Here is a 121,896-nt window from a genome sequence, read left to right as displayed (position 1 = left end):
AACCCCATTCCCCCAGATGGGGCACTCCGTGACCCTCAGTGGCACAAGGAGCGAAGGCCCGGGCCTCGGCCTCCCTCCCAAGATGGCGGGCACCGCCCTCGCCTCAGCGCCTCCGCGCGCCCGCCGCCCCCCGCCCCAGCGCGAGACCCGCCCGCCGCGGGCACGGCCGAGCGCCCGCTCCGCTCCGGCGGGGGAAGGGAGGAGGGGAGGGAGGGAGGGAGCGCGCACGCACGTGAGCGCCCGAGGCTCTCCGGCAGTGGCTGTATCCCGCCCTCCCATTGGCCGTCTGGAGAACCTTTCACCTTTTACCCGGCTGCGGCCGCCAATCGCCTGCTTCCTCTCATAGCGTGGGGGGATGAGGAGCGTGCGGACTGCGCAGGGCGGAATTCTCGGAGCGGGGTTGCGCCGTGGGCGCTGGGCGGCCCCCGTTGGTACGGGCGGGAGGGGCGGGGGCGGCGCTCCGTTTGCGTAGCGCCGGCCGTAGCGCAGGGGCAAGGGAGGGAGGGGGAGGCCGTCCCAGGCCCAGGTGAATGGAGGGACCTGACAGCTGCGGGGACTAAGGCGGCGGCGGCGGGGAAATGGCGGCGGCGGGAGCACAATGAGACGCGGCCTGTAGTAGGGAGAAGCGCCGGGCTGGGTCCGGTCCGAGCAGGTAGGAGATGGCGCGGCGGGGAGCTGCATGGCGGCCGAGCGCGGGTGTGTCGCGCCCGCTGGCCGCAGCTCCCGCGGCCCCGGCGCCGCCGCCAGCGGTGTGGGATGGCGGCAGTCCGTCCCTCCCCCCCGGGGCCCGGGCAGTGCTGCCCCACCTCCGCCCCAGCGGCCCTCCGCGCCGGCGCCCGGGCCCCGCGATCGGCCTGGGCAGCTCCCCCGGCGTCGGCGGGGCCCGCACGGCCGGGCCGCGCTGCGGCCCCGCTCGGCTTTGTCTGTGAGCGGCGCCCCCCGGGCAGCCGCGCCGGAGCCTCCCGGGGGCTCCGGGGCCCTCCCGCCGTGTCCGGGGAAAGCAGTGGCGGGTAGTGAAGGAGTTTAAATTCAGCAATGCTGATGTTAAAGGCGGTATAAGAATGTCTTGGCTCGTCTTTGCTTCATTTCCATCCTTTTCTAGGTTAAATTTAGGCAGCATGGTTAAAGGCAGACCTGCTGTATGAATGTGCGTTGAAAAGTGAAATGTTAAAAGACATATATTTTGCACAGGACTTCGTTGCTGTGTTAGGTAATATAGATGTAGCCCGCATGAGTAGAAAATAGGGGGTGATACTCATACCTGACAAAAAAAAAAGTTATTTTTTGTGTGCATTATGCTTAATCAGAAATTGGTGTTCAATAAAAGTGACTCTCAAAGTGAATAGTGAATTTCGGTTAACTGCTAACAGTCCAGAGGATGTTTGGTATTTCAGATCAGCTTTGAGTATTTTTGATATTAAGATTTTGGTCTTCAAGTTAGGTGGTTGGCTCAAGTGATGAAAGTGTGTAGGTTGAAAGATTGTCTTCCATTTTCTTTCCCTAAACGTGGTAATCAAAACAGTTAACTTTGCAGACACTCAGTTTGCCCTGTTTTACTGTGTTTTATGTATTTTCTTTAAATAAGCCACTCTGGATGCTCTGCTGAAATGCTGACTGCACGTGCATGTTCTGTAGGTGTGGGTGGTGTTTGTTTTAGCAGGTTCATACAGACACTAACTGAAATTCATTTCATAACTATTTTCCTAAGTTCCTCTCTTAAGAGAGTCTTTTTTATTGTCCATCTCCACACTTTCGTCCATGAGCTTTGAAGATGCTACTAGCAGTTTTCAGCTGGAAGGTGCTTTTTTTACATGTTTAATAATTGGGTTGTTTATTAATTGGTAGGGTTAAAAGTCTGTATATATTTATTCAGGAGTGTTGACCCTGAATTAGCTACTGCAGTTCTTCAAAGCATCCTGATAATTCAGTTCTGTGAAAGTGGCAGGTCAGTACTTGGCATCCACAAAGCGATTAATATGAGAATTAGCAATTAATTGAGAAGGCAGTGACATTAGTATGTGGTTGTATAAACCTGTTCTCAGTCCCTGTGTTTAATATTAAATGCAGTTTGGGTATTTTCTCTTTATCTCCCTTCTACGTTAGAAAGGCTGTATTAGGCTAAGAGAAGTGTAGATGGAAAATTGACTAGGGCTTTTCACGTGAGGAAGGACATACCAGTGAAGGGATAACAAACATCACAAAGGGAGTCATGAAGAAAGTAGAAGAAGGAAGTGTTGATTGTTTGCTTGTTTCTGCTGTTTTTGAAGGATTTTTGTATCCAACACACTGAACACAAATGTGATACTCCTTTATGTTGTGTGTAACTGACCAACGTGGTGCATCAGTCTATTTGGAATGCCAGAAGTTTACCAGACAGTTGAAACAATTAATTTGTGGTGAAACTCATCCAAGGCTCTAAAAAGCAGAGTATCTTTTCAGTCTTGGCAAACACCAAGGTGGCTGGTCCATGGAAGGTACTTCTGCCTGCCCTGCAATTACAGAGCTCCATACATGTCCTCCACTAGTTACTGGTAGGGGGAAGCCAACCAGGCTGTTTTGTCTGTTATATTACACAAATGTTTTTCTAGAAGTTATACTTTTTTCTCTTTCTTTTAAAAAATACATTGTTCATCTGTAGCATTCAAATGGAAAAAACCTAAAACCTGCAGTTTAAAAACAGATGTATTTTCATGGGGTTTTTTTGTAGACAATAGATGTTTCTCCTTTCCCACCTCAAAAATGTGCAAAGTACTTTGCCACTTTTTCAGCAAAGTGTATGGATTTGCTTCAGCCCAGGTGCTCAGAGTCTGAGTGTATCTGCTTGACCTGTGCTGGCTTTCAGTATGAACTAACTAAATGTGCATTTATTTGTACTGAATGCAAATTACTGGCAAAACCAAATGAAAACACATTCATCAAGGAGTTATTTAGCAAAATGGATAAAAAGAGCTGAAATAATTTGATTTCTCTTTAGAGAAGCTCTAGAATAAATGTGAGAGCAAGAATTCAGGAAGATTTTGAAAAGGATTCTGGGGCTTTAGGGTCGATGAGCATTTCAGTAAGTGCGAAGACTACAGACAGGTTTTTTTATTTTGGGGCATAGGTTAATCTATTGATACCAAAGGGGATTTTGCCTTTTTTGCTTTTATATATTCTCTATATTCTTTACATATGTATTTTTAGCTTTGTAGCCTATTATGGTATTTGTAGCTAGCATTTTACTTACTCCATTGGACAGAAAGACAAAAGAAATTCCCCAGTGGCACCAAGCCCTGAGGGTCCAAGGTTATGTCCTCTGGGAACTGTGGTCAAAATGACTTCTCAAGACACATTTTCATGAACAAAGTTTAGTTATTATCCTAGGGGGAGTTTCAGAAAAGGGTAGAACCAGGGGGAATTGCCTCATCACTTATGTCTCTAACTGGGGATTCTTGTAGGTTATGCTTATTTCTAAACATATAAAAATTGTATCTGCTTGATGTTATGTGTGCATCTTCAGTGCTTTTCATCCAGCATTTATGCACCATAAGGACCCTTGTAAAGGTAACCACTTTTAGTCACCTGTGTCTGGGTCATGATTGTAGGGCCAGTGGAAAGGCATCACTATCAGGCAACAGGTAGAACTTCAGAACATTCTGAGATGGGTTGTTCTGTTGTTCCATAATTCTCTCTGACCTTTTTCTCTCTCATGTAGGTAATACAGACTAGGGAATATGCTGAGCCTGGTAGATTGTTGGCAGAACAGCAAGGTGGCTCCTATGTCCCGGTGCCTGACTGTAACCAACCACTGGCCATCTGCATCCCATCACCTTCATGTGTTCAAGTAAATTCTTCAGACTGATAGCCGAAGTTTGGTTTTATTTATAGAGATATTTTTAGGAAGTGCTACTTTTAAAAAAAGTAAAAAGTATCATTGTAGCATTGTGTAGAACAGGAGCTTCTATAAAATGTTTGGAATGTGCTTTTAGAATGCTATATCCTGAAGGCTAAGAATAGTTGAAGTAGATCAGAAAGGATGATTTTGCTTTACACCTTCCTGACATCTATTTTTTCATCCTTTAGTGTTTCATGAGTACTATATGTATTGTAATAAACCAGAAGAGAAGAAACTTGATATATAGTAAGAACTAAAAGTTAACTTTTTAGCTGAAGTTACAGAATTCGTCGACATTTCAAGTTTTGGTGTTTAAACTGTATTGACTGGGGTATGGTGGCTTTAGGACTGTTACTAAAATAAACATTCTAAAATACTTAATCTATAGAACAAAGTAGTGCCCATTTTAATGTATGCCGTGTTATTATATTAGGTAAACTCTTGGTTTTGATAGTTCTTGCATTCTTATCTAGGAACATAATTTTTTCAAGTTTGTGTATTTAGAATTCCCTTGTTATTTCTGCTCTGTATTGCGGACTGCATTAGTTAAATTGGTTTTCCATCCTATTTGTTATCTTCAAAATCATACAGTCAAGAAGCAGAGAACTGAGACTTGTGTCAAGGAATTTACTTGCATTGTTGCACAGCTGGAGGTGTTGAAAGGCTGTTCTCTGATGGGAAAGAGAAGAAAGGGCAATATTTTCCAGTTTCTCCTGTTGTAAATCCTCCTGGTGGATCCAAGAGACTTCAGTACTGCTTGTTGTGGTCCTTCCTTGAAATGCAATACACTTGCCGGTTCGTGATCTGTGTTTTGATTGGCATGGGTGTTACTAGTGAATTCCTTCTTACCAAGACAGAAAATCAAAAGAGTTCTTTCTTGATCTTTGCTAATGGTAGTAGAAAATCTTGGTTTGCTGTGTTTTCTTCCCTTTATGTCAGCGAGTCAGTACTTCTATGATGCAAGCTAGCAGGATCAGTTTCTGCCCATGTTTTAAATATTCTGTTATTCTTCATAAAGGATTAATTCCTTTGGGTTCATTGAATGAACGTGAGAGATCTGAGAGGCAGCAGGGTAGCTTCTGACTTGAAGGGTTGGTTTATGGAAACAGAGGTGGTCAGTTTGGGACTGTTTTAGCTGGCCTTGGGATTTTTTTGTTTGTTTTAAATATCAGTAGCCTTGTGTTTTCATTTGTGCAAATGCACACACAAACATAAAAAAACCCTGACCCCAAATGCTTATTTGAACCAACCCCTTATTGTTAGTTACTAAAACCTGTTTTCTGGTGCCTGTCTCCTCTTTTGGATTCTGATTCTTGATAATTTGTCAAGCCGTGTAGCAGCCTTTTCCTCAGCTGACATGCTAGTAAGTAGCTGGGTAGCAGTAAAGAATATAAGAGTATATGGTCTTAAGCATAAAGAATATATGGTCTTAAATATAAGAATTTAGGAATTTTATTTTTCAAAACTGGAGTTTTAGACGTTCCCACTTATTGATTGCATAAATCTCCTTTCCTTAGGAAGTGAGGTAAATACATTTTGCTTTTTAAAGCTAATTTGTATGATTCCACTGAGGTGATTTGGCTATGCAAGCATCTCTGGGCTGGCTACCTTTGCAATTCATGTTTCTCTTTCATTTGCAAAGTCTGCTTTGTTTCTGATCTAGACCAAGTTCCTTACTGCTTTCTTGGAGCTGTTACTAGCCTTTTATGATATTTCTGTTCTATATTTTTTTCTTCAAGCAGAAAGGAATGAAAAAGGCTTAGCTATCTAAAGGTGAAGTTGCCTTGTAGTTTGTAATAAAAACTTTTAGAGGTGATCTGATTTCTAGACAGCACTTGAACCATTCAAGACGTAATTTCTCTCACTAAATTTTGGCAAGTTAATTCAGGTGTTTTTATTTTCACCTCCTCTTTTGAGTTTAACTTTCAAGTGCATAAATAAAAGACATTTTTTGGATATTTATATTCTGCATACCTTAAAACATTTGAGTGTATTTAATCTGTCTTATTAACTGGGGTTTTATTAATTAATAATATTATTTGATAGTATATTTTCTTTATTCAGGATATTAGTGTCTGGGATCAATCTTAAGCAAGACTTTAATTCCTCACTGAAGCTGTGTATTCCTGAGCAGGCAAACTTGAGCTTTGCTATATCTTCATGGTCAATGGCTACTAGGCTTTTGGTTTTGGAAGAAGACATAAAATGAAAGTCCTTACAATATAAGCAAATGTCTGGTCAATTTTCTTTAGTGACTCACAACCTTTGCCATCTTTCAACTAAAGTTAAATGCCCATATTGTCAACTTGCTATGTAAAGTTGTTAAGAAGGAATATGACCTCTGTTAAAATTTGTTTTGGGGGAAAAAAAAAATCTATGCTTCTCCCTTTGCCCCCAGCTACTGAAGATAACTTTTCATGGTTCTTGCTGTCTTACATAGTGCTATCTCAATGACCTCCAAGACTGTAGAAACGAAATTATTATTGGAGATGGATAATGAGCATAAAAATAAACTACTTCTTAAAACAAAAATACCCCAAACAAGCACGCATTTAAACCTCTGTTTCTGCTTTGTGTTTTATGAGTCCCCAAGATGATGTATGTGTTTTTGTCATTTGTTCTTCTTGCTGCCTATACCTTCCTGTTTGTGTGATACAAAGTAAGAGGAATATTGGAATTATGAATGTTTTCTACCAGTTTAATGAACACACTCAGCATGAATGGCAGAGACTGTATGGGGAAAGTGACTGAAGCTTGTTACTCAGAGCCATGGGATTATCTTTGTATCTTTTTCATTATTTCTACAGTTACTACCAGCAAGGTCTCATGGACTGCCTCACAATTTTTTTACAACTTGTAAAAAAAGCATGTGAGGAAAGGTTTTCCTTTCTTCGTTGTTTCTAAAGAATATTGAACTCTGTCAGTATTAGCCACAGGACTAATGTGGCTAATACTGACACTAAAGAAAGATAGCAAGCTGTAAGTGATGGGGCAACAAGAAACTGTCTGTATACCTGCAAAGATTATTAATCAAAAAATAAAAACATATCCACGTTTTTCCAGAAATGTATACCCAGTGTATCCATAGGTTTATATAGTGAATAGATAAGTTGATTTGTTTACTGTGCAATCAGTCACAAAGGCTCTGAGTTAATTAAATCTTCCACTACAGAAGTGTGGCTGTACCACCTACTGAGTGATTTGGAAGCAGTGGGTTTGAGGCATGATGGGTGATGAAGCTCTGGAGGAGAAAGTGTGTAGGTTTTAGGAAAGTAATGCATTTTTATTGTAAAGTATTTAATTGAAAAAAGGATTGGAAGAATGCCAAAGACAATTATGAGCTCTGTGGGTTTTTGAAAGACGTATGATCAACTTCCAGGAGATGAGCAATTTTCCCTGTTGTAATCCTTGCATAGTTAATGCTTTGCTATGTTGACGTTAAGAAGTTAAACCTGCCTTAGTTAACAGTAAGTTGTATGGAAAATGGTTTTCTAATGACTGTGTGTTGTCTAAACTGAATACAGGATGAGTTTTTAGTGACAAAATTCATCATTTGTTAAAACTGTACTGACCATTTGTTATCTCAGCTGATGAGGATCTGCAGGGAATTATTGGACGATTTTAGGGCATGTAGTGACTGGCATAATGATGAAGCAGGTGCTGATTCCTGGCTGGCATTTGGACTACTATGCCACTAGTGCTACTAATGTATACATTGCCAGCGATTAGGAGTTGTTAAAACCTTTTATCGGTTCATCCCCTTTCTGCAGTCTGCTGCCTGTAGGTGTTTCCTCTGGCACCATTTAAATAATTTGGGACTACACAGGAAGAAGTTTTGGGTTTGGAATTTTTATTGGTCTTAATGTAACACAGTTTAGCAGCAGTTGGCAATAGAGAAGAGAAGCTGGTGTCTTATTTTAAATTGCACAGTCAAAAACCTGTTGAATCCAATTTCCTTGTTTTCTATAATGAAGGCATTCAAGTGGCTGTCAAAGTGGATGACAACCTCCTCGTCATGGCAGCTCTAATATTCCTCTGATCAATATCAGCTACTCAGTTCAGCTTGCTGAGCCAGTAGAAAACTTGCCTAGGTCTAGGAAAAAAAAATGCCATTTGGTTATATTGTCCTCAGCCGTTTTTCTCCCAGAAAGTCAGACAAGTGTCCAAGCTGTTAAAGAAGGGAAGGAGCAGAGACAGTGGGGTTCCTTCATTGAGCACTAGATTGTCATCAGATTGGATCTACGGTCTCATGAAAACTAATCTCAAGCTACTACTTCTCACCAATTAATTGAAATAATTGTACCATGTTTTTCTCGACTTTATACTTTCTCACTTACTGTAATAGCTGCTGTTATAAACAAGTGTGTTATGACAGTAGTTTTGTGGGTTTGTGTATGAAAATCAGCTGTGGTAAATCTAGGATAGGAACAAAGTGGGGGGAAAATTATGCTATGAAAATTAAAGAAAAAAATTGGATTTAACAACACTTCTTTAGCAAGTACTATCCTGAGATACGAACAACTTTTTAATAAAAGTAACTATAATCAGTGCAGTAATCAAGCTGAACCACTTAACAAGACTAATTCATCTAAGAAACAATTTATTCTCTGTGATTTCTTTCATTCTTTTATGGTCTGACTCAGCTGTTATCACAGATGACTTGGAAACAGTTGTGGAGGCAGCAGGTAAAAGGAAGAGAGGGTAAGAGTGATGCTTTGGGGTGTAACAGTGCTTGTACTAAATGCACGGTAAGCTGTGACCAGGAAGCCTTTATTATACAGTGTTTTGTCTTGCTGCTGAGTGAAAATGAAAAAAAAAGTGATAAAAAGAAACCTTCCTGTGCTTTATTTACATCAGGAATTTATTTCTTCTCTGATTGTTTTAGGAAAAATTTGACTGTACAACCAGCTACAGATTTTTATAAGCATATTTAAGAAAGCTAAAGTGAAATACTGATCTGGTAAAATGATGGGATGTAAAACCTCTGCACATGCCATGTGCTTAATCCTACTAGAAGAGGAATGAAAAGGTCACTCTTCTCAGTGACAGCTTGCTCATAAGGATTTAAGGCACTCTTCCTTTTCAATCTACTTCATTGCTTTAGTTGATTAGTCTCAGTTCTCTAAAGTCTTGTCTGTGCAACAAGGTCAGACTTAAAAATTTTTAACTTAAAAATCACATACCTTTTAAAATTTTATTTCAAAACTACTTTCCTATTACAAATCTTAGAGGCCTAGATGTTGGGTTTTGGTGTTTTGTTTTTGGGTTTTTTTTCCTTTAGTGGTTTGATGGGTTTTTTTCACCAGTCTTCGTATGCAATTGAAGTAGCTTGAATTGTAAATTAGGAAATTACAAAAAAGGTAATTTCTTAAAATCATTAGTTAAAAAGAAGTGAGAGACTTGCTGTTCAGGGTTGAGAAAGCAGTGCTGAGGAAGAGGAGAGAAATCTCCATTGAAAGTTAGGCATGTAATCTGCTTAAGTCATTATGGAAGTCATCAATTATCTGCCTCTTTAGGCATCTTAATGCATCTATGTATGCCTACTCAAATAAGCTGCTCAGTAGCTGATGAAAGCAAATGATTCATCAATGAAATTGAAAGTCACTTGTATTTAAATATTTATTCTGAATAATTTCAGCTTTTATTATTATAAATATATGTTTGCATTAATTGAGTTAAAAATTCTTTCCAAGTACACCATAGTATGCAGGAGGAAAGTTGTTCTACATAATTCAGTATAACAATTAATAAGGATAATGCTGTGGTTACTGCAATGTTGATGGCTGTGATGCTGTTCTTCTAATTAGTCAGATGCCTGTGTTGTGTATCAGCCTAAATGATAGCAATATGGATGCAGTTGTTTCTAAGGAAAACTATAAAAACAATGTAAGTTCCCAACTAATAGGGTAGTTTTGTAATAACCCTAGATTTAAGCTTTCCTAGTATAAATCTGGGATGTTTAAAAGTATACATCTAAATTGGGGATGTTAATGCCTCGGATTTAATTGCACTTGCTGTATTGGCATGTTAATGGTGGAGTAATTAACTTTAAAATGATTGATTATTCCTTGTTGATAAAATAAATTATTTGGTATGTAAAGACTTACAGTAAGGTGTTGGGGTTTTTGGTTTTTTTCCTTTTTTTAAAACCTGAAGTATCTCTGCTTTTCCAAATCTTTGATTGCATTCATGTCCTTTTTGATTACTTCTAGAAACTTGCACCTTTCCTTAAATTCCCTCATAACTAGGTCGAGTTCTTAGTCTCTTGCATGTTCCCAGTGCTTCTTCTGATCCAGCCAGTCTGACTGTATGTTCATTACAGCTGTCCTTCACTTCTGTGCTGCTTCATGCATGTCTTCAGAGAGTCTGGATTTGACCTCTGGAGAAACACAGTCTGACCTGCTGGAATTGGTCATCTGCAGGGTACTGTGAGAATAAATGAGGGTAAGAAAGTACTCTTAATGCAGTACTCATCATTAAGTGAAAGAATGGGTGCATGCGCAGAGCTTCCCAGACTGGAGGAGTGATACAGTGATAACTGTAAGAGATTCTGTGGGAATTTGAATTTTGTTTCCCCCATTCAGAATGGAGATGTGTTCTACTGTTTATCTCATTCTTCTCTCATTCCTTGTCAGTCACCAGGAATGTACCTGCCAGGCTGTTACTGTGTTCTTCTAGTAGGTCTTAATATATCCACAGTAGAAGCTGAGCACGGCAGCAGGAGAAAGGAGGGGTAGTCCAGGCTCTGCCAATGCAGCTGCTAGTCAGCCTCACAGAATTTGGCTACATGTTTTTCTGAAAATTGAGAATTATTGAATTAAGAAAACACCTCAGGTTTTGCTCATAGTTGCCTGATGTTGGCTACTTAACGTTGCTGCAATCAAGCTACTGTACTTCTGGTAATTAGATGATACCAGGCATAATAATTGGTGGTTTGGCAACATCAATGCAAACTACAGCTGATGTGGTAAGCACAGGAAGGAATTCTTTCTTTCACTTTATATTTTCTATTTTTTGATAACTAGGATTTGTGGAGCCAGTAATCCTGAATACAGCAAAATCTGTGCTGTTGTTTTTACACAGGAGTCTCTACTCAAACTTGTATGTTTGGGTTCTGCTCTGATAATGCAGTTCACAACTGACTGAATTACAGTTAATATTACAGAAGAAAGGAGCTCTCTTCAACTAATGGCTGTGGACTAGTGTCCTGTACATATGTGTGTCTTTTTAAATGTAATACTGTGTAAATAATACAAACAGGGACTGGAATTGAAACAAGTTTAGGAATATAGTCATTCTGAGTTTGCTTAGCAGAAGAGTTAATTGATAGGTTTAGTACTATATTAACTTAGTTATATTGTTTCCAGTAGCCAACATAGTGTCAGAAACCTTCAGTTGCACCATTTACAGGGATTTAACTCCTTTAAAACATTATCTATGACTACTCAGGCCTGAGAAATAATAATATAAAAAATGTAATTAACAATAATTTAATTTCTCTTTCCTTCTAAATTGCTTCTATAATCATTAAATGAGTATTCAGTAAATACTATATCCAGTATTTACAACTGCTTGAATGTCTGGAACAATCCTGTCATTTGCATATCTGGGAATGCTTTTGTATTTATGCAGGAGTAGCTCTCACTTCATTCTGGAAAATGAAAGGTAAAAAGTTACCTCCACCTTCATGCCTCCCGATCTTTTTTTTTTAAAGATTGTTGTAGCAAAGCAGCTTATTTCAGGTTTTAAAGCTTTTGTTAGCATTCAACGAGGAGGAGCAACTTAATATATGTATTTTTACCTCACGTAGTTAAGAGTATCCATCACTATATGTTATTAGGAGACCTAATGTTGAAAATTGGATTAATACTGCAACGGACTGTAATCTACATTTGGCATAAAGGAAAGATACCTATCAGTATACATTCAGAGAACTCTCTCAAGGACACCTATTTTCTCAGTTTATTCTTCTTCATCTTGAATTTGTTCTGCTACTGTGCAAGATTGATGGATGAATCAGGAATGGGTCTGTTTTCTGATTTGGATCTCTGCATTGCAAGGTTTAGTGGTGCTTAGTTGCAAAAGGATTGGAACTAAGGGACCTTTATGAACTGGTTAAACCACCTCCTCTCTCAGCAGTGAAGTATGTTTGACCTTGTTCCAGCTTTCAGGGTTGATCATAATATGAAAAGCTTTTAAAGAAGAAAAGAAAATAGAAAGTCAATATTTAGATGCCTATGACCCCACATATTGGGGAAAGCAAGCTGTCCACATTGCATTTTGTGGATCTTAAATTCACTTGGGATTACATGTTTATTCCTAAACCTAAGAATTTGATTTAAGGCATCAATTAAAAAAGAAGCTTTAATTGAAGGTAAAAACCTTTGGAGTTACTTAGCACAAGAGGAAATCCTCAAGTTTGCACAAATCATTCCAGTTTTTCCTACCAATAGCTCAGGACTGACAGTACACAGAACAAACATGTCTTATCTTGTAGGTATTTTTACCACTTTACCTTAAATAAGGATTTCAGCTCTTCTGTCACTACCTTTTTGCCAAGTAAATTGCTGAATATTTTTGATTCAGTTTCAGTATTGTGTCATTTGTTTTGGAAGGGCAACAGGGCTACAGATAACTTGTGATATGGAATTGCTACATGAGGCTTGAAGCATTATACTGGTAAAATGTAATATTTATGGCTTCTCACCACTTTTGAACCCCAAACAGTGTGCAGATGTTTGCTTTATTGGACAACATTCAGAAATAAAGATTGCATTAAAAGATATAAGTTGTTAATTGATAAGAGCTGTTGAAGTCTTATATTAGTTTCAGTGTAAAGAATGTGAAGGAATGCTCATGTTCTAGTCTAAGCACATGTATTTACATAGAGGGAAATAAGTATATCTTCTCCACTTTGGAATTAAGTCACATCATTTTACATGATGCACATTTATTCTACTCAATCTGCATGTGAGAGCCCTTGCAACGCTGTTGCTTTGCCACAGAGCTTTTCACAGAATTGTGGAATTGCATGTGATTTAGGGAAAAGACCCCTAAAATCCAGCTATCAATGTAAGACTGTCCCAAAAGCGTGTCCCTAAGTGCCACATCTACGCATTTTGTTAAATGCCTCCAGGGGTATTGACTCAGCCTGGGTAACATCTTCACCTTTACATATTCTTACATATTCCAAAAGGAGAACAAAGACAAACCCAACAACAAGGAAATAAAAAGAAATAAAACTGAGAAAAGAAAACCCAGTGGGCCTATGGAAGTGTCTTGGAAGTTATTCACATATTTTCCTTCAATAAAATAATCAAGTATGTTTTTTGGTTGTTGCGGGTTTTTTTTTTCTCTGAGTTCTGCAACAGCTGAGGAGGTTTGAATGTCTTCTAAATTTGGGAGGAAAAAGTTTCTTTGTACTACATATTTTTATTAATTTAATACTGACTTCATCCCAGCTTCACATTAAAGAAAATTTCAGTAGTGTGCCTACAATTCACTTCAGGGAAAGGCCATGTGAAGCCAAGTAGTGTAACTGGTGAGAAGTTGTTCTTTTTAAGGATGAAATTGAAAATAACAAAGCATAAAATGGGGAGTAAATAATGTGCTACCCAACACATACTACACATTTTAAGCTTGCACTAGGAAGAGTTGGTTTGATTCACCATTGATGATAAATAATCTTTGTTTTATTTTCTTGGTGTTTTTATTGAACCTAGGGCTAGAATTTGAACACTGGTTCTTTGGTGGTACATAAATTGATATGGCTGACTGCAGTAGATGTGAACTCTCATTTTAGAATTGGTAGGAGTTTAGAAGTTTTAGAGCTTGATTTACAATCCAAATGTATGATGCAAGGCCAGCAGACAATTAAGGACTTCAGAGAAAGCTTTTTGTAATGTAGGGAACTTGGTAATTTTGGGTGTTGTGGCACAGTGGTAACAGTGAACTGTTGAATACCCCTGTTTTGAGGAGCTTGACTTTCAGCCCCATGCAGAGAAAAGGCTTATGTTTATGCAAATAATGGGATTGAAGTCCCCACATGGGGTTATATTCAGGGGGCAGCTGCTGCTTTTACTTATCCAAAGCAAGAATAATTAATGCTTTGGAACTGTACTTGCTTCACAGCTTGCCCCCAAATTGGGGAAGAGAGAAATCCCTGCTCTAATGTCTGCTTAATTGCCTTCCTGTAGAAAGACATAAGTGCCTGAAAAGCTTGAACATAATCTTTAAATCAACTAAATCATCACAAGTAAATAATTTGGTACCCAAGTAAATGACCAAATGATAAATAAATTCCCAGATATGGTCAGTTATCCCTACTTGTGATACTGATATTATAGTTATCCATAAATTAGAATCTACACATTGAGCTGCAGTTTTCCTGTGTAGCAAAAAACCCTCAAATATGTGGCATAATTTAATTCTAATTGCTGTTAAAACTAATAAGTGTGTTTCAGAGTGTTTGTGTAGTTCAGATTTTTTTGTATTTAGAGAGATGTGTGTCTTGAGTATAATTTTTTTTCCTGACTTCCACGAAGGCTTAGGTCCTAGGATGTCAAAGAATATTTTGCTTTCAAATTAATCTGAGGCAGTAGGGAGGTTGTACTATGGTTTCTGATGTAACTTTATTGTTTGTACCATTATAAACCAAACAAAAATAGTTAAAATATATTTAAGTTGCTGGAATAACAAAAAGAAAAGGGTAAGTCCTGTTCTGTAGTCACCCTTCCCCCCTGCCCTCAGCAACCAGCTGTGATTGTAGAGGCAGGATGCTAGCCCTGATGTACTCTTTGTTCCCAATAATAAATGCCGTTTTTACCTTACCCCCTAAAGATCATGCAGGACTTTGTTCCTGCTGGAATTCAGTTGTATTTGCCTAAAGATTATTCACTAAATAAATCATGTGATTTTAAGAATCCAGTTGCATAGAACTTACTACAAAATAACTTCATTTTCAAATTGTTGACTGTTTGAATAATGATTTAATTGCCGTAGGGACTAGCTGTTTAATTTCAAATTGTCCAAGATGTTGAAGAGCAAGAACATTGATAGTCTTTCAGATTCAGCCTGTTGCTTAGACTGTGACAGCAAGTGTTACACTGTAAACTTCAGTTATCCTTTTTCTGGCCATCCTTTTTTAATAGCAAGTTAGGTATCATATGAATGTGATTTTCAAGGACTGAATAGCAAACCCATGAAATAAAAATAAAACCTGTTGATATATTCTGTATCTCTGATATATTTTGATACTTGATTTTTGCATTAGTGGTGTTTCAGTAGGAAATAGCCAAGATACTTGAAGATCTTGGCTGAGATTTGCAGAAGTAGCTTGTGGTTGCTTGCAGATTTCTAGAGCGCTGGAGATTTGAAGAAGCGCCTGCTGTGTCACTTCTTGGATGCTTCTCTTGATGTCTTTATAGGAACTGATTTTATTTTATGTTAATGCTTTGAGTATTTATTGTGTTTGGGGTGTGTTTCAGAGGAGTGTTTGCTATCTTAGAACTCTTTCCTTCTACCTGTTGATAAAATACGTGAATGTTGAGCTCTTAAAATAAAAGGTGACGTTTAAAAAAAGGGGAAGCCTTGCTGGTTCGTAGAAGACATTGACATTCCTAAAAATTAGGTTTCTAAAATGTCGCTTATTTTTCCTTTTTGTGTTTTTTTTAAACAAGATCCTCAGAAACTATAGAGCAAAATTGAACACACATACTATATATATATTTATATGTGTGTGTGTGTTTGTGTGTGTATATGTGTATATATATATTTTATATATCTATAAAATATAATTTTTTTAAATGCGGTATAAAGTATAAAGTGTTTTGGCGGCTGTGGCTGCAGCACGGGGGATGTTCAGCGCCGGGCAGCCCCGGCGGTGCCGCTGACGCCAGGGGCAGGTGCCCGTGGCCCGCCGGAGAAGGATCGCACCCGGCTTTGTCTGGGTGGGTGCAGCAGCGCCATTGAGATGGTAATGTGATAGACGCTGCTGTTTTGTGCCAGACCTTGACTGCGTCTCAGGAATGTGGCCTGTCTGGTTTTAGGTTGGCATTCAGACCTACTGTAACTCCTGCCCGCCGATCCACTGATTCAAGCCCACGTCTTCTGGCTTCCATGTTCCGAAGGAAGCGGTTGTGCTGGTGGAGAATTAGATTTATGTACTTTTTTTGGTTCTCAGATCTTACCTACTGGTCTCTGTGCTTTGTGTTTGCCATCTGCCATTTGGCAGTCAAGTAAATTTGCTCTGTTAAGCCACACATGCAGCAGTAGCTTTACTAACAAGGGTTGAACCTTTCTTTCTGTTCGTGTTTGTTTTGCTGGGGTGTTCAAATGCTCCATTGTTCCCTTCAGCTTTTCTTGCAAATATATAGAGAGTGGAGTATATTTCTATATTTTTACCGTGAATGTGGCAGTTTTCTGTTGTTAGGTTATTTTCTGGTTCAATGGAATATACTGGTTCATGTTTACAGGCAGTGAATAAATGAATAACCTAGACATAAGAGGAACATGCTGTAACAAATCTAAGTTCTACTTACTACATCTTAGAAGCAATTTGCTGTATTTTGTGCTGAAAATAAAGGATATATTTATGTATGCTTGAAACACAAAATTTAAATGTAGCCCAGGGAATTCATTTTTTGTCAGTTTATTTTGTCCATGAATACAGTATCCATCAGATTTTCTGTGCAGCATTCCTTTTGTATTCTTGTAAAATAAAATAACCGTTTACTTTGTTTTCTGGAAAAACATACATTCTTTCAGATGTCTGTCTTAAATGTGTTGAATAATAATTTTCTTCTGGATTTCACTACTGTGTTAGGTGAAAACATGCATGGAGCACAGGGGAGAAAAGTGTGAATCTAATTGGCTTTAGCTAGCAATTACTTCAGCAGATAAAACAAAACATGCAGCTATCTCCTGAGCACTTAAAGCTGATCTTTCAGACACTGACAGTATCCCTAGCCAAAAAGGGACATATGATAATTAGATTTTGAAGGACCATGTGCTTTTGCTACGGAGCTAAATACTAGAATGCAAGAAAGCAGACTACCACATGGCACAGTTGACTTTAATGGCAGTTCATGGTAAAATGCTCTCTTTATGTTACCTTTTAGGTTACCTAGGGTGAAACAAAATTACAGGATTGGGGACTCTGGAAAAGCTCAGCATCAGCGTTTGAGGTAAAAATGAACATACTGAACTAATCTTGCGAGTGTCCTCTTTGTTAACTTTATGGAATTGATTGGAGGAGAAATTTTCATCAAGATCCATTTTGTGTTTAAGTTTTCAGTATTGATTTTTAAAAATTGGACTTCACAGGCTCTTTTTAGGTCTGGCAAAACTCACACTTTTAGGTGTATGTATTGTGCATTTTTTTTTATTTTATAGTTCTAAGAACACTCTAGATTTGCTGAAATGTGGTATTTTTGCTTTAAGTTGTAGTTTTATGTATGTGTGTGTATATATAATATGTTCAGTATAAATATATAATACCTGTGTTTGGTTAATATATCTAGAAATTTACTGCCACGAACTTGTATCTTTCTGAATTTTACTTTAATGGTTAAATCACCATCTTAAATGAGCAGTATTTTTTCTTTTACTGAAATGACTGCTGTACGTCAAGAGAAACGGGTGTTGCTTTTTCATGAGTTGACTGCATTTCTTCCAGTTTTAAATTGAAATAGTTTAAAGAATCTTAAACTCTGATTTTTTTTTAAATGTCTTAACTCCAAGTGAAAATGCATATGAATGGAAAAAGCAGTGCAATTATACAAACATAGCAAAATTGTATCACTCTACTCATGTATTTCCCACATGAGCTAGTAATTAATGAAAGTAACCTGGAAGTAGGACTGGGCAAGTATGTGCACATTTAAACTAAATGATCTTTTAAATTTTAGGTTCTGATAGTAATCTAAAATAATTCATGTTCAGAGTGAACCTAAATGGTTTGTTTCTGTCAGCAAGTCGTGTTGTAGGCTCAACACATATAAAAAGCAACTGAATTAACCACAATTAATCTTGCTATTGTAGTTCCCTTTTCAAATAATTTTTATTGTTCATGGGTTTTTGTTCTTGTTTTTTTTAAGAGTCAAGGCTTACAAATTATGTGATTATTCTACAAGCTGATATCATGATGTCAAAATGCAGTTCAGGAAGCATAAACACAGAGACTGCGGAAATTAAAACGGTAAGACTGTGCTTTGTGGTATTGGAGAAGCAGGTTTTGATGTATCCTGCACTATGTTCTCCTGTTTTGTATTTAAAGATGCTTCAGAACCACAGAGTAAAGTAACTTCCATATGTGAGTTTATAGAAATTGACTAAATTTCTTTGGAAAGAAAAATGAAAGTAGCTACTTTATTTTATTCATAGAAGTTTAGATGTTTATCATGAAACTCTTGCCCTGATACTTCTTATGAAGCTGAATGTGATTTGAAATCTATTCAGTTTTTTATAAGGATGTGTGTGTGCTTTTCTTGTGGATCTTATATTCAGATGTGGTTGTATTGGTGAAATATGATCAGCTTTAAAAAAGGAGTTGGCACAAGGGGTTAGAATTAGAATTGAATTCATATGTTATTCCAGATAGGAGATACAAACTAAATGGTAAGGAAAAGAAATGAGAGGTAAATTAAGGTCTTAGTTTCAATAGTATGCTTCATTTTGAAATATGAGTTCAGCAAAAATAAGGAAAGAGGCTGTCTGATTAAAACTACGTAGCAGAAAAATGTGCTTTGATAACATAGGGAAGACAGAAATGTATTTATAACTGCTGTGCTCACCTTGCCTTGCATCTTTGATCCGTATACTTCATGTTTTATCTTTTGTCATCTGTGTTGTGGAGGTGAAAGGAGTCTGCATAGCACCAGGTCTACATTGCTGATTAAGCAACTGCATAGTTAGGGTTGTTACCCTGGCCTTGCACACATCATTTTAAGAAATGAAAGTCTGTTCCAGAATCTGGCTGCAGATCTGTATTCTTTAAAGCAGAAGCATCCCCTTTCTGAATGTTTATTGTGAGCGCTTCATGCACTGGTATCACAAGAGATGAACTACAAAACTGATTTTTGTTTTTACATTGTATTGCTTTACTTGTAAATGCCCTGCAGCCTGTGTGTGTGTTATGCTGATAAATATTGGCATAATCCTTTTGCATTTGACTGTTCAGTGTGCAGCAGCTCAACTTCTCTGTGAATGATGACTTGCTGGCTCCGTTGGTTGAGGTGGACTGAATGCAACACAAAGTGTTTATTAGGTTTTTGCCCCAAGTCCAGGTTTGGTCATACTGAACACTTCATGAAGGACTTAAGGGGTTTTCTGAGTCTGCTAAGTGTCATGTTGTACTCCATTTCTCTCCTACAAGCAGACATTTAGGAGGTGTCTGCCAGGAATTTCACCTGTTAACTGTTGTACTGCTTGTAGAAGTGCTTCAGAATCAGCTCATACAAATGTAGAGCCTCAATTTAACTTTTGTTTTAATAAGCTCTGTAATGATACTTCTCCTGGACAACAGAAAGCAGCTGTTGTTGTGCTGGTATGTCTTGGTAGGCTGTTAAAGACCAATGTGCGACTGGTTATGTATCAGAAGAATAGAAAAAATAGAATTCTTGTAGACAAAATGAATATACACAAAGTATATTTCTGATTGTGCTAGGGAAACCAGGGAAGATGGTCCTTAAAGGAATACTTATATTTGAGCATTGTAAGTGTCTATGCATTCCCTTCCTGGAAAGGAACACATCTGAAATACATTTTTTTTTTTTTCATTTAAGAATATTGTAAGATCAAATGCAAAAATTGCTATTAGGCAGTGCATGGGATAAAGATCTTTGAAGGATGACACAGAAGGAATGTCTCATAAGACATGTTCTGTGTTAAAGAGAGCACAATATAAAAGAGATTCCTGATTCATCTTACTGAGTAATATTGACAGTTATTTGATGTTTGAGTTGTGGATTTTTTTTTTTTTTTTTTTTTTTTGGTTTGGGATTTTTAAGTTCTCTCAAGAGAACTAAAGTTGCTGGAGTAATATTAACAAAATATGCTTCTTTTTCTGGAAAGAGTAGTGTGCTCTTCTGGGCTATTACTGAAAAAGTCAAATCCTTTTAAAAAGTAAACTTCTTTTAAAAGAAAGCTTAGAAACCAGACAACATAGAAATATTGCAAGTTCACCTAAATTGATGCAAGACCAGTTCTTGCCTGTGAATGGTTACAGTGTAAGTTGTTATGGAACATTCTCAGTGACATTTTACATTTTTTATATTCATATTTACATTCATTTTCTACTCTGTATTTCATATTTGTAATGTTTTACTTTTTTTTTTTGTTTTATTTGTTCCTCCTTTACCCAGGTAAGAATTCGCTGTGTTAGGTCATTCAGCAAGTTAATATTTCATGTAGCACTTGAACATAGAAAGTGCTATAAAGAAACTGCATTCAAACTCTTCAAGTGTTCATGTAAGAGACTATTCAAGCAGCAAGGTTCTATTAATATTTTTTTATAAATTGTGGTTTATTTCCTTTAGAGTAAGTGGATTATTTTTACCTCTTGAGGCTAACTTGTTTTGGCTGATGCTAAGAGTATTTTTAGAGGATAAATTAGACATTCCAGGACAAAGATGAAATCCTAAAGCATCAGAAATAATGTTTGTATCATGTCACAGTGAAGGAGGTTTGGTGACACTTCAATGTGAGAGTCAGTAAGCTTCGTTTATTGATTAGAGTATCAGACATTTAAGCACAACACATAATAAGCTTATGCATATTCTGTAAGTTAAGCAATCTATTGGTATTCTTACTTTTTCATTCTTTACAACTTACATCTCTCTTTTCTCATGCTCTGCTCTTGGCTACAGCATCTTTGTTATCATAATACAGCTATACTCAAGGCCACAGCATCTTCACAAGTGCGGGACCTCAGATTAGCTGAGTTTGGTATTTTTCCACTTCTCAGCTATCTAGAGCATGTCTACGTGACCTTTGCCATGTAACCAGTTCTCAACAATATCACAAGGATTATATTAGGTACAAATTTACAAATTGGTATAGAAAGCAAATTTAATACCCTGCAAATGGCAGTAAGAAATTTTTGTTGTTAATTGGAGATGATTATAGTTTTGCATTGTGAATACAGGACAAAGTGTGCTCACAAATGGTGATAAAAACTTGAAAGTTGCATCCCCCAGCTGTTGCTCTCTTCTCTGTGTACCTCAGTGCTGTTCCATTAATGTTTTAAACTGTCCTCCAAGCAGGAGTGGATCCAGGATGTCTCCAGGTGAAGCCTCTGGTTGGTATGGCTTGTATTCCATAGTGCAGTAAACCTTGAATTAAACCTTTTGTGTGCCAGGGGATGGTTTCAAAATGGATATAGTCATGTGACTGAAAAACCTACACCACAGTTCCAGATTTATTAAAGACTGGAAAAAATTGCGGTTGCATGTTGTTGACTTCATTTCTAACATTGTATATTTTTCTGAAAAACAGTTCTTTAAATGATGGAATAAAGAGTTAGTTTTAGCTCTGCAGTTCACAATCTGTTCACATAGATGTGCATTAAAATAAGGACACTGGGTTGTGAATTCTGCTCTTAAAACTCTCAAGATTCGTGGCCATGAAACTGGAACTTTCACTATTATTTAAGTAGAACAAATAAGCTAGAGCCTTATCCAGCTTCCATAACTAGTCTAGAGTCGCAGGAAGTATAATTTGTTTCAGGTGTTTCTCACTCCAAATTCAACTTCAGCAAGTTCTTACAGTTTCTTGTTCTGTCAGATTTCAAAATAATGCAGTGGACAAACATGGAACATCATAGCAAGTATCTTTATTACCCAACACTGGCTGAGCAGGACTAGTTTGGCTTTTTGTTATACGTCACTGTTAGCTAGTTTCAGTTAGCTCATGTTCAGTTTTCTGTCCACAGATTCTGAACATATGTGCTTACATCTCAAATGTTTTCAATTTAAAATCTGTTCTTCAAGTAGATGTGTTCTTTCCCTTTTTATTTCTAGATGATCCTGTTCTGCTTTTCTTTTATTGAAGAACTTGATATTTTTCCTTGCTATTGAAATAGAGACTAGAATGGTACAATTACTGCATTATTCTGGCTTAGTCCCGTAATAATGTTGACATTGATCTTGTCAGATGCTATATACTTCCAATACAAATCATAGAAATGAGGGCCAGGACTAGGAAACCTTAGTATAGCAGAAAGAAACATTGATTTGGGAGGATAACCTTTTCTTTTTACCTGACTTTGCTTAAATTCCCTCTCCCAATGTGTTCTTTCAAATATGTTGTGTCTCATGCAAGCTCAGCCCAGGTATGATTGCAGTGGTACACAGTGCTGTTTTGGTACACAGAAACCAAAGCTGTAGTTTAGCGTATATGTTGTTTCACAGCCTTTCCAGATAAAGCTGGAGCCATATGTAAGCATAAATCCTCTTGCTTCTTACAGCAGGGTAGCTAAACTGGTATCGCTGTTATTAGGTGCAGAGCAAAAGAAGTGAATTATTTGTAATATTGGATCCTGTACTTGTTTCTTATTAGCAGCCTTTTAAAATAAGGTTGGTTTTCTCTCCTTAATTCCCTTCTGGTGTTGTGATATAGCTATTTTATATGTTCCCAAAGTTGTATTTATCGTTTGAAAAAGAAACACATGAGAGATGGAACAGTAAACAAAGAGGAGGAGCTGCTCATCTAAAGTGATTTAAAAATAACTGAAGTGGCTGAGCTTATGTACAAGAACGATTGAGGAATCAGCTTCAGCTTTTACTATGGAAAATGTTTGGTATTTTTTCCCTGGTCCATTCTAGCAGTTATTATGACAGTGAGGTCTCATTTTAAACAAAGCAAACATTAGTTGTTTTTCACCAATTGTTCTGTGTAAGTAGAGAAGCATGATTTACTGTAGTCATGCGAAAGACCTTTGTGTTCCTCAAACATTGCAGGGGGTTTGAACTGTATGATCTTTGAGGTCCATTCCAACCCAAACCATTCTGTGATTCTAAGGATGTTTTTGTCTGTGTTACCAACTCATGCTTCCACTCACTGGAATACAAAATGAGAAGCTAGATATATTAAGGAGATCTTCACTGATAAGCTTGGAGAAGGGGGTGTGGGGGGCATTACATTTTTCCCTGCTTTTTCTCCCTTCTTCCCTGTTTTCCTGCAGCTAAACTGTCAGTTCATACAAAAGCTTCACTAAGGTTAGTGGTGCCCAGGGTTTTTGGTGTTTTCTGCTGGTGTCTGTGGAAGACTGTGTGTCATGCTACTGTCCTGGCCACGTGGCTGATTTAATCTATCAGTCACATACTGATAAGCATCAAGTACATTTGGTGTGTGAACACTCAGTAGATCAGAATGTCAAGGATGATCAGATTGCTACATGCAGCTGTATAACACCTAAACCATTCTGTGATGATTGTGTCTTTCCTGCCAGCTGTATCCTCTGACCCAAAGCTTTTGAGTCCCAGTGGAGGAACAGCCACTAGTTGCAAGGAGGGAAGGAACCAAAGCATCTTTAGTTGTGCTAGATTAGAACACTCGAGAAAACTGTTACTGTAGTTGCATTTTTAGAACCTGCATGTGCTTGTATGCATTCTTTGAAATGTAAAGAAATCTACAAGAGTATTTTTTTGTACTGAAACTGAAATGAATAATGACATAATACTGATTTTGTGTTTTGTGTAGACTGCTGTTCTTTATTTACAGCTAAATAAAGCAATATTGGTCCATTTTATCTGTTTAGGTAATATGAAATAGTTGGGCTGAAGTGGTAACTTAACATTACAGGAGTGAAAAGTAAGTGAGAAGGTTGCCATGAGTTTGGAGATCATCCTAAAGCAACTGAAAAAACATAAAATGTTAGGCATGTTCTTTATTGTGTCCTGTGGAAATGCATATTTGTTCCTTTTGAGTTTTTTAGAATTTTAAGACATCTTTTCTTTCTAGAATCTTCTCACTATGACAGTTTTGGTGACACCCAAACAAAAATATCAGATGATATTCCAGCAGTATCAACACACTTTGTATATTAAAGAGGAACATTTTTGATGGAGGGGGAGTATGTTTATTGCTGATCCTAAATTCAAGAAGTTAGATATATCCTTGATCCTATACTAAGTAGCATTTACTACGGAACGTTTGTCTACAGAAGATAAATATGTTTTTACAATGGAGCTATATGTGTAATGTTATTTCAACTTAACCACACTGTCCTTCAGGGCTTCCCTTGCCACTTAAAGGAATTGAGACAAGGCTATATCTGACCACTTACTGTAAAGTAAAATTACTTCTGACTGCAGGAGGAGTGATCATGTAGTTTAATGTATTGCCTTCTCTTTATTTTACAATATTTACCTGAGATGGAAAGTGAGATCATTGGTTTAATATCTTTTTTTAGGGCTTCCTGTAATTATTTAATACTAGTTTAATATCAGTGTCTAGACTTGGGCCAGATTATAATATTTAATTTAAAAATATTAATATATAACAGAACAACAGTGTTATGAATACTTCTCTTAATTACAGAATTACATAATTACTAGGGTTGGAAGGGACCTCTGGAAATCTAGTCAGTGCCCCGTTTTTTCTTTAATTGTACTGCTTCCTTTTTTACTCTCTCTCTCTCTCTTCAGTTCTTTATGATAACCATTACTGGTTAGATAGCATATTATGCTTCTCTTATTTATTTTTATTCCTTGCTCCATGTCTGCAAAACTTTAGTGACTTTCCTATTGTATAGAAAAGCAAGAACATTTCAATGCAATAAAATAATAATTAGCTTTTCCTCATGCCTTTTAAATGAATTATTGAATATTAATGCATCATCAAGTATATGCATTTCTCAACTCATGTTGATGCTAAAATTAATATAGAGCTTGCAGGAATTTTGAGGAAAACTAACTTTTGAAGATGTTGATTTTTTTAATAGGGTATGTATCCAGTTTGAGGAGGGAGTATTCAAAATTTCATAGATTTCATATAATATGTTTCTGTATACTTCAGCAATATTTTTCTATATCATCAGGCCATAATCACTTTCCCAGGCTAGAGGTCTTTATGTTGTGGGGTTTGTTTGTTTGTTTTAGTTGACAATTTTTTTGTTTCATCTTGTTTGTTGTAGCCTTGATCATTCCTGATCAATAGCAAATGTTTTTAACACACACACACACCCCGATGATGAGGCCTTCATAGCCTCAGTAGGAAAGTGTTCTGCAGTGCTCAGTTGTCATGAAGTTCTGAATGCTTTGTTTATTTATGAATTACAGTGTCTTTATGGAAGTTGGTGGTTAACATGGTAAAGATTCTATTCTCTATTAGTCCTTACCAGAGTCATCAGCAATTAACTATATTACTTCTGCCAGTTCTTAAAAAGATAATCTAATCATAATCTGATGATTTGAAAATACTGGCATTCTTGTGTAATTTCTGTTCTTTTCCTAGCAATTAGAATAAAATTCCTGTGTATTTAAAGCTTTAATTTGTCAAAAGCCTTTTTGGTTGGAAAGAAAAATGGAAAATCTGATACTTGTGCCTGTGCTGTAAATTTCATTGTTTTTCTTTCCTGAAATAAAACTAAGACAGCTTTACTTTTTAAAGCTTAAATTTCAAATGAAATTCTGTCAGACCATAAATGGAATTTCATATTAAAATGTGTGTAAATCCAAATGCCTGTAATGAGCATTGTCCTGTAAAGTACAGCTCCTTTCGAATTTCTGGGGTACTTTGATAAGCACACATCTTCAAGTGGAGAAGTGCCTGTAAATTTAAAATTAACATTTTCTGCTGAAAATAGTATAATAAACACTTCTCTAAGTAAAATCAAGTAATGTCCTTTTCTTGATAAAAATTTTCTCTTATTGTTTAAGATTGCAAATATATCTAATACGGTTTCATTTTCTTCTTATAGTAGGCTGTGCTGGAACAGAAATGCAATGAAAGAAACACTGGATGAATGAATGAAAAGCCCTGCTTTGCAATCCCTCAGCATGGCGGGACTGCAGCTCATGACCCCTGCTTCCTCCCCAATGGGTCCATTTTTTGGACTACCATGGCAACAAGAAGCAATTCATGATAACATTTACACGCCAAGAAAATATCAGGTACTAGTGATAGTACTAATACAGTATCAAAAAAAGTACAATTAAATCCATTAATTAATGGAAAAAGAACAAGAGCAGGTGGAGAATGTGCTGTAATACAGACTGTAAGGGCATGTCTCTCTGAGCTCCACCTGTTGGGAGCTAATTCTTTAGTTTGGCTTTGTTTGACATTTGTCATATCCCCCCTTCCCTCCTCTCAGTTTGCTCTAACGAGCAGAACTGCTTTTAAGCTGAGTGTTCTGCCACTCTCTGCAGAATGCTGCTGGGGACAAATAAATTGTGCCTGTCAATTGCATGCATACATCATGTCTCCTTCCACCTCTCACTTTGTCTTCCACATGGTATACTAATTCTGATTTTTGATTCACATCCTGGTCAAAGCAGCCCTCTAAAGTCAGAGACCCCATCAGGGTACTCTGATTTTTCACTTTAAGGAAAACTGAGTTCTAGAATACCAGTTCTCTTTGCACTGCAGGGGTGCCCAGAAGCATTTTGTTAGTGTTACTGGGAAACTTGGATCACCTTCAGCTGGTCTACTTGTTTATTGGGCTGAATTTATGCATGCAATTGGATTTAAAACCTGTAGTTTCTTTCTTCATACCATGTATGTAGCAGCAGAATCATCTATTTAAAAGATAGAGACATTCAGAAAGCTACCTGAGAGTAAGCTGTGGTACTGAAAGGTTTTAGATTTAAAAGCTGGGTTATATATAGTGTGTTAATATTTTTGAAGGATTGTGAGAGCACATTGTTATGAGAGACGTTAATTATATGGCATCTGAAAGATTTCAAGTGATACTATTGACTTGCACTTGTCTATAGTTTATTTATCACTTTGGTTATTTTTTTTGTCAGCTTTTTCACTGCATTACTACAAGTAAGAACATTCTTATTTTTTAACCTAGGTTGAACTGCTTGAAGCAGCTTTGGATCATAATACAATAGTCTGCTTAAACACTGGCTCAGGGAAGACTTTTATTGCAGTACTACTCACTAAAGAGCTGTCCTATCAGATCAGGGGAGATTTCAACAAAAATGGAAAGAGAACTGTGTTCTTGGTGAACTCGGGTAAGAAGAAATGTTCCTAAACACACTGCTAATACTTGCATGGAATATTCTGTAACAGAAGTTCTTTGAAAGCAAAGATGGGAGAAACTTTTGTGTAAAGCTTTCAACAGCAAATATGTGATGCCTTTTGTCTTTTGTTTCATTGTCTGTTTAATGTAATCTATTTATGTATATAACATGTTCTCTTTTCTAGTTTAAAGTTTAGACATTGAATCTGAAGTGCAATTTAGTTAGCAATCTGTTTCCTTGATGTGGTTCTTCATAGAGGCAGTTGCCATGTACACATGGTTTAACATTAGTCTAAGCTAAAGAACACATTATGAACTGTGGTGCTAGGTTATATTACACACGTCTTATAAACTGAATTATGAGAAGACCTTTATGTAAATGAGATTTATTTTTTTTCCTTAAGCGAATCAAGTTGCTCAACAAGTGTCAGCTGTCAGGACACATTCAGACCTTAAAGTGGGAGAGTATTCGAGTTTGGAGATTACTGAATCATGGACAAAAGAGAAATGGAGTCAGGAATTCTCTAAGCATCAGGTAATGTATTAAGTAAAAACTGTAAGAAAAGCATACAGAGAGTTAGGTTGGTTGAAAAGTGATTCCTTCCAATTATGCTTTAAGTCGTTTTTAAAAAGAAATCCAGCATATTGGTAATACTTGTATGTTAATTTTGAGGCAAATATATGTAGGTGTTTTCAGATTGAAAACAAAGGACTTAGAGGATGGCTTTTTAAAAACAATCTCCCTGACTTGTTCATTATGTTGATTGCAGAAGAAATTTTGAGTGTGCATACTGTACTTTAAATGCTATTAAAATTTTATTAAATGTTAGGGTTTGGGGGTTTACTTTCTGGTGATTAGCAATGCTTTATGGAATATGTCTGAGAAACTCAGACGAATGTGTTACTATACTTAGTGAAGTTCAAAGTGACTGTAAAAACCACATAATTTTATCAACAAACTCAATTTTTATGTGTTTGTGTACAAGAAATAAGTTTTTATTTAAAAATAATTCTGATAATGTCCTGCTTATATTACAGCTGCAAATAGGTAAGAGCTTATGAAGAACTATCTTTCTGCCTGGACACATGATGATGGGACACATATAAGGACACTAACTTAATTTATTAGGATTATTTAATGATACTTGTTCTGTGTGGTCTGGTTGCTGTTGAGATTGTCTGTTTTATTCATTTTTTAACTGGGCATGTGCCTGGAGAGATACAGTCAAATATATAAATACACCCCCATTCAGAGAGATGGCTTTTTCCAGTAGAGAATGTTTTAGTCTCTTTTGTCCTTACCTGGTGTAGGTATATCAATAGGGATTGGTATTTGCCAATGCTGTCTCACAAAACCTGCAGAAAACTTTTCCTTCTTCCCTTTGACCTCTGATAGCTTGTACTTTTCTTGTACTGACACTTTTTTCCTTTCAATCTAGGTTCTGGTTATGACATGTCATGTTGCTTTGACTGTTTTGAGAAATGAGTATTTATCCCTGTCAAATATTAATCTTCTGGTGTTTGATGAGTGCCATCTTGCAATCCAGGATCATCCATACCGTGAGATTATGAAGGTGCATTTATTGCATGAATGTTTAATATACTTGGTTGAGGAAGAAAAGTGAGTGGGAGAGCTGGAGAATTGGAAACCATTTAAGGCAACTTTTGCTGCCAAAAAAGATATTAGTGGAACCAATGTTAGCATGTTCCTGGGGCTGTGAAATTACTGTATTGAGTTAAGACTTCAGTGATACTGTGTGGTAGAAGAATAATGTATTTACTGTATTTTACTGTGGGGATTAAAGACAAATCTGTCTTTAACAGAGAAGCTGAATTTACTGAATTAGAGGAATTTTAAAAGTTCATCAATAAAATATTTGAGTTAGGGAATGGGATATGCTAATCAGTTTTTATTGTTTTTAAAAATGCTGATCTCTAAAGGTGTTACTGGGGCTCTTTCCAGAATATTATTGGCTCCATGTATTTTTTGGCTTATAAGTGAGAGATAGATGCATAATAAGTATCTTTCCAAATCTCTTTTCAAATGTATGTCCCTTTTTATATGGCGTGGAAGTATTATGTTATGTATTGTAGCTGTGACGAGAGTATTCTGTTTAATGCTAACTGTTTCCATTTTTCATGTTGTAAATACTTACCTTTAAATGCGATGGCTGTTTAACTTCCAGTCAGTAGAGTAGAAAATATTAATTCAATGTTTGATTCCTTTTGTAACACCTGCTATTGAAATAAAAGTTTCCAGCCTAAGCATTGTAAATTTGCAGGTAATTTAGCAGGATACCTTTTGTGAATAATTTAATTTGATTTGATTTCACAGATCTGTGAGGATTATCCATCATGTCCTCGAATTTTGGGATTAACAGCTTCCATTTTAAATGGGAAATGTGATCCTGCTGAGTTAGAGGAGAAGATCCAGAAACTGGAGAAAATTTTGAAGAGCAATGCTGAAACTGCAACTGATTTGGTGGTCTTGGACAGGTGTGTTTTATAATGGTTGTTGGTAAATGGATGCCTGCATTTTCATTTTGGATAAAGGAGTAAAACAGTAGCCATATTTAGTCTTTTAAATTTTAGAAAAGTTTGTGTGTATACGATGCTGATATTCCATTTAGGATGGAGATAGAATGGTGAATGGCTTTTGATTATAAAGGCTGATTAGCCTTGGTAGGGAGAGATTTTCTGTTGTTAAAAAACAAATCAAAAATACAACAAAACAGATCCTCTAATAAAAAAACCCAACCCAAAACAACAGCAACAAAAAAAAAAACCCTCAACACACCACCAAGCTAAAAACCTGACATTTCACCAAATACTTCTGAACTTTTAAAATGCACTTTTTTTTGTGGAGTGTAACTGTTTCACATCCAGTGTATGCCATAATGTCACTATTTAGGAAAATGTGGCAACATCCCCAGTGCAATGTGCTCTTAAATGCAAGAGCCTTTGTTTTTTTTCTTTTCCCCCAGCTGCATAGCCTGGGTTTTAAAGGCTAATGAAAGATAGAGGGAGAGGGGAGGAGGTAATAAATACTTAAATAACAGAGCGAGTGAGTTACAGAATCTAGAGTCTTGTGAGTGTTGTTTAAACTAAAAGTGGTGATAATGCATTGACTTGTAGGGGAAAATAGGGTGAAATGATTGCTATGTAGCATGTTTTCTTCTACCACCTGTACTGTATTGTTGAGTTTCAAATAAAGTTAAAGGTTAAAAGTTATGGAACAGGTGTTTTGTCCATGCATAAATGTTTTAAATGCATTTTTTTGAACTTGTCTGGACCATTTCCTTTTAAGAATTTCTTGCTGCCATTCAAGAATAATAATTACTTGTGTAAATGTATTTAGAGACATAAATTTACATTATGTAGCTTGGTTTTCTTTTGTATAGCCAGAGAGTGCACTATCAAAAAACAAGTGAAGATGCTGATGAAGTAATTAGAATTTGCTTAAATCTTCCAGTATTTGAAATGAGGATAGCAATATTAGCCTTCTTTTTAGGAGTGTATTAAAACAGTATCTAGAATTAAGTAGTTCAGTATTTTGGGAGATGGAGGTTCTTCTGAAGTGTTTAACGGTGTAATTTTTAATAATTATTGATTCATGGTGGGGAAAGAAATGTTCTTGAATACATATCATGTTGCTGTTGTGTTTGCTGTATAACCTTAAGAGCTGAAATAGCTCTGGCTTTCAGAAGCTGTGTTTAACTTCATCTTTGCCCTCACTAAGATATACTTCTCAGCCATGTGAGATTGTTGTAGACTGTGGACCATATACTGACAAAAGTGGGCTGTATGGAAGATTATTAAAGGAATTGGATGAAGCACTTGCTTTTCTGAATGACTGCAACATATCTGTACATTCAAAAGAACGAGATTCTACCTTAATTTCTAAGCAGGTAAGGATATCAAGAAATGTGAGAAACTTGGGAATAGAAATCTTACTACTGTTTATCTTTGCCTTGTATGTTACATAACTGAAACCTCCTTAGCTAGCTATCCTTGATTATCTGAAGCAGAAAGACTTCTGATTTTTTGTGTTCATTAACATGCAGTTGTTTACATAAATGAGTGGGGCTTCAATGTCAGGCATTGATTAGAATTCCATTTAGATTGAGATTCAGATTTGCTTAAAGCACTAAAACAGTTCTGCACCCTGATGTTCTAGGTCCTTATTTCTGAAGTCAAGAATTTGACATTTTCACAACGTTCTATGACCTTTGAATAATTCAGTACAGAAGAGGAAATAATGCTTCAGGAAGAATTTGGACTGTTCCCTTTTGTATTAAAAGTTGGTAAAGGAAGAATTTAGGCAAAAATTCCAGCCAGAGATGTACAGTGTCTGTAATTTATCTTAGACCAATGTTGTACTAGTGTCACACCTTACTGGAACGGAATCTGAATCTCAAGTCTTGCTTGACTTTCTCTGTGTTTGCCCCTGTGTTGTCCTGACCTTTGGCAGAGGATGGTCCAGAAGGTGTGGATTGTTTAGCAGGGACCTCTCACACAGGGGTCCAGGTACCTTTTTTAACCCTGCTTTGCCTTCCTGGTTTGGAATTGCCTGCTAAATTACAGCTGTGTAGAGATGTAAGTCTTTGAACAAGAAGTCAGTAGCGAGCCACTACTGTGGCTTTTCCTCTAATAGTCCATGAGAAATTTGGAGAATATATTTCTTTTCTTCAGTCCAAAATATTCCAGTCTCCTTTAGCATTCTCAGAAACTGAAGACTCTGACACAGTCTATAAAATATTATTTGTGCCAGAGGGAAAGATGGTACATAAGGCAGCCTATCGCTAATAGTGCATGGGAATTGGAAGTCCTAGTTACTTTTGTGCTAAACTATAATAGGCTAAAATACATAAGGAATGCTGGCTGGAAGCAATCTTCATGACTTGCAGAGTCCAGAAGAGTGGATTAACTGCTCTCTGCTTGTTTTAAACCAGTAGCTCTCCGAGAAGATGGACGCACCCATATTAAGAAAAGAAACAAGTTTCAGATTGAGGTGCTTTATGTCTTGGCAGTGTAGAGTATCAAGCCTCAGTATTGCAGTTACAGCTAGTCTAGATAGTTTTGCACTTAAGTCTTAGAACTAATAAACTCCACAGAGTAAGGATAGCATCAAGAGGATGATAGTCTGTTCTTTATTTCTTTATTTCCTCACAAAAGGGAAGAAGTCAGAGAAATTACCTGTTATGGTACCATTGTAGTTCTTCTGGTACAATATAGGGCATCCAAATGATAAGTCCTTTTAATAGTGTTATCAGTGTACCCCATTTCTGAATTCCTAGCTTATTGTCTGACAACTTCACTCTTCTGGAGGAAACAACTTCTCATAAGATTATGATGATGCTCTAATGCCTATTCTGTTTTCTATGAATAGGATATAGTTTTCTCTTTTTTAGTATTCCACCCACACGAACTATGTTCTGTTTTTCCTAGGATAGACTTCCTAAGGCTACCTTAAGGCCACTGTGTAGCTTTCTGGGTATATACTTCTGAAACCCTGCCAGCTGTCAGTAGCAAATAAAGTAAAAATATCCAGTAAACTGTTTATTCTATTAGTTCTGTGTTATGTAGTAAAGATAAGAATTTTTGCTTTGTTTATCTAGCTGCTTCAAAAAGTATTCTTCTTTTTTGTATAAATTTCAAATTGCAGTTCTACAAAATGACAAGCTTTTGATTAAGTTTGGGGTTTTTTTGAGATTCAGAAATGTACAGTTTGAAGTTGATTGGTAATAATTTAAGGGGGTGGGGGGCGGGGAACTTGCTGCATTAGAAACAACAAGTTTCGCAAGGTCATCTAAATAAGAAAAGCAGACTTATGCATTTTTTTTTTAAGTAGAAACATTGCCATAATCCTTACAAAAACTGTGCTGTAAGAGAAAAAAATCCCCTAGTCTTAAATGAATAGTTAATGAATGTACTCTTTGAACTGATGCTTGAATTCATTTGTTGTAGATATTGTCAGACTGTCGAGCTGTGTTGGTTGTTCTGGGACCGTGGTGTGCAGATAAGGTAGCTGGGATGATGGTGAGAGAGCTGCAGAAGTATATCAAACATGAACAAGAGGAGCTGCACAGGAAATTTTTATTGTTTACAGACACTTTCCTAAGGAAAATACATGCACTCTGTGAAGAGCACTTCTCGCCTGCCTCACTTGACCTGAAATTTGTGACCCCAAAAGTAATAAAGCTGCTTGAAATCTTGCGCAAATACAAACCATATGAACGGCAGCAGTTTGAAAGTGTTGAATGGTATAACAATAGGAATCAGGATAATTACGTATCTTGGAGTGATTCTGAAGATGATGATGAGGATGAAGAAATTGAGGAGAAAGAGAAGCCAGAGACTAATTTCCCATCTCCCTTTACTAATATTTTATGTGGAATTATTTTTGTGGAAAGAAGATACACAGCAGTTGTTCTAAATAGGTAAAGCTTTTTATTTAACAAAAAAAAAATATTCTGAAGTAAAAAGGCAGACTTAGCTGCCAGGATGTTAATATCATGAATATGTAGGGGATTGCCTTGTATTTTCAGAACTCTGTTCATAAGGTTGGTTTAGGAGATCATGCAGAATATTTCTAAAGCATACGAGAAGAGCATATGTCTTTGAAAGTTGCACTCAAGGACTTGTTTCAGACATGAGTTTTTAATTTGATTCTTTTTGAAGGCAAAATGTTAAATACTGTACTAAACCTGTAAAATAAGCATATATTGATTTGTTGTAATTAGTCTTTAGATTTATATTTTCAATGCATGTTGGAAACTTCTCTAGCCTACTGAGTTCAATACTTCTGGAAATCTCACCATTACCCTACTAAATCACAATATTATATGATCCAAGTCTAGAGAAAAATCAAATTTACTATTGCACAAATATCTCTCAAGATTTACCAGTACTACTTTCATAGTTGATGTTTATAAAACACTTATTTAGTCTAACACTGAGTGCTTTCTTAAAGTCTCCACCAATAAAAATATGAATGTGAGAGTATTTGCCAACTAGCAGTATTGTAGTTCCTTATCAGTTCCTATTCTTGAGTATGATACATGTTAGTTATGTATAACACTTAATTGTTAAAAGCCATATGCCACAAACTGAATGACATGATTGATTCACCTATCCTGATTTTGGTTTTGGATAGGTTTCTCTGACAGTGTAGCAAATGTCCTGTGCCAGGTGTTCATTACATTCTGGATACCTTTAAATCTAACCCCTCTGTTGGTACATTTTTGCTCGAGTTAATAAGTGCATAACATATCCTTTGATCTGCAGACTTGTCTATGTCAACTTTTGTCAACTTTTATCTTTTCTCTTTTCCTTTTTTGCATTTTAAATATGTTCACATAAATCTGCAGTATGAGGCAAACCAAGCTGTTCAGCATAATGAACATATTCTGTTAGTAAGTCCTGAAGAAATGACATTAACAGTTGTTTGCTGAGCTGAAATGAGTATTTCATTACCCTACAGGGAATGAACAGAATTATGAAAACTTTTTTATTCTCTGTTCAGTTATGAATGTGATTTAAATCATACTGGTTTTCCACTGTGCATTCATTCTTGTATTCTGTGATTTATACACTATACAATATCCTAACTGCTGTTGAACCTGACAGAATACACAGTCTGGATTAAATAGGTGATCAAATTCTGCCATCTTTGAGCTTTAGACACCTTTAGTAGAGGTTATTGGTGGCAAAATATAAAACTATATATAAACTTTTAATCCCCTTCTGAAAGCTAGCTGCCAGACTCTCAAAATGCTCCTTTACCTCATATAGCACCTGATTTCAGAACACCTGATATTGTATTGACCGTCAAGTCAGAAGCCTTTGGTGGAGAAGCTCACTGTAGGCCTTCTTCAGCTGAGTGCATTTGATTTCAAGGGTCTCTGCTGATGATAGCTGTACCTAGGCTGTATATAGGGAAAGGACTCTCTACTGAATGAGAAAGTCATGAGTGCTTGAATTAATGTATCACAGCTACTTCCAGTAATGGAACTGAGTTCAAACAGAAGTATAATTTTTCTTAAAACACAGCTATTTAGAATACCATTTTATGAAATCTAGGATGACTAAAGAAGGGCAAAATTCATGGCATGACTTGTACTTTCTGTCTTTATTATTACACTTAGTTGGTGGAGTGGCTCACTCAGTGTTTAAGTTGGTGTATACAGTTCAGTTCTGGTGCCTATAAGCTTCTTTTCAGAATAGAAGACATTTACTAAAGCCCAGTTTCCTTCCATTTGCATTGTAAGTGCCTCTTAGCTCCCTTAAGAGAAGGGTTTGAAAGCAGAAGTTTGAAAAGCAGAAGTTATCTGTTTGAAAAACACCACCTGTTACCTACCACAAATAGGTTATTTTAGTCACAAGTTTGGAGTCCTATATGTTTCTCAGGAACTTGGCGAAGATTTGCAATGAAGTGTTTATTCAAATGCTTTTTATTGTCCATTTCTATACAAGTAAACTAAAATAAGAATGTTTGAGATGTTTAGTAGGTACTCAATTTGTATGACCTCACAGAAATGCCATGTCAAAAAAGAAATAAAATATTTCTGTCCAGTTATTAACCCATACTTTCTTAGACAGTCTGTCTCAAGAGCCTGGACTGCATACAGAAATGTAACTCCATTTGGCCTTAAACTAGCAAACCACATTTGCTCTTCAGCACAAGAGGGTCCTTCTAGTGTGTTTCACTAAGGATGGCAAGTTGTCTGCCTGTATTCTGTTCTCTTGCCTATCTCTCTGTTCATTCCAGTTTTTACAGATTGCAAAAGAGAAAAGCCTTCAAGGTGTTTTATGTTTCCATAAATTTTGTTTAAAATGAGGACTAGGGAAGGGGGCCAGATTTAGTAGTTTCCCAAGGGTAGAAAGAGCAGGGAGAACTTTGCATTTTCCCTCTGGTTTGGCAGCAGCTTGCTGGGCAGATGGTAGGTTTATAGTTGGGGACTGGCACAGCATCCATCTACTGCTGTGTGAGGCAGAAGTGCCAGAGATTTTTTGGGGAAGGGTTCGAGTTACTGCTGGAGGTGTAGAGAGACAGGCTGTTCTTTGGCTGTGGGGAGCACCTGGTAATAGACATGATAGATGTGCTTTGAGCAGAGTAGTAGTGGGATGGCTATAGTGACACATGCAAGGGATTATCTGTTGTGTATAATCCTTTGGGTTTTATTGGCTCTCCTGTTTAAAAGCCTGTTGCAGTTGAGTAATTCCAAATTCTGTTCATCCTGAAAACTGATCAGCTAATGATGCTTCAGCATACTTGCTTTGATTGCACACTGTAATTGTGGTTTTAAATCCATAAATGCCACATTTTTAGATTTCCTGCATTGTTTAGGTGAGCAGTCTTCTGCCTTATGTGTGAAATCAGAACACTGCAGAAGCCAGCCTTTTCTGCTTCTATAACATAAAGAATACACTGAGTGGAAATAAAGTGAGACCATGAAAGTTCCTCACATCCCTGTTGATTTTTCCTTTTAAAGAATTGTATTACATCCTCTGGGTTAATTTCACAAGTAGTGAACATCTCACCGTGTAGGCTGAGCATCACTCTTGAGAAACACAGGTCAGCATTTTGTCACCAGTATACTTGAACAGAATGTATATTCTAATATTAAGTAGAATTATAATCTTACATTTTAACCTAGAAGTTAACATTTTATACTGAAGAAACATACTTTTGTTGAGGAAGCAGATACAGGTCTTTCTTCTAAAATCAGCTGGAGCCTACAGAAAAAGATTACCAAAGTAATTTTGAGAAGAGTGCTTTAACAGCAGAGAGCCTTAGAGTAATAGATTGGTTTAAAAATGTCTAGTTTTAGCATGATAGGTCTGAGATGTGTGTAAAGCACAAAATGCATGAGCACTCCTTGTGTTTCTGTATGCAGTCTGTCTTGTGGTAACCTTACAGTGGTTTACGAGAAGACTGCAGTCAGTTTATGTGTTAACATGACTTAATTGTCATGCTTCCACTTTTCCTTTTGATATAGGTCTTACAAATAATAGCTTTTCCTCCATTTTGTAGGTTGTGTAACTTCTAAAAACACGTGTAATATTTTTAGGTTGATAAAAGAAGCTGGCAAGCAAGATCCAGAACTGGCTTACATCAGTAGCAATTTTATAACTGGACATGGCATTGGCAAGAACCAGCCTCGTAACAAGCAGATGGAAGTAGAATTTCGAAAACAGGAAGAGGTAACTTCTAGAAGAAAAATGAAACTGGCAGTACCGTGTGTGTGTGTGTGTGTGTGTGTGTGTGTGTGTGTGTGTGCCTTTGAAAACAAAACAAATTAACAGGCAGAGTCTAGGGCACAGTCGCTGGAAGTTTATAGGCTTTTTTAACAAATATTACGTGCTGGAGATACAGATGTTGTTTGTAAAACAATAGAAGTATGTTTGGAGACATTGCTATGTCACATTACACAAACAAATTAAAACTTGATGCAAATTCATGTTTATATCTAGTCAGATCATTATCTAATTTTTCTGTATTGTGGTAGTGGTAATATAATAATATTTTAGAATGTAAAGAATGTCAGGTTTACTGACATTTTCAGTGGTTCAGCTGATTTTAATATTTATCTTTTCTAAATGTGAATTTGGTTAATTGTTGAATGTTAAAATGTTTAAAAAAACCCCTGATTTTACATCATTTAAAGCTCATCCTGGCTGGGTTGTGCTCCAGACACCACACTTTTCCTTAGTATTGTTTCATATATAGTATAAATATCAGAAATGCCAGCTTTAGAATGTGTTCAACCCCCTGAGGATGCTTCAGCCTCAGGAATGTTTGGGAAAAGATGGTGTCCTGAAAGCATAATTTGTTTTTTCATTAATACCCCAACTGAAAACTTGTAAGTAAATAGGTGGGGGGGTCCTCTCCATAGCTAGGGGTTATAGTAGCTTCTTAGACACATGTGATTCCACATACCTGATTTTGTTCTTAGAAATCTGCTGGTTCTGATAAATAGTCTTGTTGTCTTTCTTAAATTATTCTTTGTAATAGTTTTGTATTTCCATGTCTGGACCTGTTTTGTTTTCTGTGTCTGGACACAATTTCATGATGGAAACATATCTTGTAAAATTAATCTGTAAAATTTGTCTTCATTACTTTTGCAGGTTCTTAGAAAATTTCGAGCACATGAGACCAACCTACTTATTGCTACTAGTATTGTAGAAGAGGGTGTTGACATACCAAAATGCAACTTGGTGGTGCGTTTTGATTTGCCCACAGAGTACCGTTCCTATGTGCAGTCAAAAGGAAGAGCTAGAGCACCAATTTCCAATTACATTATGTTAGCAGATACAGACAAAATTAAAAGTTTCGAAGAAGATCTTAAGACATACAAAGCAATTGAGAAGGTAGGAGGTCAAAGGAATGGGCCCGGGGTTTTTTAAGTATATCTTTGGACTTTTCAGGGAAAAATCTCTCATTGTATTCTTTTCTTGAAATGTTTAGATCCTCCGAAACAAATGCTCAAAATCTGTTGATGCCAGTGAAACTGAAACTGAACCCATTGTTGATGATGATGATGTCTTTCCACCCTATGTATTGAGGCCAGATGAGAACAGTCCAAGGGTTACTATTAACACTGCTATTGGACACATAAATAGGTAAGAGGTATATTCACTTCTTACTTCATATCATTCAATAAAAGGTTTCTTATTTGGTCTCGCAACATGGATGCATGGGGCATTATACACATTTCCTCTTAGGCACCTTGACAGAATCTTCTCTCCTAAAGAAAGTGGTCACAGAGGTTTGAAGGAGTTATTAGCTTTCTTTGTCCTACCAGAGATTCTAACTCTGATAATAAATGTGGTGATGTTAATTCCTGTTTAAATAAAAGTTTCTCTGAAAACATTCAGCTTCAAAATGTGTACTAAATTTGCATTTTTGCTCTTGTCAAGCTAGTTTTAAAAATACATAAACAAACTGTTAAAACAGTAGTTAAATCTTCAGTTCTAATACTCACATTTGTGGTAGCAGTCTGTTGTCATCTTTACAAACAAAAGCACAGTAACTAAAGAGCACCAGACAGGATGGGAGCTACTCAAATATCAACTCTGTAGGGGGATGGTAATTAGAGGAGGTTCTCAGTGATCGGTAGACGAAAAAGACAAGGAAGAAGATCCAAGGAGCTGTGGACCAGTCAATTTAACTATAGTCATATGGAAAGCTGTGGACCAAGTCCTCATGGCAACCGTTTTTAGGCCCATAAAGAAAAGGGGGTTGGCAGAAACCAACCAAGTTTTACCAAGGGCTTTTTATCTCCTGTGTCATGAAGTGGTTGACTTTGAAAAGCAGTGAATTGCTTGTGATGCAATTGCCAAAGTACTGCCTTAGTAGATAAATTCTTGAGATGCAGACCGTTTTGATGGACTGCCTGGTAAATAAAGCCTCTCAAAGCAGTCAGATTTGAAGCATGAATGGCAGATGGCAAATGGTTCAAAGTCCATCTGGGTGCATGTGGCATTGGTCTGTTAAGAGGTCCAGCACAGTTTAACATCAGGATGTTGGCATTTAATACCAGGCTAGGAGAGAGGGAAGTCAGTACAAGGGAGGAAAGGTGGGAGGGGAAAACCATGATAAATAGGAGGAGTAAGACAACAGTAAACTCAGGAGACATAATGGGAGCACTGGGACCTGGCAGGAAACAGCCTTGTGCATCATTACAAGCTGGAGTGACCGTTCTGGAGACCAAGTTTATAATAAAGGACTTGGAGGTGTTCTGCTCAGAAGTTATTTGAATATGAGTCAGTAGTGTACCTTCACAGTGCTCAGTATGCCTGAAATCATCTTCTCTAGCATTCATACCAGTAAGGTAAGGTTCTAGTGAAATGTGTTTAGGTTTCAGTTTGCAGGTTTTGATAATGTGTAAAATGTTTTGTCCACTCAGGTACTGCGCTAGATTACCGAGTGATCCATTTACACACCTGGCTCCCAAGTGTAAGACCTGGGAACTACCTGACCATACGTTTTACTCTACTCTCTACCTACCAATCAACTCACCTCTTCGAGCTTCAATTGTTGTAGGTATTTGGGCAAGGAAAATCATGGAAATACATGAATATGTTAGGCTAAGAATGGTCTGTGCCATTTCTAGATTTAGTTTCACTGTTGGTAATGAAAGCTAGATTTTTCTGTATAGTACTCTCTAACTGTTTTTAGATCGCTGTCTGTTTTTGTTATAATTCATTTTCCATCAGTTACTGTTCATGCCAAAGGCAAAAATATTTAGATATTCCTCCCCGTACATTGTTGTTTCATGCACTTGTCCTTTATTGGTTTTGATCAATAGTATAGTTGAGTTCTTGTAATTTTGGTTTCTATGGAAAAACAAGCCTGAATATCTTCATAAAACTGCCATCACTGTGTTTTTTACAAATATTTTGCTTGCCTCAGATGTTTGTGCTAAACTAAATATATATAAGTAACTTGCTAGTAAACCAAAGTTTTTACAAAGTATTTAAACATTTATAGGGCCCTCCAATGAGTTGTGCAAGACTGGCTGAGAGAGTTGTCGCTCTTATTTGCTGTGAAAAACTGCACAAAATTGGTAAGAACTGGAAAAACAACCTCTTTGCTAAAGTATATTTTATAGTTGAGAAGTTGCATATGAAATGGATGTTGTATATGTACATGCCCTTCTCCTGTAGCCATCTGTTGCAGCTTTCTTTTGCTTGCCTTGTTTTGTGATGTAGTCATGTACTTACTAATTTAGCTTACACCTTGTAAGTTAAATTTTCCAGGGAAATCAGGTTATTTAACAAATTTCGCATAAAACAGCAAAAGCAACGTTAGTACAAGAGACCAAGATCTCGGCATTGAATATACTTAATAGGGGAAAAGTGTCTTGTTCTCTAGAAGATACTGATTATAGGTCAGGAACTACATCCTACAGCCAAAAGAACATGGTTTTTAAAGTGAATTGTGACAAAATATAAAACACACAACCCTGAATTTATTGCTTTCTCTACTGTATTCTAAGTGATGGTCTGAAAACAGGACGTTGCAGGACTGCTTCAGCTCATTTTTTCTAGTAAGGATGATGGAGCATGTTCTTCATTGTGGAACATTTTAAAGATAATTCTGTGTTACTTTTTTTGATCAAGTACAGAAGTATTTATGTATTTTTTAAGCAAAAAGGAATTATAGGTCTGGGGTTTGTATTTTTTTTTCTGAGTTAAACCTTTTGAACGTGGAATTCATACCAACAAATATATCCAAGAATGGCACCCTGATGGTGGCTCAACCCAGTGTTGGAAGTGTACATTCAACAGCAGTAATTTACTTTTTAGAATGATAGAGAAATATAAATTTTCCCTCTTCCTTTGTATAACTCCATATGAGTGATTTTAAAGTAAGTGTTTCAGTCAAAGATTGTTTTTGTGCAAAAGGAATTCTTGGATATTTTCATTACAGAATTCAATTTTTAAATTAAATATAAGAGGCTTTTTTTACTACAAATAAGCATTTTTTCCCAAAATTCAGTCTTTATTATTCTTTCCCCAAAGTTGCACTTTTGGACCCTTGCAGTAGTCCATGTATTTTAAAATCTTACATGTGATGTGTTTTCACAAGCAATCTCACTACTGTGTAGTATCTAAAGGAACCAAGATTTGATTGTTCATAATGCTATTTCTTTGTACTCTTTCATAATATTCAGGTGAACTGGATGATCATTTGATGCCAGTTGGTAAAGAAACGGTTAAATACGAGGAGGAACTCGATTTACATGATGAAGAAGAAACCAGTGTTCCAGGAAGGCCAGGCTCTACAAAACGAAGACAGTGCTATCCTAAAGCTGTTAGTATCACTTACTGCTGTCCAGATCACTGATCTAATACTTTATGTAGTAATAAGAGAGAATTGCCAACTCTTAATCTTAGCTGATCAGAAATTTTTAGAAGTCTTGTATTTACTATTTACTTTGGTGTTCTAATTCTGTGGAAGCCTGCAGTGCTACCTGAGTTTATGGTACCACATGCCTGTAAGCTCAAAGAACATTCACTTTCTGTAGGGTTTGTTGGCAGACACTTATTTGCCTAGTATGAAAATAACTGTGAAAAAAATAGTCCTGCATTAATAATCTGTAAAATCTTTACCTTATTACTGGCTTTCAGGACAAATAATTGAACACTAAAGATGTGCCCCGGGCTAAATACAGAAATATGTTTGGGGGTTTTTTGGATGGCTGGTTTAGTTTGGCAAGTTTACTGGTTGAACACAGAATTTCATAATTCCTGGTTTAAATCTTAGAATATCAAATAAGTGTACCTGTATTTTTTTTCTTTTAAATTAGTTCTATATATTATACTTAATATTATACTTGATCTGTTGAAAGGGTCACACAAGAAAGTACAGCTCTGTGTTAAGTAATGTGTTCACAGTCTGTTACAACAGGTTTCAACCACACCAGCTTGTAAAATTGGACTTCTTAAATATTATTTGTGAGGGAATTGGATATACTTTAAGAGAAAATGAAGGAAAGAAGCTTTGTAAGAGTATTTTGCAACTCCTCTGGAACCTTTTTTCCTCTGCAGTTGTTACAGGTTCTGTCTAAGGTCCTTTGAATAGGACAGGTAACTCATATAGAGATACTCTTTGCATTTTACAGAGATCCACAGTTTGCATTTTTGCACAGTATTTCTTGTTACAAATGCTTTTCTCTGTCCTTTTGCCTCACTAGTGATTGTTGGAATAGGGGTGATTCATAAAATGCAAGATTATGGTATCTCATTCAGAGGAGTTGATTTGTCAAGTGATGCATCATTCTTTCTCAGTTACTTCTTTTTTAATAGGGAACCTAAGAATACTTTCCCTTGCCTTTGTCCCAGCTTCTCACATCTGGAAAAGAAGCTTTGGCAAATGTTTAAGGTCTGCAAGATCCTCTTGGGTTTAATGTAGTTATTAAATTTATGAGTAATTTTCCATTAAGCCATGGCCATAGTTTTACTGTGGTGTAACTTTAAAATCCAGGACTACATGTATTGCAATTTAGTTTTAGATAAACAGGAGGATCATTTTGAGACCTGCAAAGTAATGAACTTCTACCAAACATAAAGCATGGTTTCTTAACGTCTATGACAAATATGTGCAGCAGAATTAAAAGTGCTTGTGGCTGTTGCAAGTATTCACATCTGCCAGCTAGAATTGTAATGAGAGAACTCATAGAGTGTCGTGCCTGGGCGAAGGAGCAGTGTATTGAATTTTGTTTGTGTGTTTGTCCCAAGTGTATCAAAACATTTTTGATACTTTTATATAATTCTGCTGGGAAAAGAATCTGTGTTAGTGAAGCAGTAAGTTTAGTCAAGCTTTTTTTTTTTTTCCTGACTACGCACACTTTCCTTTTTACCTTTTTTTTTCCTGTTCTGTTGTTAAGTTCCAAAGCTCTTGGACATAAAATGTGCTTTAGTGTTACTGGTTAAATGCAGACATTTGCATCAAAGCTTGTTTCAATCTGCCTAAAGTGAGAGGAGGCATGTTTTGCCTCCATCCACTACTGCAGAAAGGAGGGTTCTAAACATACCTGAAAGCAACATTAAAATACAAAGTTAAATGGTGTGATCCAAAGCGATGATACAACTTTATATTTTATAAAAGAGAAAGGAAAGAGAGAAAATAGAAAAGTAGGAAAATGCCCAGAATAATTAGGAGAAGCACAGGAAGGGGGCTACCACTACCATGATGCTGGCTTACAGAGTGTGATGTGTCTCTCTCCAGTGAAGTTCCTCCCAGAGGTCCCAGGCTTGCTGGTGAGGGAGCAGAGCCCCAGCAGTGGGACCAGCACAGGGGGTAGGGGGCACAAGCAGCCAGTACCTTACCTTAGCAATCTTTTGAGGCTGGGTGTGTCCAAAAACACCCACCACCAATATACCTTTATTTGAGGCAGTGATTCCATGTGAAGAGGCATCTTCAACCTTGGGGGCAGACATTTGAACTCCAGTATCTGCTAGAAAAGTTACAAGAACTTCATGAGGACCAGTAGGACAGGATGTCAGTAAGTGTCCTTTAGAATTTTCGGTAAGTCTTCTTATGAAAACCCAGCTCACCTATTGAGGACAAAGGAAATCTCATGGCTGCTATGCCAGGCTGCTGGCCAAACATTTTTGCTTAAGGAAGAAAACACTGCTTGAGCCCAGAATAATTTTGTTGTTCCTTATTTTTAGCAATGTGTTTCCAAATAAACTTAAGAGGACTTATTCAGAGAATAATAACTACGTGGACTTTGCTGATTTTGTCATGTTAATGTTTTTATTTTTTTGATTTTTTTTCAGATTCCAGAGTGTTTGAGGGATAGTTATCCCAAACCTGATCAGCCCTGTTACTTGTATGTAATAGGAATGGTGTTAACGACTCCTCTACCTGATGAGCTCAACTTCAGGAGACGAAAGCTATATCCTCCTGAGGATACTACAAGATGTTTTGGCATATTGACAGCCAAACCTATACCTCAAGTAAGGAATCTATTTCCTTTCCTTATTCTGCATGCCTTGCAACCTGTTATTTTCTACTTACTCCCCACCCAACAGAGCGAAGAGTTGGAAATGACCATAAATTATGCTTGTATCAAGTAAGCTCCAGAAAATAAGCAACACTATCCATTCAGTCACATCACCACTTCTTTTTCTGTCTTTAGGGATGGAACCATCTATTTTTGCTGAAATTTTGGTTTAGACATTTAGTATTTTACATTGGCAAATTCAAGATGTCCCTCTTTTTTGTATGAGGTATGATAGGAATAGACATACCATCTATGGAGGTGGCCTGCACTGCACTACCTTATCTATACAAAAGCTATGGTAGCAAATTCTCTCAGCATTCCTAGTCTGCAGCAGCAGAAAAAGTGGGCCATGTTAATTGAAATTGGCACCTCTTGCTTAAAAAAAATTTTAATAGGCATTTTCTCAGCTGAGGAAGCTGAGAAAGTGAGACTCAGCTGAGGAAGATTTTTTCAAATTGTGTTTTCTGCTGTCCACATAAGATGTTACAGGAATACTGCTGGTTTTCACATTTCTTATTTCATAATAGAAAATACTTCCTTTTCTACTTAGCTTTTATAAAGGGAAGAGATGTAAAACACAAGGAGAACTATTAAATAAAACAAACCAGTAATTCTTTAACATTCAGAGTCTCATCTATAATTGAAGGGTCATCGCAGTTCAAAATTCTGATCCTGTTTGTTCTGATTTGCTGTAGGCTCAGTCAAGCATTACCTCAGAATCTGCACTAAACAGACAGTACTCTGTAAAGGAATCCCACTCTGGATTCTCTCTTGTGATTTCTTTCAATTTTGTTCTTGTTTAGATTCCTCACTTTCCTGTGTATACTCGCTCTGGAGAGGTTACAATATCCATTGAGCTTAAGAAATCTGGTTTTACTCTGTCTCTGCAAATGCTTGAGCTGATAACACGACTCCACCAGTACATTTTTTCACATATTCTTCGTCTTGAGAAACCTGCACTAGAGTTCAAACCTACAGAAGCTGATTCAGCCTATTGTGTTCTACCTCTAAATGTTGGTAAGAACAAAAATTTTGTAATTTACAACTTGTCAGAAAAGTTCAGCCTAGAAAACTGAGTTATGCATTTTCCTTTTTAAGTTGATGACTCCAGCACTTTGGACATTGACTTTAAGTTTATGGAAGACATTGAGAAATCTGAGGCACGTACAGGCATTCCCAGTACACAATATACAAAAGAAATGCCTTTTATTTTCAAGTTGGAAGATTACCAGGATGCAGTTATCATTCCACGGTGAGTACTCTACATGGTGTAGGTGCGTACCTGTTGTATTTATAAAAACACTTGTGATAAGGGCATGTTAGTATCTGCAGCAGAATTGCTTTTTAAGAACTGTATGCTGTTAGTCTGAAGGTATGTGGTAGCGTTTCAAATAATTTAAAGATTTTTAAAATCAGTAGTTAATCTTCTATTAGTAGGATGTCCACAAAAAAGATGTTGTCACAGCCTGGCTTTAATTTTAATATTCTGCCTGTACTGCAAGAACTTCACTGTCCTTTAAAAGCTTTTGAATTTACCTTGTTATGTATTTGAAGTTTGGATTTTAACTTTATTTAGAGGATGACTTGGTTAAAATGCCAGTTTAGACATGAGGCAGTACAGTCTTTATATGCAGAGGAACTCAGTTTCTACTGATGCAGAATATCACATTGGAGACCAGATGCTAAAAAGCCAAATTATCAAACTTAATTGTTAGGTGTTCTGAATTAAGAAATTATAATTTTCAGCATTGTCAAGAGCTGTTGTCAAGAGCTTGATTTTGTATTATATATTGAAGACCTAAATCCTCCATTTAATTTAAATGTTTATTTTGTAGAGGGAATTTCACAGATTATAGATTGACTTTATTCATCTTTGTCTTAAAACACATTTCTCATTTAGCATTTGAGTTAGCTAGAGAAATGGTTTCTACAACAAAAATAACCCTCATTAACCAAAAATCTGAAGTGCACTGTTCAACTGTTAATTTCTTGACCCTGTTAGAACATGAGGAACTTCACAAAAGCTTTACTGTAATGCCAAAATATTATTTTTTTTAGATACCGAAACTTTGATCAGCCTCATCGATTCTACGTAGCTGATGTATACACTGATCTTACTCCACTCAGTAAATTCCCTTCCCCTGAATATGAAACTTTTGCTGAATATTATAAAACAAAGTATAATCTTGACCTTACCAATCTTAACCAGCCACTGCTGGATGTGGACCACACATCTTCAAGGTAACAACAGTCATATTTTGTGTCTGATATTTGTAGTTTGACAGTAAAATGCCTTTTTTTTCTTTAAAATATGGGATAAAGCTGAGTATTTGTGTCTTCCAAAATAATTACTGATTTGTTTTTTTTTCTTGAGGGATACTTAACTTGGGTAACAAAACCCATTAATTGAATCAGTTTTTTCCCAGAGGTAATGGTGCTGTCACTTCACAGCGCTTTGAAGTTGAATACTAAGAAACTTAAGCTTTAGGCTAGTAAGTTCTAGTCATTAATTATGTACTTACACCACAGTATTTTCACATGGTTTTTAGACTTAATCTTTTGACTCCTCGCCATTTGAATCAGAAGGGAAAAGCACTTCCACTAAGCAGTGCTGAGAAGAGGAAAGCAAAGTGGGAAAGTTTGCAGAATAAACAGGTAAAATAGAAGCATCTAATTCAAATGGACTCTCTTAATAGTTATCTGATGGATACCTTTACAAGGAATATTCTTCTTTTCCCCCTTCCTCTCCCAGATACTGGTTCCTGAGCTCTGTGCTATACATCCTATTCCAGCATCATTGTGGAGAAAAGCAGTTTGCCTCCCCAGCATCCTTTACCGCCTGCACTGCCTTTTGACAGCAGAGGAACTAAGAGCTCAAACAGCCACTGATGCTGGTGTAGGGGTTAAATCACTTCCTGCAGATTTCAGGCATGTATTTTCTCAATAGGCATTTTTCAATATGATGTCTGACTTACAAGGTGGAAACAACTATTACATGGATTATGAAACTGGTAACTCTTATTTAACTCATGGCACTTCCGAGTGAAACGCAGTTTAAAAATATTTCATTGTAAGAAGTGAAGTTACATGTTTTAGTCACTGTTCTTTTCAAAAGGCTGTGGCTCTTTTTAAACATGTATGTGCACGTAGAGTCTTCTTGTCTTCTGCTAATATTTTTTGTTAACAAACCTCCTGTTTATCTTTACAGATATCCTAACCTGGACTTTGGATGGAAAAAGTCTATTGACAGCAAGTCCTTCATCTCTCTTCCTAACTCCTCTGTAGTAGAGAATGAAAATTACTGTAAGCACAGCACAATTGTAGTCCCTGAAAATGCTGCACATCAAGGTGCTAATAGAACCTCTTCTGCAGAAAACCATGACCAAATGTCTGTGAGTTACAGAACATTGCTCAATGAGTCACCCAGTAAACTCCAAATTGATGTCTCGGTAGAACTTGCAGCAATTAATGGTGTTTCTTATAATAAAAATCTTGCCAATGGCAATTGTGATTTAGTTAACAGAGACTTTTGCCAAGGAAATCAGCTGAATTACTGCAGGCAGGACATACCTGTACAACCAACTACCTCATATCCCATTCAGAATTTATACAACAGTGAGAACCAGCCCAAGCCCAGCAATGAATGTACTCTACCGAGTAATAAATACCTTGATGGAAATGCTAACAGATCTACCTCAGATGGATGCCCCATAATGGCAGTGACCACCAGTACTTCAAAAGCTATTAATCTTTCAAAAGACAGAGCAGATTCTGAAAAGAGCCCTTGCAGTGGGTACTCCTCAAAAACTCTCGGTCCTAATCCTGGTCTCATTCTTCAAGCTTTGACTCTTTCAAATGCTAGTGATGGGTTTAACCTGGAGCGGCTAGAGATGCTTGGTGATTCATTTTTAAAGCATGCCATCACTACATACTTGTTTTGCACTTACCCTGATGCTCACGAGGGACGGCTGTCATACATGAGAAGCAAAAAAGTGAGTAGAAACAATCCATTCATACTGTGTAAGAGGCATGCTGTAACAAGCCATATAAATGAAATTTTTGCTGGAAGGTTGAAGGGGGGAGCAGGTTGATTTAATTTCACAGCATTGTTCATTATACATTGAGTATCATGCATATTAGAAATAAAAATTCAGGTTTGTGGGCTTAATGTTGCCATAACTGTGATTGATTGAAACTGTTTTCTGCAGTTCAGTTTGAACCAGCTGATTACAGATTGAATGAAACTAAAAGTTCTGGGTTAGTGAGAGCATTTGGTGCACTGAACTTCTAGAGCTGTGTTAAGTAGAAGCTCTTTAACAGCAATGCTTGAATGAAGGATTGAATTAACAGCACTGAGCCTTAGTTTGCATCTTTACTTGAACTTTCCTTTGTTTCCTCAATAAGAGATTGCCTTGAAATTTCTAGTGTTTTACTTAAAAATGAAACAAAGAAATCTTACAGAACTGTTGCAGTAAAACTTGTGGAAGTATTTTAGGGTAAATGTAAACAGTAGGGAGCAGAGTCTTTGGTTCTGCTGCTGCCAGAAAAAATCCACCCTGAAAACTTTTGTTTGTTTTGTTTTTTCCTCCAAATGAATGTGATAATTTCAATTAAATGCCAAGGCATTGACTGTTGACCTCTAATAAAATGCATCACTCTGAAAATGAAATGATTGTATAGCTTAATCTTGGAAATAAGGAGGGCTAAATAAGTTGCACTGTTCATATAAAAGAAGTGATTGTATATTCAAGTTCAAATTTCAAGACTTTAAAACATGCAAAGTGCATTTAAAAAGAGAGAAAGATCAGTGGTTGATAGTTAAGAAAAGGAAATATATTTGTATACGAGAATGCTTTTTTCCCTTCCCTTTAAAATACTTAAAATCATTTTATAGGCTATCAAAATAACATCTGGATTATGACTCAATAACTGTTATATGGAACTGTTTTAACACTTTCTATAGCCAAGGTTTAGTCAACCTACCTATAAATAAAATTTTTCATTCCAAATGTAGTCTGAATGATGATTATTTAATACTATAATAAATTACACTTGAACATATTCTACTTACTATTATTTTAAAACTAGAAATCAGTTTGTTTTGTGAGGAGAAGGTAATATATTAAATTTCTTTTAACTGAAACAGTCATACCTAATATGCTTGGCCTCAGGAAAAAAAAAAGGAAGACATGTATCTTGCTTTGGGTTGGTTCTGCTGTGTTGCGAAAACTGAACTCCCTTTTGAGAGTTGGAGAAAATGCACAATAATATAAGATCCAGCTTGAGTCTTTTGCTCCTTTTGCCTTTTAGCCTATTTATGTACATGTATGTCCAAAGGTTTATCAGAATGTTCTTCTTAAAGGTCAGCAACTGTAACTTGTATCGCCTTGGAAAAAAGAAAGGACTGCCAAGTCGCATGGTGGTGTCGATTTTTGATCCCCCAGTCAATTGGCTTCCTCCTGGTTACATAGTAAATCAGGACAAGAGCAACACTGACAAGTGGGAGAAAGATGAAATGGTAAGAATTTATTTAACTATGTTGACGAGTAATCTTTTGTGTGTCTGTGTTCTTTCGCCCCTACCTGATCCCACCACCCCCAGTTACTTGGCTGTTTTCAGCAAAGAGAAGGTAAATCTGTACATTTCTTTTCTTTCTAAAACTTCTCTGTAAGAAAATGAGAGGAAAACTGATTCTAACCAGAACCTGAAGTAAGGAAATCTATTACACATTATCCAGTATTGAGTGTAGATATTAATGGAGAAGCAGAGAAGAAAAGCTTTTCTGCTGATATTTAGCCTGCTCCCAGGAGTTTTTCAGAAGTTTCTGTTGGAAATTTTAAGTGGTAATATCATCACTGCTTTAGCTGTAATATGTTCAGGCAGAACATATTACATATGTCTGCTTTTTAATAATGAGTTCACCTTTATAGAATATATGAAAAAGAGTTGGTGTTTTTCACAGTGCTGAGGCAGATTGAAGAGTAGAACTGGCTTGAGATAATGTTTAATATTCATGGCTGGTGGCTACACCGTGGGTATGACTGAGAGCTGCTTCTCATGTCAAATACAATGCTGGCGTAAGCTCTCTCACTTTCTGACATCCTCACTGTCTTATTAAGCTCTTCACAGTGAGAAATCCTAATGAGGAAAGGTTCACACTGTTTTCTGATGTTCTAGGGCTAGGAGGACATGTTCAGATATACCAGTGATCACAGTAGTCAGTAACATGACCTTTAAGTGTTTCAGACTGGTTTGGAGTTCAGGGGAAGGAGGTGGAAGGACGTCTTTCATTTTCCCAGTTCTGAAGACCACACTCAGGCTATAGAACCACCAGAGGGCAGATGAGAGTACTGTTAGGTAGATGTACTGTGCAAATAAATGTTTATTGCAGAATAAAACAACCTGATTATTGTGTTTCTGTACTGTGCCAAGATTTCATTTCAGAGAGACTTCCTACTGTACCTTTCTGGCAAATGAGATAGTATGGTTGGGACTGGGGCTAATTGTTGATTTTTAGAAGGTTTCAGTTTTCCACAAGTTTCAGTGGCCGCTTCCTCTGTGATAGTCACTGTTTATTTGTAAATAAAACATACGGTTTCACACAGAAATGCAGACAGTGATGTAACTAAATAGTGGGGGTGGGGCGTTTGTGCCAAGGTGATATTTTGCTTTCCTAGATGTAAATTTAATTCTCCATCCATGGGCTGATGGTCTATAACTGAAACTAGAGATCTCATTATGACAAATTATTACTAAAACATGGTAGTCAAATTGTAGTATTTGTCAAGCTTTATTAAGGAGAAGAATCTTTCTTCATTTTATTTAATGGCTGATTTAGAAAAGAGCATTAAAAAAAACACTTAATGTGTATTTTGCGTCATCTTTTAATTGGCAATAATTTCCTGAAAATTAGTCAGGTATTTAAGAAAAAAATCATTTTTCTGGGGTTCATATTTGATTTTTTAAAAAATGCTAATGACAAAAAAATATATGTTTAGAATTGCTTTCTGTTTCCTTTAGCCACTGCTCATCCTTATCCCTTAGAATTTTTTTCTAATGTGCAAGAAGTAATGTACAGACAATGTTAGGATAGTTCACGTAGCTGTCCTGCTACTTACAATTTCATTTTAAGAAACTTGTGAATGGAACCACAGTAAAAATTTATAATTTGCTCCATCTTTGTAAAAACAGATGCCAAAATCTGTTTTGGAGCATCCGTATAGACGTGTCTCATTCAAAGACTTTTCTTATTTCAATAGTAAATGTGACGGTGGTGTAACAAGAAAAAAGCAGCACTTGTCTTTGTTGGGACTGGTTAAATTAATCTTATTTTAAGTTTTATATTGCTACAAGTATCTAAAATAACTATCTCAAATCCAGTTTTGATATCTCTTTCTGAGCAATTTAAGTTACAGAAGTCCCTGCTGTTTGTGTGTGAGATAGGGAATTATAGCAGCAGGAATGCTTTCAGCAGAATGTCTAAACTAAGAACTTCTATAGCCACTTTTTTTTCCTCTCCTCTGATTACTAAGCCTGGTCCATCCCGATGAGGAGCACTGTGATCTCTTTGATCCTTAGGTAGTTTTAAGTGCTGGCCAGTGCCCCTTACAGCTGCCACCCATCCACACCTCTGGATGGGTGTGCATTTTGCCCAAAGGGAAGCATTCCCTGTGGTAGCATCTGGTTCACAGATTTGCAAGATTAGTGACTGAGCCCTGCAATATGACATGCATAGGTTCAGGGCAGATAGAGGCTGTTTCACTTGATTCAAAATGTTGTTGGTTCTTAGGACCCAGTCCAGGAAAGTGCTTTGAATATGATCTTGCTCCTGTCAAATTCAGTGGCAGAATTCCTGCTGACATCAGTGTTGCTGTGTTGAGCCTTTTGATGTTAGGAAGACTACCAGTGCATTTAGCTAAGCACGTTTAAGTGTTTTCCTGGATAGGGGCCATGACAAATTGTAAAGAATTATATAGTTTGGGAATATTTGTGTTCAAGTTTTAATTTACATCAGTCAGTTACCAATTTGTTCATTATGAGGAGGGAAAAGACATAAGATGTCATTAATTTTGCTGCTGTGGGTGTAAGTATTAGAAAATTGCTGACAATTTTTGACTTCTCTTTTATTAGCTAGGGCCTGCAAAAAAAACCCCAGAAAACTGAAGAAAACCCCACTGAATCCGTTTTCTGTGTAGAAAGATGTAGATTAAAAATTCAGAAATGCATTGATTCAACATTTGTAATAGCCTTACTTAGCAGTTTGAGAGAAGGATGCATCCAGAACTTTCTGATGCTTCCTAAAATTTGTTAGTTTAGAATTTTCTATTGTTTACTTTGGTGTGCAAGTGTATAATGTTTAGTGGATATCAAATTCATTGTTTGTCCCTCACATTCAAGTACAAGCTCAGGTTCCTAAAAAATGCAGCGTGTGCTGTGTGTAGAGCACGTGCTGTTGTAGGTTAGTAACAAAGAGTTTGTTATTCCAGGACAATTATTCCAGTCCTTGTGGAAGTTGAGGTTGTATTGTGCATCTGATCAGACAATGTACTTGGGAATAAAGAAAAGCAGTATTACTATTAGGAAATACTTCTCAAATCATGCTTTTCTGATCTTTCTGCTGTAAAAGTGTCTCATTTCCCTCTTCAGCACTTTTTTTTTTTTGTGTTCTTTCATAGACAAAGGAAAACATGTTGGCTAATGGTAAACTTGATGATTATAATGATGATGAAGAGAATGAAGACCTAATGTGGAGGTTGCCTAAGGAAGAAACAGACTTTGAAGATGATTTTCTGGAGTATGATCAGGAGCATATCAAATTCATTGATAATATGTTAATGGGATCAGGGGCTTTTGTGAAGAAAATTTCACTCTCACACTTTTCAACCACTGATTCAAACTATGAATGGAAAGCGCCCAAAAAGTCATCCATGGGTAATGTTCAGTGTTCATCAGATTTTGATGATTTTGACTATAGCTCTTGGGATGCTATGTGCTATCTGGATCCTAGCAAGGCTGTTGAAGAGGATGATTTTGTAGTGGGCTTCTGGAATCCATCAGAAGAAAACTGTGGTGTTGATGCAGGAAAGCAGTCGATCTCCTATGACTTGCATACAGAGCAGTGTATTGCTGACAAGAGCATTGCAGACTGTGTGGAAGCCCTGTTGGGCTGCTATCTGACCAGCTGTGGTGAAAGAGCTGCTCAGCTTTTCCTGTGTTCATTGGGGCTGAAGGTGCTCCCTGTAATTAAAAAGACTGATTGGGAAGGCACTCTGTGTGCTGCTACCAGAGAGAACTGTGACAGTGAGCAGAAAAATCTTTCACCAAATTCTGTTGCTGCTTCTGTAGTTAATTCAGAGCCTTCTCTGTGTAAAGACCTGGAGTATGGCTGTTTGAAGATTCCACCAAGGTGTATGTTTGATCACCCAGATGCTGAAAAAACCCTGAATCACCTTATTTCTGGTTTTGAAAACTTTGAGAAGAAAATAAATTACAGTTTTAAGAACAAGGCTTATCTTCTTCAGGCATTTACTCATGCCTCTTACCATTATAATACCATTACTGGTAAGTTGTTTTCAAAAAGCTCTATAGTTTTTTCTCCATATTGCAAAAGCAAGAGAAGTAGTATCTTGTGTTCTTATGTATATACTTTTTTTAGACATCACATGTTACAATAGTCTTGGAATACAGTGTCTTCAAAATAGTATTTTGCTTACTGTTTAGAAGGGGAATGCTTGTTCAATTTGTATCTCAGTGATTGTTCATATTTTGACTTGGTGAAGATAAAGTATATTTACTGAGGCCTCATCAAGTTTTGAGAAGCAGTATCAGTGATAAATGCTCTATCACTAGCTGTGTGTGACTGACATTAGATCCTCATTTAATGGAAATAAGTTCTTGTAGAGCTCTGGAAAATTGCCATGTACTTCAGGAAATAGCAGTAATATTTTCCAAATATATTTAGCAAATTCATTCTGTAATTGAATCCCAAGAATGTTATACTTTGTCTGTACTTCTGAAGATGAACTGTAGGCTACAGCTTTTAATAGCTGAATAATCTGTAGGAGTGCAGAATGTGGAGACTTCCCTTTGAAGCTGTGAATTCAAAGTCTTAGTATAAGTCCAGGCATTTTATTGAGTAAATATTTAAAGTCAAAGTTTGAAGTAATTGACTAAATCAGAATAAATATTAGTTTCAGATTAATGTTTAATGTTTCTGTACATGAGCTCATGAAGATTTTACAGCAGTAGAAATTTGTATTTCTGTGATCTTTAATTGCCCTTGCTTATACTAATTGATGTAGTATTTGTTCATTCTAAAACCTGCATGCATTTTCCTACAATAATATGCAATCAAAAGCAAACTATCATAAAATTCCAACTATTTGTAGTGATTGGCAAATTTCTTTGCAGTCAGCAGTCTGAATTTTTCCAATAGTGAATTGGACCCTTATTCCAAAGAGTGAGAAAGCTCTGCTTTCATTAAAGAAATAAGTAATTTTTAAATGCTACTGCATTGAGAAACAACTCTGACAAAACACAGAAGCGCTCCTTTGGTTTTTTGTTGTAGGGGATATTTCCCACATATGTATGTACTTTTTACAAATATTTCATAAAACATATTGAAAATAAATTATTTCTTTATTTTTAGACATACATAATAATAATATGTACATACACTACCAGAAACTTTGAGGCATAGTGTCTAGTTAAAATTACTCTGTTGAAACTGTAGGAAAACGTCTGATTAATTTCTGTTTACCAAGTGAGAAAGCTGTGAATAGCTGTTACCTGTAACTTTTTCTCTTTAAGGCATAGCTAGCAGTTGAGTTCTGGCAGTGTCATAGGTTCAGCTGCTATAAAAGCAGCTTAGTGCTAGTCAGTTCACTCTCGTGGTAACTTGTTTAGTAGTTTGTCTTCTTCCTTCTTAACCTTCCTACCTGTATTTGCATTCAGGAGGGTTTTTGCTTTTGTTTGTGTTTTAAAAATAGGTGTTCTTAACTCTCTGTTCCCATGGCCCCTGTCAACTGTCAAAAAAGCAAAAGCTTGACAATTTTAATTTCCAGTTTAAAAGACATATCCTAAAAAGGGATCTTTGTTGAAGGTGTCTTAATGTGTGTCAAATCAGACCAAAAACTCAGATTTTGTGTTCCCCTGCTCTTAATACATTGATTTTTATATTAATTGGTTTTACGTTTTAATTTTTTTTAAATTTTTTTCTTTTTAGTTTTAACTGTTACAGTGTTCTGCTGAGATTCTGCTGGCAGAATCTCCTAAATTTAATTTTTGATGTTTTCTCAGCACACGAAGATCTTGAGTAAAAACATTATTTAGATTTTAAACACAGCTGTTTTTCTAGCCTACCAAATTAACATTTTATTCAAAATTGGCTTTACTATTAGATATAGCTCCTGCTTTTCCTGATTTCTTTTTTTTTTTAGTATTTCACTAGGAATCTCTTTAAACACAGGGATACTTCTTTTAAAAAACAGACTGTCTTCTCTGACCGTTGGTTAGTTTGTGGAATTTATATGGCACTGTACCAAACTTCTTATCCAGAAAGCCTGGAAAAAATGTGTGTGTTTAACTTAATTGTGGTGTTGAACATTCTTTTATTTCCAATGCTTTAAGATTGTTACCAGCGCTTAGAATTCCTGGGAGATGCAATTTTGGACTACCTCATAACCAAGCACCTTTATGAAGACCCACGGCAACACTCTCCAGGAGTTCTTACTGACCTACGATCTGCTCTAGTCAATAATACCATTTTTGCATCATTAGCTGTAAAGTATGACTACCACAAGTACTTCAAAGCTGTCTCTCCTGAACTGTTTCATGTTATTGATGACTTTGTGCAGTTTCAGATGGAAAAGAATGAAATGCAAGGAATGGATTCTGAGGTTAGTGGAAGTAGATGTATGTTCAGTATCTGATTTGAAGCGTGTCACTGGATTTCTTAACATTTTTGTAATGTTTTGTGCATACAGCAGCCAAACAATCAGGGTCCCAGTAGTAAAAGGATGCAATCTGCAAAGTAAAATACAGCTTTCAGAAAGTATAAAATCAATTAGAATTTACAGCAGTTAATTCATTTGAAAGCCATTTGCCTCTAGGTTTTTCTGTGGCACTTGATTTCAGTTGTTGTTTTGCTCTTGTGTTATTAGAACAATGTGGGGCGTGCATTTAGCTTGCTGCTTTCACCAGCTGATAGGAAGCACTACTACAATATGAAATTGTGGTGAAGAGTTGCTAAATCACGTGGTGCTGACTCAGGATAGGGTATCCCTACAGCACCATGAACAAAGCTACCTTGGCACAGTGCTGGGATTATTAAATGTAGTACACTGACAGGAGATTTCTGCTGTTTTTCTTATGATTTCTACAGAGGAGATGTTACTGCACTATACTCAGGTATGTCTGACATGCTCCTAAAGGCATTCTGCTAGCCAGGGAAACATTACATGCATCTTTCAAGTAGGCCACTTGAAAAATAGTTTCACCGAAGACCTGGAAGCACAGGTCCTATTTTGTGCTGTGCAGGGAATATGATGATAATGAACTTCTATTTTTGGGAGAATGTGGTGAAAGTAATTCGTTTACATAAGCTGGTTAGGAAATCTGTGAGAACAAGGACCTTGTAAGTCAAGTTCTAATCAGAATCTGGAAGATAGGGACTACTCATTATCCTTCTTTAAAAGTGTTACCCAGTAGATGTCCATAATCATTTGTCTTCTGAAAAACTGACCAGTCTTTTTAAAAGTATTCTGTCTGACAACACGCCAACACTAAATAAGCATGTTACTTTTGTATTTAATAGTTTTTTTTCCTGATAGACAATTTAAAACTTTAGGAATCAAAATATTTCAGTCACGTAGGCGTTCACAGCCCTTGCACGCTGTTGCAAATTGAAAATCATGTTTTAAGGGAAAAATTCATTAAACACTGAATAAGAAATATGCCACTGAAGTTCAGATAATATAAATTACTTTATACTAGAAGATTAAACTCTTGTCTCTCTTGTTTTCTCCACAATATGTGTGAAAAGGCTAGGAAGTTATTTTCAGAGCATACTGTGTTGTTTTTTGCTTTGTTCAGTTCTTGCAAGTATGCAAAAAGAAACTTTCACCAAAGTTGCAACCAAATTGTGTGATAGCTGTTTCAAATAAAATCCTTGTTTCACTCTCCCTACGCCTGCTCCCTATCTTGGTCTGGCACTGAATTACTGAAACTCTTATTTCATCGTTTAATGTAAGAGTCTTTGTTTCTGCAGTCCATGCCAGCTAGACTGGTTTCCATGTGTATCTCCACGTCATCTGCTTTTCTATTTTTTCGAATCTCGCTCATGAAACATCTGTCCCATGCCTTACAACTCTTAGTTTCTCTCTTCTTCTGTTATTTCAGCATAATGCAAAAGTGCTTCAGTTTACACTTGGTATGAAGTTCCCTATTCAAAACAGTTGCACTTGATTTTTGACATTAAAATTCCCATTTTATTGCGGTATGCATGAGGTCTGACTACTTGTTTGATTTATTTCAGGTAGAAATATTGGGGGGAACACACTTATGAAGTATTATGGTCACTCTTAAGAGAACTGAATTGGATTTTAAGCCCCAAACTGAGTGAGAGTGTAGCTGCTGAGGAGAAGACTGACAGAAACTTACTTCTCTTCAGGCAGAGTAGCATAATGGTCAAAATTTTTGTTTTCAAGTTAACTTTGTTTGGAGTTAGGAAAATGTGTATTACATGTGTTTAAAGTATTTTAGTAAAGGATTAGATTAGCTCAAGACATTTAAGACTACACTGAAAGTTTATTTTTGATAATGAGAATAGATTATTGTCTTAAATTGGTAGCATAGAAGAAAACACTGCCTGCTGCATTAAACACCTAAATGTGTCTTTTGGCTCAGTCTGGTGGTGGTGTTTTTCAGTTATTAATGTCTTATTTTACTAGTGCTTGTTTCCTGCTTGTTTTCAGGGGTAAATAAGGTAGGGAGAGGTACATGCAACTTTATTCCAGAGACTGGACTTAAAGAGATTTTGAAAGTCTCTTTTTGGGAGATATATGATGTGTTAACTCTTCCTTTGTAATGGGTAGCTTTCTAGTATTAACTGATGGAAGTCTGGTTCTGATTGGGAGGAACAGACCCATGGTGAAATCCTACAGAATTATCACAGAAGGAATTCACAAAGTATGAAAGTATCCTGTACACAGCAGTGTTTGGGATTTTTTTTTCCATATCTGAAAAATTATATAACCAGCAGCTTGGTTTCACTGGGGAATAAACAAGTTTTGCTGTGGAAGGTTGTCAGTTAGAAACGTAAAGGAAGCATCACAGGATATAGGATGTAGGAGAGCTTACATTTCTGAAGATCTTTGTTTTACTGTAAGTAAAGCATTTGTTTATTTTCCCCTCCCCTTTTCTCCCCCTCCCACCCTTGTCTTTTTTTTAATTGCCAACAGCTCAGAAGATCTGAAGAAGATGAAGAAAAAGAGGAAGACATTGAAGTACCAAAGGCCATGGGAGATATATTTGAGTCCCTTGCTGGTGCCATTTATATGGATAGTGGAATGTCTTTGGAAATGGTTTGGCAAGTGTACTATCCAATGATGAGGCCACTAATAGGTATTGCCAGCTTTCAGAAAATTACGACTAATAAAGTGCCATCTCCTATGAAAAGAACAAAGCTAATTTTTGTTTTTCACTTTTTTTATCAAATAGAAAAATTTTCTGCTAATGTGCCCCGTTCCCCAGTGCGAGAGCTGCTGGAAATGGAGCCAGAGACAGCCAAATTTAGGTAAGGATATGCTTTCTTCCATACACACTGACAGAAAGTGTTTCTAAACTGTGCTTCATGAACTACAGAGAATTTTAAATGTCACAAAGTACTTGTAATTTCTTTTGCACTAAGCAGCTAACCTAATCATCATTGTGTGCACTGTTCTTTATTTTTTTTTCCATGCATAGCTTTCTGAGAAATGTAATGATTTCTGTTTAATTTTACTGCTTTAACTTCTGTAGAAAAAAGAATGTAGGTCTCTTATTTCACATTACCTTGCCTTGGCAGTAAGTAATTCTTGTGTATATTTTTGCAGTCCTGCAGAAAGAACTTACGATGGGAAGGTCAGAGTTACAGTGGAAGTTGTAGGAAAGGGCAAGTTTAAAGGTGTTGGCAGAAGCTACAGGATTGCCAAATCTGCAGCTGCGAGAAGAGCACTACGAAGCCTCAAAGCAAATCAACCTCAGGTCCCAAACAGCTGAGACTCCTCTTAAAAATAAATGAAATGGGGAAAAAAATAACATACAAATAGAGCAAATTTTTAACAGTTGATGTTGAGAGGAACAAATTGGAAGACAGAATTTAAAGTTTGTTTGATAACAGAATAGATAACAAAACATTTAACATGTATAAAATTTTGGAACTAATTGTAGTTATAGTTTTTTGCGCAAACACAATCTTGTCTTCTTTCCTCACTTCTGCTTTGTTTAATCACGAGAGTGCTTTAATGATGACATTTAGCAAGTGTTCAGAATAATTGTTGTCAGGTCTTTTTGGTTTACTTTTCTTGTCAGTACAGCTTTGCTTAGTATTAGAGGGCCAGGGAGCTTATGCCTAATGCAGTTGCTAGATTTATATATATAGTAATCTTGGAATTCTTCAATCTGTGCACTAGTGCCAGTCATAAAGCAGTTGATAAACTGTACTGGATGATTGGGTATAAGAAAGATTAAGTGTGCCAGTATTCTCCTTTTTATTTTCCTTTTTTTTTTTTTTTCTCTCCATGTCATCTTTTTACATTAAGATGGCATTCCCAATCATTATTGCACTTATTTGTTAGGGACAGATTTTAATTGAAATGGCTGGCATATTGGTAGAGCGAAACTTCCTTTTCCTTATGCCACACAGTCTTGCATAAAAAAAGGTTCTTGCCTTAAAAATAAATAAACCCTCATTAATAATCTTTAATTTCTGATCTTTTTTGGAACAAACTGTTTTACATTCCCTTCATTTTCTTATGCATTTTACAATGATACAGCTCTATATTTACAGTACAACTCATTACTATAGCTGTGACTTATTACAGGATTATAATAGAAATTATATTCATATATATGTAATTAGGTTATTTTTAACAATTCTGAGGAGGTGGTTAGTCTACAGTTTTTTTTATACCATAAACAAAATATGGTCTTTGGCTAAAATTCCAATTTTACACAAACCTGCAAGCTAGATAGTTCCAATACTGGAAACAGCAACAAATAATTGCACAGTGCAAACTGTCACTAACAAAACAACCTTAGACATATCACACCTAAGATATGCTGCAGATTTTATAGTCAATTGGTTACGTATTTAACAAACAGAGCACCTTTACACTTAGAGATATTTCCACATAAATTTCTTACTGTACTTTTCAGAATTGCATGCATATTTCATCTACCAAAGCTGTGCTGTTAAAAAACATGAAAGTTGATGTTTGAGATATAACTGCCGTACTTTTGATACATCTGTGATTTAGGTCCTTAATTTAGAGAAACTAGCTCATTGATGTTTTGGTCTACTGGGAACGTGGGGGGAAATCATACTTGTATTTTTTAGGCTTTGCCTATACTTCTTTAATTAGATTTTTGTAGGCACTCTTCACTTAAATACCTCAGTTCTTTTTTTCTCTTCTTTTCCTTTTTATTTTTGCATGCATTGGGTTTTTTTCTGTTTTGGTGCTATGTTTATATATTATGCTTGAAATTTTAATTTTTTGCACTGTAACTATAATACCTCTTAATTTACCTTTTAAAAAAAAAGCTGTGGGTCTTGTATTCCCACCAGTATCAGTAGAGGTTTGCTGCAATTTTGCCCTGTTAATTATGCTTGAAGTTTGAGAAAGCAGAGCAAGGTGTTTTAACGTTTTCCAGCACAATAGTTTGAACTTGATGCTGTGTCTTATGAACTAAATTACAAATACTGTATTTCCTGCTTTTAAATCCTATTCCTTTCCTCACAAATGCACACTAAAACAAAACAAAAACTGTCAGCTCTTGCTTTCTTAACAAAAAAAAATAAAGTATATGCCTTAGTGACAAGGGGCAGACATTAAGCTTTTCTGAAATACAGTTTTCAAAAGTTCGTATATTTGCTATCTCAGTCACTTTTCAGTCTGTGAAAAGGACTGTTCTTGTATTTGAAAGCTGCTTGTTATAGGAGTCAAACCAAGAATTAAAATACTAACTTATAAAAAAGTCTAGCATTGGTACTTCAGTCATAAAAGGAGGTATAAGAACAGCAAGTGGATGATATGGTGATATGGAACAATAAAAACATGCAGTCCAAATTCTCAAATGTAAATTGCTTTGCATTAGCTGTTTGAAAAAGGTCACTGATTTAAGCTGTAGCTTGCTCTTAGTAGTAGGACTGAATTTTCTTAGTGAAAATACATGATTACTCATGTCAACAATTCTGTGTTTCTGGCCAGACATCAATCAGCAGATTAAATCAGACCATCTAGAAAGTCTTAAGTAGTTTTAGTTGCATTATGAAAAGCTAAAATTTCAGTTATTCTTTGAATGCCTAAAATTCTTACTGATTGTTACAAGGTTATAGATTCTCAGGGGTTTCAGGTAATTGTTAGCAGTGAAGTGGTTGTGGCGTGTTTGGGTGCAGACAAAATCAGCTGAACCTACTCTGTGTTTCAGAACAGTTTAATGATCACTTTGTTACTAGATAAAGCGTATGAATTGGACATGTGAAATGTGTAGTGGCTGACTATAAAGTAGTTGCTGCTGCTGATGCATTTTTAAATGTGTTTTAAATGCCGCGATTTTTTCCAGTGTGACCTCATTGAAATACTTTTATCCTTTGAGGCAGAAAATCCATAGTAGTTTCCATGTTCCACATCTGTGTGTTTTACCCTACAGTTGATATGATTTTGATACTGGACAGTGTATGCTATTAAAGACCTAAATCTGATCATTTGAAGGTTGGGGTAGAAATCACTTGACATGCTATAAGCACAAGTGTAAGCGGACTGTTGCAGCCCATCTTCAAGAGCAGCCACACAGGCTCATCATAAATGGTGTGGGGGTTAATTGGCATGAACCTTGGGGTTTTTTATCTAAGTCCTGTTATACTGTACTTTAAACAGTCCTCCTAACTATGCTGCGTTTTTATTTTTATGGCTTTTTTTTTGCGCTGTTCTGTTCATGTAGCACAAATAAGCATTGCACTTGGTACCATGCTTTACCTCATTTCAAGGAAAAAATGCTTAACAGAGAGGAAAAATGTGGTTTGGCCTTGCTGCTGTTCTGATTTAATGACTTTGAAAAAGATAGTTTTTAATGCCTGCAATGTGTCACTTACTTGCACAACTTAAATAGGTCATTTTTAACGTCTGTGGCATTTTTACTGTACGTGGAAAAAATACAACAAAGATGTGCAACAACTCTTGATTGTATTTTAAAGCTATTATTTTTCTACTGCATCATTTTACTGTTATGTGAAGTAATTAAAATTAGAATGACCTCTGACTGACACTCCAGTAATTATCTCTGAACAAACCAACATTTTACACATATAATATAATTTTTGGGAGAAGACAGCCCCTAGTAATTTGGACAACCTCAACTAAATCTGTCCAGTCTGAATATTCAGTGCTCAGTAGTGACTTCTGAAGTGTTTGTTCAGCTTGATGCTGCTAAAGTCCATACAAAAAAAAAGCCTACTATTTTTAAGTCTCATTACACAGTAGTATGTTGCAACTGCCGAGTGCAGGACTTGAACAAGAACCAGTTTCAGTGCTGGGGAGGAATATAGTGGTGGCCCAGGGATGAGGTGCTGGATCCTCAACGGGTGCAAATTGATGTTGTATCATTTTAGTTAATGGAACTGCATTCATTTACATATCTGATGATCTTGTGCTTGTATGTATGTTTCAGAGTTTCATTTTTTCCTCCTTGTGAGCAGATACAGAACCATCAACTGGAAAGTGTGGAGGGTTTATGTTACTGCATATGACATAACATATGCTACATATTCTATGCATTTATCTGTACATGAACTCTTTGTATCCCGGTCACAGCAGCACATGCAGTCCAAAAATGACAAATAGCATTGTGGTCTGCTGTGATACTGCACTTGACTCTGACAGTATTTCTGGGTTTGTTTTGGACGGGGTTCCCCATGAACACGTTCTCATGGAAATCTCTGTATTTTTTATGTGAATGAAGCAAGAAGCATTTTGATTTTCGGTACTTAATTACTGACATTGATCCTTTTTAAATTGCTCTAATATTCAAGAAGTTAATTTCTTTGTTTTCATATTAGATTTTAAACTTTAAACACTACAGTTCATGACCATCAAATGTAATCTAAATATCAGCTGTAACTCAATATGAATTATGTTAGCAATTATCTAGAGGTCATTGTAGTATGCTCCACTAGCAGTTAAAATTAACTTCTATCAAAGCTAACTACAGTTCTTAAAAATAAATTTCATCCAATAAAATCCTTGGGGTTTTCCCTCTTTTATTTGAATGGCAACCACAGACTACTTTAATTGCTTTGTAGATGCACTCAGAATTTACTGCAGCAGCAAGTTGGCGAGAAAAATGTTTTTGAACAATAATTGGAAATTGCAGGCATTTTTATTGTAAATAGTGTGACTGAAAAGATGGTTAAAATCAAGTAGAAAGAATAACAAATATAATTTGATGGACAATAAAATATTTACCATCACATGCTGCAGCTGTCTTTAAGGGACATAAAATGTAATTCATTCATACTGTAATCATGCTGCAGAAGTTTGCAATCTGCACCTTATGGATCACAATTACCTTTAATAGTTTTTTGTAATAATTGTAGCTGAGTATATCTCCAATAAAGTTATGGTCTGTTCACCTTGTATTGTCATTTTGCTTTTTTTTTAATTCCTGTTAATATCTCCACAAATCTTCTAGAGTTTACAAAAAAAAATGCTGCTCAGTCTAAATTTTAAAAAAATGTGAAAACATTTGTGAAAACAATATTTCTTCACCTTGTTTAAAGACAAGTCTGCTTGTCTCCTTCCTCTGATGAATGAACTGTCTTCAGAGCTATGTGAAGACTCTTAAGGGACACTCAGTTAAAAATGATGGTGATGTGGTACGATTTGATCTCTGTGTTGACCATTATACCTGCAAAATGTCTGTTGGAGCTGGGAGGCCCCGGAGCACAAGGGTTCTGGAACAGAGGTTTGCATGACTGGCACATGTTTTAAGAGTAATATGTTTATATGAGCTAAATAGTCTCAGCATTAATAACATCAATTTCATTATTTTTCTGTTGCTTTCTGTTAGTATTTTGCTTATCCTGAATATCGGCAGTCTGTTTGTAGAATGATTTGACTGCCACAGCAGTGTCATGTATCTTTTATGGAGACAAATCAGACCTGCCAGACAAAGATTGGGAGTCTTCCTTTCTAAAAACTTCACAATGTAGCAGTCACTTGTTTGGCATCTGCAGTGAGCATCTTTTACTCCGCATTTTAGGTTATTGAGAAAAGCCTGCTAGGCTGCTGCTAGGCATGGTGAGATACCTTTTCCAAATCCCAGAAAAAGCTGCCTTTAAGGCTCCAGTGTGTGGGCTAGTAAGAATGACAACACAGCCCCCTCCTCCCCAGTTCTAGCAAGTGAGTCAAATCAGAAAGCTCCCCCCAAATTTTCTGCAGGAAAATTGGTCTGAAAATAATAATAGTAAAAATTGTTTGAGGATGCCATTATATCCTGTTAACTGGGGCAAAATGAGGTGAGGGATGGTCTTCTCAACTGGGGTCTGCAAGAAAGTGGTCCATCCCTTGCTGAGTAGCACTGTGGAGCAGATGGAGTTCTCCAGAAAGTCAAGGTGTAAGATCAGTAGAGGTTCCACTTCAAGGGCATTTTTTGTCTGCAAACTTGTTTGCAGACAAACTTTAGTATCCTTTCCAGTCCTGTATCCAAGACATTTATGAATTTGAAGAGCAGGGCCAAAGATGGAGCCCTGTGGAAACCAGCTAGTGACAGGTCCCCAGTGTGATGTCAACCCTGTATCTGACCCGTGGGCCAGTTGCTCACCCATCCCGTGATGTGTTTATCCAGCTGTGTGCTGGACATTTTGTCCAGAAGAACTCTTTTGAGAGAGTATTAAAAGCTTTACTGGAATCCAAAAAGAATACATCTACTGGCTTTCCTGTATCAACTATGTGGGTTACATTGTCATGTTTGATAAGCAGGACTGCCCCTTTGTGGAGCTGTGCTGGCTGTGACCAGTGAGTGACTGTGTGGCATTTCAGGAGTTTTTCAATACCTCCCTGAATAATCTCCATAACTTTACCAGGCATTGGAGTGAGACTGACAAGCCTGTAGTTTCCAGGATCCTCCTTGCCCCCCCCTGAAAATGAAGACAACATGCACCAGTTTACAGTCAGCTGGGACCTCTCTGGATTCCCAAGACTGCTCAAAAATTGTCAAAGAGAGGTTTTGTGATGACATCAGCCAGCTCTTTGAGGATTCTTAGATTAATCCCATCAGGCCTCATAGATTTATAGGGATCCAGCTGGAGCAGCACATCCCTCACAAATTTGGGGTTGACTGGGGTTTGATCATTCTCAGTCATTGTCCTCCAGCTCAGGGTACCTGAGACCCCCTTAGTCCATCCCTAATGCTGAAGACAGAGGTAAAGAAAGCATTAAACACCTCTGCCTCGTTTCTGTCCCTATTTGTGAGGTGACCATCCTCATTCTGGAATGGGCTTATGTTGTTTCTACACTATTACCATGAATATATTTGAAAAAACTTTTTTGTCCCCCATATTTCTGTCAGCTTCAACTCCATTTGAGCTTTGGCCACAGGGATTCTCTCCCTCCAGTGGCAAGCAGCATCTCTGTGTTCCTCTATGTCACCTGATCTTGCTTCCTCTAGGTATGCACCTTCATTTTTTTGCCTTATTTCCAAGAGATTACTGTTCAGGCAAGCTGGCCTTCTGTCTTCCCTGCTTGACTTCCAACATTTGGGAATTGTGTGTTCTTGTGCCATGAGGAGGTGATGTTTAAAAAATGAACAGCACTGCTGGACCCCAGCACCTGCAAAGACATTGTCCCAGGAGATTTTCCTTACTAGTAACGTGAGCATCCTGAAGTCTAGAGTTGAGGTTTTGCTGATGCTTTTCCTTGTGTCACCGGAGATTTCAAATTTCATCACTTTGTGGTCACCAGTCTCCACCTGGTTTGTGAGATCCTCTCTGGTGACAAGCAGCAAATCAAGGAGGGTGCCTTTCTGAGCTGGCTCACTTAGAACTTGTTGCACAAAATCATTCCGGTTTTTTAGGAATCTTCTGGCCTGGGTTGTACCCGCTGTGTGATGCTCCCTGTTGATTCCTGGCAAGTTGAAGTTCCCATAAGGACAAAGGGAAAGTGAAAAGTGAAAGTGACACTTTGTTCCTCAGAGAATAATTTGTCCAGGCTGGGGGGTACATTAGAGACACCCGCGATGACATCCACATCATTTGTTTGCTTCCTGATTCTTACCCAGAGGCTCTCAACTGTGCCACTGCCAGCTGTGATCTCCATACATTCTACTATCCCTTCTATTACCTACAGTACCACTGCCTGCCTCTTCTGCCCTGCCCGTCCCTCCTGAAGAGCTGGAACCCTCCAACAGGCCATTCCAGTCACAGGACTCATCCCACCAGTTTTCACTTATGCCAATGATGTCAAATCTCTGGGACTAGGCCAAAGCCTTCAGCTCATCCTTTGCTCCTCATGGTGTGTGCATTAGTGTAGAAACATTTCAGGTGTGGTGCAGCTTAGCCAATGCCTGGTGAAGCACATTGAGAGATCCCATTAGTGCTCCTTTCCTCAAGTTCTGGCACATCATTCAATTCCTGATCACTGATGAGCCTGGTTTTGCCCCCTTTCCCTTTCAATGCTAGTTTAAAGCTCTGCTCTTTGTCCTTCTGACAATCTGAGTGCTCACCTCACGGGAATTGAAGAGGGAACACACCTATCTCTGGAGGAGTCTACAGGTACTGGTTTCTCATCTCATTACAAGAAAAAATTGCATCAGTTGAAATAAGTTGTATTTGGTTAGCTGTTTTTACTCAAGTAAAATCATACCAAAAAAAGGAGTTTAAAAACCAAGGGGAGTAAGTTTTGGACAATGCTTGTCTGAAAAGAGGCAGTAACAAAGCTAATCATAACTCCAAATCCAGAAACACAAGAGGAGCGGGTTTGGTGTATGTATGGGCTTCCCTCAGCACTGCTGCCAGAGTCCAGGTGCAGGATCTGTTCCTTAGAGAAAATCTCCATGTCAGTGGACACAGGCAGTACTGACATGTAAGCACATTTTATTTTCCTCATAGCAGTGATTAGGTCTTTCCTTATTGTAGAATGTGAACAATAATTTCATTTTGGTGAGTAAAATAACCAAGAACCTTCTCAGTTTTATGGAAACAGTATCATTTACTTTGCTGCTTAACCATCTCCACTTACCTGGCTTATACTATATTTTTAACATTACTTTTTATGTGTATTTTATTGAAAGTCTCATGCTAGCTTTTAAATTGAAGTAATTTTCTTCTGTTAGCTTGAAAATTTCCTGTAGTTCTGAGTTCCTGTCTGGCTCTCACTGAAGTCACTGGGAAGACATCCACTTGGGGTCTGTAACTTGTGTGCATTTGAATTTAACACAAAAGTCCTTCAGACATGATAAGTGTAAATTCCAGATGTCAAGCAAAAGGTGAGAAACACAGGGATGTGCAAAGGCAGCCTCTGCTGTTCTGCTTCTATTTTTTCAAGCTTTTCAATACTTCTGAGATAGCCCAGTCTCTTCTCCCACGTAACAAGTGACAGAACTGGAAGGATACGGCCTTGAGTTGTGCAGGTTGTTGGATATAAGGAAAAATTTCTTTCCTGAAAGAGTGGTCAGGCTGGAACAGGCTGCTCAGGGAACTGGTAGAATCACATCCCTGGAAGTGTTCAAAAGGCATGTGGATGTGGCACTTGGGGACATGGTTTTGTGGTGAGCACAGTGGTGTTGGGTTAGTGGCTGGACTTGATGACCTTTGAGATCTTCTTTACTCTAAACAACTCAATGATTCTATGATGATTCAGGCATGCCCTCTGCAGACAGCACTGGTGCTAATTCCCACCCATTTCTGTGCTGTCAGTGGAGCTGCAGGGCATCATTTGGCTTTCCTGCCCTGAGGTCACCCTCTCAAAATAAGGTGAGTTGAATGAGAAAGAGGTCCCTTCCTCCCTAACCTCGGGATGGCACTCAGCTGGTGACATGGATCTCACACAGTAGCCTGAAGCTGGAAATGCTCTTCCAGAGAAAGTGATGGAACAAAGAGAAAAGAAGATTTCATCAGTGCAGCATGGCCAGGGAATCACCTGTTACTCCAGAATCACTCTCATCTCTTGCCAAGGTGAGGATAATTCTCTCTTCTTTACAGCCACTTGGCCTGAAGCAGGGGAGATGAACTCCTGCAGCTGTGCCAGCGTTTGTAATAAACTGGTGCTAAGTTGCAGACTTACCTAACTGGCAGTGAGTTCCATGAGGACACTGCAGAATCACCAGTCCAGTCCTCAACTGTATATTCCTTTAAAAAAAAGTAGTTATCACAGAAGTACTTGAGTGCCACTTTCACATCACTTTTAGGGTAAGGCTTTTAACTTTACTAGCTTCTCATCTATACAGCAACATCAAGAGAAGAGCAGAGCTATTTGTGTGTGTTGCCTGTCTCACTACCATCATTAGAAAAAAAGCAGCAAACACTTCTTGTTAAGCACAGACAGCTGGTTCCATGTTCTTATACTACAGCCACTTAGATCAGTTTTTACTTTTGTGTATACATTCTCCAGTCACCACCTGACTTTAGACAAGACCTGTCTGTCTGTCTGAAGTGTCTGAATGGAACCCTCCCTGAATTCAGTAGAGCCTCAGGAGCTTGATGGTTAAGATTAGAGTCATAGTTTGGAATGAAAGGGATCTTAAAGTGTAGTTTCACCCTGCCCCACAATGGTCAGGGACACCTTCCACCAGCCCAGTTTGCTCAAAGGCCCATCCAGGCTGGTCTTCAACACTTCCAGGGACTAGGCATCCATACCCTCTCTGCCTATTCCAAGATCTGCCCTGTTCTCACACAACTTATATACCAACATAAATACCAATTTATGCTATTTTGCAGCACCAATTTCAAGTTAAGAAATTATTGCTTTCAGGGTGATTCTAGCTGGAATAGCAGGGCATTATGTCCCTGCCAGCAACACTCACCACCTTTTTCCCAGCTTTACATAGTACATGTGCTCTAGGCAAAAGAGAGCTCATTATACAAACAAGCATGGCGTAGGCAGCTGTACTCCCTGTCTGGCCAACTGGCTGCTGTGCAGGGCTGTGCCAGCAAAAACCTCACACAGAACAAGGGCAAACGTTCCTGGGACTCTGCCTCAACAATGGTGTTGAAATTGCTCGTGGTGCAGATGGGATCTGTGGACGATTTAGTAGCCATTTTTTGCTGGACCAAATGCCTTTGTTGGGCTTTAAAAAGTTGCTCTTTCTGTGGAATCTGTCAGCTAGGAGGGCTCCTGCATGGAGCACTGAATATACTGCCTGCCACAGAGGGGTGAATTCCCAAAGAATTCCCTTCTTCTCAGCAGGTACAGCAGGGCAGAGAAAGGCAATGAGACCTTCCCCATCCGCCTTGCAGAGCTGAATCAAACACACACCCTTGTGCATGCACATTGAGAGGGAAATCCTTATTTTACTCAACATTTAATTGCAAGCTGTTGAATTTAGTGTAAAACAACCATACAGCAACCTCTGTGGAAGGTTTCTTGTAAAGTGATGTTGGTTTATTGGCAGGTTAGCTAAGGTGAAGGGTTACTTAATGCAGCAGCTGAATAAATCACAGCAGAGCCTTACGGCACCTAGGCTGTAGGAACTGAACTAGATGTGAGTACACAGCCTATGCTAGATATACAGCAGCTGCTTTTTCTATAGGATACGGTGTGTTGATGTGAGTCAGGAAATCCCAGCAACTGGAATGACTGAGGCAAGGAGTGATGGGGGACCTGCATAACACCTGAAATGTATCAACAAATAGAGAAAGGTGCAGACTGAAAATATGCTGGAAGAAATGCCAAGATTCAGAGACACTTCAAATATACAGAGGAAAGGAAACAGACCTGGGCAACCTAGCAGATAAATGACACCCTGAGGAAGGGGTGAGCACTGTGGAGAAGAGCTGGGCAGTGGTGGAAACGGGCAGAACCAGAGTAATCTAGTAGGCAGGAGTAAATCCATCGATAGTGATTTTCAGTTGTAAGCCAGTTTTAAGCTTCTCACCTGATTTCCTTGTAAAGCTAAATCTAATGATTCAGAAATTGATTCCTTGCCTTGATCAAAGAGGGTTAGAAAAGGTACTGAATGAGGGTGGGCTGGAGAGATTTGGGGCTGATGAGGCACACGAGACTACTTTGGGGCTCTCGAAGGCACACGAGACTACTTTAGCAATTATGGTAGGTATGAAGAAGATGAAGCTGCAGTTGGAGCCAGCTGAGGAGCACAAACATTTTTCAGTGGTGTAGGTAGCAGCAGTCTTTGACAGGCAAATTCTAACTGGGTAAACAGCCTAGCAAACATCCATGCATTTCCTGATCTGTTCTAATATTGCATTATTTTTGTACAATTTCATCCAGTTGCCCACCACAGAGATACCTATCAGTATGCTCCCATTTTCCTGTGGTTTCCTAGAAACACAGCTGGGGTTATCTCTGGGGGATCTGGGCACTGCAGGTGGTGATACTGGAGGCAGAGCCTTCAGACTTTCAGCTCAATCCCCTCACCAGCCAGAGCTGCACCACAGGGAGCTCATCCCTGTCCATGACCCACTGCCCGAGGGTTGGAGCTGCAGGCTGGCCCTGCAGTGCTGGTAGGATTGCTTACCAGGGATGGCTAGGGCAAGAATGCCCCAAATTGTGCTGAGCCCTGCCACAGCTGCCTGTGCACCTCCCTCACCCACAACTGTGACCATGCCTTTTATACGATGCTCCTGAGACTTGGGTGTACTTTTCTGTGCTCCCCAGCCCCAGCCATCATCTCTCTCTGTCAGTGTTTCTAATGGCTGAGCACAATGTGCACAATTCCTCTGCTCCCCTAACCCCTGCTCCACCCCAGAGGCAGCTGTATTTCCACAGCGAATGAAGCAATTCCTGAATGTATGATTTTAAAGTGCTTTGGGACCCTTAGGGAGAGAAGGTGCAATTGTACAAGAACAAGATATTATTAAAACAGGAATCTGTGTAATAGGTGATAAATTTTGATACTGTATGTTTAATATAATATGACGGTTGTAAATCCAGTGAATTACCATAGGTATTTGCTGTGCTGTGTGTTTATGAATTGTTTGGGCAGGTGTTTTTCAAGTCCCAGTTTTTCACACAAAACGTGAGTTATAGGACAGTTTAATAATATTCCTTACTAGACTCCAGTATGCTACAATTAGCTGCAGAAATGTTATCACTTGATGGTTGAGCTTGGTTGCTGATTAAGTTCATGTATAAGAAGGTAAATGAAAAAAGCAGCAAAGAGAAAAAGAGACCTGCACAAGCAAACTTTTAGACTTGCCTTTGATCTCTTACAAGCAAATATCTTTTAAAGCTGCAGAAATCAATATTTTCAGTGTTGTTCAACCTGTATTTTACATGTGCTTTCACATAAGTTAGAAGCAGACTATTTTGATTGCAAAAATGAAATCGTTCTCTAAAAGTTTATATTCAATAGTTAAACTATTTATATTTATTGATGTGAAGGGATATCTGTACTGCACATGTTACTTGAATCAAACCTTGTAGTATAGCTTTTAAATCACATCCAAAATAATGTAATTCGGGATTACATACAGTCAGAATTTCTTATTTTTATTTTTTACTGACTTCCACATAAAAAGACTTATAAGAACTTGAAAAATTTTTCCAATCTCTGAAGAAGAGAGAAGTGCTCTATTTCACTCTTCCATCTGCTTTTGTACCAAGAGCTAAATCTCAGCCTGGGCTGATCCCCATCACTGGAGGCTTTTGTGAGTGTGACCAGGCTGTCATTAGTTTTATGAAAGGTTTTTGCTGGTGTTCTTTGGAGTGTGGAATCCTTTGCTTGCAAAGTAGGTGTTTCAGCTCCAGAGGGGTTGGTGTGACTTCAACACCACCATGGCCATTGCTGGCACCTTCCAGTTGAGCAGAGCTCCTGGCTGGGTGTCAGAGGTTCTGTGCTCCTACTGCTCCAGCTGATGTCCAGGGGGGCTGAAAGTCCTGGTCATCACTGCCCACCTCTCCAAGCCCATCCCACTGTGGCTCATGCCCTCCTGAGTGCCCAGGAGCCGAGCACCACAGCAGTCAGTCCAATGGCTGGGCGTCACTGGGTCTCACTGGCTGATGCTACGAGCTGGTAGCTGGGATGGAGTCTCACTTACACATTTTCCTCCCCCCTGAATGGTGTAAGGAAGGCGCCTGCAGCCCGCCCCCTCCCCACACCGACCCTTGTGTATGTGTAAAAGCTGCCCTTGGCCCCAGATGATATGTTTGCATTTCATAATTGATGCTGAGCTCGACTTGAGGCAGATACGAAAGGACGATTTTTTAAACAGATGTTGCAGGTCACTTGTAAGTTATTTGTCAAATAAGTTTCGGAGCACAAGCCGCTGCTTTTGCCATTGTAACCAAAGGCGTCTGCTGTTCAGCAGCAGTAATTACAAAGCCAGGGCAACGCAGGGAAAATTCATCTTATTTAAAAGTGTTTTAGTGTCACCAAACAGCTTGCTATGCCATTAGGTGAGTTTCGCTAGACACATTCAAGTTGAGGATTTTAATTTGTTTGAAGTATTCTCTAAAACAGAATTATGTTGGAGTTTACATAAAATGAGAGAATGACATGAAAAGTTTTAACTTAAGCAGCAAAATATAAAGGCTAATCTTATTTAAAAGTAATATGTGTGTCTTGATTGAGTGCCCAGATACACTCAACTGGGACATTTTAGTGGAATCGGTTCTAAGCTGTTACACTGAGTTATACAGAGTAGGTTTTCCTGAGCTCACATTGCCAGACCTGAAATACTCTTGTGGCTGCATTTAATAAAGAAACGAAAGTCTTGGGTAAGGGGATATGATTTTTTATGACAGAAGGAATGCAAATAACTTTTAGTCTCATTGCCTAGACCGGGTTTGGTCTGATTTGATGGAGTTTAATAATGACTTATAACCTGTGCTGACAATGTGCAGACCCGCACAACGTCATTTAACTCATTTATTCTGCTTGCTGTAAAAACAAAGAGATGGCAAATAAATATATGGAAAGTTCATTGTTTGTCAGAGGGCCCAAGCCAAAAGTTTTCAGTGACCTTTTAAAATATGGTCCCAGGCTAGTACTAAAATGTCTGTCACTCAGCGCACACACTTGCACAATTTGGCCTTTTAACCCGTGCATCTTGTTTTTCTCTCTTTCAACTGGTTGTATGAATTTCAAATCAGCTGCAGCTATTTAAGTTTTTGCATTGGAGGATTACTGTAAATTGCAGTCTGACAATTACAATGTACAGCGCACAGGAGAGTTATTAATGGATAGGCCTACTGATGGCCTTTCAGCGCTGACGAGGGCCTGGTGTTCCTCACCCGTAATTAGATCCAGGGGTCGGGGTCTGCGTGGATGAGGCAGAGAGGGGGGCGGCCGGGGAGCGCCGCTTTATCAGAGGAAGATATCAATTGATCAGAGATAGTTACTATCGGCAACGTCTAAATCTCTAATTCACCTTCTTCTTAATGACTTGTATTGGCTTAAGAAGCTAAGTCATTTGACAGCACGGAGCTCGGCTGACAAAGCTGTGCAGGTGGTTTTAATAGAGGATTCCTGTTGCTTGAGATTTCACTAAAGACGGAGCAACAGTTCAACAGACACAACAGAGGCCAGTAAAAACCCTGCTCTGCTGCTCTGCTCTCTGAGGGTACCAGTGGGGCTCGGGCTGTGTTGAACCACCACTCCCATTTACACGGCACTTTTTCCCTTTGCAGACCTGAACAAGGGCTTTCTCTGAGGTTTCAGTATTTATTTTAAGGAATGAATCTTATGTGGGCATAAATTATATGTGACAAATGAAAACCCTTTGGAGGGGGATTTATTCATTTATTTATTATTGCTCTATGAAAAATGTTTTCCAGGACATAATGTTCCTGGAAAATGAAATATACTTTTAGGACAAAGAGAGAGTCCAATACCCAGGAAAAACCAGTGAGCTTTGTAAAAGCTTAAGACAACAGTTGTTTGCCATTGATAAACCAAATGCAAACCAAGTGCTTAGATTAGACATGGCTTCATGAACCAAAGTGTCAGCTTTTTAATGAAGTAACCCAAGAAGCAATGGTTTTGTGCTTAGATTATCACAGTGTAAATCCAATAAGAGACGGGCACCTAACAACCCAAGGTGCTGCTGATCCAGCCCTGCTCCTCTCTAGAAGGATTACAACCACCTGCTGGGAAGTTTTCCATGCAGTAAAGCTGGTAGCCAAACTGATATTCACAGTATGTCCCAGAGACTTTTTATTATTTTATTCGGATGATGTATACACATGGGAAATACAGGTTTGAGTCTGTTAAGGCTCTTTTTGGGGGTAAACATTTGTTTAAAATCTTGTTCCAATCTTTTAACACATATTGAAGGAAAACCTAATTGAGTAGATCACTGGCATAGGCAGAACTTTCTGTTGTTGTTCTTGAGGGAGAGCTCAGCAGAAAAGCACATTTGTGGGACTTTGCATTGTAGCCTTGAGTGGAAACATATTTATCAGCACAAAGCCTGCTATTTTAAGCTCTTCTGGAACTAGCAAAACTGATGGACATTTCTCTGATTCACCACCAGGTTCGTGACCTCATTCCCAGTACCACTTCTAGGTCACAGTTTCTAACTGAATTGTGAATTTCTAATTCACAGTTGTGAGCCATTGTACTTCCAATGAACTTGCAACCCAACTCTGTATGCTATGGCTTTGCAGCTCCTAGGCTGAGAACTGCTGGCCTGAAGTGTTAAGAATAAATACACTGTGCACCTGTAGAGTGCTGTTATCTCAGGATCTCTAAGTGCTTTCAAAGCTTGCTGTTTATGGTTTATAAGGCTCTGAGTGTTCTATCAGAGGAGAAAACAAAGGCAGGGGAAAATAAGTAACTCTCTCAAAAACAATAAATTTTTAAATGGTTTGTTAGGTAATTTGCCCAACCCAGTTTGAAACCCTGATCCTTTGATAATAATGGTGAAAGTCACGGAATCACAAAAGGATTTAGGTCTCACAAAAGACCTCCGAGATCATGAAGTTCAATCTTGGACTGATCACCTCCCTGTCAACTAGACCACAGCACTAAGTGCCATGTCCAGTCATTTCTTGAACGCCTCCAGGGATGGTGATTCTACCATGCTGGGCAGCTGAATACACAGCTCCTTCAGAGAACAATTTCTTCCTGATATCTAAACCTCCTATGAGATTTGAGACTATGTCCTCTTGTCCTAACACTGTTGTCTGGGAAAAGGCACCAGTCCCACCTGGCTAGAAGCTCTTTTCATGTGGTTGTAGAAAGTAGCATCCTTTCCTCCAAGCTAAACACCCCCAGCTCCCTCAGCTGCTCCTCACAGGATTTGTGTTCTGGACCTTCCCCAGCTCTGTTGCCCTCAATGCTCCAGCCCCTCAATGTCTTTCTTGTCATGAGGGGCCCAGAACTGAATACAGGATTTGAGGTGTGGCCTCACCAGTGCTGACAATCAGGGAGACAATCCCTGCCCTGGTCCCTCTGGCCTGTGGCGCTGCCTGGGGTTGTTGTGGCCAAATGCAGCAATTGGCCTGGAACCTCATGCTGTTGGCCTCAGCCCATCAATCCATCAGACCCATCGGCTTCAGTGTGCTCAGGAGTCACCAGCATTTTCTTTTGCTTTACTTAAGGATGGTACCCAGAAGCCCAAGTCACAAATAATTAGCATATAATTATAAACTTTTGTCATTAAAGTGGGAGCTGTCATTTTGGAGCTGACCGAGTGGAATAGCTTGGATGTCAGTGTCATCCTGGATTTAACAGGGATGTGCCAGAAGAAAGCTAACTGGAGAATGGTGCAGAGGAGTAGGACTGCTTTTCTGGACAGTGAAGCAAAACAAGAGAATGGTGACAGAACTTGTCTTCAACCCAAAATGTTCCTATTCTGCCATGAGCAATGAGGGATGCCCAACAAGTACTTTTGGGACAGGTGTGTAGGGGAGCTGTTTGTTGTGAAAAATTGTTTTATTTTAGAATTGCCTGTGCTTATGCCCTTAGACTTCTGCTTTTTATGTTTGAATTTATGTGGTGAAGGGGAGGTTTCTTCACATATTTTTAGAATAATCCCTACAGTGAAAAGATATTACTGACATCTTTGGATGCTATTATTTAGTCACAAACTACCGGCGATGGTGAGGGCAATAAGCAGCGTGGTTCTTCAAAATCCCAGCACATACAGAAAGGTGTTTTCCTCCTGTCATGTGCCTTGTGTTATCTGCCAGGTACTGGCAATGGGGTAGGCCTGTGTCTCCACCACGTTGTCTACAACTGCCTGTGAAACAGACAAAAATCAAACTTCTCACTGAGGAAGAGTTTGGTACCAAGAATCAAGCACAAACTGTTCTCTTGCTGTAACTCTGTCTTTTTTATTATTTAATTTTTGTTTAAATATGGGTTGGAATATTTCAATTTATTTTGCTCTCCTGTGTTGAGGGACTTGGTGAAAGAATTTTAGGGAGGTAAAGAGCAAATCTCGATCACTCAGACCTTAAAGGTGACAGTTTTGGCATGTTTTGAGGGCTTGAATCAGGGGGGCCACATTCTTTGCTCATGTTAAAAGGGGGACCTCTGCTGACTCAGTCAAGCTCTGCTTGTTTGTGCAGACAAGATAGGGCCCAGTGGTTTGCTCTGTAATGGTTTCCATAAGAGACATCTCGGCTCACTCCCAGTGTTCTCTGTGGTGTGAATAATTGCAATCTGTTAGCAATTTTGAGCAAGGCTGTTAGCACCATGAGCTGATCAGCTGAGCTTTGCAGAGATGTTGCTAAGCTGTTCTCTCACAGTCACTTTGCTCTGGCAGTTCATCTCTTGCTACAGGGCAGTGTAACCTGGGGGCTGCTGGTATTTAGGTAGCTCTTCCCCCTTTTGCTTGCCAGTCATGATTGTGTCCCACCAAGTAACACTTCAATTCAAACATGCTTGCTCTGCTCCATGGCTTTGACGGTAGTTGCTCTCTTCCTTCATGTCCATGAGCTGTTGACATTGTGATAAGCTGGTCACAAGAGGGTACATGATTGGAGACCTGATTCTATCATTGTGCCCATGAACCATGATCAAAATATGATTTTCTCTGTGCATTGGGACTTTGTCTATACCTCATGCCTCTTCCCCAAGTAAAAAAGTTTACTGGTTCAATCTTTAGTTCATATATATCTGTGTATATACTCATTTCTGCACACACACTGTAAGTGGGTGTGTACATGACTTGTTCATCTATGGCTTGCATGTCAAACATCTGACAACAAAGCAAAGGAAACCACCAGCTCTCCAGCTTCTGAAGTGAAGCACTGCTGCAAAAAGTATTATAATGAATAACTGACTTCTGTCTTAGTGGTGCCTTCATCTTTTTATTCCTTTTTAAAATAAAGTCTGTTTTGACTGTTCTGCTGTACTGTTAACAGACGGATACACTCAAAATGTTGGCAGTTAGGTTCAAGACTGGATTAATATACGTTTGTTATTTTAATAGCATATCCAAAGGCAAATATTCCTACTGGACTCCACCCTTCAGCTGTGAAGCAGATTGTAAATCAGTCCCCTTTTTGTTGTTTTTAAAGTAGTTTAGGGGCTTTAAAATGGTATTTAACATTATTACAGTCTGCTTGAATATTGTACAATTTCTAACTATTTCTTCTTTTTTTGTATCCACTTTCCTGCCACTCGGAAGCTTCTAAAGAAAACAGAGCAGTCACTGCTAATGCCAAGGTGTAGCAAAATTGCTTATACTGTTCTTGGTGACTGTTCTCTCCCAAGTATTTAGGTGCTATGATTTTTGGCTTGCTAGGAAAACCCAACATTTACAGGGGGAAAGAATGAAGGCCGGGTTTTCAGACTTTGTCTTTAAGGCTGGAATGGGTAAATTTGTCATTGCACCATTCCCTAGGAAAGCTCCAATAGGTGCAGAGCCAATGGTCCTTGTCCCTTTGCTGCCATCCTTAATGTATCCCTAAGACTATGGAAAAAATATTCTGCATCTGGAAATATGTAAGGAAATGGCTACTGGATCAGGAGCCAGCAGTTCTGACACACATCAGACACATCCATCAAGCACTCCATGACCTGTGAAAATTATATCCTAAAATATCCCTGTTCATGTGTTTCTATTTTGAAATTTCAGTCTCTGGTTTATTCTCTTTCCTCAAAGTCAGAGCAATGTAACCTGGGTGTTGGAGGAAGCTGGTTTTTGAGCTGATCTTAGATTCTTGACTGATTCTAAAAATAGGGCCAGCCTGTACATTAAGATAAGACTGAAACTCTGGTGACATTAAGCACAGTTATAATAGCTTTGGTGTTCTGGTCTGCAAAAAAAATGCCCATCCTGTCTAGCAGGGGCATTGTGTTGGTCTAGTCTCTCAGACCTGAGTGAGAGGTTCCAGGCTATCAGATGTCACCTCCCACCACGTCTGAGCAGCTACTGTCCCCAGAGGGAGAGAACAAGAGAACATATGATGTTTCAGAGTTCTTGTGATAAAGCTTGAGTACTCTGGAAGGCAAATCTGCTTCTTGCTCACCTCGTTCTCTTCTGGTTTCATGTCCCTAAACTCTCTTGTGCAGCTTGTTTTCCTTTTCTTTGCAAAGCTCCCCTTATCTGGACTCCTGCTGGATCTCATGTTCCCATTCACATCCTGTCCCTGTGCTGTGGAGGGCACATGGGATCAGTGCAGCCTGTGCTGGGAGCCCTCAGCCTCACTGACGGGCCAGCATCTGTGCACAACATGCTGTGCAAACCCAGGGCTGCTGGCTGTGTCAGTAGCATGTTTAGAGTTCCCAAATGAAAGGACTAAAAGGTGAAAAAGATTATCATTTTTCAATCCCTGTAATCTAATCACTGTGCAGACTGACATCCAACCTTGCTTTCCTGCCCTCCCAGCTCTGTGTTCCTGCCCCTGCCACTCCAGCAGCAGTGTTTGCAGCCTGCACACTGAGCTGGGCAAGGGAACTATTCTCCTCATAGCCAGTCTTGAGGTATTTTTCTGTTTTAAGGTCATGTTAGCTTTAGGCTGGTTCCTCATCTGACCTACTGCATAAAAATTTCAGGAGCTGACACCAATCTCCCGTGCCCCTGGCTGTGAGCTCCTCTGAGACCTCATGAGCTCCCAGTGTGTCTCCCATCTCACCAGCCATGGCAGTGCCACCAGGACCAGCTGCTGCTCAGCTTATTCAGTGAGCTCATGTGTCAGTATAGGAGTGGTCCTGTGGTCCCAGCACGAGGAACTCATTGGAAATGGTGGCAGTGGACAGGTCAGGGAGAGCTGGGCCATTTCTTTCAGGTTGACAGTGGGTCTGAATAGGTGTGGTGTGAAACTGGACCTGCACAAAGGCACGAATCAAAGCACCAGATCAGCATGTCAGACACAAGCAAGCCTTTTTTACCTGGTGGATGGGACAGAAGCAATTTACTTAACACTTGTGCAGGTAGCAGTCAGTGTGCTGAGGCTTGCTCGCTGCTCCCTGTCCACACTGCACGCACACAAACACACACACACACACACAATGGCTTCTTTGTTGGAGTGGAAAAATGCTCCACAGGGAGCTGCACATCCCAGAATGCAGCTCTGCTTGTGTCTAGAGCCGTGATGGATCACTGTGGGGAACCTGAAATCTCTGCAGCGCTCAGATCTCTATCAAAAATGAGGGCAGCTGGAGTACTCTCCATTTAATGTAAACTGCACGTATAGAAGGATTCCTTACCACCTTGTCAGTGCCACCCCCAGCTGCCAAGGCCGAGAGCCCCTGAGTCCACTGAAACCAAAGGGAGGTGAGCATTTTCTTTGACTTGGATGCAGGTATTTTAAAGGGAACATGGGAAATAATTAGCACATAATTAACCTGTGGAACTTGCTGCCAGGAAGTATTACTGAGGCCAACTGCTCTGCAGGGTTAGGAATTTATATGAATAATAAGAGGTTCAAAGTGGAAAAGGTATCAGCCTTCAAAGCAGGGAGGACATCGTTAAACAAAGTGATTTAAGGAGATGGTTTTCTTATGAATAGATTATTTTCTAGTGGTCTGTTGTGGGATGTCTCTCACATTCCTGTGAACTCTCTGGGAATAACTACTGATGAAGACAGTAGACCACTGGTCTGATCCACTCTGTCAAGCACATTTCCTGTTAAATATACAGTATTGCAGATGTACTCTAGAACTATTGGAGCAGCATTCACTCTGCTTCTTTCTGTGCTCTGGAAAATCACTGCTTGTTCAAACAATGTAAAAAACAATATCTTATTGTGTCCCAGATCTGTCACTCTTGTAGATTGCCATTATACAAATGGTTCATTGTCACTTTGTCTCACTGGCAAGTTGTTCACTAGAAATGAAAACATAGATATGGAGGAAGCCAGTCTGTTTATGGGATGAACTACATACAGCTGTCAGAACTGATCAGACTGGAAGGCTGCCCTGCCAGGAGGGACCTTTGCAGCTGTCTGTAGGGGTCTGAGGAAAGAACACGAGCAATGGAGTTAGTGAAGAGTTGTCCCTCCTGGTAAACCTTCTAATCATGGGGCTTCATACCTTGTGGATTCCTATTGTAGCTTCAGGTTATGTCCCCACCACAGGGATTCATACACACTTTTTAAAATTTTTATTCCTTCTTGAATCCTTTCTATATTTTGGCCATCACCACATGCTGTAGCAGTGTCATCCCATGTTGTCTCACTTTCTGGGTAAGAAGCTGCCTCCTCTTGGTTGTTCTGAGCTTGCTTGGCCCAGTCCCATGGGATGGAGGAGAGTGAACAGTCTACACACAAGATATTATGGCCCCATGGGCATTTCTTGTACCTTCTTCTTCCTGTCTCCTCACAGCTTTTCACCCAGCAGGTCCTGAGACATCTCAGAGCCTCTGCTGCTCCCTTACTCTCCTCTTCCAAAGAGGAGCTGAAGCACCTCTAATCAGGGCTCAGCAAGAGGCACAGAATCACGGAATGTCTCCAGACAGTACTTGAATACCTCCAGTGAGGGAGACTCCCCAGCCTCTCTGGACATTCTGTTCCAGTGTGTGATCACTGCACAGTAAAGTTCAAATACTAATACAGTATAATAGAAGTTCTTGTGTAGTCTCCTTTTGCTTTTGTCTGTCCACGTGTAGAAACCCAGAGAGGATTGCAGCATGAAAACTCTCCAACCCAGCTTGAAGCCAGCAGCATCAGGGCTCTTGGAAATGATGGGAAGGTGCACAGCAGATCTCCATGGGCTCCTCAGCCTTCTGCTGCCATCACTGCCCTGTTATCAGTACCCAGCAAGCCAGATGACAGCCACTCCTGCTGCCTGCTCAAGCCACAGTCACACCTCCAGGCTGCAGCATAGACACACCCTCTGTCTGAGAGTCTTACTCGAGTTCTCCCAGTTTTAATAAATTTGCAGTGAAATATTAAACACTGGCATATACATTTTTTTTGGCAAAAAGAAGCAGAAGTTGGAATCTGAATTTAAAACTGTAATGCAACAAGTGGACATGAAGATTTATGGACTTAACAAACACATACAACTTTTGAGACATGCCTAGCAGACATCATGCTTTTAAAATGTCACAGTTCATGTAGTTGTCACTTCAAACACTAAGGAAGCTGGCACTCCCCAAGTGCCAGCAAACTCTGACTGGACAGTAATAAGACTCAGACATCTAAAATTAAAAACTGTCCAAGAAAATGTATAACTTCTTAAAGACCTCATTCTGCATGTTTTATAGCACACTCCACTTTGCAAAGAAATGGTTGTCTGATCAGCTAAATAAAAATGAGATGTTTCCACTATACCTTCAGCAGAGGAAACAGAGCTGTTTGTAATGGAACAGCTTCCATGAGCAGTGCTATGGGCACTACTGGTTGAGAAATGTCTTCTCCTATGAGGTTTGCTTGCCTTTCTCTGGCAGATGTCTAATCAATGATTCTGAAATGTGTTTTACACTGTGACCCATCTGAACATCACTGATTAATAGGACATATTGTTTTGCTTCTGCAGTTATCAAAAGCCTCATTTCAGTTCACAAGTCAGACAGTTTTTCTTTCTGCTACAGCATTTTAGTAGTGTCAGCTTGGAAATCTCATTGCAGCCTGTTTCAGCAAGCAAGGTACCCTGACCTAATTGAGACCTCTGGTACAAATAGGCAAAGCTTTGGAAACCTGCTGCCATTCTCCTCCTAAGACCAGCTGACAGACACCCCTACAGAAGCAAATTTCTCCTGCTGAAATGCTCCATTGATAAATGAGCCTTTTCTTCTGGTTCTTCAGAAAGTTAAAATAAATATTAAAACAAGAAAATTTTTATGAATTCCAAGGAGACTTCACTCTTCAAAGAAACGTGTTTGTGTTTGAGTTTGAGAACTTAAACATACAAATTTTCTGGTGAGCTGAGGCAGGAGAATTCTGGAGTGAATTTATTCTATGCTAACAGGATATCCTGCTGGTGCACTGCATTGAATAGTCATAGATGTTTTAAATGTTATTTTCCATATATCTGGGGGTAGCTTTACAGCCAGCTGTTGCCTCCTCATCATCCTAGAGACATACTGGTTGTACTGGATTTTCCTGTCCTTTGTTTCGTGTTTCCTTAGGTCAGTCAGATCAGTTCCCACATCCAATGGCCTCAGCTCCTCGAGTCCTGCTGTGAGCACGGAGAGGCACAGGCACACGGGGCTGAGCACAGAGGAAAGAACAGTTCATGCCCTTGCAGACGCAGGCTCAAAATCACATTTTTCAGACTTGTGATGCAGATGTTGGACACTAATTACTGCACTGACTACCTTGTTCCACTGAATTCCTTGTTTCCCTTGATGCCTCCAGTCACACTTCCAAGCCAAAGGTTTCTATTGGGTATGGTGGGACTTTACACTTTGACTTAATTAAAGCACATAAGAGAAGCACAGCTAAGTCTCATCTATAAATGTGGATCCATGCTAGAAACACATTAGGATGAACAGTTCTGTTGTAGTTTCCTCTTTTTTCTGTGAAGAGTTCCTTTGGTGAGGCAAATGGAAATAAAATGGAAAGGAAAAGAAATATTCTTCCCTATGGAGATGAAGAAGAAAAATAAGAAAGTTCATTAAAACCCTAGTACTAAATAAAAAAGACAAGAAACAATTCCTGCACTGCCACCACGGGACACAGCAAAAATGAGTGTTGTCTGTCAATATTGGTCAAGTTCCTTTCCTTGTCTCCCCTTCAAGAACTGAAGACACAGCAAGAGCAATGATGCCAATGCACTTCTCAAGTTTACTCATCTCCATTCTTTCCTCTGCCAAAGTGCCTGGCTCTTTGAAAAAGTTGATGAAAAGTTCAAGGATTACTAACCTGTACAGAGAAGGACTGAAATAAGAGATTTTAATTAAATTCCAGATTTGTTATTGAGTTAGAGTATTGTCACAACAGACAATTACTGGTTTGGAGAATTTGGGGGTTTTTGACATGCAGCAAATATCTAAGTAGGGCAAAAATAAACTTTTGAGGAAAGGAGGAATCTCCAGTCTTTGAGTTATCAGATCCTTTTTGCCCAGGGTTTGTAGCAGGCATGTGGTGGGATACCATGCAGTACAGTGCTTTTTGAACTATACTATACAAATCATGGCCCAAAAGAAGTTTCGTGGATAACTTCTTTCTTGGGTGGGCAAAACTCCTTGCTTGTGACTGCAGCTGGAGTGCTGCTGCTCCAAGCATGATAGCAATTCTATCAACCAGGGACACAATGCACACAACCACAGCTGAGCTCACAGGTTTGCCTTCCCTGGAGAAGTTACCAGGAGAGTCCAACACAGGCCTTTTAACAGCTCCCCAGTATTCAGAGCCACTTTTCTCAGGCTGAGTCCCACTGTAGGATCCTTGAGAGTACAGGTGTCAAAAACATGAATTCTCCATGTACGACTACATGTGCTGCATGTCCTTCCCCTTCAGTCCATGTGTATCACAAGTTTCCTGCTTCCAGCCTGGCTGATTAGGTGTGTGGCTAGAGCTGACCAGCTAGGTGGGATGGTTTCTCTAATTACTCCCCTGGGAAGACTAAACTATTTCCCTAGCTGTGCCCAATGAGGTGGCCGTGTGTTTGACACCCTCTCTTTACAAGGAGATGACAGGGCAAAATATTTGCTATAGGGTGTATTGGATGGATGGATTATGCAGAAATTCTGAGATGGAATAAGCGAGATATTTAGTAGAGGCACAAATGTGTAGGTTGAAACTCTAAGATTAAAGGCCCATGAAAGATTTGAGTTATTTTATTGTACTTCACTAGATACCAACACAAGAGTGAAATGTGTTTCCCTGAAAGTACTTTGGGCTCCCGCAGACTAAAGGGGTTTTGAAGCTGACCTGAGGTGAGAAGAAAGGCTTTGGAGGGGCAGGAGGTCTCTTGCATCCCAAAGGGCCTTGTGGTGTCATGAGAAGTTTTCTGGAGGATCTGAAGTCACTTCTGACAGCCCACGGAGATCTGTGTTGGCTGGGATGCTGGATAGGTCATGGAGAATGTTTGCGCTGGCATGTCCCAGCACTGAGCTCCATGCTCACACCAACCCCCACAAAGAGATGACAAAACAAGCTGCCCCCAAACATGGCCCCTGCCACCCTCTGTTCAGCAGTGTACATTTGTCACCACTGCATATTTGATATCTCACAAGACTTGTCTGACTTCCAAGGGCCATATCTCATGAGTGAGATGAAATACTTTGCAAAGTGTAGAAAAGCCTCTCTAATCCCAGGGACAGCAGTCCCAGATTTTCACATTGCTGCTATCACAGGTTTCTCCTGAGCCCAGAAAAAGTCAGTGATTTCCCTGATTTGTCCATTAAGCTGCTCCATGGCCCCTTTAGTGGCCCACAGGATGTCTAGCAGTTCTTGGTCCTGCTTCACCAGGTGGAGAGGCTGCAGTCCTTGCTAGACATGCCCACTGAAATTAATGCAGAAAGTCACCCACACTCTTTTGAGTTGTGAAGCTGTTCCATATTAAAAAAAAAAAATAGATTTATGGACAGGACATGCTTGCATGGTGCATTGGTAATAGCTTTCTCCTTGTAGAAATATATATTAAAAAAATATAAAAATGTTGAGCTGTCAAAAGAATGATTGAAGCAGCAGCTAACTATTATTTTTCAGGGTAAAAAAGTGCTCATTTGCCACTGACCATCTTCTCTTGATGTAGTTATCCCCAATTAGGCTAAAAGTGCCAGAATTACAATATAGTGTCTGCCAATTCAGCCTTACAATGGCTAGATAATTATAGAGCAAGAAAATAGTGTGTCTGGAAGGGTGTTAAGTGAAGAGCAAGGGGCCATGTAAATAAACTTGACAATGATATTGAAAGGCAAGAAAAAGACACTACTGCATAATAGCATTATTGTGTGCAGGAGTTATTTACATGCAACCAGAGCTTGTCACAAGTAATGAGAATTAGAGGAAAGCCCCTGCCCTTGGATACCAGTCACACCATAGAACCTCTTGGTCTCAAGAATGCCAACACAGAAGCTAAATTTTCTTTCTGTGCTGCACAACGCAGAAAATTGGAGACTGCCTCTTCTGACTGGGCCTAAAACATGGTCACAGGGTCAGCTTCCAAATACCAGCTCTCCAGGCAAGTTCCTCTTCAGAGGGCAGTTAGCTCCAGATTACAGCGGGAAGGGGAACGTGGGGCATGGGGAAGTGTTGGGGTTTTCATAGACACCAGCTGGTTTTGGTGGTGATGGAACTCCAAAGAGCTCACCACAAGAGCTAGCTACACCAGGCACTACTCTGGCCTTGCCTTCATCATCAAACAGTGCTTACAGGAAGGCTAGACAAAACTTCCATCAGTTTCCACTGTTTTCACCAGACACATTTACGGCTTCAGAAGGACTTCAGCCTCTTTTATGTGTAAAAAATATTAAATTGCAGCAGAAAATCCTGCATCTTTCACCAACTTAAACTAACAGCTTCTGCAAGCTATTTGTAGAGCTTGCCTATATCTGAGCCTGCTCTGTTCATGTTCTGAAGAGGTTTAACATCTCACTGTACAAACACAAACTTTCTCTGCTATGGCCTGTCCTGACCAGAAGTTATGGTTGCTGCAGCCCTATTAATTATTTGAAATGTAGATTAGGAGAGATAGCACACTGTGCTGACACAACCCCATTGCATTCAGTCTGCTCTGAGCATGAGCAGAGCAAGGCTGTGTTTGCCTGGAGAACACTGTGTAAAAGTTCTTTTCCCTAAACTAAAAAGAAGGCTTGTACAGCATCCAGCAGAAGGTTCTGCTCTGAGACAAGGTCTTTTATCTGCACTGAAAAATAAACAAGAATCTTACCCATAGCTAATAAATATCTTCTGGATTTGGCCCATAGAAATGATAAATGGAATAGGTCTGTCAGATTATGAAGGGTACATAAGATTTCTCAATTTTTTTTTCTAACTGTGGCTGTATGTTAATGGAGACACAATGTCAAAAGCTACCCAATATTATGATATCCAGTATATTGCATAATGCCCCACTGTGTTGGTAGGGGAAAAAAAAAAAAGCCTGAACAATCAATATTCCTTAACTTCTGAATGAAGAAATGTAAATTTCTAGATGTCATGGTGACACAGAAAACTTTGGAACTGGAAGCAAGCTCATTATTCAGGGTTGAAAAGCAGGACAGCAGAGGCAGCAGTTGCCCTGCATTTTTAAGCAAATGAAACACATGGATTATTTTTAAGTCATTGTGCCAATTTTGTGAAGTTTCATTGCTGTTCCTGCCCTGAAAGAATTCATCCCCCTGCCTATTCTTCCCTCTCTAGAATCACATTGTGTCCCTATAATTTTCCAGCAAACACTTCAACATGAGAAAAGTAATTTTACTCCTCATTTTGCTTCTTTATTTCTTTTTTTTTTTAAATACAGGGTAGCATCTGGGAATAAGAGGGAAGAAGAGGTTGTGCCAGGAGCCAGCAGATGCCCCCTGGTTTGCCAGTGGCCAGCGCAATGTGTGCTGGTTGGAATCTCACCTGCAGGTGTTTGAGTAGCATCCCAAGCAGCATCTTGCTGTGTTTAACATCCTGTGTGAGAAAAGCTCTGCCACTCTCCTTGAGAGCCATTTCCCTGCTGAGTAAGTCTCATACTGACAGTCTGGAGGAAAATTGCAGCCACCAAATTCATCCCATTGCGAGCTGTTTTCCATCAAGGCAGTCATGGCTCAGCTGTGACCAAGGCTGCTGTTTGCACTGCTGGTGGAGCACTGCCTGTAGGTGTGTGCAGTGGTCTGGTGGTGAAACCACTGCCTGGGTCACCCAGCTCAGCCTAGGGAGAACTTCCAGCACCCTTCCTGCTGTCCTAGACATCTCCCCACTTCTCCCCACAGCTCTTCACAACCTCCTCTCAGTTCCTGCCTCAGCTGTGGTGCCAAGGCTGCCCATACGGCCTCTTTGAGCTTGAAAAGAGTTAATTGTTGCAGAAAAGTGAAAGAGCATAGATTTAAATCAGATATTAGGAAGAAATTCTTCACTATGAGGGTGGTCAGACACTGGCACACGCTGTCCCAGAGAAGCTGCGGATATCCCATCCCTGGAAATGTCCAAGGCCAGACCAGACAGGGCTTGGAGCAACGTAGTCTAGTGGAAACTGTCCCTGCCCATGGCAGGGAGGCTTGAACTAGATGATCTCAAAGGTGCCTTCCAACCCAAACTAATACATGATTCCATGATAAGAGCAAAGTTTGAACATGAGTTTCCACCTGGGGAATGTACAATGCAGCCTACCACAGCTGTGCTGCACTCAATACCTTCCAGCCTTTCCCTCTAATCAGGTTTCAGATCTCTACCTAGGGATACGTAAATACTTCTGAATCTGGCTTTAAGTGATGAAAGTGCCTCAGACCCATCCATTTTCTCTGAAACAGGCCATATCCTTCCCAACTCCCTCAAGCTGAGGTAAAACAGCAGTATCCTGGTTCCATGCTGTCCCATACTGGCTCTCCCAGTATTTCATGGACCCTTCCCAGGTGCTTTCTCTCCCTCTGCCCCCATGTTGCTTTGTGCATCGACCCAAAGCAGCAGTGCAGGGGGCTGTACCCTCCAGCCCACACACAGCATTTCTGCAGGTGGCCTCTGAAATCTGAAGGAAAGCAAAGTTCTGCCATGGGGGTTCACCTCCTCTCCTCCGACTTTGCTGTTGCCTCTTTTTCCTTGCCTGCCTGTGGCTGGGGCTGGAGCCTCCTCCCAGCCTCCTGAGCAGCCTTGCATTGGTGGGACACCTCTCTCAGGGCACCTCTCTCAGGGTCCTTTATGGTAGGAGACCTTGAACACTGTACAGCAGTGCAGGTTGTTCCTGGTAGTTTTATGCAGCTGTGTCAGATTAGAGGAGTGCCCAGAGCTCAAAAGCATCATTCAAGGTAACTGCAGGGCTGGGATGAGCCAAGGTCTCAGAGATTTCAAGGTTTCATGCTGATATCTCCTGGTGATGCACCCAGCAACCAAGTCCTTTTCAGGTCCTGTTTCCTTCAAGAGAATTGTATTGCTTTATACCCTTCAGAAGCTGACTACATTATGCATTAAAATGGCAAAAACACTCTTACCTAGATCTCAGCTGCTAAATCATCTTGGCCAGGCATCTTACTCAGATGTCTGAGCTCTTCCTTCCCATCTCAACCACCCCTGCATGACCTGGGGGAGTCAGGCATGTGGGCTCTGTAAAACAATCCCCTTGGGAGTCTGTCCTCCTTTCCAGGCACTTAAATACTTAGGAGGCTCTGGCCTTGTTGCACCTTGTTGCTCTGGTGCTTACTGGTACCTCAACAAGTCTATATTTCTTCCCATTTCATCTTTTTCCAGGGATACCCAGGGTTTGGTAGTACTGAAGTTGATGTCTCTGCAAATTCTCTAACCAAACAAGCTGGTTTCCAAACACACTGAGAAAATTAGCAACCTGATAGTACAGCTCCTTTATGGCCTTTTTGTGTGTCCTTTCATTTCCATTCATTTGGAAAGAATGTGACTAAATGGCAAAAATAAGTACCTGTGGAGTCACTGGGCCAAACACATTCCTGGTGTGAGGCTGAAGAAGGTACACTTGGGACCAGTTTAGCTCAGTGGATTTAGGTATGCCTCTCTTCTCCATCTCAAAGAACTCCCAGCTGATCGGAAACACATCTCAGGACATTCATGCTGCCCATGAAATGAACCCACCTTTCATGTTCTCTAAACCTGAAGACACACTAAATGTTTTGTATTTCTTGTTAAATAGCCCCCAGAATGCTGTATCAACCTGCATGGTTAACTCACCCATGAAAGTTGAGGTAGCTGACCTTTAGGATTTCTGCCTCTTCAGGCTTGCCCCAGTGAATGGAAGAGATCCAGGGCAGGGGGATAAATGCACCTTCCTTCCCAGAGGGGTATAGCATAGAGAGTTGTGGAAAAGGATTCAGGACCTTCAAAGCATCTGAGCCTCTCTGCGGAAGGGAGCTCAGGGGTCACCGAGAGTGGGGAATGCACTTGAGCAGGACTGATGTTGCTTGCCTTTGGGCCAAGCACACGCCACAAAAGCAGATTGCAGTTACCTTTCTGTCCCCTCCTTATCCTACTGCCCCTCTCTTGTGAGCCCAGTGTCTTTAATCCCAAGGATCTATCCCAAAATATTTAGCTCGTTTTGTACATATTACCTTCAAGTAATCATACACCACTGAGTCATACATCATGGGATTAACAATCCTACACATGGTATAAACAGAACCTAAATAAAATCCCAGAAAAAGGATATTGCCTTTTAAATAAGTCCTGACAGCTGTGGAAAATATTATGCCCCAATACAACCCTCCCATACGACATACATTAATATGAAGAGAACCCCAAACTGTTCCTCTGGATATTTTGTAAGGTTTTATTTTATTGTGGATTGGACATATTGAAGTAAGACTATAATCTTATTGTGCTCTGACCTGTGCTTTTACTGCACTGTATAAACAGCAGTTACTATGTTAGATGGAGAAATGTTTACAGAAAGAAGAAATAAAAACAAACGGATTTATTGTGTTGCAGAAATTTGAAACAGGGCTGAAAGGCTGACCATGTGTTTTGTGCTTGTAAGAGCTTTCCCTGATGGAAACAGACAGCTTAAACATGACAGAAGCCCAGCGAGGTCCCGTGCTATCAAGAATAAAATGCAATATCCGCACAGCCCCGGCTCTTTCCAGCCAGCCCCTCCTGCAATCAGAGCCCTTGATATGGCTCTTGCTGTTGTCTGTTCACATACAGCAGGTTTGGGATCTCATTTTTTTAATAGATTTTGAAATTGTTTTTAAGTGCTAGTGAAAAGTGCCAGATTGACAGCTCTGGAGTCTGGAGCCTCTTTTTAGCCACAGAAGGGTACAGCATGGGAAATGGCCAAGCAAACTTCCTTCCCCAGCCCGAGCTACAACCCCACCAGTGAGGAGAGAAGGGAAGCACAGAGGGCTATCCTTCTCCACAGGCTTCTACAATGTCTTAATGCCCTCAGGGCAAGCAGCCACCAGCCTCCATGGGCTGCAGGCTGAGAAATCACCTGAGGCATCCATAAAACAAATCCACATAGACAAACCACTGGGCAACCAATCCACACACACAGCCTCTGGGTCCGTGCTTTGGGAAAGCCATTCTCTCCTCCTCTCTTTCAAAAGCTCACTTTTTCTCAAGACAAAGATCATTAGAAAAAACTGGACTTTTGCACATCATGATTTGGCTATTTTTTTTTTTTTTTTGTTGACATTTTTGCTGACAAGTGCATTAAGATCAATGCCAACATGATCATTTAGATTTTTCATTTTTCCAAATTCTGTGTTTCTGGCAGAAAAGAACGCCAATAAACATGCCAGTGATATCCTTGATAAGAAGATTGATAAAAAACATCATATGCAAAATCTGCAGCTATAAAATACAGAAATGAAACGCTGCCCTGTTTTCATCCCTACAAAATGGAAACAATTTTAATTTTTTTTAGGATTTTTCTGTTTCACGTTTCAACCAATCTTGTGATCTTCCAAGTCAAGTCTCCACAGACTGCTCAAAGAGGAAAAAAAAAAAGTTTCCTAGGATGAAATCCTGCCCCCATTGAAGTAATCTGCAAAGCTCTAGTTGAATTCAACCCAGCTAGAATTTCACCCCTTATTTGTACACTGAGCAAATCTGATCTGGACTTGGTAACACATAATAAACATGGGACCCTAGGATGCCATTTTCAGTCACTTTTCAGAGGAGAGCTGTGCTTTAATTTATTTTGTCAAGTGTTTCCACTTAGGTTTTTCCTATTAATGCTTCTGCTACCCGCTGCACAGTAAGGTTATACCTCATATAAGTTCTTCTCCCTTAATAGTTGTGGTACTTTTGCAAATGTTGCTTTCTTTAATATGTGATTGCAGAATAATGAATGCTTGTCAAACTGATTTCTTGCTGTCTTCAAAGAGTTGGATGTGTTAAGCAATTTGCTCTAGCAAAAGGCATGATGTGACTTAAAACGGCAGTCACCCCACAGAACAGGATGAATTATCCAGGGCTCCTTCCCAATTACCAGAGGTCAGTTGTCTGGCCATCAAAAGGATGCTTCAGAATTTGTGATACTCCAGGTGAATTCTGTCTCTTTCAGACCCCCATTGCAAAATGTCTCTGTGTACATGAAAAAATGAATTTCTGAAAATAACCGTACATCAGATAAAATCCTGAAAAATTCCATGAGCCACCAAGTCTGACAAGAAGGGTGACACACACACTCTGCAGGAGAGGAAATCATAGTCCAGGTGCTGTTCTTGGTAACTTCAAGAATAGTTCATAAGATTAAATAAACCAGGAATGTAAAGGGATTATCAAGAAAAAGAAATTATTAAGTTTCCTGATTAATTTTTTTGCTTTCCTTAGTGAACAGCACAAATCTTTCCCTTACAAAAACCTTCTTGAGAAGCTAAAGACTAGATGTTCTGAAAAAAGCTCATTGACAAATACCACTTTTTGGGTGGAAAATTTTATCAAGTAACAGATTCACAGTTATAACAAAAATAGCTTTTCTAAAGCTAAAACCATTCAGGTTTTTATGTCTAATCCCTTGTTTAGACCAGGGCTAGGGCAAGTACTGCCTGACCCTGCCATGCTCCTGCTCCACTCATCCTCCCAGCAGTGCAAGACTCCAGTCTCTCACTTTTCAGGCTATGAGTTGTCATCCCCTCAGCTTATAATAGTTTTACTTATGGAAACAGTGTCGCTATATCACATTAAATGTTGAAAGAAGATGTCAAGAAATTATCATATTGATATAGAATCCCAGGTTTTGGAGAAAAGAAAAGATTCTTCTAGTATATCTATATAAGTATTTAAAATGGCTGTTTGAAATTGCCTGGGGAAGTCTTAGGGGGACGTTGAACTCACGGAGTGTAGGAGATGGTAGGAAAATAAACATTAATTACACAGCCTTGTGAATTAAATGTATTTTAGACACATGGGAAACAGGGCTGGGAAGGAATTCAAAAAGTTAGTTATTCCAACTTTCTCTGCTGGGGTGGGATCAACTCCATGTGTCATGTGGAGTCTAATCAGCATTTTCCTAAGCAGGTGATGTGATCAGAAGTGTGTGACCTATGCACATGGTCATCTGTCCTTGCTTTCAGACAGCAGAGCTCACGCCTTGCTGTGATACAGGCAGGAATCAGGTGGTTCACCTTGATGCTGAAAAAGCTTCCTCAGCCAGAGCTGAGAGTATTTTGCAACACTATTTCTTGCAGGTCTGTTGCAGGATTATGACCAAGAAATGCTCAGAAATGTATGAGCTGATAAGGTCTTCAAAACCTGCTTTACAGCAAAAATTGAAACAGAAAGTGGGCATGGCTGCAGATGAAAGAGGAACAACTCCAACACTCACTGCTGCTCAGAAGGATAGCCTGGGTGCCTGCTCTCTCCTCTGGGGGCCACCAGCACACCCAGAATCCATTATGGGGAGAAAATTTTGGGTATCAGATAGGTCTTGATTTTATCAGTACAAAGGGAATGTAAATCAGTGTCTGCAAAGGGAAACTTTAGAAGGCAGTGAGGTTTTCTTCACTAAAAGAGGCCAGCTACCTCTGACTGCTGGAACAACTTCTCCAAAGCTGTAGTGGATTACCCAAACTGGAGATCTTTGTTAACATTTTCCAGCTTAGCCAAAGGGTTTTTGTTTGGCTCAGGAATTGCTTCTTGGTCTTTGTTGTTTTATGGCCTTTGTTATATCAAAAGTCAGACTAGATAATCACAACAGCCCCTTTCAGCCACCAGAACTTTGGATCTATTATACAATTTTAGGAAATCCCAGCCCTGGCTCCCATGAGTTACATGTGGTCCTGGTGAAAGTCAGGGGAGAATATTGCCTGTTGAAGTATGTGCACTCCCTGTACAAATAGGTACTGTGCACAAACAGAAGATAAGTGAGCAATTGTGTGAGTATGTGAATGAAACAAGATGATGCACTACAGAGAGAACGATAAAATGAATCTCTGTGTAAAACCAGCCATCTAATGGAAAAAGCAAGAACAGATGGTGAAATAACTCCTAAACAAGCTGTTGCTTTAGACTCTGGCCATCCACAAACAAGTTGTGAGAATTTCTGATCCATGGTCCAGTGATTAAAGAGATGAAATTCAAAGGAAAAAGTGGGGGAACAAAAGAGGGGGGAAAAGAATGCATAAAACCCCAGCCCAGTTTAAGTTTCATAGTGAAATATCAAAGCAGTATTGAAACATAGGAATACCAAATGCCAATACTTTATTTTTATGTTTTGCATTTACTGAATCAGTTTCAATTGTATGAGGCTCTCTGCCCTTAAGCCCCATGATATAAATTTTATTGGATTTAAAGGAAACAGATTGGGAATCTGGGACAGAAATATATATATATTTTACCAGTGCAGATTTTATGGTTTTGCCAGAGGAAGCTTCAAAACCATTTGATGTGCTGCTTATTTAGTACTCCTAACATATTCAGGAATTGAGGATGGGAAGAAAGAGAGAGGTAGGGGAAGGCAGAGAGATCTGTGCAAAGAACAAGTAAAGCTCTTCCCCTGGAACCAATAAAGCAATCAGAGGCTGCAAGTGTGCCTGGGGACATGTGAGTGAGAGGCTGAGGGAGGTGGAGATGGTGGAGAGAGGGAGTTCTAGCTGCCAGCAAGGCCAAGCAATGTTTCCATCTAATTTTTCCGTGTCAGTCTGAGTGTTAATGCTCTAACCTCGTCATTGGACAGCCAGCTGAGGTGAGGATGGCCGTTAACACCTAGTTGCCAAAAGCCTGCTGGTGGAAGGGCAGCCAGATGCCCTTTTGTGGGTGTTGCCCTGGAGGTTTTACCCCTCTGCTCAGGAGTTACTGTCTAGCACCTTCCCTGCAACCAGCTCCTTCCAAACCCCTGGGGACACAGCAGAGTTCAGGGTAGGTTTCCAATGAGTTGTTTATTCCTGCCTCACAGCTGGTTGCCAAGAGGGAGGAGAAGCAGTGCAACACTGCATCTCTGGCTCAAGCTTTGCTCTCCACTGATGTTGCAGGAGACCCTTGCACTTTGCTCAGGCAGAGGTCTTGTATGGAAATTGGCCTCCAAATCACTCTGGAGCAAGTCCAGGAGAAGTCCTGGGCACTAAAAGGGGGCTGGTCCCTCTCTTTGTCTCCTAAATATTTCCCGGGTCTCTGAAGTAGAGGAGCCTGAGGCACCTCTCCAGTTTTCAGGAAAAATGTGAGCATTAAATTGAAATCTGCTACCAGTGATCTGGTTCTCTGTTAACAGTCTTTGTCACCATAGTGGGGAGTGTGTGGTGTGATATGTTCACATTTTCCAAAGATTGTCTGTCTGCCACCTCCACTTCCACCTCCCACCAAGGCCTTCCAGCTGGGATGATGGCTGTACCACTGGAGGACTTAGACTGCAGCTTCCTCAACTTTAAAAAAGAGTAAAACACTAATCCCCACAGAAATCTGCTTTACTGAGAGGATGAGCAGGACATTGGCCATAATTCCTCAATTCTGTCTACCTCAGCTGTGTGTTCCTTGAGCTGGCTGCCAGCAGAGCCAGCTGATGGTGCTGACCCAGATGCCTGAGCCACCCCACAGCAGCAGTCATCATTTGGGGTGTTAAAGGACAGGGATCTAGTCCCTACTTTGCTCTTTCAACCCCTGTGAAAAGGTTGAATGTGAAAAGGTAGAGGAGAGCAAGCTTTTTCCTGGAGAATGTAAGAAAATGTGGAAGGATGTGTAGGAGGTAGGGGAAGAGCCAATATTTCCCAATGATTTAGACTATATTGGTGTTTCCTAGCCATGGGAAAGCTGAGGAAGCCACACGCTCCTGAACTTCCACAGCTGGGGTAGGTACGGGCAAGAAGATGAAGTCTGTAGTCATGGTTGTGTCAGCTGCTGATCTTGGACACAGAGGAATTCTGCTGTTTCCATCATCACTGTTAAAGTAAAGGGCCACAAATGGACCAACCTACCAGAGGGTAGGAGAAATGGAGTTGTTCCTGAGGGAGAGGAAGCGACAAGAGGCAGATGAAACTGAATGCAAAATGGGTGTCAAACTGCCTTTCTTGAAAGATGCAGGGCTGGACATTTAGTTCTCATGTATGGATATTTAGTTCTCAGGACAGGTAGCTCTGTGTTTCCTGAGTATCCATAGAGCTGCTCAAGTCACAGGGGGGAAAGTAGAATAGCCATTGGAAAATGAAGATTATGGAGTTGTGTTTGTGGAGTCACTCAAAAATATTCCAAAAGCTGTGCCCAAAGAGGTAGGGCAGGCAGTTAAATTCTCTGACATCAGTGGGCAGTCACACAGCTCTGAAATGTAAGGCTAATATCTTAAGTGCCTTAAATTCATCAAAATGACTATTTCTGTAAACATATACACTGCAGAGTAATCTGATTTATTTGGCTTTGGTCATGGCAAGTGTTTACTAATGTCTGTTTATGCTGCCATCACTAGGTACTGCTTTAAGTCACTCTGCCCTCAGAGTTTGCACTCACTCTTACAACTTTACAAATGTGTCATCATTTACTTCTCACTAAATTTTATGTATGTAATGTCTTTAATAAGAGATAGTCCCAGCAAAGAACTTCTAGAAAAATATTTTTTCTTAGAACAAGTCCTGAGTTCACTTCAGCTGTTTGTCTTCTGTGACTGTTGTAGAGAGGAACTTTGCTAACAGTGATGTTTTTAAGAAAATATCAATAGAAAGAAAATATCAATAGAAAGAAAACTACAACTATGCAGAAGGGCTCATTAACACCTAACCTGTGGTAATCCAAATAGAGGCAGTATAAAAATGTGTTTGAGAAACTTAATATTGGATATTTTTAATAACTTACTAGAAATATTTTTGACCTATTTTTCTTTTTTCTAGAAATAAACAATTAGATTTTATCAATTCTTTGTCCTTCTTCTGAAGAAGCCTGTATTAGCCAAGAAATTTTTTTTGTGGCTTCTTTCTGGGCTTTCTTTCCTCATTCAACAATGAAACTGCATTAAGTGTTTAAAAATCAGAAGGAATCATCATAAGATTCTGTTTAGAACCTGAATATCCAAGACCAAGCATTCCAATAATTCATCTGAATAAACTTAAGTAAAAAAAAATTAAATTTTTTAGTTATTTAATTTTAAGAACTAAATGTATTTTATGGAATCATCTGGAACAAAAATAAAAGGGTAACGTCTGCTGTTATTAGTGGGATTTTTCAAAATCACACTGAACATACCCCACAAGTATCATGATAATGTGAAGCCAGAATATTATTTTAATGCTTTCCAGTGGTAAAATGTTTTACTTTCTTTAACTTAATTCACTGGGCTGTAATATTTAGGGTCTGAAAAGAAGGTTATTCCTATCCAGTTTGGAAAATGTCATCCTGTGGTAAAGGAGGGCTAACCATAATGCTGGTAATACTGGACAGAAAAAACAATCATCCATGCGGCAGCTGAAAGAAAACAACTGTAACATTAAAAAAATCTTTACTATTGAATTACAATGTGTACTAAAACTTACACTCTGAAACAGACTTTCTTGTGTATAATCCTGATTAATAATAAAATGGTTGAAGGGTTTGAATATTTTCTAGCTGATGGCTCTGACAAGTTAAGGCTAAATATACATTGCAGCAACCACTGTTGCATATACGTTTCATGCACAAATGGAGAAAATAACATGTTGACTGTAATTTCGAGCGGCCAGAGGGATCAGTCTCAGATTCATATCTTAAGATAAAATGGTGCAATTACCATTGCAGTCCATCTTTCTGGAATATCTTCAATCAAAGAAAAGTCAACCATAATTGTGGATTTCAGTGGAATATAGATGTAGCAAAAATGTCTCAGACCGCTGCGATTACATCATCTGCATCTTGAAGATCCCCTGCATTCACTCCCAAGCCCAGCACAGCCACAGCTCGCTCGGTGCACTGTGAGGAGACCAGTGACACTGTACAGATGAAGAGAAAACAAACAAAACCCAGTCAGGGCTTATGGGGATTAGTGTGCCAACATATGCAGGTTTTCCAGCATCCTCAGGGAATGCCTGTGTGGCTCAGGGGTCTTGACCGTGGTCCCACCCAGGAAGCTTTGCCTGTGGTGGGTGGTGGAGGAACCTGGACTGATGCAATTGCCCATCAGTGGGTCCCTCTAATGGGACCCTCAGGCCAGAGGAGACTGTCTCTTCCCATGGTCAGTGACCTCTCTCTCTGACTTCTTATCCTCGGAGAGAAAAGCAAATGGAAACAGACCTAGTAAATGAATCCCCATGTTAGTAGGGCAGGGCTAAGGCACTGTTTCCCTCCTTCCCACTCCTGCAGTGTGGATGAACCTCACTGGGATGCTCCTGTCCTGGCACCTCCTGCCAGAAACTTCTGCCTGCTTCGAGGCACAGACAGTCCTGCTGTCTTCAGGACTATCAAGTTCATGATGGGTGGGAGGGAAATGAAAGGCAAGGAGATGGTGGGGAGCAAATGAGAGGACAAGAAAGATCCTCTAACACATTACTATCCCAAGTTTTTGGTTTCTTTTCCATCCCTCAAGGTGCTGTGTATACATTATGTATCCTGCTTCTCAGCCACATTAGACCAATGTGACATGCCACATATGGTGCCACGGACGCCTTTTATTTAATACACCTTGGAAAAAAATGCAGTGCCACAGGCATCTCACAGACTTATGCAAGTTGTAATAATCACAATTTTAATTTTTCCCACAACTTTGAGGCTTAATAGCTTTAAAATCTTACAAGTTGTAAAAACAATTAAAGCAATAATTTTAAAAATAAGCAGAATGGGACCTTCAAAAGAATGTGAACCTTTAACACTTCACGGTTAAATAAGGGCCTTGTAACACAGTCACTTGAAGGCCAGCCCTGAGAAAACGCAGAAGCATCCTGTGAATTTGTTGATGCTAGTTCAGACAGACTGTTTATTTTCATGATTTCATGGAGGAATTTTAATTTAATGAGTGTTTTATACACTAATGTAAAGCATAGTTTCAACCCTATAATTATAGTGTCAAAATATTTCTGCTTAAACAGCAGCAGCTGACTACAGAAATGTGATTTACATCTGAATTGTATCAGGGGGACACTGCTAAAAATAATCAGCATGTGCCTTTTAATTGAATAAAAAAATTAACAAAGAATATCAATGTATTTCTCAGCCTAAGTCTTTCTGCCTTTCATATAAATGCTTTTCTTATTTGCTTATTGCCTTTTCAAGGCTAGGATTTCCAGAAAAAGTGTAGACACAGAATGGCTGTGTGTCATTTTGCCCACCCGTTCCTCCCTACTGCACACACAGCGATGGGAAATTGCATGAGCAAATTGTCAGTTCCTGTCATTGAGAGCCTACATTTTTTGAAAATCTCACCATTAATCTTTCAGCTCAGTTTTAAAATAACCAACTGCCATCATGAAACAGGTTTCTCATGCTGCTTAAGGCTGTCAGCAGGTTTTGACCAGTTCAAGCCACATTTTGCTCTTGGAATGGGGTTAGAAACCTTTTTGTAGCTGCTGCTGCTGGAGAATTCATCTTTTGAGGTAATGCTTAGGGCAGCTTCAGATGGGAGAAATCTTGGTTGTGTGTTCCCAATCTGTTTGCACCACTGCTCCACCAGAGATGGGAACACAGCCCTGAGCAGGGTCCTGGTCTTTGTCTAGCCCTTATCCATAAAGCAGGATTATTCTCTGTTTGTCTTACAGTACCTTCTAGAGGCCCTGGGTGAAATGGCACGCCGTTGTGTGGGTGTTTCCTTCACTTCCCAGAGATGGACAGCCTCTTCCCCAGAGGAGCTACAACCTACAGGCCAAGGCACAGGAAGGACCCTTATCCTTATTGTGGAAAAAAAAGGACTGATGTTGAGTCTACATCTACATCTACTGTGGCTGGAAGGGCATGGGATCCTTCAGAACGTATGCCTCTGCCATGTGCTGGCTCCCTGCTGGGGAATGCCAGCAAAGTCCTTCTGAAGTGTCGTGTGCTCACAGACCCCATTGTAAGAAAGGGAGAAGCAGCAAGCAAGGGCACCAGGGGCTGTGTCTGCAGTCAGGTCAGCAAAGGCAAACCTGGGAGCACATCATAGTAGACCTGCCCTCCAGTCTGGAAAACTTCCAGAAGTATGTGATTTTCAAATTCGACCAGGAAATCTATGATGAAGCAACAGATATATTCCCAAGAGGTTTTGTTTCATTCATGCAGGAGAGTTTGGAAGAGGAGCTGATGATGTTAACTCACATACACATGCAGGCCTGTGGTTGCCTTGTCTTCGACAGTTGCTCCTCCTCTTCTGGGCTGCCTGAGCTTTTGTGGGCTTAGGTTAAGCAGATCTCTTGTGCTCAGAAAGGGTTTGAGACAGTCAGCTAGGCTGCAGGAAGCCCTCACTCTTTTCTCTCAGCCTTCAGCTTTAGGCCATCTCTTTGCCCATTGCAGTGCTCACAACCAGCACTGTCTCCTGCAGCCAGGCCAGCCCCAGCAGGGCACTCCAGCAGTCACACAGCCTGTGTCAGCAGCCCAGGGTTTAACAAGCAGCAGCCCACTGCAGGCCCTGAGAGCTACTGACATCTCCATGGCACCAGCTGAGTTTCAAACACTGTCAAAATCAGCTTTGTGCTCTTTGGTTGCTATTTTCTAGCCTAAGAAGGTATGATTATGGTCTTGTAGAACCAGCATGTGATCCCAAATGCATCTGCAAGTTAGAAGGAAGTTTCTATTATGTATCTATTAAATTGTATGAACATTGCATATGTGCCTTACATACTGCATATGGGCAGGGAGGTATATGCTTCCACCCACATGTCCAGATGTATAAATATTGTGCTTCCCTTATTTGATGAAGCATGAAATTGGAGTCCTCCAGAATTCAAGGCTTGATCCTGATTCTCATCGATCTGCTAGCTTTAGTTCATTTTCTTCCTGAAGCACCAGATACTCTCAGATGCCAGCAACGTGATGTGAAAGGTTTTTCACAGGCTAAGATCCTAAAGTTCTGCTATGGCCTTTCCTGACAGAGGATCAATGTATGGATGAATCTGCTGTTTGTATAAATTTCAATGTCTCTGCGGGAACTGCAAATACTCTTTTTATTTTTTGCTAAGATTCCACTAAATTGTCCTTTGGATTTATTTCAAAGAAGGAAAAGAGGGGAAAAGGCAGTAAAGATTGCTCTTCTTATGCTTTAGTTGTTTTTTTAACTCAATTATATTTTGACAATTCTGTATGAAACTTTGGAGTATGTCTTTGTTTAAGCAGTATATCTTCCATAGGAATAGTCAGTTAAAAGTATATGGCTAGTTTCAGGCATAACAAGCTTTGACAAGGGCATTTAGCGGTTGTAATTCAAATCTAATTCAGAACATCTTAGCGCTGGACCTGTCAAGCACTTGAAATGCACTGTAGCTGCAAAACCAAAGGATATGGTCCCAGTCGTGCTCTGTGTGGCATCAAGCTGATGTGTCAACAAGAGCAGTTACAATTACAGGTTCTTTCAAGCATACTAAACTAATTTACAGTACTCAGAGAATGTGGGAAAAGGCCTTGCTAGCACAAAGGTGCATGGCACTTTTAGACTGCACAGGCAAGGCAAGTGGCATGGCCATTTCATTCAGGAGTTTAAATTTTATGTAGTTTCGGTACCACCTTTGGGGGGTTACATTTGTAACTAGATATTCTGTAGATAATAATAGATTTGCCTTGCAGCCATCAAATACCCTTGTCAAATCCCATTAGAATCACATTGCGCATTTATTTGAAACCTCAGTTTAAAATTCATGCATCTGCTAAGTGAGGATGGGGCCCTATTTGCCCTGGTGCTGACTGGTCCTTTCTGTTTGTCTTCCTTGTTTACCTAATAAACACCATTTCCACTGGCTGCAAAATGCTTACAGGGATTAGAAAATTTAGTGCAAAGGGAGAGGTTTTCCCAGAAGCAGATCTGATCCAAGGATGTCCCACAAAAACAAGACAGAATTACAGTAACCAACATGTAATTTTAACATCACGATATAAAAAGACTTGATTTTAAAGTGCACCAGTGATTTAAAGCAGCTGCACATATTTAGAGGGCATTGCTTTAATGTGCACACAAAGGCTAATGGAAGCTTTTACAAATGAAAAAAAATCAGGTTTTATGATTTATCTACTTTTTATGCACAACATTATAGGCCTTCCCCCCAGGGACTCATAAATGTGATTTTTACTTCCCAAATTACAAAGCTAGTCAATTATTTGGGAATGAGTCATTCATTCAAAAGTGTCTGTAACGGGATGTGTTAACCATCAGGAAATTTTACACCAATTGGAATTATAAACACCAGGGTAAAAAAATCTCTTGGCCAACCAGCTATGTCTATTTGTGAAACCATGAGCAAGGAGTGCCGTGTAACTTATGCTGGAGAAATTCTGAGAAGCTGACTTGGAGGGGAGAAAGGGGTGGTGAATTTTTTTCCCTTTTCCTTTTGATTGTATAAAATGTGTTTATTTTATTTTGAAATAATGTAGTTAGCAAGTCTGCAGCAACTTGCAGTCAAGGCTCCTAAAGCACCTTATAAACCTCAGTCGATTAAGCTTGCAGCCATGTACAGGGTAAGGAACTATTAGCTGCATTTTATGGAATGAGAAGCTGAGGGCAAGAGGTGCTGCTGGTGGGAGACACACAGGCATTTCCTTTGGTGACCAAAACCACTCCTGCCCTACCACAACTCCATCAAGGCCAACAGGGACCAAAGGAGCTGTTTTTAATTTGCATCTGCTTCCCTCAGTATCTGGCTGTTTGCCCCCAAAGACTTGCACTGACCCATCCAGAAGTCATCCCTGGGGTTAACAGCAAGCCCCAAGCACGGATGTGACTGATGACTCCTGCCTAAACTGATTATCACAGAATCACAGAATATGACAAGTTGGAAGGGACCTGTCAGGATCATCAAGTCCAACTCCTGGTCCTGGACAGGACATCCAAGAATCCCACCATGTGCCCGAGAGCATTGCCCAAATGCTTCCTGCACTCAGTGTTGCCAAAGGCTGTATTGTTGAAACATCAAATTCTTCTTTTGGCTACTGTAAACTCCTGCTGCATCCTAGGCCAAAATTAGGAAACCGCTGGGGATCTTTGTTAGTCACTAGGTCTCCAAAGAGAGCAGCGGTCAGGGAGGAAAGAGAAGAAGCACCCATGAATAGATAGGTGTGTCTCTGCTGATATTTAATCTATTAATCCCATCCTCATCAGTACTGCATCTCTTTTCTGGGGAAGACATTCAACTGTTGTTCTGGAAAAAAATTAATACACGCACTTGCAAGTAGGTGAATTAAAAGTGAAGGGTGGAAAATTGAGGTTAGTGTATTTATAGTGCTACTGTTTTTAAAGTATTACTAGAATCTAAATCATTATTTCTCTCTTTTTTTTTTTTTTTTCTAAAGGAATTTGAAAGGTATAAATAACTTCAGTGATGGAAATATTTGCCCTGGTTCAGCACAGTTGCCTTGCTTTTGTGGCATTCTGGATTCTTCAAAACAGCTTCCAAAAATGCATTTTAGTACAAAGCAGATTAATAGTTCCTACGCATAGTCAGATGATTAAACATCTGAAATTTAAATTCCAGCTCCTCACACACACTCAAACCCTGTGGGGCCACTGTTACCACATGCAGAATATCTAAATGCTAATGTAAGGACAGAAGTAGGGTCATGGAAATCTCAGTAAGGAGTCATCCCATAGTAACATCCTGATGAAGTCATACTACTTTGGGCATAAGCTATAAAAAGGGTGATTCAGGGTTGAAGAAATGCCCCCCAGGGCGTTGTATAAATAGTGTCAAGGATGGGGAGAGCTTCAGGTACAGAGCCACTGCCACAGATGTCATGTGTGGGCAGATGCTGAGCAGCAAGGGCTGTCCTGGGACCTAGTACAGGAAGGTGTGCTGCAAGGGCAGAGCTGCCTGCCTCCTTGTGAGCTGGGGAGAAGAGAGATCTCAACTCTTACTCCCACTCTCACCACCTTCATAAGGTTCATTTTCTGAGGCTTTGCACAATGCCCTTTTTCCTTTCTTTGTACTTAAGTCTAGGCCATGGGAGGCCAGAACCCAAGTACCTTGCACCAGGAATTTCCTCACTGTGTCATTTCTGCTGGCTGGTTTGAAAAACTGTGAGCACATGGCTGGCACAGTGAGCTCTGTTTTCTTTTCTCTGAAAATGGAAGAAAAACCAAACAGCACCTCATGAATCCTCAAAGAGCTGGGTTTTCAGAGTCTGTGTTCAGATTGGAATTGCATTGTGTAAGTCCACCAAAATGACAGAGGAATGTATGCTATTCTAAGATAGCAATAAAGCCAAAGTGTGCTTCTAAATAATCAAGTTCCTTCCATACCCTGTTTACAAGTAATTCCATTATTCAAGCAAAGCCTGGATCCTACAAAGACTTAAGAATTGTGTTGCCATTAAGTGAGTGAGCAGATTGCCTTCAGAAAAGCTATACACAACATAAAATTAAATATAAATTTATTTATATAAAATAAGCACTAATTTATAATTCAGCCAGTTATGGGTTGCTGAATCAGGCCCTGAATAGTTTGGCAGTGCATGATGAAAGTTCCCCACCTGTAAATTACTTTCTGTGAAACACCTTAACCGAATTCCAGACAAGTCGGAAGATTGAAAAAGAAGGTGGGAAATTTCAGGGAAAAATAGATTTCCCTGGTCTTAGCTAATACTTCGAGACCTTATCTGCTGCATAAAGCTGATAGGCCAGGTGCTGAATTTTTAAGTATTTTTCTGACATGTATTTTTCCAGAGAAATCTAAAAAACCTCAAGTAGCTTGGGTTCAGGTATTATTTACAGTGCAAATCAAGAATTCTTTTTTTTTCACCGAACTCATATGCCAGGAATCTGACACAGGATCTGAACCACAACGATTGAAAATTAAGGAAAGTAAAGGCTATTCTCTTTGTCATCACACTTCCACTTATAGTGATATGCTCTTTTGTTATTAAGCAGGCCCAATCAAAACAAAAGGGATACTGTTTCTTTTATGAGTAATGCACTAACCCACCAGCAGAAAAAAATTCACATAAAATGTATGGGTTCGGACAGCATAAGATTTATTACGATGGCTACAAAAATTATTCCTTCTTAACAGCACTTAAATTGTCTAATTATTCACAGCTGTTTTCAATTTGTTTCAGGTTCTTAATTAGGGGGTAGAGTCCTCTGCCCAACGCCTGAACCAGCACTGTCAAAAAAGGCTAAGAATGGTTTCACGCTAAACCAGCCCAGCCCTGAGGCTGATTAGTGGAAACCACTGCAAGGTAATTTGTTATTCATACTTATCCATCTGCCTCCTGCTGGGCTGAGATAAAGAGATACACAATTTCCTTTTTGTTTGTATCGTTATTTTAGTCCATCACAGCAATCAAGGCAAGTCTGGATGGAAAGGGAAAAAAAGTAGTGTTCGCTGTTCTTTTAGGGAAGCATTCCCGGACAAGCAGGTATGTTTGGGAACCAGCACCTGATAGTCTTAATTGACCTCTGGATTTGAGGTTGGGAGATCTTTGTTTAAATTTAGCATAACAGCAGGAGGCTATGTGCCTGAGGGGAGCAAACAGATGTGCAACCTGCAGGTAGGAGTCACTCCTGGGGGTTTGGGCTTCCATCAAAGACAACTTTCCTGAAGGATGTTACAGCAGGGTACAGCTGGTCCCTGCCGAATTTAGGGGAGCTTCAGTTTATTGCTAGAAGAATACTCCAGTTCTATTGATGTGTGTTGGGCACTAAAAGTAGATGACGATGTCATGCTTTGAAAGATCAGAAAAAACGTTTTTGTCAGGGTGCCTCAGTTCTGTCCTAGATGTTTTCTTTCCTTTGAATGCTTCAACCATTATAGTTTTGAGAAGTCAAAAGCCTGTGAGGCTCCATGTTCTCTCTCTGTGAGGCTGCTGTGTGTTTTGCATCAGCAGCAAATCTGTAGGTGCAAGTTCCTGCCTTTGCGTGCAGGAGTGTGTGCTTGGGCTGGATGGATGGCTGGGCACATACAGTAAAGGGAGCTCCAGCCTGTTCCAAAGGAAGTCTTACTGGTTTAAATGGGAGTAATAAATCTTTCAGGTCACCAGCTGCACTTAGCTGGCCTCATTAAAATTCAGATCCTTAGTATCTGTGGGCAAGTGTATGAAAAGGGGTTATGGGGTGAATTGGTCAACAGATTTGAGGTTTGTTTGTGCTCCCTGTGGACTCCCTTACTGAAAAAGTCCTGAAGAGTTTAATAGGAAAAAAGAACCTATGTTATTTTTTTAAAGAATCCTATAGGATTTAATAGGGAATTATATCCTGGCTATGGACATTTTTTTATGGTTCAGATAACTGTAGGAAAGACTGATTTGTGCATTAATGCATTTTTCTAGTGTGTCTCAATTATTGAAACATCTGCACTAAGTGAACTTGAAACCTCTTTGATTCCCTGTGCAAATTCTCACTATTCAAAAGTCCTCATGTTTTCCTATTTCTTGCCTTTAGCTTAATAGTTTCAGAGTGGGTTGCAATAGTATGTAACTCTGTAGCTTACAAAGGAAAGTTGGATTTTTAAAATGTAATTGCTTAAAATCTTCAAATCCTGTATTCAAAAACCATAGCTAGCTCAGCACCGATTGATCTTCGGGATGTTATCAGCAGCATCTGTTATCTCTAGTGGAGACAAAGAGTTTCAGCCTGAACAACAATACTTGCTCCATGCTTTACTGGGCTGGGGGCGTTTTTTGAATGCATTCTACCAGTCATGGCTGTTTAATGGAAGGATGGAGTTCTGTCTGTTTCAGTCTGGAAAAGAGTGATTTTTTTATTATTAGTTCTTATTTTTACTACTCTCTGCTGCTATTTACACCAGTGCAAAATTAGCATGAGCTTTCAAGGCAGGCTGTTTCACAAGGTGTGGGACAGCAGAGAATTTTTTTTTCCAGCTAATTGGAAAACGAAATACTACTATCTTAAAACACATTGTTAAGTTTGTTAAGTCCTTTTCCAGGTTCATATAACAAGTTTATAGCAAGCTGTTCTTACTCTGGATGTGTTGGGCAGCACAGGAAATCTTCTGCAGGTCTGTGCTGGGGTGAATGGTTTTGATTCACCCTTCACTGCCTGGTACCCCCAAAGCACAGCTGATACCAGCTCCAGGCCAGCAGCAGCGTGCTCACTTGGTGTGAGGACATGAGGCCTGTTCTGACTGTCTGTGAGTGGAGCTCAGGGCCAGTGTCTGCTTTCCAGGCACCTTTCCACACTCAAAATGCTTTCACTGATGTTTTCTGTGTGGAGTTGTGGATCCTCCATCTTCCAGCTGGAAGTGAGCTACAAGGGAGGCGTCTTTGCTGCTGTCTCACTTGGTAGAAAAGCAGTCCACTTCCTGGGAAGTTTTATGTCCAAACAAGAAAAAAAAAAAGCTGACAAATTATCACAGAAACAAAGACACGAATCAATTACTCTAATTACAACAATGAAGAAGGTCACAGTAGGTAACCATTCACTGGTGGGTCCTATGGCTCTCCTCTTAGGAAAATGTGAGAAAGACTTCCATTTTGATGGGGAATCCAGGTTGCCCAGAATCATCAAGGAGTCTGTGGTATTCAGAATTGGATTTCATATCTCATGTAAAACTTTTCTGTATTTCTTCAGCTCTCTGAAATAGCTTTGCTTAAGCCTTCCCACCACCTACATTAGACATGTTGGCACAGCTTTCTTGCAGAGGCACTCACATCTGCTGAGTCACTGCGTGTTAGCCATCACAGATTAGAGGATATCTGTGATAGAAACACTTCTTGTCTGTGCATATAAGGGCTCCTTCCCACTGAAATCAGTCGAGGGTCCATCATTAATATCACTGACCCGGAGTAAAGACTTGCTCAGATTTGCTAACTGAGGTTGTACTGTGCCCACTGCTGCTGTTTGTCCTCTGTCCAAGCTTGGCATTTCTCTTGATTGGAGAAATGGCACTGGCAGCTTTGATATCTGAGAATGTTCAGTCTGATTTTGCACTTTTGTGATGGCAACCTGAAATCTGTCCAGTAAACTCAAAGCATTCTGGAGAGAGTTCAGTGAAATTTGGACCAATATAATTTTATGCTTGTATGAATCATCCTGGTGTTTTGTTAAGTCTTAACTTAGTTTACATTTTAGTCATTCACTGGGACACCAATAAAAAAGAAATAACCCTAAAGAAAAAACAGCTGGTGACTCAAAATCAAATCCTGCTAATATTTCTCTCCCAATAAAATTGGTATCACTGATATGAAAGCAAATTCTTCACATTATATAATATATGATATCCTATAATATATAATACAATATATGCACACACATAAACCCCTAATGCTTTAAGAGCTAGGATTTAGAAAATATATAGGGAAGCAAAATTACATTCAGTGCTGGGCACCCTACTACCAAAAATATCTAGAAAACCTGGAAGGACTTCAAAGAAGACATGTTAAAGGGACTGGGAATACGGGGGAATTGGATTTTGAGGAAAGTTTTTAAAGCACCTAAAATCTGTATCTAGAAATTAATGAGACAGTGACTCAGAACTCTGACTTGAGTCATAGCTGGCACCATTTTGGCTGCCAAGGAAGGAAATTGAAGACAGAGCTGGTTTACATTAGGCTGTAGAATGACATGGTTTTGATAGAGCTTCACAGGCAGCCGAGTCATCTCTTCAGCAGGACTGGAAACCTCAAAATGTGGGGCTGGAAGTGGCAGTGGGGAGCCAAAATGCCAGGACACTGCCTGAGAAGCCTTCTGCACCTTGAGAGGGCCCTCAGCACCTCCCAGGCAAAGCGTGGCACTGGCCTTGGGAAGCTGCACCCACCTCCTCATCGGCCAGAACTTTGCTTTCTGAGGGTACCGGTGCCTGCAAGGCTGGAAGACAAAGGGCCACTGCACCTTGAACTGCTGACAATGCCCAAGTCCCACTTTATAGACATTTTTCCTCAGATGTGGCAGTGGTGTTACACTAGGGGCTGCAGCAGGAAAATCCATGTATGCTGCAAAGGACTGACAAATGCATGGGAGGAGTGGATTCACCTGCTCAGGGACACAGAGAGGATTTCCATCAGAGGGGGGCATCCAGCCCAGATCCTAAAGTCCAGCTACATAACCACAGCACAAAGGCTCCCTTTATTTGTAGCACAGCCAGCTTAGAGACAATACTAGAGACATATATACACATGAAATCAGAAAAATAGGAATTTCATAAAGAAAAATTATTAATGGTAAGATATTGAATTTTGTGGGGACTGTTTGTTCTTTTCCCTGTCGCTGAATTTTAATTTTTAAACAGCCAATCTTTGCAAGAGCACATTTATAAGCTTTTTCTCTGGCCCCTTGGAAAGGTTCTTGTGGGACACAAAAGGTATGGTTCCTGTTACATTAGATTTTTTTATGTTTAGATGTAGCAAAATCATGTTACAGGAAATCACACTTCTCAGTATGTTTATCTTTGTCTCTCAGACAGGCTGGCTGATTTAACACACCTTTTTCACTCCAGATTTACTTCCTTTCAGTATTATCTAAAAAGTTAGGGTATAGCTCCATAATGAAAAATTGCACTTTATTTTAATTAGTCACAAAATGAAGTCTGCTCTTGCAAGAACATTAAATAGTACTTAGAAGTCAAGATACTGCTATTGCCATTTTAGGTGTGCCATTTCTTGGCTGGAAATTTATTAAAAAGGAACTCTGACTTGCATATTCAGGCACATGGGACACAGCACATCAGATGCTGACACCACTTCAGTGTGAAGGACTGACTGATAAACTCTTCAAAAACCAAGGACTCTGTGTGTAAATTGTTACTGAATCAGATCACTTCTGTTTCCTCCATATTTGGAACTTCCTTTTCTTATTTTGTTTAGAAAAAAACGTACTTATCCCACTTAAAACCATTTCCTTTTTCCTCTTTGCAAAGTGGAAAAGCAGAGATGTGAATTAATGAACACAAAAGAGCTATACTGCTGCTGCAACAGTTTATTGTTGAAAATCTTGAATCCTAATTAAGGGAAAGAAGAGAATTTGACCTTTGGAAAGTGATAGTCTTGTAATATTTTACGTATATGATTATTTGGAGAACGGCAGCCACTCTTGTGTTTGAATTTATAAGAGAAAGGTAAAATATTATTAATGTAAGAGAGACATGCTTCAAGCAAAGAATAAAGCAATGAATCATGTTAAGTGAGTTTTTGAAGCCTGTGGGAAGGATGTGCTCCTGCTCCTGGATGGTTAGTTTCTTGCAAACAGGCTGTTAGGTTGAAACCGTATCTGTGGTTTGTTGTTTCATGGAAGAGCAGGACAAACAGGGGAGACTACAACAATAATGAAAAAGCAGAAATCCATGAGACAGGTTCTGTGAGCACTTCCTCAGGGAGAGGAAAGGCAGGAGGGATGGATTGCTAATGACTGGAAGCAGAATGTTTGATGGCATTACCAGGCAATGTAAATACAGGCTGATGGCCCCATCCTGAAGCACCTCTTGGAGGTGCTGGGTGAGAGGCCTCAGAACTGACCACAGCCAGCAGCAGCAGCCTAGACAGGATAAGACCTGAAGTTACATGGAATACAGAGCAGGATTTCAGTCCCTGACAGCCCTTGTGGTGGGAAAATGAGATCTGGTCTCCAGAACACACAAAACCCAGGAATTCATTGCCCCATTAATGTTTTTGTCTGTAGTTGCCTGAATTTCCTAGGCTCTCTACTAATTTCTGCTTTAAAATTTCCCATTCTTAGCATTATTTAGGGAGACATTCAGGTCCCTAAATACAGGTGGCTTCCAGACACCACTCCATAAGGGCTTGAGTCTCTTGCAGGAGCCCTCTGTCATTGCTGCTGGTCTTGTGCTAGTGTCCTAGGCAACCTCAGGGGGCCAGGATGGCTCTCAGCATCCACAGCTGGGCTCCAGGACTGGTCCCATAGTTCCAACAGGAATTTCTGGCTGGAAGAGGTTGGTTTCAACTTATTTCAGTATTTTCTCTCAAATGTCCCCACTGCATTTGTGCAGGTGAAATATTGCTGGCTTAGTCTTCTGGAGACTGGAATTCTCCCTGGATAAGAATTGATTGGGATGTAGCTATTTTCCCCACAAGTATCGTGATGTTAGACATTGCAAGTCTGTGGAGAGGAGAGTACCTATGGTTACTGCTGTCAGAAAAAGCAGAAGTGCCAATGTGCATTGGAACAGAAAAGCAGTAGTTCTGGCACCAGAACAATTTTATATAAAAGTCTTCTTTATGAGTCTTGAGGCCAATTCAGGTATTGTTTGTGTGCACATGCCTGGTGCTCTTCCCGTGGACATTAGAGCACATTCCTTCTTGCCATTTTCCCTTCAGCTGCACAGCTCCTTCTTCATGTATGGCAGCTTTAAAACAACACAAAAAGTACTCTTTAACCCTGCTGACCTTTAAGCACATGACCTGTGAAAACATAGTCTTCTTTCTATCTACCATACTCCGTATATTCAAGCACACATTTGACATTTATGTTTTCCTGAGGCAGTAAATTTTCCTTCTGCTGACATAGAAGTAAATGCTTTAATCAGAATAAATCTGACTCTTTAAATCAGCTAGCTACATCTATAGCAAATTAATTACTAAAAATGGCTGTGCTTAAGGAGTCTGGATGTTTCCAGTATTTATTAAGAGCAAGACTTTATTTTTTTCTGCAACTTCTCAAGAGATTTGATCTCTGCAAAAGTGAATAATTTCAGCTCACTTCAATGGAACTAGTATGTGAGCTAAATGCTATTAGTCTGAGTCCCAAAATTAATGTGAAAGCTACTGCTTTCCTTCCCAAGGGAAAACCAGGACTGGACAAGGATGAAGGGAGCCATCTTTAACTCATGTTGTTTACAAAAGGGACATTTCTGGGAGCAGGTGCTGTTTGGGCTCTTGCAGAAGGGGCCCTGGGCTTTGTGGTCAGCCTGGGGCTGGAGGTGGGATATCCCTGTGCCAAGCATGGGGCTTGAGGCGGGGGTTGTGCCAGAACATCTCTCTGCTACCTGCCCCACACCAGCCTTGGCTCCAGGCAGTCACTGGGCTTACCCAGCTCTGACCTACTCCAAAGATGCTCTGCAGATACAAACAGAGTATCTCAGACCCTGAGTCCAAACTGAAAACTATAAAATACTTTCCTGCCATTTTTAACAGGAAACACATCTGGCCTCCATAACAATAATAACTGTCACAATTAAAGACCCTTTTTAAAATTCATTTGGTTGTGAAAGGAAGCTATTTGAAGGAAATGACAATCCAAACCCTTTTTGTGAAAGGAGCCTTTAATGACTTTCAAAACCTGCTGGAACTGTCTAGGATAGCTTAGAAATACCAATGTCAGAAGATTTATCGATCAAAGCAAACTCCTGTTCTTACTGGTTTTCATGTCTTTTACAGATTTATGTCAATTTTATTGAGACCCAAACAAGCCATTAGTTCAGACTTTTTAATGAAAAAATATATTTTTAAATTTTTACAGTTTCCACAATATCTTTTCATTAGCTATGACTGCTGCTGCTCAGAAAAGAATTAATTTGGCCAAACCTCTTTCACAGATGAAAGCTATAATGAGAAATAAAAAGAAGAGCTTTCTCCACCCTGAGAGACTCCCATTCAGCCCTTTGTTTCTGTCCTCAAGCACTTTAAGAGGAAATCAGGCTGTATTTAAGCCCCCCTTGCCCTGCCTGTAACTTGATGTCAGGCTCTTTCCCAAGACGCTCTTGAACATCCAATTTACAGTGGAAACATTTTCCCCTCAAATCTCCTGCTCCCTTGGTTGGAATGATGACCTGTAGTGGCTGGGGGTGTGAGGACCTCTGTCCATGATGCCCAGCAGCCCTGAAAAGTGTGAGTGACCAGTGTGGTGTGGCAGAGCTGGCTGTGGGGCACACAGGAGGGGCAGCTGTATCCCATTGCCACAGCATCACACAAAAGCTGCTGCAAGAGGCTTTTCCTCTTTTCCCAAGTGGCACACCTGTGAGAGGAAATACCAACCAAAATTTTAAGGTACTCACTGGAAAGCTGCCATTTGTCACGTGTAAAGATACCAGTTTTTCTAGGCTGCTGCTTACATGGTGCAAAGGTGAGAAGATAGCATCCTGAGGCTTTTCTCTTGGCCAGATTTCACATGGGAAAGGTGAGGTGTGCCTGAACCCATGCCAGGGTGTCCTACACTTGCTTCTCATTAAGTCTGAAAGCTTTGGACAGCAGAAAAGCCCAGCACCACTGGGGCAGCAAGGTGGGCAGTACCTCTGGAGGCACACTTCCCTGCTGTAGCTTGTGTTTATCTGTCACTGCTGAAGCCAGTGACAGGACTGACACTTCAAATGGACATCATTCAACTAAAAATGTTGGCCCTGGGGACATCAGCTGGAGTGAAATCTGGCTGAGACGGTGTCTCTGGGGTAAAAGTGCCATTCTCTTTGAATTCATGGGGACCCTAAAAAATTCCTCACTCAACTCACAGGAAAAAGACCAAAAAAAGGAACAAAGACCAAAACAAAAATCAAAATAAACCAGCAAGAACAATAAAATAAATTTAAAAAACAAAACAAAATCAAAACAAACAAAAAAATACAAAGAGAAAAAGAATCAGAAACAAAATAGCTAAAGAACAGACATTAACTGGATAAAAAACCCCAGCAGTTTTAAGCTCTTTAGAAGTTTGTTGAGTGAGTGATTAGACAATTTCTTGCAAAATCCTGTGAATTTATTGAGGGTTCCCCCTCATTCTTACAAAGAAAAGAGAGTCAAAGATTAGGCTACTGATCCACCAAAGAGTTCGAAGTCTGCTGAAGGGTGGGAGCTGCCAAATTCATGAGGTCATGTTCAGAGTGAGATAACTGTCCAGATCTCATTCTGAAAATGAGTTTCCTTTCTGGTATGCATGTGAAACCTTTCAGTTTCTCAACTGACTTTAAATTTCAGCCATTCTAAGCTTGCTAGACTGCTCCCTCAGACAAAGATGATAAATAAGATTGCTGAATAGATAGTTTTCTGACTTTCTCTGATCAGAAAAAAATCTCCTTAAAATAAGCAATACTGAGACAGCCAGTGCTGCAATGTGAGCAACTAAAATGTAATTAAATAATGCTGTGAATTCAACATCCATAGGTGCAGAAGGGTCCATGAGCTGCCATAAATAGCATCACTAATTTGCTTCCTTTTTAAACAAGTTTCATCCACACTCTCAAATGAAAGCAAATTTTGGGTCATTTTGGTCCTAACTTTTCAAAATGGCATCTAGCCTATAGACTAATACAAAGTAAAGCAAGAAAGTGGTTGAATGAATGAATGAATGAATGAATGAATGAATGAATGAATGAATGAATGAATGAATGAATGCTGTGAATTCTTGAGGATGCCAGAAATGGAGCAAATAGTGATCATAGCTACTGGTGGATTCTGTACCTGGTCTGTGACACAGCTCCTGGACAGGCCATTGCCCCAGCAGTGTCCTTGGGGCTGGCATTGCAGGTTCCCTGGGCAAAGGGTAAGAGAAAAGGCTGAAATGTGGCAACAGTGACAGGATTCGGTGAAGGGCATCTGAGGAGTACCTGAGACAATATTTAATTTTAACTTTTAATTAACTGTCTATCAGGTTAATTGAACTTCTGAGGCCAGAGACAGGATGTTCTCAGCAAATATTTAGAGGAATTTGCATTCTCCAACAGCCTTCAATAGCACAGATTTGGCAGCTGACTGCTAGTGACTTCTGCTAAGGCATTCACTGCTAAGGCAGTGACTTTTTTGCAAGTCACTTCTGCTAGTTTAAAGCAGGGTGAAAGTTGTAGCTCTAGTTAGGCTGTGCTAGTCTGAGGCATTTCCAGCTTAAAGACTCACTAAATAACTCTGAGGACATCTCTTGGCATATTTAATCCCAAAAGATACTGAGATACTGTAACACACTAATGTAGTTTTTATGTACCAGTAAGGTCCAGATCTGGGTATTCCAGTACCAAATATCTACTGAAAATGTGTAAATCTGTCATTTAAGGATCTCAGAATACCTTAACCTGAAAGTAGAAAACCTAATTGAACAAAAGACCTTTACTAACAGCAACAGGAGTTTTGTCAGAGTAAGGACCAAAGGATTTAGTCCTAACTTCGAAGGCAAGTAGTTTTCAAATCATCACTAACTGGATGGAACTGATTGTTTGGAAAACTCAGAGCCCCTTTTATATAGCAGTGACAGAAATGCTAATGCCATTTTCCCTTGCAGGTCAGTGGCAGAACCCCAAGTATTAACAAAACAGTTTTTGAATTTTTTTTACAACTTTAATATCTCTTTGTAGATTTGTGTGCCTGCTGAATTTGCCTGTCTGTAGTCATTATTAGATAAAAAATAAAAGACTTAAAGGTAACTCTTTAGGTTAAAATTTATAACTTTCAAATGATCATCTGTACCCTGTCATTTTGACTTCTTAAGCCTGGAGTTTGCAGTGCCTCAGGCAGAAACGTTGCTGTTACCGTACGTCTGATAAGATGCAGCCTGGCTTTTTTTATATATAATATTTATTGGATATTGGGCATTGCTAAAGGGGATCTTATTTTAACTGAAGCCAGATTTTCTGTAGTTAATAGAGTTAGGAATGGTGTATTATTTTCCAACTTGGACGGGTTATTAATACTTATAAGTTGTGAACATGGAAAGAATTCCCATAAATCTGTGTAGTGCACTGAATCTTACAGCAGAAGAGATAAAGATGTATGAAAAGCTGCTGAATGCCTGCACGTCACACTCAGGCCCTGTTCAAGGACCTGACTCTGCTCTGGGGAGCCCTGGAGGAGAGGATGCCTGAGTGGGGCTGTCAGCAGCTCCAAGGACTGCTGGTCCCAGGGTCAGCTCTTCTCATCTCCAAATGTTGCTCTCCTGCCCTGCGTGTTTTCCACATGTGTCATAATAGCCCTCTACTCCCCAAAAGGGGATGGTTTAGCCAAAAGCGGGAGCATTTAGCAGGACTACACAGAAAAATCAAAGAATTGATGACTGATTATTTTCCTCCCTCTGTTTCAACAGATAGAGTGGGCAACCTATTCCTTCTGAGTTGCTGAAAGGGGCAAGGATCACTCTCAAGTTGAAAGGGCTCACTACAGTTAACCACAGAGGCCATATCAGACCTCAATGTCTTATACCAGATTTTGAATCTAAAGAAAGCCACATACACCTGTCTGTGTAGAGCTGCTCTTTTCCCCTTGCTGAGCTGTATGAAATTAGGGATAATTTTTATTCTGGCTTCTCTTTTCAGTTGTGCACACACCTCCCTTGCATACACAAGCCTGGCATTCATGCAAACCAGGTGCCTGCAGAAAAGAATTTTGCTCTGAATATGTATTGAGGCAGCAGTAACTAAGCTCTCCAAATTCTTCTCTGGAGTGCACAGAGCTTTGTGTAAAACCCGGGACAGACTCTCATTCTTAGCTTTAATTTCTCAGTTGTCCTATTCAGGAAGCCAGAGGAGATATTCCCACAATATGACCACTCTGCTGCTGCTTCACTGCATGACTTCAGGCAACAGAGGGAGTGCAGTGCCCTGCTGGGTGCTGAGGGCTCTTGGCCCCCTTCTGACAAAACACTTAAGCATGTTATTGAAATCCAAAGAAGAACTCACTGGCTTCAGTGTGACCAGTGCTTTTACTTTCCTTGAACAGGGCTGGAGCATTCAGCTCCTTATTGCATCCGGTCCCTCATGATTTTCTTCCAGCTCTCTTTCCTTCACTGTCTGTAATATGCATGTAATGGTACTCAGCCTGTAAAGATTTTATAATGATACACATTATGCAAGAGAAAAACTCAGGAAAGTGAATTATAAATGTCAATGTATTATTTTGGGAAGTGTTAGTAGAAAAATAAATGTGATAGATCCATTCTACTTGCACAATAGCTGCTACCATCATTCATTTACATCTTCTGGGCAATTATTGTCACTGTGCTGGGCAAGGTCACACTGGTAATCCCAGCTTTATGGATGTAAGCCTAAGGAAAGCTAAGTGACTTCTGCAGGTCACAAAAAATCAGTGGCCATGCAAAGACCCAGGTGTCCTACTCAGGCTGTAACTTCTGAATTGCCTTACCTTGGTGCTATAAGTAGGTTGGGTCCCAGTTCTGCTTCCACCTACATTCCTGTGTCTCTGTCCCCTCCATCTGCATGTCTCTGCTCCATTCTCTTGTAGGAACACTTCCAGTTCAGCTTCAGGTTCTCTGCCGACACGTCTCATGTTTGGTGAGGAGATGATAGATTAGTTCCCCTAAGCTGAGGCTGGCTAACTGAAGCAAGGCTTACAGCATCCCTAAGCACACAAATGAACAGCCTTCTCTCAGAGAATTATGGTTTTCTACACAAATCTGGAGGCAGTGTCGTATGTGTCTGCACATGCACTAAACACTGATCATATCTGACAAAAAAGCAAAAATGGAAACCTCCCCTAAGGCAAGGTCTCCAAATGCATGATTAAGACACAGAACGTGTGGATGATCACATGGCTCACACTGGGCACCCTGGGACCCACAGCACCAGCTTTTTCTTTCTTAGCACCAGCAGCTAAGAATACACAGTGGTGGTGTGGAGGGCAGGTTGTGCTTTGTGCTTTCTTAGGGTCCTACACAAGGAATCCAAAAATCCAATTTCAATTAAAAATGTGTTTGCAAACGTTTTGGTTATGAAAAAGTGTAACTAGTTGGTGCTAAAGATAGGACATGGGTCTGCCTGGACCTTTGGAACTGCTACAGATACTGTTATGATCTGATGACTTTTTCACATCCAAACATTCCATGGTGAGGAACTATAAGATACATCTGACAGTGGAATTTCTCTTCCTAAAGCCTTTTTTAGCTTGGTGCCACTGTAGTTTAAAACATAATGGGTTTTTCCAGTTTGTACTACATCCAAGATATAAACAGTGACCTTTCATTTTGATGAGCTGAAAGTACAATTGCTGTCTGAGAGATGTTACTGAAATATTTGCTCTCAACCAAGATGGGCATTCACACAGCTGTATAACTCAGATCACCAGTGGTTCTCTATGTGACATCACCTATGCTGAGCCTTCCCTTCCAGGGAAGCCTTGAAAGACACTGCTCACAAGCACTGTCAGGTTAGGCTGTGGTGGCTGAGGAAGTCAGTTGAATGGTGCCTTTGTCAGCCAGAGCAGCTGCACCTGATGGGAGTTTTGAGACAGTTCCCAGACCAGCCCAGTGATATAAACTGAAATAGATGTTGATATTTTCGTTCGTATACTAGGCTGTGAACATTGAAGGCTTCTGAACAGGAAAGCTGCTCGATATTCCCATCTTTTCATGGGTACCATAACTTGGGTAGATTGCTTGGCCAGGTATGAGGCAGAAGATTTTATTTGCCACCACTTGAACTAGCAGAACTTGTGAATCACAGGGTGCTCCTATTCTTGCTGAACCACATCTCATCCACATCCATGTACTGGAGGGAGAAACAGCCTCTGCAACCACAAAAGAAAGCAGCATTGTGAACTGGGTGTGTTTTGATTGAAGCAAATCCTTATGAGAGGTTTTCAAAGCACCTGGATGATGACTTCATTGCTTCAGTGACAAACTGGACTACTCCAAAGACTGTCCATGCAGAGGGCTTGAGAATCTTCCTTTCAACTGGCATTTTTGACAGGGTGGATTGGCTTTTGATATTGGAAGTGTTTTTGTCCCAGTGGATGCTCAGCTCTGTGCTCTGGGTTTGGGGCTGACAAGTTTGACCAGATTCATGTTCAAAGAGGAAGGGCAGCTGGGAGAGTAACTGTGTGTGCAGCAGGCTTTAGATAAACTGCAGAGGCACACCTTGAACTCTGCTCAGTGAAAGGTGTAATCCCAGACTGCCAGGAAGGCTTTAACCACTCCCAAGAATTTACAAAAGGAAACTCTGAGAGTATCTTTATTGGGATGGGTCATTCATTGCAGCATTGAGATGATAGGTTAGCTGGACCACCTGGATAGCTACCAAGCTTATAATGGGTCAGACTTCTGCAATTGCTGTTGTTAACAGCAATTAACTCTACTGCAGTTAATTTTTAAAAGTGCTGATCATCTAATTATGCAAGGAAACCTTAGGACTCCAGCTTACATGGGGCAGCAGCTTAAAATCAAACCTCTGCAAGGGATTTGCTGCCACCAGTGTGTACTGCCCAGCACTAGAGGAAGTTGCTGAGTTTACATGAAGGGAAGATAGAAAGCTTGTGAAGAGACTTGTCAAGAGTCTCCCTTTTTTATGGCATACTGTGATGTACCTTGGAAGAGGCTAGGTTTAGATTAGATATTAGGAAGAAATTCCTCACTATATGGGTGGTGAGGCACTGGAAGAGGGGGGCCAGAGAAGCTGTGAATGCCCCATACATGGCAGTGTTCAAAGTCAGGCTGGATGGGGCTTTGATAAACTTGGTAGATTGAAAGACACCATTGCATAATCTTTAAGGTGCCTTTGAACAGAAACTATGGTCTGATTTTATGTGCTACCTCCCTTTCAAATAAAAAATGGAAGGACACCTATTCTGCACCTGAAGCAGTGTCATCTACCCAATGCAATGGAGTATTGTGCAGGAGGCAGAGAGAATGGGAGTAGGAAGGTAGGGAAAGGAAAGCCAGAAGGAAGCAAGGGAAGAGGTTGTTGTTGAGCCCCCGAGGGGGAAGTGACAGTGAACTGACTCCAAGGCAAGTTTGTAAATTATGAGCAAAGATAGCACATGCTGTTTGCCTCTCTGTTTGCATTGTTCAGAGAGATGGAAATTTATGTACAGTCACGTAAATGAACTAGAGTGCAGCAAGAAATATCCCTGAATTTATCTTCCATTTCTTTTCTCTAATAATTGCTTCAGGATCTCAAATCCCAGAGGGTAAATATATGGTTACTCTTCTGTTCCTAGTGGTTAGATAGTTTTTAGAGAAGGATACTAAATATTAAAAGACAGTTGTATACATACGTGCACGCTGTCTCGGAGCCCGTGAATGCATATGTGTTTTCCAAGCCCATTCCCAGATAGAATGCCATTACTCCACAAGCTGTACAATGATTTCGTTATTGAGAAAGGCAATCCCTTTGTGATTTGAATTGTGCCTGGAGTTATTAAAAAAAAATCAAACATGGTTTTAATTGCTGTGAAGGTTTTAGTTGCTTATAGCCAGGAATTTAGCTCAAAATGTCTGCACTCCTGAGTTTAATTTGTGCAAAGTTTAATATCTTCATGCAATAAACCACTGAGGTATTTCTGTTTTTAGAACAATATACTAAACCATTTTGACTTCTCCAGGCAGGATCAGTTTAAAGCTTTGATTACCTAAGCTTTAAATCCTTAATCTGTGCTTGGAAAAGGCAAGGGGGGAGGGGAGGGCAGTTAGGGGAGAGGGGCAGCATTTTCTATGAATGTCCAGCCAAGTATCTACTAAAAAAATGAAATAGATTTTCTATGGCACAGATACATACGAATTTGCCCACGACAAAAGCACCACCAGTGTGCTAATTAGAGGGGGGGACATGCACGTGTGGCCCACGCATGTGCTCTGAAGCTGGGGACAAGTGCCTGAGCTCTGCAGTCCTTGCCCCTTTTACCCCTCGCAGCCATGTGTGAGTAAATCACAGCTGTCAGTATGGTAGCAGCTTGATTAAAGTTCAGGGGTTTAATAGATCATTTTAAAAACCCCAAATTACTCCCACTCCCTAGTCGATCCACCTGGACCCTTGCCCTAGGTGCATGGCAGTTTTCAACCAGCACTGGAAAAGCCAAGTCTGGGCCTGAGGTTCCTGCTTATTCCCCGAGGATCCTCGCTGCAGACCTAGACCAACATTCTCAGCTGTATTTAATCTGCTCTGAGACAAGCTGGCTATGAGAAAATGCAAAGGAAAAGGCACATAAGCAAAGACATGGAAAAACTTGGACAGTTGGCCTGCTTTGTTCACTTGGTAAACTGGAGGCTGGCCAGTAACAGCGGAGCTCCCTTGGCAATACAAGTCTGTTCCAATTAATCGTGTTTAACCATTCTAATCACACTTTAGCACATTAATCCTATTTTCAATCCAAAACACATCTGAAAGAGCGGCATGTGGGCCTTTTTATAGCAACCGCAAATCAGATGTAACTGAGAGACATAGGGCCCTAGTTTACTCTGCACTTTCACTGAACTTAAACTTAATAAAATATGTGACTGAGTTGTGGTTGGATTTACTGCATGATGTTGATGCTTCCACATATAAATAGATCCCTTAAGTAACTTAAAAACCTGTCAGAAAGGGCAGTGAAAATTTGATTATAAGGTAACCAGTGCGTGTGTTTTCTAACAATGACATTGTTCCTCTGGTCAGTGGTATTGAGAGAACTTTTAAAATTTAATCTGCTTATGGGTATAAATGATGCTACACTTGGAATCATGGGGCTGCATTTTTTGCCCCAACAACACTCAGTTACAAAGAATTTTATGGCTTGTTTTAACCATGAAAACAAAATAAAGCTGTTATCTTCTTCCAGTCATGCTTCCAGCATTTAAAATAAATTTTGGAATAGCAAAATTTTTAACTTTATTTTATTCAGCATGCA

The 121,896-nt window shown here is 39.4% G+C and overlaps 1 protein-coding gene across 5 annotated transcripts; it reads left to right on the top strand.

The window, feature by feature from the left end:
• The first annotated feature begins 346 nt into the window (after positions 1–346).
• Positions 347–64,468, top strand: DICER1 (dicer 1, ribonuclease III). 5 transcript variants are annotated; one of them, XM_059850241.1, is made up of 29 exons: positions 347–431; positions 16,993–17,058; positions 17,971–18,071; positions 25,794–25,986; positions 26,892–27,054; positions 27,467–27,597; positions 28,502–28,636; positions 29,398–29,558; positions 30,802–30,970; positions 33,030–33,502; positions 37,136–37,268; positions 38,193–38,435; positions 38,533–38,687; positions 39,974–40,106; positions 40,558–40,633; positions 41,744–41,883; positions 44,355–44,534; positions 45,385–45,598; positions 45,680–45,833; positions 46,640–46,822; positions 47,131–47,236; positions 47,334–47,509; positions 47,790–48,573; positions 49,944–50,099; positions 53,257–54,142; positions 56,210–56,478; positions 59,041–59,203; positions 59,300–59,375; positions 59,674–64,468. In XM_059850241.1, exons 4-29 carry the CDS (start codon positions 25,843–25,845, stop codon positions 59,837–59,839), a joined length of 5,769 nt encoding a protein of 1,922 aa, XP_059706224.1. In that variant the 5' UTR covers positions 347–431; positions 16,993–17,058; positions 17,971–18,071; positions 25,794–25,842; the 3' UTR covers positions 59,840–64,468. The 5 variants fall into 5 exon arrangements, with proteins under 5 accessions (XP_059706224.1, XP_059706226.1, XP_059706225.1 ...); XM_059850242.1 differs by lacking the exon at positions 347–431 and adding an exon at positions 495–652 and having other exon boundaries at positions 25,797–25,986; XM_059850240.1 differs by lacking the exon at positions 347–431 and adding an exon at positions 495–652.
• Positions 64,469–121,896: the final 57,428 nt, after the last annotated feature.

This window comes from Haemorhous mexicanus, chromosome 6 (assembly GCF_027477595.1).
Source record: "Haemorhous mexicanus isolate bHaeMex1 chromosome 6, bHaeMex1.pri, whole genome shotgun sequence".
Lineage (NCBI taxonomy): Eukaryota > Metazoa > Chordata > Aves > Passeriformes > Fringillidae > Haemorhous > Haemorhous mexicanus.
This window is presented reverse-complemented; position numbering and strand designations above follow the sequence as displayed.

What these genes read in the sequence shown, in the direction of transcription:
- DICER1 (XM_059850241.1), top strand. Translation starts at nt 25,843, where the DNA reads ATGAAAAGCCCTGCTTTGCAATCCCTCAGCATGGCGGGACTGCAGCTC. An exon ending in TGTGTTCTTGGTGAACTCGG is followed by an intron (nt 27,055 to 27,466) that starts GTAAGAAGAAAT and finishes TTTTTCCTTAAG; the next exon opens with CGAATCAAGTTGCTCAACAA. An exon ending in AAAGTTTGCAGAATAAACAG is followed by an intron (nt 47,237 to 47,333) that starts GTAAAATAGAAG and finishes TTCCTCTCCCAG; the next exon opens with ATACTGGTTCCTGAGCTCTG.